We start from the raw sequence: 144,179 nt of genomic DNA on the forward strand, positions 1-144,179 counted from the left end.
CTATTGACCACTTGGACACAGAATTTTAGATTGAAAATCATTTTCTCTCATAATTTTAAAGACTGTGCTCCATTTTTTCTCCTACTGTCCAGTGTTTCTGATGCCACTCTGAATTTTATTCCTTTAATAGCAACTTTTTTGTTTCTTTCTCTGGAAGTGTCCAAAATCTGCTGTTTATATTTGGTGTTTGGAAATTTCACAATATGTGTGGGTCTCTTTCCATTCATTGCGTTGGGCATTCTGTGGGCCCTTTAGATCTAAATACTTGTGTCTTTAGCCCTGGGGAAGGCTTTCATTCTCTTCATCTTCCCAATTCTCTTTCTGGAACTCCTATTAGTCCGATGTTGTGCCTGGATCATCCTTTCATGTCTCTTGTTTTTCTCATATTTCCCATCTCTTCGTCTTTTTGTTGTACCTTCTGGGAGATTTCCATGACTTCATACTTCAACCTTGCAATTGAATTTTTCACCTTGGCAGTTGTCCTGTTATTTTTCAAGAGCTCTTTGTTTTCTTATCTTCATAGCAAGTCTTGGTTTTCTTGGCTGCATCATCTCCTGAAAGATTTCTGCAGAGGTTTTGTAAACTACTGCCTATTACCTGAACTAGCTCCATTTCCTTTAGAGTCAGTTTTACCAATTATTTATCTTATGCTTCCTCTCTCGTGTTGCAAGGTTTTCTTCTCTCTCTCTCTTTCTCTCTCTCTCTGTCTCTTTTCACTAGGGGCTCACTTGTTTTTTAGGGTAAAGCAAGAAAGAGCGTATGGGGAGCTACATGCATGAATCATTGACTCGTGAACCTGGTCTCATTGTCATGGGGCAAGGAGATAGTCTTCACTGAGAGATTCCTAAATGGCAGGTTGCAGAGTCCATCAACCTCATGAACGGCCAAAGCACAGGCCTGGACAGTCAGCATATTCCATCTCACTGGCCAGAATAGGCATTTGTTTCAATGAGACTCAATTCTGAGACTTCTATTGGGACCAAAGGGGAAAAGAGTCTCTTTCTACTGAGATTTATGGCTGTAAGAATTATTCACATCTGGACTTGCCAGGGGCCACCAGGAAGAGGGGATCTGTGGGAGACACAGCCCACAGAGCCAAGCAGGACCCAGAGATGAAGAGAAATGCTAATTCCTGGATTCAGCTATGCCTGAAGTCAGCACAACCTTTGGGTGCATGAGCCACTGCATTTTATTTTCCTTGTCTTATCCAGTTTGAAAAAGTTTTCTATTACTTGCAGCCCAAAGAGTCCCAAATAACATAACTAACCAGTTACCTCCTGACCTTGCCAAGTCCCTCCACCTTTGGAAGCTGTTTCCTCATCTGTATGAGGACGGTGAGTCCTGCCTCCCTTGAGGATTGTAATGACAGCCAAGTGAGAGGCTGAGCATGACCACCCTTTAGAAACTGTACAACTCTATTACATGTAAGCAATTGATACTGTAACAAGCCATCTTTTTATTTAGTCCCTTCAGTGGGATAGGTTGTTGTTGTTTTTCCCCTAGGCAAAAGAATCGCTAAATCTTTGTTTCTTTGGGAAACAAAAACTAACTAAACCAAACTAAACTGACCCAGGTCACCTGTGCCTACTGTAAGGAAGACATAGGTCCGAGTATCTGGCACAGGAGCTTCTCCATGAGGGAGGTGGAACAGCTGACCTTCTTAATGTTTGTTTAGTGCGTTGGGCTTATGGAGGACCATGGATTCTCTAATTAAATGCTATTGTTATTGATGTTTAGAGCCATAAAACCCGGATATCCTGCCTGCACCCCCAGCTGTAAAAGAACAGTCAGTTGCAGCCTATAAACACCCGTTGGTCACCAGGCCCCACTCCCTCCCGGTGCCTATGGGCTGGTGAAGGAGCATAAAGCAAAGGCTCCCTGGACAGTATTTCCCTCTCCTCCATCCTCCCACTCTGGTTCCTCTGACTTGCTCCCCACTTGTGGCCTTGCCAGTCCTGGCTTTTCCACTGAGCAGTGGCCAGAGTGGCAGGCTTTCCCCAAGGATAGTCCAGGGCTCTGTGCTGGAAGCCGGTGGTCTCAAATGCTCCTTGGGTCTGGCCTTGAAAGAGGAGATTCACCCTCCTCTCCTCACCACACAAAGCTCAAGTGGGCCCATCTCAGGGCAAGGGGACCACAGGAGCCACTGACCCCAATAAAGCCTCACCCACTGACTATGCCTTGCTCAGGCTGCACCCCTGGGCCTCATTCTGGGAGGGCCCTTTGGGGTGTAGGCGCTCAGGAGCCTGGCCAACACCTTCACCCTCTTCTCAGGGCCCCTGCCTCCTGTACCAGGCCCCAGGGTTCCATCCTCTGCACAGACTCCCCTCTGCCCTGCAGTTTCCATGGTATCCAGTGGAATCATCCAATTCTGTGCTTTCCCACCAGGTAGGATGTTAGTCGTCCACCTCAAACAAGAGGATTGGCTTAGGTGCTTGTTGTGGCTCACCTGTCTTCCTCGGCTGGGTTGAGCGCACCTTAAGGAGACCAAGCATGTCTTATTCATCCCTACACCTCCAGGGACCAAACATGGTGCCAGACCCGGTCCAGGTGCTCAGTGCCTTTCTGAGGAAGAAAGATGGAGTAAAGGAAAGAGTAGAAGCAAGGAAGAGCCTGAGCCAGATACAACCCACTGGGTTTCTAAGACAGACAAGTGTCTTGACTATGGTTTATTTCCTGGACTATTTTCCCTGGAGACACAAAACAGAAAATTTGGTGTGCAGTAGAGGGCACATAACACAGGTAGTCAGGAGTTTCTGGGTAACTGTGGGCAAGCCACTTTCTCTTTATGGCCTTAGTGTAATGCCTGTCAAGGAGGAAATTGGAGTTTCTTTCTAGAGTCTTCTTTGTCCAATGTTCTGAGAATGAATAAAAGGGTGATCAAAGGGGCTGATTTTTATTTATTCACATTTTGAGCTATGATACACTAACATTTTTTAACGTGAAGATAGTCAAATTTACTATTTTTTTCTTTCATGGCTTTTTGTGTTTTAAGAAAACTTTTCCTACTCTGAAGTAGCAAAGATGTTCTCCTATATTTTAGTCTAGAAGTCTTAAACTTTTTTTACATTATTTTTCATTAAGAAAATTGATTCATTGACTAGCCCATCCTTTTCATATTGACTTACAATGTCACCTCTGGCAAGTTTCCATATTGATGTGAGAATATAAAGCTTCCATATATTTTTCTGGGTTCACTATTCTGTCCCATCGATCCGTGTTTTTATCACAATGTCCATAACACCCTATCTTAATTACACTGGCTCTCTACGAAGTCTTAATATCTGCCAGGGCAAAGTCCACTCACTTCAAAGTTGTCTTCGCTTTTCTTACTCTTCCACGTATATTTTTAGAATCTATTTGCCAAGTACAATGAAAAACCTTTTGAAGAGTATGATTGAAATTGAATTGAGTTTAGAAATTAATTTGGAGAAAATTGACATATTTCTGATGTCATATCTCACCAGCAATGAACACAGTTTACATCTGCATTATTGTGGCTTTCTTTAATGTTTTTTAAAATAAAATCTTACTGGTTGCTACATAAAGCAACTTGTAAATCTTTTGCTAAATTTATTTTTTGCTTACCTACTTTTGTTGCTATTATAAATGGAATCTTTTTAAAATTACTTTTTCTAGCTCTATGATGCTAGGATATAGAAATGCATTTTATTTTGCTTATTCAACTTATATACAGCAATCTTAGCCAAACTCTCTTGGTTCTAATAATTTGTCTATAGATTGTCTTAGGCTTCCTATGTAGGTAATTTTGTTTCTTCCTGTTCAATCTTTATTTTATTTCTTTTTCTTTTATTACTGTGTGACTAGAAGCTCTAACTCAATAGTGAATACAGACAGAGATAATGAATCCTCTGCTATACTGATGCAGTTTATTTTTAGGTTATAACCACAAAAAGTCTATTTGGATTTTCTATGCTTTGTTTTTCTTTCTTTGTGTTTTATTTTACACATTTTCTATAATTGATAGGCATTACAGTTATTTTTCCTTCTGTTTTCTTTAGAAAAAATTCAAGCTCCTAGAAAAGTTGAAAAAAAATAATTTGCTGAGTCCCCATGTACCTTCTTACCTAGACTCACCCACTGTTAACCTGTTGCTGCACTGGTTGCGTCTCTCTGTATGTAAAAGTACACACACACACTTCCCTTCTACCAAACCATTCAAAAGTGAGCTGCAAACACCATGGTACTCACCCCTAAACACTGCAGCACACATGCCCCAAGAATAGGATGTTTTTCTCTTCCACTCCATAACTATTACCACATCTAAGAACACCGGTATTAATTCAGTAACTTCGTCCAACGTACAGGCCATACTCAAACTTCTCCAATTATCCTCAAAACATATTATATGGCTTTTTTTTAAAAAAGTCTGAAATACAATCCGATTTCCCCCACTGCATTTGGCTATTATGTCTCTTTAGTCTCCCTCCATCTCGAAGAGTTTTCCTGTCTTCCTCGATTCTTGATTTGGTTTCAATGAGCATCACACGTTGTGAATTTCATCCATGCTGTTGCATGTAACAGGGGTGTTCACTTATTCTCACTCTTATGTAATATTCCACAGTGCGTGAATCCTCCATAATTTATTTACCTATTGTAATGGTGGTATTTGGGTAGTTTCAAGTATTTTGCTCTTATTAATAGTGTTGCTAATAATATCCTTGTACATATCTCTTGGTCAACACATACTTAGACCTGGGAAAGGAATTGTGGGTCTTTGGATATGTGCGTGTTCAGCTCTAGTAGATGCTGCCAAACAGTTTTCCAAAGTAGTTCTACCAATTTATTCTCTCATTTGCAACGTAGAAATGTTCAGGTTGCTCCAGGGGGTATTGTCTTTTTAATTTTGGTCATTCTGGTAAGTGAGTTATAGTTTTTTACTGTGCTTTTATTTTGCATTTCCCAGTAATTAATAGAGTTGAGCACCTTCTCACACATCCATGAATCAAGTTGGGAAAAGTTGACATCTTTGCAATATGTACATCTTCTTTAATTTATGTCAATAATGTTTTATGGTTTTCCTTTTTGCTTAGTTTCAGGTGTACACAACAACATAGTGAGTAAACATTTATATACCTCACAAAGTGATAAGCCCAATAATTCTATTACTCATCTGACACTGTACATACTCATAGTTATTACAATATTATTGACTATATTCCCTATGCTGTACTTTATATCCCTGTGACATTTCTTTTAATTATAGTTGACATTCAATATTATTTTATATTAGTTTCAGGTGTGCAGTGTAGTGGTTATGATACAGGATAGTTAGCATGTCTAGGTAGACAGGGAGGTCCCTGGTGGAATAAACAAAAGACAGCCATGTCCTAAAACTTCAGGTTTTGAAATCACTCCTTTGCTCCAGGACATAATGTAACAAGGCCTTGAGGTTAATCATAAAATTCCTTTTGGCCTGACAAATGGAGCAGATCTGACAGATAAGAGTGGGTTACTTTGCTAATTCCCTCAGGATGGGCAAGCAGAACAAACCTAGTAGACGAATTTCATTAGAAGACGCCAGTTCCCTTCTTCAAACAAGTTCCCTTCTCCAAAGAGCTCCCCTTCCCCAAGCAGGCAAGGGAAGGTATAAAAGTAAGAGCTTTTGCCTCAGTCATGGGGCACCCCCCATTCGGGACCCCCTCCCTCTCAGGAGCTGCAACCTCTTCTCCTGCCTCTAATAAACTATCTCTTTTTAAAAACTTTTTTGCCTCTTCCTGGTCCCTGTTTCCATTCTTTGGCTTCACGAGACACGATCCCGACCCACACTCAGAAACTGCCGGCAGATCCAATATCACCTACATCAGTTAGACATTTATGTAATTTATGAAGTGATTCCCCCTATAAGTCTAGTACCCACTTGGCATTTTATATAGTTTTTACAATATTATTGACTACATTCCCTCTACTTGTTTTATGGTTTTCAATGAAAAGTTCTTACGCACCTTTATTAAATTTATTCCTAGATATTTGATGTTCTGTGGTGCTACTGTAAAAGGTTTCACTTAAAAATATTTGTTTTCTGTGTGTTATTGCTGGTACATAGAAACATAATTGAGTTTTTATGTTGGTTTTGAATCCAGTGATCTTGCTAAACTTACTAATTAATTCTAATAGTTTAACCATAGACTCGTTAGAATTATCAACATATGCAATCACATCCTTTGCAAACAATGACTGATTTCTTCCTTTCCAATATTTACATAATTTATTTCATTTACTTGCCTATGTCATTAGCATAATGTTGAATACAATGCAGTGTTGAATAAAAGCTATTATAGCATGCATACTTGTCTCACACCTGATCTCAGAGGGGAAGGTTTTCAATCATTCACCATTAAATATAATGTTCTCTAATGTTCTCCGTGGGCCTTTTGTAGCTATCTTTATCAGATTAAGGAGGCTCTTTTCATTGCTAGTTTGCTAAGAAATTTATTTTTTATTATGAATGGGTATTCATATTTATCAAATAATTTTTAGTGCATTATCAAGATGGTCATATGACTTTTTTCTCCTTTGATCTATGAATATCCTGATTCAATTGATGAATTTTTAGATGTTAAAGCAGCCTTGTATACCTGGAATCAACCTCTCTTGTCTATGATGTACTGTCCTTTTTATATATTGCTATATTTGATTTTTTACTATTTTAAGATTTTTTATATCCATGTTCGTAAAAAATGATTATTTATAGTTTTTGGTTTTTTTTTCCCCCCTGTAACATCCTTTTTAAGTTTTGGTATCCAAGTTTTGCTGGTGTCATAAAGTGAGTTAGGAAGTATCCCCTCCTTTTCTCTTCTCTAGAAGAATGCATATAAGATTGCTATTATTTTTTTCCTTAAGCACATGAAAGAATTCGCCCATGAAGCCATTTGAGCCCAGAGTTTTCTTTCTGGGAAGACTTTTATTAATTGATTCAATTTATTTAACAGATACAGAACAATTTGATTTTTTAAATTTTTTTCCTTTGGTCATTTGGCAAGTTTATTATGTTTTTAAAGAAACTTGCCCATTTCATCAAAAATTTTTAAATTGATTCAAATAAAATTGCTTATAGTGTCTTCTTTATATAGTTTTAAGTCTGTAAGATCTGTAATGATGTCTTCCTTTTTATGTCTTATGTTAGTAATTTGTGTTTTCTCCCTTTGTTCTTGATCAGTTTTGCTAGAGGCTTATACATTTTATTAATCTTTTCAAAGAAACAACTTTATGCTTGATTGATTTGTCTCTATAGTGTGTTTTCTCTCTAGTGCATAGATTTCTAATTTTGTCATTATTTCCTTCCTATTTTCATTGGGTTAATTAGCTGTTTTTTCCGTCTTACTGAGATAGGAGCTCAACCATTAATTTCATTTTTGTTCTTAACACATGTATTGAAGGCTATAAATTTTCATCCAAGACTTCTTTGGATTTATCTCACACATTTCATATGCCCTAACTTTATTGCCATTGTATTAGGGTTCTCCAGAGAAACAGAACCATCTCTATCTCTATCTCATGTATGTGTATATGTATATATATCTCTATCGGAATGTGTATATATATATATATATATATATATATATGTATATGTATATGTATATGTATATGTATATGTATATGTATATGTATATGTATATGTATATGTATATGTATACACACACACACACACACACACACACACACATACAGAGGATGCCAAAAATATGTATACACATTTTAAGAAAGAAAAAAATGGTATTAAAATTACGCTGATGGTAACCACTTTGAGCACCTCTTGTAATTGCAGAAGTCAAACGTGACTTGCATTCATCTTTTGTTATCAGTATATACTGAGTATTACAGTTTTAACACAGTTTTTTCCTTTCTTAAAATGTATATACATTTTTTGGCACCGTGTGTGTGTGTGTGTATTTTTCTTTAAGGAATTGGGTCACATAATTATGGAGACCTAAGAAAGAGTCGATGCTGCAGTTCAAGTTGGAAGACCATCAGCTAGCAGAATTCTTTCTTGCTTGTTCTATTCAGGCCTTCAACTGATTGGATGGGGCCCGCCCACATTGTGGAGAGCAATCTGCTTTACTCAAAGTCCACCAATTCACATGGAAATCTCATCCCCCCAAAAAAAACAAAAACCAAAAAAAGTTCACAGAAACATACCTCATAATGTTTGACCAAATATCTGGGCACTGTGGACCTGTGTGATGGGCTGTGCTCCTGTTTCTAAGGATCTGTGAGTAGAAGTTCTTCCTTTATAATAGTCATTTCTGCGTCTATGTGTCTTACCATACCTGACTAAAACAAATCCTGGGTGCACTTTAAAACACCTGCCTATTTTGGCCTTCTCCTGGTGGCAGGCATCTGTCAAGGACACGTTTCTTGTGACCTTCCAGCATGCTTCTTTCTCTCTGTCTGTGAGACCTCCATCTGGGGAGACTCTGCAACCAGGCAGCTCAGTCCTGATGTCCAGGAGCTCCTGGAGATGCAAGTCACAAAGAGAGTGGATTTCCAGATTTGGGGAAAGGAAGCAAAAAAAGGGCAGGACCGTATCCTGAGACACTGAGATCTGACTACAGACTGAATCCCTTAGAGTCACTTGCTGATAACAGGATAACAGAATCCCTCTGGAGCATTGAGGTGAAACCAGAGAAGCTCCATGTCCTCAGTAGTCCCAAATCCCGAGACTTCGGTGGGGCATTTGCAGCAGAAATGGACCTACTCACTAGGGTCTCCTTTCTGCACATTGAGTCCCTGGTGGCTACTGTCATGGTTTTTGGTAGCAGTGTCCCACTAGACTCTTTCTTGATACTTTGTGGCCCAATTTCATGCTAAAGAACCTTCCTCCCCAGCCTCTGCCCCACCCCAGGACCCTGAAACCATGAGCCAATTGCAACCCTACTTCAGGCCCAGGTCCATTCCAGGGCCACCTTCAATCATCGCTACCACTCCTGCTACCCTCTCCTTCACCCCAGATTAGGGCCAGCATGGTGGCCTTCCTTGAGAGCCCAGAATGAGAGACAGTCTCTCACCTTGACTGAAATTTGCTACCCACATTGGCACTGGCTAGAGAAACAGCTGGAAGTTTTGTGGGTCTCACCCTCTGCGGTCTCAGGTGCTCAGCAAAACCCCAGTCCTCCAGCTCCCACCTTCCCCAGCGCAGCCTGGCCTGTCTCTGGAGGAGTGTTCCTTCTACTCAGCCCAAAAGTCCTCCTCCACCCCTCCTGGGGGAAAAGGGGCTAAGTGTCAATTCACTTAGAGAAAACCTATTGGTCTCATGCTACAGAACATCTTCTGAAGGGGGGTGGTCTCTAGGTCTCGGAAGGAAAGATATATATATTCCCATATACAGTTGTTAGGAGAATGGTGTCTTCTACCTCTGCCCTATTTGCGATATAGGTTTACAGCACCCCAGGAGCTTGGGCTTAGAGAAGTTCAGGGTAGCTTCAGCTCTTATGAGTGTCTGCTTTGGCTTCTAAAAAATGGCCAAGGTCATGGAGGTAGCTTGCATACCTCCCACTGTTCTGGGTTCCTTCATTTTCACCTGCTCATATGTCACAGTTTCTTAATATTTAATTTCTTCTTTAAAAAATATTTTTAAAAGTAAAACACTTTCCTTTTTATAATACAGTCATTACAAAAATGACAAAAGAGAAAACTAATATAAAAACACCCATGGGCTTGTCAAAATGAGAAAACCCAGTCGACCCAACCCAAGACTGGCTCAGCCAGTCTGTCCTTTCTGAAACTTTGTACAGCTGTAAGGGTGGGTAGGCTTGCACAAGAAAAACATGAAGAACACTTTGTTGATAATGATAAGTTTAGAGTTTGCATTACTCCTTGGAATTCGGTTAATAATATCGAGTTCACACAAGGGTTACTGAATTTACTTAACTTGGACATAGTTTTGAAACCAATATGCTTTTGTTTCAAAATCAAATAATTCTTCTGAAAGACATGAACCAGTTATGTTAACGTGGATGCATACTTATATATTAAAGGTAAATAGTTTTAAGTAGATGATTCATTTATTGGAAAACTTTTTTTGGTGGTAAAATAAATATAAAAAAAAATTTGCCATTTTAACCACTTGAGAGTGCTCAGTTCAGTGGCATTAAGTACATTCAAAATATCATGCAACTATCACAACTACCTAGTTCCAGAACTTTTTCTTTTCCCTGAAAGGAAACCCTGTCCCCAGTAACAGTCACTCCCCATTCCTTCCGACCTCTTCCAACCAGCACCCTAATCTGCCTTCTGTCTCTATGGATTTTCCTATTCTGGATGTTTCAAATAAATGGAATCGTAAAATATGTGGCCTTTTGTGTTTGGTTTCTTTCACTTAGCATCATGGTTTTGAGGTTTATCTGTGTTGTAACATGTATCAGTACTTCAGTGCATTCATTTTATGGCTGAATATCCACACATGCATCCATGGAGGCATGGACATCCTACATTTATTTCATCCATTCATCAGCTGATGGACATTTAGGTTGCTTCCACCTTTTTTGCTATCGTGAGAAGCACTGTTATACAATTTGTGTACAGGTTTTGTTTTAACACGTGTTATAAATTATGTGGGGTGGGACTACTGAGTCAGTTAGATAGTAATTCTATCTTTAACTTGTGGAGGAACAGCTGAAGTGTTATCCACAGTCATTGCACCATTTTATAACCCATCTAGCAACATACGAGTGTTCCAATCTCTCTACATTCTCTCCAACACTTACTATTTTCTGTTTTATCGATTTAGCTACCCTAGTGGGTGTGAAGTGGTATCTCATTGTGGTTTTCCTTTGCATTTCTTGAGTAACCAATGACATTGTGCATCCTTTCATGGGCTTGTTGCACTCTTGCACGTCTTTGGAGAAATGTCTATTCAAGTTCTTTGCCCATGTTTTAATTGGATTGGATTTTTATTTTTTTTTTTGGTTGGGCTGTAAGTGTTCTTAACAGGTTCTAGATGCTAGACTCTCAGATATATAGCTTGTAAATATTTTTCCAATTCTGAGGGTTGTCTTTTCACTCTCTTGGTAGTGTCCTTTGGTGCACAAAAGTTTTTAATTTTTATAAAGTGTAATTTATTTATTTTTGTTGTTATTTTAGTGTCATATCTATGAAACCATTGCAAAGTCAAATGTTATGAAGATTTACTCCTATGCTTTCTTTCAAGATTTTTACAGTTTTAGCTCTTATAGGTAGGTTTGATCCATTCTAAGTTCATCTTTGTATATGGTGTGAAGTAAGAATCTAACTTTATTTTTTCGTATGTGGCTATACAGTTGTGACAACACCATTTGTTGAAGATACTGTTTTTCTCCCATTGAATAGTCTTGGCACCCTGTGGAAAATCAATTGATCATATATGTATTAGTTTATTTGTAGAATCTCAATTCTAGTCCATTAATCTATACGTCTCTGCTTATGTCAGTACCACACTGCTTTTCTTATTGTAGTTTTGTCGTAAGATTTGGAATCAGGAAGTCTGAGTTCTTCAACTTTGTTCTTTTCAAAATTTTTTACTATTGGGGGGCCCATGCAATTCCATATAAATTTTAGGATAAGATTTTTCATTTCTGTCTAAAGGGCACGGGGATTTTTATAGGAATTGCATTTGAATCTGTAGGTCACTTGGGATTATTGCCGTCTTAGCAATATTAACTCTTCCAATCCATGAACACAGGATGTCTTTCCATTTATTTAGATCTCCTTTAATATCTTTAAGCAATGTTTCTTCTTTTTTTCCTCTTCAGTGTACAAGTCTTCCCCAAACATCAAAGAAGAGGGAATCTATTAACTCATTGCGTGAGGCCAACATTATCTTGATAACAAAGCCAGACAAAGACACCACAAGAAAAGAAAATATTAATATCTCCTATGAATATAGATGCAAAAATTCTCAACAAAATATAAGCAAATCCAATCCAATAGCACATTAAAAGGATTATATACCGTGACCAAAGGGGTTTAACCCCATAAATGCAAGGATGGTTCAACATATGACAGACAATCAACATAAGACACCATGTTATGAAATAATGTGAGAAACCTACAGCGAAAATCATCCTCAATGGTGAAAGACTGAAAGCCTTCCCTTTAAGATAAGTTACAACACAAGGATGCCAACCTTTACCACTGCTATTCAATATTGCACTGGAAATTCTAGCCAGAGTGATTCAGCAAGGAAAAGAATAAAAAGCATCCAAATTAGAAAGGAAGAAGTAAGACTATCTCTACTCTTTTGATGGGAGAGGGGGTCTGTTAGTAGCAAGTGTTCTCTTTATTTTTTGGCTTTTGTACTTGAAAGTTCATTTCACTGGTTATAGAACTCTGGTTTGACAGTGATTTTCTCTCAGCATCTTTAAGACCGTTAAGACCTTCTACTATCTTGTACTTCCATTTGGGTTTAGAGAAGTTCAAGGTCAGTCGAATGGCCTTTCCTGTGTAACAATCTTCTTTTTTCCTTGGTTGTTTTGAGACGTTCTCTTTGTGTTAGAAGTTCTGCAGGTTCACTGCTATAGATCTAAGGGGCGCCTGTGAGGGTAATCTGTGCTACTCAGCTTTAAAAGAAAATAATCACACGGGGGCAAGTGAGCAGTTTTCCAGAAAAGGCAACTACCATGGTCATTTGAACCCATGGAACAAAAGAGAGTTTTTAAAATGATACTTGCTTCTTAACTCAAGATTCTCCCTTCAGCTAGGTGAGCAAACAGCTTCCTCTGAAATAAAGCCCAGATCTTCTGAGGTTAGCCTCAGGGGATGAGGGTCCTGGAAGCTGGTGTAGTAAGGACAGGGGTGGGGCTTCCCTCTCTATTGTGGGGTTTTGTGCAGAGCAGGGGGGATACTGGGGAAATGTTCTCCAACACAGGTGACCACTGAACTCCATCAGCCCAGGACAATGATACCGTAGTGACACCAATACCCGAATGGCAACTCCAGCAGGGACCACAACCACTAGTTATTTTAGAGGTATCTCTAGGGGTCAAAATAGGGTCTCACAACAGTCATGAAATGTTACTCTTCTGATGTTATCTCCAGTCCTCAAGTTGGTTCTGGGACAGAAAGTGCTTTATGGGCTCAAGAACTAACCCTCTCAGAGGCTTCCCCTTGAGCTTTCTGCATTCTGTGAGGGAGCCCCTTCCGCTTCATTTCCATCCCAAACACCAGCAGGTCTAGCTCAGAGATTGGGCCTTCTACTGATCTGGGACTGAACCAGTCACCCTAAAATTGCCTCCACCACCCTTTACTCTTCATTCTGCTACTGTGGGAACACCAATAGGCACCACTGAACACCGGCTGTGTATCCACGCAGCTTGGCATTCCTAAGGAGTATTTCCTGCTATGATCCCATTTAACAGCTGAGAATATCAAGGCTCTGAGTGCTCACATGGCCCATCAGGGTTGAAACCAGTGTAGCTGTCCTTTCTTTTTCCATCACACCACGGGAGAGTCAGGATCTCAGACTCAACCTCCACCGGCCTCCCTGCCTTCCTCAGACCCAGGTGATTCTTTTTTTTTTCAGTCTTCCTTCAACCAGGTGTACCCCTGGAACTTGTACACACCCCACCTGGGTAAGCCACAGAACTGACTCTCAGAGCGAAACCAGTCCCATTTCTTTTCAGTGAAAGACTACCTTGACCTTTAAACCTGATGCCTAGCGTTGCCTCATGAGGCCAAACTGGCTTCAGCCTGAGACCAAATAAGGGGACGACCTGTCAAGATTGCCGATGCTGCCATTTGAGCCTCTCCTGCCAGGTGGGCTGCTCTCTTTCGCCTGTGACCAGTGGACACCTCGAGTCTAATTTCAGTGAAGCAAAATGCAGACTTTGCAATAATTGGTGGTTTCTGCAAAACGACCAGTTTAGAATGGAGAGAATTGGGGGAATCTCAAGGCTGAAACAAGTTTGGGCACATTGGGAAATGCAGCATGGCAAGTCGGGCCACCAACCCAGAGTCCTGAGGGAAAGGGTGACCCATCTTCCTACAACCAGGTTTCTGTTCTTGTGCCAAACAAGTCTCCACAGTGGAAGCTCAGACACAACCTCTGGCTGCACATCAGCAATGCTCCTATTAACTGAGCATTTACCATGTTCCTGGCTCTGTGCTGAATGTGTCCCATGTTCCTTATTTGGTGGTAGTGGGTGAATGGTGGCCCCCAAAATACATACGCATGTCCTAATCTCTGGAGGTGAACTGGGAATGTGATCTACTTGGGGGGGGAAGGGGGACGAAGCATCTTTGCTGATATAATTAAGGATCTCAAGATCATCCTAGATTATCCAGGTAGGCCCCATATCCAATGCCAAGAGTTCTTATGAAAGACACACAGAGGAGAGACACATGAAGAAGGCCATGTGAAGACACGGGGCAGAGATTAGAGTGATACAACCACAGGCCAAGGAGCACTTGGAACCACCAGGAACTAGAAAAGCCAGGAAGGATTCTTTTCTAGAGTCTTTAGAAGGACCACAGCCCTGCCGATACCTTCATTTTGGACTTCCAGCCTCCAGAACTACGAGACAATAAATTTCTGTTGTAAGCCATCCAGTTTAAGGCAATTTGTTACAACAGCCCTAGGAAACTAACGGGTCCCTCAACCACTCTGGGAAATGGGCAGTTATCATCTCCCATTTTTTAGATGAAGAAACTGAGGCCCAGAGTTCTGGTAACTTGTCCAGGGTCTCCAAGATAAGAAAAGGCAACGCCAAGATGAAAAATCAGACAGAATGGCCCCAGGGACGAAGCTCCCAGATGCAGCCTGTGTGTGCTACCTCTGCTCTGCTACACTGTTAGAATAGACTGGAAATAACCCGGCATTCCTATCCCCATTTTGCAGATGGGCAAAGCAAGGCAATTGTGGAGGAATTGGTGGGGAAGAAAACTTGGATGGTACATCCAAATTTACAAGCATCTCCTGTGTGTATATTATTTTGCAACATGCTTCCAGCCAGCTGGACAAGTAGTTGTTAAGATGCCCATTTTCCAGATGCAAACATTGAAATGGTAGCTTTTGGAGGGTAGGGCCTGTTCACCACTCCACCCTGCGCTAGCCCTGGGCCTGGCTAAGAGTAGCTCAGGGAGATGTGATGACATGCCCCAGGTCACACAGCCTGCCACGGTGGGACCAGTGACTCAAGCCTAGATTTTCTAACTCCAAATGTTGTGCTTTTGTCCTGTCGAACAAATGCTAAGCTTAGATGTCCAGGTTACAAGGGAGAGTGAGTGGAGGGTACGGAGACACTGAGCTCTGGAGAAGGTGTTAATGGCAGCTTTGGGATGGTGGGGCTGTGCCTTGGAAGAGTTTAGACAGGTGGAGAGGAGGCGGAAGAGAGGAACTGGTACCCAGTGTGCCATTGCAAGGTCCTGGGGGCAGGAAGGAGGGTGGGAGCTGGGCCGGGGAAGGAGACCCAGATCTGCTCTGCGGCCTTCCCCTTGAAGCCCACACCCCAATGCACAATGCCACCGGCCGGAGTCATCAAGGACATGCCCTGAAGTTCCAGGGCCACCTTCGTCATTCATCAAAAGGCAGAACGTAACTCCATAAGGTAGGTATGCTAGTGGGGTGGCTCACGCTAGTGCACGTAATTTCATATATTTCCCAGGAGCACTGGAAGGTCAGCCCTGTGTTGAGAACCAGCCACTTGGCTTCTCTAGGCTCTGAGAGGCAGCGTTTAGGAACATAAGGTACCTTTCCTCTGGTTCTCAGGAGTCTGTTTTGAATCTGTGGTCAGAAATCTGTGTCTTCTCATAAGTACTGTATTTGAAAGGGGACAATTGCTCATGTGAGTTTTGGGAAAACTTATCCTGGCTTTTGATCATCTCTTTCTAGAAAAGCTTCTCCTTTCTATTGTTTACCTTTTGCCTTCATCCCTTCCTCCATGCCCAGGAGCTGACAGTGGAAGGATGCTTTCCTGGAAGGCAAGGGGAAGAGAAGCTGGTGGGGAGAGTCCCAGCCAGGAGATACGAACTCGGGTTCTAGTCTTCGTGCTGCCTTTGTTGGGGAGAACGAGGTTGAGCTTGGGTGCTGGAGTCAGAGCCTAGTTCAATCCCAGCTGGGCCCCTACCAGGCTGTGTGGCCTTGGCCAAGTGGCTTAACCCCTCTGAGGCTGTAAAACGGGGATGATAATAATAGTAGGCAAGCCATAGATTTGTGGTGGTGGTACAGTGAGCTAATGCCCCAACGAAGTGCTTGGCACCTAATGAATGTCCAATACACGGTCACTAGTATATCATTGAATTATCACCTCCCTTTCCTTCCTGGACTCCATGCAGCCACACTGCTGGTCTACCCGTTGGCAGCATAAGTCAAGCCCTCTTCCTCTTGCTATTCCTTATTTCTAGCATTCTCCTCCCTCAGCTCCTTGAAAGCCTACCTACGTCTCATCTTCAGATGGGGGTAAATGGCGCTTTCACAGAGAACTGTTCTCAACCGTCCCTCTCCCGCCCCTCCCCCACAATCTATAATAATTTAGTTGACGTGATAACTTCTCATTGTCCCGTGTGTTCCACTAAGCTGCCAGCTCCGTGCAGACAGGGACTGTGTCTTCCCTGCCCACTGTTGTACCTCCACCGCCTGAGCACTGATTGTGCAGTAATATGTGTGAAGTAATGAATATGCAAATAATATTTATTGACTTAATGATTCCCGATGTCCGATCCTAGGGAAGCAACCTGAACCTTGTGGGATTCTGTCTTTTCCCATCAGAAAAATGAGGATGTTGCAATAAAAGGCTGAAACACATTTTCCCCTTTAGTTTCCCACAAACTCCCAAAGGAATCATGGAGAAAAGGCAATGAGCTGCTTTATAAACATGGCCTCTTGCCGTCCTCTAGTGGTCAAGATGATGAATGTCGCCTTATTTCACCTGGTCTGTTTCTAGCTCCACCAGAACTGGTAAAAAGGAGCCCAGTTTAGTTTCAGAAAGGAAAAATAAATGTCTTTGTATGCTCTTCCAGGGTTCCCTTGCATATATGCAGTGGCTGAAGAAAAGGGGCTACGTCTGTGTGGGGACAGAGTCCCAAAGAGCAGTTTCCAGGCTCTTGGCCTCACATGGAAAGGTGCTGCCTCGGGTAGTAGATAGATGGCCAACAACTGTGACTGGTTGGCCATCAGCTGTAACCGGTTAGCCAATTAGCCACTGATATAACTGCCGTGACTGCGTTGGTCGGTTGCTTGGTTGGCAGGCAGAGAAGTGGATGGCAGGTTGCGGACAATGTGGCTCCTACTTCCTGTGTCTTGCCCGGCCGCTGGCGAGAATATAGTGGTATGACTCCCCTATCTATGGCTCCGTGGGTGTTCCTTTTTGGCCTCACCATGTCCTGTGTTCTTATGTGGGGAGTGGGAGCAGATACCCCGCATGACACCTCGCATGACAGTCTGCTTCATTGGGGTACACCCAGCTCTGAGACCTGGAGCACGGGAGGAGATGAGATGTGGCGGGAAGGACGGAGCGGGACTCGTGTCCATCTCTTCCCCAGGTAAAGTTAGGCATGGTGCAGCTCTCTAAGGGCTTCCATTTACTCATATGTGAAGTGGGCATAATAATCTCTACCTCCTTTTCATAGGATTAAGTAACGTAAAGTGCTTGGCTTGTAAGTCCTCAATAAAAGTTAGACCTCTTGGGTCTCGATATGTTTTGTGTGAATGAAACGCAGTTATGTACATGAAGGAACATGTACATAAATGGTGAAAAACCATAAGTGGTGTGTGAATGAGCTGGAAGCAGTCCTGTATTCTGGGGAAAATCTTGGACTTGGAGTCAAGAGCTTTTCTAGAATTATTACTCCTGACAGTGTCACCTGTCTGGACCTCAGCTTTGTCATCTGAGAAATGGAAGGTTGGATACCAAAACCATCTAGAAGGCACTCAGCTTCCAGTAAGTGAAAATCCAGTGACAGTGACAACCCAGCGGCCAAATCCAGCTTGCCACCTGTTTTTGTGCAGCTCACGAGCTAAGAATAATTTTTACAGCTGACAAAAATCAAGAGAATTTCTTACTACTTCATGACATGTGCAAATTTGAAATTCAAATTTCAGTGTCTATAAATCAAGTGCTATTGGAACCCAGCCACACTCATTCATTTGTGTATTGCCTATGACTACTTTCATACTACAACAGCAAAGATGAATAGTTGGCTCGGAAAACTGAAAATATTTACCGTCCAGCCATTTACAGAAAGAGTTTGCTGACCCCTGACTTGACTTAACCAATGAAGATCTTTAATTAGCTCAGATAAGAAGTTCAAAATGACAGGGCTCTGGCTATACATCCCTGCAGCTCGCTTGGCCTTTCTTCCTGGTCACACATGGCAGTTTCGGTTCCATGAGTCACAGTCTACATTCAGGACAGGATGTAGGAGCAGGGAGAAAAGGCTTTCTTGCCATGGCGCTTTTATCCAGGTAGAAAATATTCCCCAGAGGCCCTATAGGAGGCTTCCACTATCCCATTGGCTAGAGATAGGTCACATGGCACATCGAGGACCAATTGCTGAAATGGGATCAAACTGACCGCCTTAGCCCAGTGGGGCTGCTGAGGACCCTCCTTTCCTGGGACGAAAGGCTTTGAGCCGTTTACATAAACAAAACCAGACTTCTGTCAGCAGGGAAGAAAGGAGGCAGAGGGCATTATGTTGCCCCAAATCACTAAGACCCCTTGAGCACCTGGCATCTCTAGTTTCCAGTTGCATGATCTATGTTAGAACTTAAATTTGAATACTCTTTGTTGACTTGAATCCATTCTTTGGAACTCAAAATTTTTGAGTAATTTGTGGGTAATTTCCTTCATTGAAGAATTTTTGATCTTCCCTTCTTTGAGTTTTGCTTGGTTTGAGGCCTTGCTACCGGTATTAATAATGCATCTCAATGTCAGTCTTTATTTTAGGCCTCCATATATGAGAAGGAAGAGCAACAGGCAGGAGACAGGAGAATTTCCGAGGGATCTGTCACAGTTGAGCCTGCTCACGGCTGAACAAAGGCAGATTAAGAGTTCACCAGCATAGTGAGACTGAAGTTGTGTTTGGCCTCTGAGAGAAAGGGCAACCTCTTAAATTGTTCCGTGGAAATGCATCCTGCCCTGCTGCTACAGTTCTCCAGAGTTAATGGAAGATGAAGCACAGCTTCAAGAATCAAATGGGAACAATTCTGTAGGTGAATCAAAACGTCATTTCATAAGGACTTCAATCTGAAATCATAGCCTCCTTGCTTCTGAAAAGATAGAGAGTTACAGTTACACACACAAAGGAAAACATCCTAAAAATGGAAGAGAAGCCAAAAGAACTAACACAGCAACTAAAAAATGGGTGAGAGGTCCCAAGAGAGGAGCTAAGTCCTAACATACATCCTCTATCCAGAAAGCAGATGGCAACTTGAGAGAAAAATGCAGAAACGAGATGGCAGGCTACGGTGCTCCTGGAATAGATAAATGTCCTTGAACTATGACCTCTTCTTGATTTGGGGGTGGGTTTCCTGATGGAGTATGCTTTTTGAACATTCTGTACCTGGGTCTTTCATATGCTAAAGGAAAACAGGGGTAAAAATCCCCAAACAGGAGGAGTGGAGCTCGTTCCTGACCAGCAAGATTCAAAGAGAATCAAAAGATGCAATTCTTCTGCACCTCAGTTTCTTCATGTGGAAAATGGTAATTTTTGTGCATGTGTGGCTGACTCAGCATCTATTCTGATTCACTTCCAGACTGCCTTCCTGTCCTATCAAAGCTGAAAACCTGGAAACCCAATTCCTCAGACTCCCTTGCAGCTGGGGTGCAGGCATGTGGCCTAGTTTCCCCCAACCCATTGCACTCACGCAGGACTCAGATGTGAAAGTAAGCAGTGTCAGAAGTGGCCACAGGCTAGCAGAGTGGACTACAGGCTGGGAGACTGGACCTTCTAGAAAGCACAGAGGCAGAGGTGTTAAATCTTCTGGAGAAATGGGAAGGAATTTTGCACGTTCGGTCCCAAACACCATGGGTGGTGATTGGCAAGTGTCGGCAGCAGAGCTTTCTGTCTGAACAGTCTTACAGTGAGTTGAGGCATTTTTAGGGTTCTGTTGAACCAAGGGTTGTCCAGTACTGTCCTGAGTCTGAGTAGCATTCAAGCTTGATTCTTTGGACCTGTCAGAGCATCCATAAGGTACCTAATAAAGACACTTTAATAAATGTCTGTTGGCGTAAACGTGCTAATGTGGATTCTGTTGTCTGCAACTAAGGACCTTGGCCTATATCACGTGCAAAATGTTAGATCAGTGTTTGGCACATAGTAAATCCTCACCATACATTAGCTAACATTGAGCATTACTCGAATATTTTATGAAGAGAATGTTTTTTCTTGTTCAGCAAGCATACATTTTGGAGAGCATCAAGTTCTCTCCAAGGGAATTGAACTCTCAAAACCCATCTTCCCTGGGCGTGGAAACTTAATCTTGCTGATCAAGGTAAACTGTCAAGGTCAGGTTTTCTTAAGCTCAGTCAGTTAAGGCTTCTTCCCCTCTCCCCTCCGACATGCCCTCCTGGCATCAGTCGCCTGGCAGGGGCGTGCACCCCTTTTTCCTCCTCACTCATTTCCACCAGATTTCAGAGTCCAGGCTGATCAACCTCTTATTCCAGTTATGATACGAAGGCAGGGCAGGACAGAGAGCTGCCTAGCTTGCTTTCTTTTCAATGCCTTTAAATGTAAAGTACTTAGAAAAGTGCTGGCACATAATAAGTGCTCAATAAATTATAATAATAATGGTTATTTTTATTAACACCTAGGAACCAGGCAGGCAGTCTGTGGCTTGCCTGAGCGCTCCTGATCTTCTAGGAGGCAGAAGATGCACGTTGGGAAAAAATTGATTTACATCAGATGCCAAGCTGTCAAAAATAACTGGCAGGAGAGGAAAAACCAGACAGAGTGTGTAAGTCTCTCTGTTTCTCTTCACTTGTTGTCACACCATTATAGTTAGAGTGAAAACTTAGTAAGAAAAAGAACATACATCTGCCTATGTTTTTCTAGATTTTCATTCTTTTCACTTATTGGAAAAGGAAAGAAAATAGGACCAAATGTTAAGGGCATGAAAAAAATGAAAGGCAAAAAAATATGGGGGTTGGGGGAATCAGACTGGCAGCTATGTGGAAATTGAAAAATGCAAATGTCGTGGAGCCTGTTCGAATTATCTGACACCCCCATGCTGGAATTGATTACTGCTGTGGGGAGGAGAAAATAGAATGAGAGAAATCTGCAGTATGTGATCCTCAAAACTTTGGAGGGAAATTCAATCACAAAGACAAAAGTGAGTCCATGCGGAGGGCTGGGAAGTGGAGAATGTGGAAACCTGCCTTGGGAAGGCTGGGCTGACAAGCCTTCATGCCTCTAGGATTGATGTTCCTGTACTAACAAGGATTCACCTCTAGGGGGCCATCAACTCCCTGCACCGGAAGCCGTGGCTACAGGGCCCTGCGTGGGAAAGTGAGAGGCATTGGGCGGGACCCACACAGAGGAGGGAGAACAGATAAGTAACCCCAAAGGTGGGACCGCTCAGTCTGCCCCAGCAGTGGTCTCTCCACTCACGAAGATTTGAGCAAGGCCTCCTGAGGTCAGAAAACAAGCTATAGAAGAGTAGTAATACAAAAGAAAAAGAAAGTGGCCTGTTGGGCCAGAACTTGACACACTTCAACCCAGCGACTGTAGAAGTCAGTAATGATTTCCCACGAGAATTGCTTTTCTGGGAATGACAGGCTCATTAAGGAAGGAATGGAGATGCTCTAAATCAGCGGTCAACGAACTTTTCTGGAATGGGACAGCTAGTAAATATTTCAGCTTTGCTGGTGTTGGGCTCTGCGGCGACTGTGCTGCTATAGCCTGAAATTAGCCATAGACAATGCGTAAACAAATAAGCATGTCTGTGTCCCAATAAAATTTTGATGGATGCTAAAACTTGACTTTCACTGTTAAGAGAATGAATGAAAAGGCAAGCCACAGACAGGGGAAAAATATTTCCAAAATACACCTGATAAAGGAACCGGTATCCAAAATGTATAACAAATGGTTGAAATTCAATAATAAGGCAACAATCAATCTAATTTAAAAATGTGCAAAAAATCTGGACATACACCTCACCAAAGAAGATACACAGGTGGCAGATAAGAATATAAAAATATGCTCAACAACATATGTTGTTAGGGAACTGCAATTTACAATGACGGTGAGATACCACTATGCACCTCGTAGAAATGGCTAAAATCCAAAACACTGACAGCACCAAATGCTGGCAACGATGTGAAGCAACAGGAACCCTCAGTGCTGGGGGGATGCAAAATGATACGGCCGCTTCGAAGAGTTTGGCGGTTTCTAACAAAACTAACCATACTCTTCCCATATGATCCAGCAATTGCCCTCCTTGGTATTTACCCAAAGGAGTTGAAAATGTATGTCCACACAAAACCTGTCCACCAATGTTTATGGCAGCCTTATTCATACTTGCCAAAATTTGGAAACAACCAAGCTGTCCTTCAGTAGGTGAGTGGATAAACAAGCTGTGGTACCGCCAGACAATGGAATATTATTCAGCAATAAAAAGAGATGAGCTAGCAAATTACAGAAACTCTTACATGGAGGAAACTTACACGCATATTACTAAATGAAAGAAGCCAATCTGAAAAGGCTACGTATTGCATAATTCCAACTATATGACATCCTAGAAAAGGCAAAACTATGGAGATGGTAACAACGTCAGTGGACGTCAGGAATTTAGAGGGAAGAAGAGGGGGATGAATGGGTGGAGCCTATGCACTCATGTAGAGGATTTTTAGGACAGTGACACTATTTTGTATGACACTATAATGGTGAATACATGTCATTATACATTTGCCAAATCCCATAGAATGTACAATACTAAGAGTAGACCCCACCGCAAACTATGGACTTTAGTTAATGACAATGTATCGATATTAGCTCATCCATTGTGACGAATGTATCTGGCTAACGCAAGATAATAATAATAGGAGAAATCGGAGTGGTGGTGGGAAGGGCGTATATGGAAACTCTCTGTACTTTCTGCTCAAGTTTTCTGTAAACTTAAAACTGATCCCAAAATAAAGTCTGTTTAAAAAAGAAAATTGAATCTCGTATAATTTTCATGTGTCAAAAAACATTTTTTCTTTTGATCGTTTTCCAACGATTTAAAAATGTAAAAACCATTTTTAGCTTGCAGGCCATACAAAATTAGGTTGTGGGTAGATTTGACCCACAGAAGGTACTTTACCAACACCCCCCATCCCATGCAATCATATTGATGAAAGTAAATCTTCTCTGAGAACTTAGGGACAGATGGAGAGGAAGGGAGGCAGCTACCCCTTGACAGCCTACTTTATTCATGTTGTTCCTTCCAGAGCCACAGGCAGCCTACAGGTTGGGAGTCCTTCCGTCATATGAGGTTGTTGCTGAATCAGAGTGACCACAAGAGGCCGGGAGTAGAGTGGGTGTGAGTAGGGATTCTGGAGCCATGTTGCCTAACTCTCAACTCCAGCTCTGCCACTTGCTGGCTCTGTGACCTCATGCTGGTGACTTAACCTCTCTGTGCAGTATTTCCACATCTGTAGAATGCAGATGACAGTGATACGATCAGGGTTGTTGTGATGCTCAGATGGCCTATACACTGTTATAGTATCTCCAGACCCTACCCTAGGTCCTGACACATAGCTGCTGCTGAAATATTTTTGGAAGGAAAAGAAAGAGGAAGAGAAAACTGTATAAGTCAGCTGTTTCTACAGAGTGCTGCATAACACCCACCCCAAAACTCAGTGACTTAAAACTAAAATCCTTTGTTTTCATACTCACGGTCAGTGAGTCATCTGCAACTTGACTGGGCTGGCCTGGACTCATGCTTCCAGGTTCCAGTTTGTCCGTTTTGCAGGTTGGGTTCAGATCTGTTCCATCTTCTTTGGGCCAGGGGCTACTTGTCTCCCCCTGGTGCCCAGATGAAGGGGTGGTATCCACTTGGGGCTTGTCTTCTCATGACAATCACTGGAGCATAAGACAGGCACAATGTGCAAGCACAGTTCAAGAATGTGATCACGTCATCTCTACTAATAGGTGTCACTTCATATCCATTGACCCAAGCAAGTCATGTGGCCAAGCCCAAAGTCACATTGCCCTGTAGGTGACGGAAAGCCATTATCTCCTATTCCAGAGTTGACATTGTCTGTATCCCCTGCAGACTTAGAGTTCCAAAGGTTCAAGGACCGGATCCTACACAGTGGAGGTTTCCTGAGACCAGGTCCAGGAGGCCAGAGTCAGATATCAAGGTGTTAGGTTTCTTGTGGCAGGAAGAAAAGCAAATTCTGTTTTGTGTGAACCAGTGTTGATCTGACCTGTAATTTGCATTGAGCAAGAAGGAGGGTATGGCTTTCTGAAGTCAGGCTACAAAGCTCCAGGCAGGGCAGGGAGGGTCAGGGGAGGGAGGACAGTGTGTCACAGCAAAGCAGAATGGCTCCATGCAACTGGATTGTTCCATGAACACTGAATGTCGCCAGGGTGTGTCCTTCCTGCACAGCACATAACGGCACACAGATAGACGCCTTTAATTTATTTGCATTAAAAATCACTGCTATAGAATGTTCCAACTTCAAAAGCAACACCTAGTCTCTGGAGAAAAATTAGAAAATGCAGGTAAGGGAAACGAAGGGAAGAAAATAAAAATGCACTTACGATCGTACCATGCTACAATAACCACTCTTTACACTTGTTCTGTATCCATCTGGCCTTTCTCCTAAGAGTGCAATATAGTCATATTATATTCGTCCTCACATGGCCATATATAATTAGTGTCCTTCCATGTCAATAATCGGCAATCTTATTCTCAATGGCTATATAATATCCCCGTATGGGCACACAAGATCTTAATTTATGCGCCCCTTACTATTGGTCCGTTAGGCTGTTTCCCAATTTTCATTATTCTAAACAATTGTGGAGAACATTCTTTTATCTCCATATTTATCCACATCCTCATTTACTCTCCTAAGTTACTTTTCTAAGGGGAGAATTACCAGCTCAAAGGCGACGCACATTTTTAAGGCTTGATGTATATTGCTTAACTAACGTCAGGAAAATAGTAGTAAATTATACCTCAGGGACAGATACTTCAGGGGACCGCACTGATCATTCTACGCAGGGTCTAGAACAAAGCTTTGCACACAGCAGGAGCTTAATGAATATTCATAGATTGTAATTTGAGCATAATAAATCCAGACTCTTCCAAGCATGCTATCTGCAGTTCTGCTGCTGTCTTCTCTTAGCTCTCAGAAGCAGGGCAAAGAATTGCTCATGAAAATGAGAGAAAGGTAAGAGATCACGAAAAGGAAAAAAGGCTATATCTCAGGGGGTGTGGCACTCCAGGTCATCACACAGCCCTTTCAATGAAATATAGCCGTTAACAGTCCAGTTAGGAACATAACTATTCCAGTATAAATGAAAGTCTAAATTATTTAAAACAGCCCATTGTAACTATGCTGGGCAAAAATCACGTACATAGAAACACCAGGGCGCGAAGGTTGCGGTATCCAACCTCAGAATAAACATGGTAGAATTACCACTCAAAACCACACACTTTCACTTCCATATCCAACGTAATCAGCTTACAGAAGACACTTCACAGAAGTGTGGGTGCAAAGATACAGAAGGCCTTAGATACAACCTGAGCTCACCCACTGACGTTTGATTTCTATTTTTTGGACTTGTTTTTTTAACAAATCCTCGGACTAGAGGGCTTGGTTCATTTGGACAGAAAAAGATAATCACTGAACAAATAGAAGGAGGATTGGTGTAGCTTTAACAATGATTTCTGTGTTAAGCCTCACAAATGAAAGTCATATTACACAGGATTTATAGAGCCCTGACATCAAAAAAGGAGCACGGAGGAGAAAATGTATGAAAACATGCAAAAATAATCTTTCTATAAAACCCAACATTTATGAACATAACTCAAAGAAATACCTTAAAATTGGTCTGTGGATTATAGCAATTTGAAATGTATGGGGTAACTACAAGAATGAAGGCAGGCGGGGGAAATAAACGAAATGAAATGGACTGATATTCTGAAGTCTCTTTTCATTTAACAGCAAATATTTTCAAAGAACAGAAGGCTCTCTCAGTTATTAACTATTCATTTTTTTTACAAGCTACCTTCAATTTTGATCATACACAATAATATGAAAAATCCTCTTTAGGATTACCTGCACAAAATTGCAAAGAAAAAAAAAACATTATAAGAGTATATGACAGTCTCAAAGCTGAATTACGAATGTGTGCACCCAGCAGTAAATAAAAATGCGGGAGAAGGGATGATTAAGTTTTCAATTTCCCCACACGGACTGGATGTTAATTTCATCTCACTTACATACTGCTTCGTAAAGAATAAAGAAAACAAATAACCTGATGGCTGGGGGATAGGAAGGTAGTGGAAAATTATTTTCCTGATTGTCACTTAGAAGCTGGGTGACTTTCTCAAGTCGCTCAGAGCCTCAGTTTCTCATCTGTAAACTGGGAAATGACAATGCCGTCTGCCCAGGAAGATGAATGTGAGGATTTCAATAGCGGATGGAATTTGAGTACTGGGCACGTGGTAGGCACTCCCTGAAAAATGGCAATTTTTATGGACATGGGCACAGCCAAAATGTGTTCTCAAAGCATCTGTAATAAAGACCATCAATAAGTATAATATAATACACACTTGTCTCGACCTTGTCCTTCCTTTTAATTCTTTGGTATCTACAGTGCAACCAGTAATCAGTCGGGCTCAGTGTATTTTAAGACGGAAGGCATCAATAAATAACAATAAAGTTTATTGAGCGCTTGCCACATGCCAGATCCCTTCTATTATCTTTCACATTCTTCACGACAATCCTATTGGGTACGTACTATTATTTGTCTTAGTTTACCAATGAAAAAAAAATGAAACCTAGAGAAGGTAAGCAGTTTTCCAGATGGCTGGAAGGGGCAGAGGGGTAGAGAGCATGGGCTCTGGAGCCAGGCTACCTCAGTTTCCCCACTGAGGGGAATTAAGATGGGTGGTATATCAATCAGAGTTCTCCAGGGAAACAGAACCAATATCCCTATGGATACATAGCCTGTATGTATGTCAGATATATGAGAGGAAAAGATTGATTTTATTTTAAGGAATTGGCTCATGTGATTGTGGGGGCTGGCAAATGTAAAATTTGTGGGATGGCTGGCAGGCTGGAAATTCCAGTAGGAGTCAATGTTTTAGTCTTGAGTCAAAACAAGGCTAGAGGCACAATTCCTTCCTTTTGGGGGGACCTCAGTCTTTTCTTTTAGGATCTTCATCTGATTAGGTGAAGACCACCCACATTATGGAGGGTAATCTGCTTTAATCAGTCTACTGATTTATATGTTAATCATATCTAAAGAATACCGTCACAGCAACATCCGTGCCTGCATTTGACCAAGCAACTGAGCACGATAACCAAGTTTGCACACAAAATTAACCACCACATGTGGTAAGAATATTACCTTCATAAGGTTTGCGAAGGATTAAATGAGAGAATGCATATACAGTACCTGGTATACCTTAAATGCTCCGTATCTTTAGTTCTTAGGAACAGGGCCTGGTACGGAGGAAGCAGTGCACAGATGTTAGCTAGTGTTATTAAAGGACAGGGCCATATTGGAACCTAGGTCATTTGCCTCCAGAGCTCATTGTCAACCTCTCAACCTGTGCCTGTCCACTATGGTAGCCACCAGAGTGACATGGCTGCTAAGCACTTGTCACGTGGCGAGGGGGACTAACATTTAAATTGAAAAACTAAAACAAGGAATATTTTAAAATATCGAAACAGTCTGGGTTCCAGAATATACTGGATTAAATAAAATATACCACCAAAACGAAGTTAATTTCACTTGAATTGAATTACTTTTTTGTTTTATTTTGTTATGTTTTACTTTTCTTAACTGTGACTACTAGCAAAACTTAAATGTCCCATGTGGCTTGCATTATATTTTTTATTGAACAATGCTGTTCTGAACATTGTAGTACTTTCTAGCAACACACAGGCCTCTCCTGCATGCCCCAGGTCCGCACAGAGCAGCTAAGCAGAATAAACAAGGCATCGATGCATCTTAATTTCAGTGAGACGGCCCAAATGCTTACCTTAAAAAATGTAACGGTAGCACCAACCACCAAGAAAAAAATTGGATTTTATTTCAATTATTTTGTTCATTAAAAGGCACAGTTGAGAGAGTGAAAGGCAAAACGACAGATTTGGAGAAGACACTTGCAATTCATATACCTGACAAAGGAATATTATTATATTGTTATATACCCAGAATGTATAACAAATCCCTGCTGATAAATCAAAAAGTAATAGAAATACAGCTCCCTAAAAAAAAAAAAAAAAAAAAAAAAATGTGTAAAAGATTCGAACAGGCATTTTAAAAAGAGGATCTCCAAAGGACCAATAAACACGTGAAATGCAAATTTAAGAATAATGGCTACCGTGAATGTGACAAAATACCAAATGCGGCCAAAGATGTAGCCCTGAAATGCTCACATACGGCTGATGCGGTACAATTGGGTACAACCGCATTGGAGGAGTTTTTTACTCTAATCTGTATTTTCTAATGTTCCTACCAAGAGCCAGTATGCTTCCCTCTCTCACCAGAAAAGCAGTAAAATTGACCTTTAACTTAAAAAGCCAGCATTTCAAAATATACAAAATAATGAGGCAGAGAGAAAAGGGCCCGGGGCCCTGCCACACTGAAAAGAATTGTCAGCGGTTAATTGAGCAACAGGGAGACTGAAAGCACCGTGAGCTTCACAACTGACAAAACACAGGGCTGATCTGTTTAAAGTAGACCCCGCGGGCTCCTGGAAAACTGCAGGATGTTCTTTGAGGCCGGGAACCAGAGGGCCCCTGCCAGGGGCGTTGGTGAAAGCCGCGGGTAGTCTGCTGGGGACTTACTTTTACCTGAAGTCATGAAATAATTTTCTTTGGAAAGGAAAATGTGTAACAAATGCCGCACAGATTTCTGACAAATGAAAATTTGCAAAACTTTGCTCAGGCCTTTGATATCATGCTCTGCCCTAAATCTAAGAGTTAAAAGTTATTTTTGTCAGCATCTGTTTTTGAAGTTCCTCTGTACGTAGCCGTGCATGAGGCCCCACTGTAGCTCCTGATCAGGAAAACGGAAAGACGTATTCCTTTAACATAAAACCTGGGGTCCCAGGATCAGCTGTCTGTCCGCCTGCAAACCCACCAAGAACATCCTAAACCCAGTTGCTTCCAACATCCTCCACTCCATGGTTCTGCTCTCTGGGGAAATGCAAGTCCAGGGACTTTTATCCTGGGGTCCACAGAGCCCTAACACGTCCATGAGGAAATTCAGGGGGTCTGTGAACTTGCGGGGAAAAAATAAATTTATGTTCACTAACTTCTAACTGAAATTTAGCACTTCAGTTTGGAAAGTAGAACAAACCATAGTACTATTACCAGGCCTTGTTGTCATCAATATAAATCAGATATTTTTATATCATATTGTAGTTATTGCTGACATGTTGAAATAAAGTCTATGCTCATGCTCATTCAAAATTGGTTATTAAACCCACTGCTAGAACTTGTTATGTAAGGCATTAATAAAGAAGCATACATGACTCTCACAATTTCAAAAAATATTTTGATATAAGTATTTCAATATAATTGTAATCTTATGTATTACAACCATTTAAAAGTATTATTCCGAGGTGCACAGAGGCTTTGTCAGACTGCCCAAGGGCTCCCTGGCATGACACAGGTTAAGAATCCCTATCAGGGGTTTGCCTGGTGGCTCAGGCGGTTGGAGCTCTGTGCTCCTAGCGCCGAGGGCTGCCGGTTCGATTCCCACATGGGCCAGTGCCAGATGGCTCAGTTGGTTGGAGCACGGGCTCTCAACCACAAGGTTGTCAGTTCATCTCCTCGACTCCCACAAGGGATGGTGGGCTGCGCCCCCTGCAACTAACAACTGGCAACTGGACCTGGAGCTGAGCTGCGCCCTCCACAAATAAGATTGAAGGGGCAACAATTTAACTTGGAAAAGTCCCGGAAGTACACACTGTTCCCCAATAAAGTCTTGTTCCCCTTCCCCAATAAAATCTTAAAAAAAAAAAAAAAAAAAAAAGAATCCCTATCAGGACAAGGAGAGAAAGGGTTGGTTAGGACAGAAGAACCAAGTCAAAGGAGAAAGGCAGGGCACAGGGGCTGGGTTTTGGTTCTGGCACAGGTATAGTTGGAGGTAGCAAGAAGCCCAACCCAAGTCAAGCCAGAGAGGTCCAGAAGAGCAAATAGCCTGGAAGGGTGCTGTTCACAGCAGCACCAGAAGACACAACCAAAGGAGCCCCATGAGGGAAAGCTCCCTGCCCTTTAAAAGAACTGGCTCACTTTTTGAAGCTTTGATTTTGACTTAGGTCACACCTGGTTCAATCCTTGCTTCGTCACTCATCTTGGGCAACTTAGCTAATCATGGTGAGCCTCAGTTTCTCCATCTGTAAAATGGTAATAATAATACTTGCCCCAACATTTTGTTAAAATTAAATAATTTATTCATAAATATGTTAAACAAAGAAAGCAAGTTACAGAATGATACTCTATTTATGAAAAATGTTAAGTACACAAAATAAGGTTACATGATTTTATAGATAACAACTTAGTAAAATAAAATCACGTCTGAGAACATCGAGTTCAATTTCCTAGTACTTACATCTCGGAAATGGAGGGAAAAAGGTTTGGGAGGCATACAGGTGAAAGGAAAAATCCACAACAAATACATATGGCAAAAGTTAAGAGTGGATGAGGCTTAACAGTGGGTTCTTTTTAAAGCTTTATTTAAGTAAACTATAATAAACTGAACATTTAGAAATGTACAACTTGGTAAGTTTTGACATATGTATGTATATATTCATGAAACCATTATGACCCTCAAGATAATGAATACATCCATCACCCGCAAAAGATTCTTCCTGTCCCCTTTATAGTCTCTCCATCCTGTCTTTTCCCACCTCCATTCCTTGGTGATTGCTGATCTGATGTCTGTCACTTGATTAGTTTGAGTTTTCCAGAATTTTATATAATGGGAATCATACAGTGCACTCTGATTTTTGGAGGGGGGGGGTCTATATCCCTTAGCATTTCTGGGTCACCAGCTTCTTCATGTCCAAGTCTGGGATATATGATGAAAAAAAATCCCAGGCAGCTTGTCACCGTGCTGCTCCTGGGGTCCCCATATTCCTAGTCATTGTGTCTCCTCTCCACTTCTCAGTCTTCTTACATTTCTTTTTCATATAATGTCCAAGCTTTTTAGTTGTACTTTGTGGGAGAAAAAGGGGAAAGCACATGTACTCCATCTTCCTGGTAGCAGAATTCCTGATGTATTTTAAAAACTGCCTCTGATTCCACTTTCACAAAACACATTTCCTTATGAAATAGGGGCAGCATCCCAGTGTCCTTCAAAATAAATGGAAAACAAGTTTGTAATGAGAGACAAGATGATCAGTAAGCTTTAGACCACCCCAATCCGCCTGCCAAAACATTACACCAGAGGCAAAAAGCTACCTCTTTATACTAGAAATGCTTCAATAAAATGAGGTAATGTGAACACTGGTGATTTCATCCATTGCCCATACAGACCTCACATGTCTGGTTTCTACATGGCTAAAATCTGCTTGTTCTTCTTTGCCTTCCCCCCAACTACAACAATTATGCACACCTTCTCCACTGTCCACAAGTCTCTCAGAGACTCCATTACCTTCCTTCAATTAACTCACCTCCTTTTTCCAAGCAGAATACACACCATGAGACAGGCAAGACCTCAACTTCCAGCACTCAAATTCCACTCATGTCTGCTATGGCCACTTTGTGTGAATAAGAAAGAAACACCCTTCCTTCGAGGCTCTTTACTATCATCTGCCAGGAAATAATCATGATTACTATTCAAAATTAAGATGACACTGCAGTCAGTAGTGCCCCCTGGATTTGTGAAATGCACAATCTGCTCAACAGCACCGATCCTACAAATCTACCTGTGCCTGCCCCCAACCCACCTTCCTTTCCCAGAGTTACTACCCGAGGTAAGCCCCTCCACCTGTGCTCTGCATACCCTCTCTCCTCCTGTCCTGCTTTCTTAAGAATCGTTCTCAAAAACTACCCTTGGGCCACGGGTCAATTTGGTCATAGGCTGTTGAATACCCCAATTCCCTGGCTCCTACTCCTCAATAGTGAACAAGTTTATGTCTCTCCAATCTTAAACAAAAATAATAATTAAGAAACGTCAACATCTTCCTTCCAGTATTCTTCTCATTTCTTCATAGGCAACTTCTTGAAAGGCCTATATTTGCTCATGTGTCCCCATTTTGTAACCATCACCCTCACATTTTCTTACATCACCCCAAGCTGCCTCCTCCCACCATCCCAAGGAACCTGTTCTAGCTAAATGCAGTATTTGTTTAGACATGACATTTCTGTCTTCATCTCACTACTTTCTCAGGATTACTTGCCCAGTTGACTACCCTTACTTGAAGCACCTTCCCTTGCCTCCTGAAACACTATAGTCACCTGGTTTTCCTCCTAAGGCTACCTGCTCTTTTTCTTTTTCATGCTTCTGCTCTATCCCCACCCCCAGGCACAAACCTAAGACACACACTTTTAGCTCCGACCTCTGACCTAAGAGATCCCAACTGGCACATCCTGCTAAGCTTCTCCACTAGAGGGTCCCAAAGACTCAGCATGTCTAAAACCAAACTTCCTACAAACCTGTTCTTCCTCCTTTCAGGATGTGGTCCCTTTCAGTATGTGGTACCCCAACAGTCCCCCAGCTATCAGCCCAGGCCTGGCAGTCACACAACTCTGCACACTTCACACACTCAGCCCACCACCGCCTACTTCCTTACTATCTCTTGAACCCACACTCTGCCGTTAACCATGCCACTTTCTAGCCCAAGTAACCAAAGTCCAACGAGCCTTGGAAGATGTCCTGAAACCAAACGGGCCCAGCTGCTTCGTGGGCCTCATGCTTCAAACTGCAGCAAAAAACGCCTTTAGGGTCCATGGCTAGGAAGTTTGAATGTCAGGAGAGAAAGCGCTCTGTGCAATGGGTTCTGGCACACAGCACAGTGCCTGGCACCTAGTGAGGTCAATAAATATTCATTAGAACCAGAGAGAGGAAAGGAGGGAGGGAGGTGCAGCTGGAGCTCAGTCTCAGGGCTGTAATATCAATCTGCCACACACAACATGGCGGCGACCGGGACCCACGCCCCATTTCCGTTTCCGGTGCTGGGCTAGGTCACTTCCGCTCCGGTTGAGTTGGGGTCCCTTGGAAGTTAAGAACGTGGGTAGTCTCTGCTCCTTTCTTCTTTCGTATTCTTGTCTCTGCTCCAGCGCAACCTGGCAGCGTGGCTCCGAGGCTCCACCCGCAGCAGCGGCTTGTCGGTGAGAAGGGGACCGAGGGGAAGGGCCATCCGGGGTCTGAGGGGAGGGAGGAGAGGTCAGGGGCGAAGGCGGGAGGTGCCTGGGAAGCAGGTCAAGTAAGTTTGTGTTGAAAACCCAGCCCGGAACGGGTTCCTATTGGGCTGTTGGAAGTGGCAGATACAATGTGTGGACAGAGACAGTGATCTCAGTAGCCAGGACTTCGTCGCCATAAAATGTACACGGGCCTCCGCAGCCCGAAAACCGTTTTCTTTCCCTTTAAGTTTTATTCATTAAATGTGCCTGGCCACCACCTGCGTGGACCGTCAGATAACCTATCCTCCTGTTTTGAGGCCATGTCCAGCATGAGAAGGAGTCTTTATTGGTTTTCATTGATAACAGGCACCATTCTCCACTCCTCACCCTTTTATTGACGAGGCAGTGAAAACCCAAGTGGAGAAAGCACTGTTAAAAGGGCTGAAAAGGCTACAGGAGGCCAGAGTCATTGAGTTTGGTCTTTTAAATGAAGATCTCTTATACTGAAGGAACTTGAAAGATTTGGGCATCCTGAGAGCTGCTGTGGGACTTGAAAGCAGTAGAACCTTTGCCATAGATGATATGAAAGACGGTCACCAAATGAATACCCCTGGTTTGCAAAGCTAGTGAGCAACCACTTTGGCATTGGAACCAGCTGAAAACTTCTCCCTTCCTCAAACCAATTCTCACAGCCCCACGTCACTTTTGCTTAGTTGTTTTAAGTGATTTCTGGCCTGATTTCTTTCTTTCTTTCTTTTTTTATTCTTGCAGGTGCCGCAGAAGCACCCAGGGGTAGCTGAGAAAATCATGGGATCTTCTTATTGGTACAACTTTCATTATTGTTTGTGTTATAGTGCGAGGCAAGGGCGAACAGACATTTCTCAAATGCCCTACAACTTGACTTCTGGAAGTTAAAAGAGAAACAGGTTTGAACAATTGGTGAGTGTAACGGAAAAAGAACATTTCATTTGATCACAGGAACATAGCTTTTGTGCTAATAAAATGCTTTAAAAATTAGAGTGTGGTTTTTAGTAATTAGCATAATTTTTGTTATCAAGTGGTTCATAACCAACAGACTAATTAGGTACCCTACTCAGTCATTTATCTAAATGAAAAGTTCTGCTACATTGTGGGCATTGATTAAAGCTAATGGGGAAATGAGATTAAGATGAAAATCATAGAATTAAATTTTTAATTAGTTTGCCCCCTGAACAATTGCTTAGTGCTACTTATGCCTGTCCAGAAAGGCTGTGGCTCTACTACCAAACCTCTGAACATAAAATGTTTTACGAAAGACTGAATGTTGTATTCAGTTATCGTTCTCTTTATTTCTGCTTAAAAAAGAATTGAAAAGGAAGGCAATGTTTGGGATTTCATCGTCCTTTGCTGATACGTATAAAGTATGAGCTGGGGGTTTTCATCAGGTCATTAATAAATATCTCAAACTTACCCCATCTGAAATAGAACTCTCCGTTTCCCACCTCCAACTTCTCCCAGCGTTCCTTATTTCAATCAGTGACATCACCACACATCAGTGGGCTCAAGGCAGAAACCAAGGAGCAATCTTGAGTCCCTTTGGCTCATTCCCGACAGCTTGTCCATTAAGAATATCTATTAGCTCTTTTTCCAGACTCCACCTCCTGTTCTCATCTCTCCTACCCTAACCCAGGCACCATCATCCCTTAGCTAGTTGACTGCAGCCCTCCTTAATCTGTTCTCCCTGCTTCTAATCTCATTATCAATTTCCATTTTTGATTTCCACCCCCCCAGTCCATTCTTCACACAACAGCCAAAATATTGTTTTAAAGCATAAGTTAGATTCTATATCCTCTCTATCTAGCACCACTAGTTTTCTTTCCATACCAATTACTGAGCCCTACAAGACCCTACGTGATCTGGATTCATCTGGGCCACTCTCTACCCCTCCACTCACTATAATCTGCCTGTCTTCAATCTGCCAAGTTTGGATCTGCTTAGGGCCCTTATACAAGTTATTCCCTTTGCCTGGAACCCTCTTCCCTTAGGTGTTTGCAGAGTTGGATCTCTTGTTTAGATCTAGATCTCTTGTTTACCTCCTCAGATAGGCCTTTCCTTCACTGTCCAAACTGAAGTAGCCTCCTGTTACACCCTGTCACATCTTCTTGATTCAGTTTTATCACAATCTTCCTCATTATTACTATTTTCTTGTATCTTTCTTCCTTTGTTTTTTGACTGTCTCCCCCCTACGACTATGTAAACTCCACAAAAGGAAAAATCGTATCTTTCTTGTGGGTTACTGGATGGTCTCCAATGCATGTGTGAATAAATACATGAATGAATGGATTCCTTTGGCACCAAGGCTGTTACCCTCTTGTCTCAGGTACACCAAAACAGGAAGGCTGGGAAAGGTCAGGGGACCAATTACCACATAGAGTGGACCCTAAAACATGAGATGTGGTCAAGAACACAGAATGGAAAGAGGTAAGAGGAACATTGGGGAGAGTGGGCAAGGGGACAATGGAAGAAAATGGAAGTGAGATAGTATTAATCTCTACAGATACATTCTGGAAATCCTAAAACTTGCACAAGCACGTCCCAGCCTGAAAGATAGTGGCTCTCAACATTTGCTCTGTGTCTGAGTCTTACAGCACGTTTTCCTGGTAGAGATGCTTAGACTTTAGTGTCAAAAGAATCTGATCCAGGGGTGGCCAGTTGGCTCAGTGGGTTAAAGCGTGCTGCGTATTTTTGTCTAAAAAGCACTTTGCCATATTATACCATCTAGTATTTCTATTGGTAACTCAGGAAAATGTCAAAAGCAAATTATGCTGCGGTGGGACAATGCTGAAATGATTCCGATTTCTTCTCTTACTCTAAGTGGGATTTGAGGGCATAGGGACTAAGGAGAGAAAGTGTATCATTGGTGCTCAGGTTTTAAACACAATGGAGCTTAGACTTGAACCCTTTCCTAAATCTTTCTCACCTCCATTTGGTCAGTCACATTCCTGGGGTTAAGCTTCTCTCTTCCATGTGTCCCTCAATTGGACCTTTGGTCAATCCTTTTCCCGTTGGAGGTGTCCCTTGACACTAAAAAAAACAAAACAAAACTGAATGACAAACTTTATTCAGATCCAGTCCCGTGTCCCCCATTGCATTTAATTTTCATGTCTCAGACTCCAATCTGTGCCAGGCGCTCGTTATTTCCTTTTCTTCTATGACCTTGATACTTTCGAAGAATACTGGTCAGTTATTTTGTAGACCATCCCTTGATTTGGATTTGTCTGATGTTTTTTTCATGATTAGACTGGGGTTTTGAAGTTTCTGAAAGAAAACCACAGAAGTGATGTGTCCTCCTCAGCATACCATATTAAGGGGTCCGTAATGCCAATCTGTGTATCACTGGTGATGTTGACCTTCATCCCTTAGTGACAGTGATGTCTGTCAGGTTGTTTTGCTGGGAAGTGGCAAATTCCATCTGTAATTACTATAATTTGGGGGGAGAGGCTGTGAGACTCCCTCAGCACTATCGTAATTAGGTTTTCCTTCTTTGTGAATGTTGGGATCGAGAGGGGGACGGGCAGTGCGTTTTGTTCCTTGTCTATCCCCACAACAGACAAGAGTTTGCTGTGCTTGTGCTGCACGAAGTCAGAGCTGGCAGAAACGTTTGCCATTATAAAAAAGAACTCTGGCTACGTATTGATATCCATACAGGAAAATGTGACATGGTATGTTTCTATTGTGGAGATGGCAGGCGGTGTGAACATTGTGAATTGAATGGAGTTCTTTTTATTCAGGTGTTCACGCAGCAAATGTTTCTCAGTAAGGGCTAACTTTATTCGCGTGTCTACAATTTGTCAGGCACTCTATTAGGCTCTCCATCTTTTATTATCTCAGTTCATATGCGTAACATTTTGTAGTAGATTTTATTACTCATTTTACAGACAATGATCCTGAGGCTTAAGGACTTCAAGGCAAGTGGCAGAACTGGGACTTGAAGCCAGGCCTGTCTAACTCAAAAGTGTGCTATTTTCACAGCACCAATCTTGTTCCCCTCCTGTGTGCCTCGCCCTGTGACCAGTGCTGAGGACATAGAAGTGGAAGACACGTGAGCTTGTGCTACCATACGGGAGGCCTTAGGAAGGGGCACTGGGGCCTGGGGAAGAAGCTCTACTCAGGAGGGTCCTCTTTTATTTCTGAGGGGCAACGCCCCTCCCTTGAGAATCACTGAGATGGTTTTTCTCAGGGCTTGACTGCGTCAGGGTGGATTTGCCAGGTTGCCTTCAGCTACAAATAGTTAACCAGAGAAGGAAACTAATATCGATGGCATGCTTGCTCTGCTTGTTGGTCTGCCTTCATCCCAGGCACCCTAGGACGTGGGCATATTCTCTCCGCTTAGCTCATAAGGGGACTAAGGCTGAAAGAGGCGAAATAACCCCCCAACGTCACCGGTTAGTCAGTGGCTCACCAGGAGTGGAATCCCAGGTCCGACTGATTCTGAAGCCCCGTTTTCAGTACGTCTTGATACGCCAGGGGGACAGACTCCACATCCTCACCACTCACAGGACTGTCTGCTGTTGTTATCTGCTTGTTTGCAGAAAGGGCGATTGTATTTGCATTCTGCCTGGTGGACGCTGACAGCAGTTCATTTTAGCAAGCATATTTTGCTCAAACCAAAGGATCTTTGTGCAGCTTTTGCTTTTTAACCCCCGCCCCCACAGTCGATCCATGTCAACAGAAGGAAAGTGGACAGTGATGCTTCTGAATCATTTGTGACATGTAAAATGCTACTGGATAAACAAGCACGCTTCCCGAAGAGATATGGCATATGGCAAGTCGGGTCCCTGCCCCCTGGCTTTTGATGACAGAGTTTAATTCCTCCTAGAGTCAATGCTTAATAAATAGCATTTGATGTTGCTGCTAATAGTCTTTGGCCTTAATGTCACAGGGCATTTGCTGAACTGTCCACTAAAGGAGGGGACAGAAACGGTCCATCATGCTCCTGACTCTTCCGTTTGGACATCTTCCTAGACGCTCTTAGATCATGGTTCTTTCTGTGCTGTGTTCGTTTTGAAAAATGCGACCACAAGGTGAGTTAGCTGCATGCAGTGGTAGGGAAAGAAAAGGCAACTGACTATTAGCAGGCCGAGGGCTCAGGATGGGGAGATCCGCTGTCACTCTGGTGCCTTCCAATTAGTCCATTTTGTCCCGACCATATGTGACGGAGGTTCAGTGGTGACCTTGACCCTGCTACTGTTATTCTGGTGGAGGAGTGAGAAAGACTGATCAGGGAAGACTCGCGGAGTGAAGAGGAGTGGGGTATAAGGAATCGGAAGATAGTACTGTTTTTCCCGTTTTAGTTTGGACTCCCCCAGACCCAGAGCCAAGGATTCAAGTGTAGGTCATTTATGTGGAAGGTGCAGGAACCATTGGTGGGGAATTGGGGAGCATGAGCTGAGCAGGGCAGAAGGCCAGTGAAGGCTATGTTATCAAGCTGGCTGCTACCGTGGGGACTGGAACTTCATCCCACTGGTGAACCCTGGGAAATGGTATGGAGCACATATGTCCCCCCTGCCACCCGGAGGGGGTCCTGGGGTTTTTATACACCCACTTCTGAGCGTCAGTGATTGAGGACAGCTCCCAGGCTCCCAGGAGGGGTGCTGAGCACACAGAGTGGTTTCTGCAGCTCGGGAGAAAGCGCCCAGGCCAAGTGATGCAAATGTTGGCAGGTAGCGTCAACCAGTGTGCGCTGATGTGGTAAGGCCTGAGGGGTGTGGGCTGGGTACCACCACCATCCACTACGCCGCTTAAAGCAAAACAAAACGAAACACCCGCTCTTCCCCCAGTGGCCCCCATATCATTATGTAGCACCAGCATTTACTCAGTTTCTCAAGCCGGAGACCTTGGAATTTTCCTTGACGCTTTTTTGCTCCTGCCTTACATTTAATCTATCTCCAAATCCTGTGACCTCTATCTGCAAAATATGTCTTGAATTCTACTTCTCACCATCTCCACCATCACCTTCCACTGGGTTCCTGCACCAGCTTCCTAGCCCAAATTCTTATTTATATTCTTACCCTCCCCTTAGCTGTGTAGCCAGACTAATCATTTTAGATTACTTTACTCCCCATCTCAAAACCATCCAGAGGCTCCTTATTACTCTTAAAATAAAACCTGAAGTCCTTACCGTGTCCTAAAAAGCCCTGCATGATCTGGCTGCTGGCTGCAGCCCTGACCTCAGTTTCCACCCACTCTCCTTGCTCACAGTGCTCCAGCCATTTTGGTTTTCTTGCTGTACTTCCTGCCTCAGGGCCTTTGCACTTGTTCTTTCAACATAGAACACTACTCTAGATAGTCATGCCGTGTAATCAGTTTGTTCAGGTCTCTGCTCCAATGTCACTTCCTTAGAGAGGACTTTTCTTAATTATCTAGGAAAGAGCCTTCTGTCACTCTAGTCCCTTAGTCTGCTTTATTTATTTTTTCCATAGCATTGATCATGACCTGGCTGATACTAGTTCATTTTTATTTGTTGCTTATTCCTACACTAGAATGTAAGTGCCATTGGTGGGAGGACTTTGATTCATTGCATTATCCCAGCTTCTTGAATAGCACCAACACATAGTAGGTATTCGTAAATATTTGTTCAATGAGTGGATTAGTAACTTTACTGGTCTTGCTGAGAATACCCATCGGTCAAGAACTTTGAGACCAGACCAGAGAAATTGCAAGCCTTAGTTTGATAACTGCCTGGCTGCATTTTTTCCCCTCAGAACTGCCCCTAGTGAAGAATACACCTTTAGCAGCATCAGTGGAAGGTCCTGGGGCTACTTCCAATATGTTCCTGACATCTATTGCAAATCTTAACTTGTTCATATTTCTTTTTGTTTGCCTTTCTGACAACAGTAGAGGGAAATCAAGGTAATCAGTGTGTTGCAAGTTGTACCGTGGATGAACACAAAGTGTAGTCTTGTTTTTAATAACTAGGATGCAAGGTTGGTCATTTCCCCAAGAGTGTGGCACCCAGTAGGTGCATTCTAAATGTTGAGTGAATTGACAATGTCATCTATTTGATGTTACTAAGTTTTTCTTGTGTGCTTGTCGTTCTGCAGAAGGTATAGCATCGTATGACCCACACTCTTAAAGACACCAAGAGTGAGGGATTTTCCCCATCACTCCCCCCAACCCAGAAAATCCCTCGCCTTATCTCCGGCCGTCTCTTCTCATGCATACCAATCCATCATCCTAAACATAGTCGAGTCAGTTCTATCTTTTGTGTGTCGTTTAAGACTATTTAATTTACTCCATTCTAAAAATCAATACAGGCTCATTTTAGAAAATTTATAAATTACAGCAAAATAGAAGAGTAAGAAAAGTAACACATGGTTCTACTACCCAGAAATAACCACTGTTAATATGTTGGTGTATTTCCTTCCAGTATTTTCTATGAATCTTTTTACATAGTTTTAATATACAATTTTATATCTTTCTTTTTAACTTAACATTGCACTATAAGCATTTATTCTTAATACTCAACATTTTGCTAATATTTTTTTAATAGCCGTGTACTATTACATGTCCCTGTTGTAGACCATTTAGCTTGTTTTCTGTTTTTCAAAATTATAAGTTATGCTGGGATAAACATTCTTTTATGTGTATTTTTGCTGGCTTTGCTGATTATTTCTTTAGGATAGAATCCTAGAAATAAAATAACTAATTCTAAAGGATACAAGTTCTTAATACATTTTTGTGAGATTTCATTTTGATTTCTAAAAGTGGGGATGTGACTTCCATACAAGCTCTAGAAAAGCAGATTGCCTCAAAGAATTGACTTCCAGTTTTGAAACGGTTCAGACTCAGAGTATTTTAGCATTCTGTTCAAATGAGCACAGAAACGTCTGTAGCCTATCTCCTTCAGGTCTCATCCCTCTCTGATAAAATGCAGCAACAGCGTTATAAAAATCTTGCTTTGGTAAACAATGTCTTTTTGTGTTCTCAAGGATTACTTTCTTAAGTCTTTCTGGCAGGTATTGGGTTCATGCCTAGAATTATGTGTAAGATTTTTGCATGCACGTTTGTTACGTCTTCAGGGTTTAGTTATGCTTGATGTTTTTTTCACTGCCAATCTGGACTTCTCCCGATTTCATGGCAGTGAAACCTGCTTTTCAAGTCGTTCTGCATCTTGCCTGACAGGCCAGAACTATCTTGTCAGGGACTGCTCTTGGGCACATCATATAAGTAAGGAGTTCTCTCCCCAAGCTGGGCCAGCCTGGAAAGGACCGAGCCAATGATATTATATTAACCCCTTATACATGGAGGGAAACCTTGGCTTTCATAGATATGAGGGTCAGGCATGATATGATATGATATGATATCCAGAAGAGTCAAGGGACATAGGTTGGGTTTGGAGAGATATGGTGCAGTCATACTATGTGATCTCATGCCTGCCACGTTGTTGAACAGAATGAGTCCAACCTCTCTGTACTGACCTGAAACAATGTCCATGCTTTTGTGTTAATTCTAAATAGCAAGTTGTAGAGAAACATGAATGGTTTGATCCCATATGTGTAACAAAGGCAAAAATTGGGTTTAGGGGAATCTTTAATGTCGACACGAACCAAAAGAAATATGTGAAAGGACGCACATCAGACTGTTGGCAACTCTGGCTCACTCAGGAATGTGGGATTGGATTAGAGAAGAATGAGGAAACCTTTGCTTTCTACAACTCTGTTTATTGGATGACATATTACAATGAGCACGTGTTACTTTTGTAACTGAAAAAAAGGAGGAAAGCTAATGAAAGAAAAAGTACTAGAGAGGAATGGAAGGAAGAGTGAGGTTTAGGAGCTAGTTTATAGGTAGGTCCTGGGCAGGGTTGGGTTCTCTCTCTCTCGGCAAGGCTGGTACTTTCTTCGTGGGAAGTACCAGCTTCCTAGAAGAGTGGGGCTGGGCTGGGCTGGGCATGTCCTTCCCCTGGAAGCTGTTAGAAAAATCTAATGGGTTGGCATTCAGCTGTAATATCAACTTGGAAAGGCTTCCGGAAAAAATAAGCGGAATGATCCTGACGGAGTCAGGAGTTGCTGTCCTTCCTCTGAGGGCTTGAGAGAGGGTGTCCAGGAGCAGAGAGAAGAATGGACTTGGAAAGCTCCCCGATGGAAAAGATTGGTTCAGCCTCAGCGTCAGACTGCACTGCACCTTCTCATCTGGGGGACAGGTCCCAAGCCCTGAACTGGAGACAGTGCCCAAGGCTTTTATTAATCTTCTTCCCTTGGGAGCGAATGCTGAGGTGTGTGTCTTTGAAGAGGGATGGCTCGGAAGCTACGCGACTTTCAAACACAGTTTGTTTTCTATTTGTGAATGAGGGTGTGTTTACACTGGAAGAATGATTTCGACAATAATGAGTGCTGCTAGAAATATAGAGGGATGATTGAATCTCAGAGTCTGTTAAAGACCATTGACTTGGATCTTGCGGGATGACATTTTATTACAGAAGCCACCTTGGCTCTTGGATTCAGTTTCTTCTCTTCCTTTCCTTCCTTTCTTCATGATCTTTCAAAAATTAGATGTTTTCCCTTCCCCCAATCAGAAGTTGCAGAAAAGCCCCTGAGGAGAGTCAGGAGGCCTGAGAGGGGTACCTGGGGGGGTGGCATCACATGGCAGTTCAGCACGGGCTCTGGAAGGCAGCCACTAACCGTGTGACCTCCAGCAAGCATCCTACCTCCTCCAAGCGTCAATCCCCTTACCTGCAAAGCCTGTAATGTTTACTTCTTAGTTATTAGGGAGATGACGTAAGATACTGCCTAGCACAATCCTAGCACTTTGTGGTAAGTGCCCAGTTCATTGTCATCGTCAGAACTTTTGTCGTTCCCAGTTCCGCCACCAACTTGCTCTGTTTCCTCGGGCACATCAGTCCATTTCTGTGATCCCCTTGCTCCTCACATGCCAACAGAACTCTTGACAGTTAATAACACCAGCGAATCCCCAAAAAGGAACAAAAGTAGTTGAACAGCAGTGACAGTAATCAAAATAACCCACCCCAATTCCTCTGTAGAAGATAACGTCGTCGCACTGGGGCCCACTGTCCCCAATAAGGGGACCTTTTCTTCAAAGAGGCTGGAATCCGCTCCACTGGGGCTGTTAAAATTGGCCTCGTTCTATAGTCTGATCTGCTAGCTACCTGTGTCCACACGCTCCTGAAACTGGCCAGCGGCCCTGGCAGTCACACCCTATAGGCCGCCAAATGGAAAGGCTTTTTCTTTTGAGCAAATAGCATCACACGTGTTGCCATTGAAAAAATGGAAGCATTCACAGTGGCACGGCATCCAGCTTCTCTGGGGCCTTTAGAAACAATTTTGTGACCAGAGAATGGCAGGAGACAAAGGTCTTTCTATCTGATCTGCTCACCACGCTGGCGTTGGATCATGGGGGGCCTGTGTATCCTTCTTTCCATGGTACCACATGGATAGTTATCGCTGTGTTTGTCTCCTCTCTTTGAATAGGACAAGGCAGGCGGGCAGGCAGGCAGAGGGATATATTTCAGCTGCCCTTGACTCTGTTTATAATCACAAACATGAAAGGAAGGGAAAGAGATTGAGTTTATAGGACTGGCTCTTTGTGTCGCCTAATTTATCTCTCTCAGGCAGCAGTGGGCTGAGCGGGTTTCCTTTTTTGTTTCCGATGTGGGAAACTGAAATATGAATGTATGTTGATGAGAGAATAAAGGAATTGAAAGAGGCATAAATCTTATCTTCTCACAACCCGAGAAGATCAGCTTCTTGTGAAGAAGGGGATTATACTTCTGTAATTAACTGCTTTGCAGCTCCTGGTGACAGCTCGGAGCTGAGTAATAGCACCCAGCAAAGGTGGATGAAAGGCGGGCGGGGGGTGCAATGGCTGATCCCGAACAATGGTCTCAGGGCTTGACACCCTTTCCGGTGCCCAGCTCTCAGGGAGTCAAGCCAGGAGATATCTGTCCCCTGTTTATCAACAGTCACAGCAGAGAAAATGGAATTCTGGAACAAATACCTCAAAGAGACCTGTTCCTCTGTAGGCTGGTCACTGCCATCGGGTCCCTTGAAGGTCCAAGCCAGGTTTTACACCCTTTGTGTTGCCTCCAGTGTCCGGTACCTGTTAGGTGCTATTGGAGATGACTGCCGATTACCAGCTGTGAGGTCTTGGGAAAGTTGCCTAATTGCTCTGACTTTCAGTGTTACGGTCTACTAAATGCAGCGGGGTCTTGTAGAATTCTTGAGAGGAAGAAATCAGATCATGAATATAAACAGATTGCTTGTCCCAGCACATGGCAGGTGACTGATAAATGGTAGCTGTCACATCGTGGAATAGAAATGCATTGCAAATTCATTGCCACTTTATTAGTCAATGTTTCTGAGGCTAATCCTGCATAGGCACCGTAGGTACCCACGGAAGTGCAGGAAACCTCTGAACACCCGCGCCAGGCAGGCAGGAGTCTCCCCCCCATTGCACTGATGGTGAAACCGGCTCAGAGTGGACCAGTGACCTGCTCAAGGTAAGGGCTGTCGTGGAACCCGGAATCCAGGTCTTCTCTCCCCGTCCCTCCCCGTGTCCCTTTCCCCTCAGTACCAGGCTCCCGGGCGCTCAGCCTGCTTCTCTACATCTGCCCATCACTCTCTAGACGTGACGACCATGGGATCCAACCTTTGGGCCATCTTTGCTTCACTGTTCTCTCCTTGATACTATGTGCTGGCATTACTGAGTCCTAGAGATTCTTCTTCTGAGACGTTTCCAGAACTTCTCCCTTCTCAATCCTGCTGCCACTCACACTGGCCCAGAACCTCATCTCATGACAACCAGGCTTCCTGCAGCAAGCTAGCTCCTGAGGGGTGTCTCGGGCTAGGTTCTCTTTCCATCACTCCCCACACCAGTGCCAGGTGAGCGGCCCCCACCCTCACTTTTCTGTCCTGTCCCACGAGGGAGCAGTAGCTACTCCCCACTGTGTAGCAAATCCGCTCCCCTTGCCTGACATTCCTGGGTCCCTTCAGCTGACCCACCCAAATCTGTCTCTTTTTACTCACACTCAGAACCCCTTCCTCCAGCTGAGCCTGCCTCAGTGTCCCTCAGGCAGGCACCCACAGCCACTCTGAGGCCTCCGTGGATTAGATCCTTGAGAAAGATGCAAATCCGTGATACGGGATCCACTCACCCACTCTACAGATGGAACCTGAGTGACTTCGCCAAGTCACACAGTGAATTGCTTTCAGAACCAAGCCTCAAACCCGGTCTTGTAGCTGAGAATTCAGTGCTCTTCCATGAGACAAAGAGACCACATGCCCTCAGTAACCACTGGCTGGGGAGTGGGGGTGGAGTTCACTTAGAACCCTTGGGTCCTGGACCTGTGCGGTGCACCAAAGGGGCAGTGTGAAAGCCTGCGGGGGGCCGAAGACTGACTGAGGTGCTGGGGGCAGGGTGTGGTGGTGATGGGTGTTGGAGATTGAGATTTAGGGGACTGTCATGGAAATCAGCAACTATAAGGCAGAGAAAAACATGGGGCTGAACACCAGTCCCAGCCATGTGCTGTGGGAACATTGTGGTTAACTTCTCTATTCTGATGGGAGATCAGATTCAGGAGGGCTTTGGGCAAGAAGGGGCCTGTGGCTTGGGTCTGAGGAACCAGAAGGATTATGCTCAGTGGCAGTCGGGGGCAAGGCATTCTGCATCGAGGGAGCAGCATGGACAGCGGTTGGGAGGTCAGACAGCCTGGGGTCTGTGGGGAGCAGCTCGGCTGGAAGCAAGGGAGCCTGGAAGAAGCAGAGAAACCCAGATTTAAGTTCTGACTCTGCATCTAGTCTGACCAGCGTGGGTTTGGGGCAAGTTGCTTGATCTTACTGGATCTTAGTTTCCTTAAATGTGACACAGACATAATGATGATATTGCCTGTGTGCTGATGTTATTGTGAGGATGAACCAAAACAAAACAGTAAGGCACCAAATATAGGGCCTGGCACATAGTAGGTGCTCAACGAAATGGCCATCATGTGCCCAACAAATGGGCAGTTTCTATTCCACAATGTAACGAGGTACCGTTGGATTACAGGGCAAGCAGGGGTCTGGGTGATGCTGGATGTTTTCTTTCGCCTTCCAATGGGCCCTTTCTCCTCCCAGGAGCTCACCAGCTGGCTGGGAGAGCTACTTGTCCACTCGTGGTTGCCAGAATGTTTGGAAATGACCAGAAAGATCTTGTGGTCCTGTCATCCTTGAGCCCTTTCCAGCCTGAACACAATTGGGGCCAGTGTTCCAGGTCTGGTACCATTTTCTGGCAGAGCCTGTGTTTGGGAGTGAGAGCTGTGTTAAGGTAGAAACACACACTGGAAACAGCTGCTGGCTTCTGTGCCTGGTAAACACTCAATAAATCCTGCCACTTTGGCCCTTGTGAGGGGACAGGGAGCCTAAGGCAGACCCTGCTCACTGCAGCCTGTGTGGGGCAGGGAGGGACCATTTTTTCAGGGAGTGTGCCGGCTTCCTCATGCTGGGCTGGAGGGGGGCGGGGAGGTAGAGGTCCCCCTTCTCTCTGGGCTTCTAGGTGTTTGAGGACTCAGCAGGTTCTTCCTGCCATTTACTGTCTGTGGGGCTTTGGGTCAGTTCCTCAGCCTCTTTGGATGGGCCCGATTCCAGCACGTCTCAGTGCGCCGTTCCTCCTGAGTGAGTTGTTGCCAAATTTATCACTGCACCAGAATCATTTGACTGGCGCTGATTAAAAATTCAGGTTCCTGGGCCCTGCCCCAGACTCACTGAGTGAGAACCTCTGAGGGCAGGGCCCCAGAAACTGCATTTTAATGAACTCTCCAGGTGATTCTGGTGTAGGAAGCCCAGGAACCATCACTTGAGAACCACTGTCTGAGTTCCAACAGGTTCCCTGGGAAACCAGGAGACAGAGTCAGTCAGAAGGTGGGCGCTGACCGGTGATGCCAACATACTTCTCCTCTTCATATGCGCATCTGCAGTTATGCTTTTTGACTTTGGCTTCAAAGCAGATGCTCTTGTATGTGTGTTTCCTTTATACCCTAGAATGTAAAGGCTGTAAAGAGTGATCTAAAGAATGATACCCCATCCCCCAGACTTAACCTCATTTCTGATCCATCCATCCATCCATCCATCCATCCATCCATCCATCCATCCATCCGTCATCCATCCATGCATCATCCATCATTTTCTGAGTACCTGCCTGCTCTGTGCCTGGCTCTGGCTGAGTTTTGGAGACACAGGGAAGAATAGGTCCGGTCCGCGGCCAGAATTCTCCATCTATTCAATTAGACACACAAATCGTCCTACTATAGGAGCATCCGTTCGATGGTCGATGTCTCAAGTAGCCACAATGGTGATGCAAGGCGGCTATGATGGACTCCACTGGCCTGGAGGAAGGGTCAGAGAGGACGTCCCACAGCGATTTGTGAGTGTGCAATGAAGAGTGAGTCGGAGTTTGCCAGATGGAGTGGGTGAGTGTGAGGGTGTGTAGGAAGGTAGGGAGCCCTGTGAACAAATCCCTTCACACCTGCTATGGGAGCACAGCCCTCTCCTCAGGCTCCCCGGAGCCCACGTTCTGATGCTCATTTGCAACTGAAACCTCTAAACTCGGCCTCATCTCCTGGCGTTTCTGAGTGAAAAGGAACCACTCCTTAGTATGTCTGCCAGCTCATCTCTCACACAGTAAAGTTATTAGGGAATTTACAGGTGACCAGCCATCCAACTCACAAGGCATGGATGCTTCAAGATCCTGGTCCTAGCTCTGCCTGCAACGCACTGTGCAAACATGGACAGGTCTCTGAGCCTCAGTTTCCCCACCTCTAAGATGGAGGATAGGCTTCCATCTCTGCCTGTTTCTACCTGGAGCACGGCACTGATATCCTGGCTGCAATACACTTGTTAGCAACGATCCTTCTTTCCACCCCACGCTCGTCTGTCGAGCACATCAGCATACAACATCTCTCAGGTTCGGTGGATTTGCTTTGAGGTCCCAGTATTACTACCTGCCGCCCGGCAAGGGCGTTTTGCAAAGGAAAATGCAAGATGGAAGTTAGCCTGAAGGTGGCGCTGTGGTTCCAATTGCGGAGCTGCTTTCTGGAGCAGGTCTGTGTTTTCAGTGTCTGGAAACTGGGCAGAGTGGGTAGCAGGTTCTATTTCTTCTGGGGCTCTCACAATCCAGCAGTCCCTGCTCTTTTGCAGGAAGTAGCCAGGCCAGCCCACTCAGGCCTCCCTACCTCCTGGGCCCCTTCACACATCTTCAGAGCTCTTTGTTTCCCTTTGCAGCCTCCCTTCAGGAGAAGAGGAGGGAGAAAGCCTGCTGGGAATGGCACGTCGGGGAGCAGGAGTCTGTGCCCAGGTTTCCCCGGGGCCTTGTTTTCTGGTACTCATTGCAGGCAGGGGGGCACTGGGCATGGAGCTGCCAGGGAGTCTGACATAATATGTTGTGTTTGGGTCACAGCCTCCTTGAACCCCCACTCCCCACTGTGGACTCTGCACCGTGGTGATTCACTTGATATTTTGAAAGCACTCCATAGTCTTCCCGCTGCCTTCTTTCCATCCGTGTGGGATCAGTGTTCAGCTGAGCCATCTAATAAAGAAGCCAGGGGGAGAGGATGACGGGGCATGAAGAAGGAAAGAGGAAAGTGCTAACATTTATTAAATGCCCGCTGGGTCCCAAGCACTCCCACAGTAACTAGCACAGCTAGCCTTAGACTTTGTTTTCAGCTGCAGAACCCCTCCCTCCATCCAAAATCACAGGCCAAACCCTGCCCCCAGGGCAGCTGGTGGGGACAGGTGGGGCCCTGTCCTCACTGCCCACACCTCATGCCCTTCCCAGCAGCCCCTTTGGTGCTTCCACACAACCTGGGTCTAGAGTACTGTACTCATCAATCCGTAGATCACTCTTAGAGAAAATATTATCCCCATTTTTCAAATACAAAAGCTGAAGCCCAGAGAGATTGGGGCAACTGGCCAGGATCACAGATTGATGAAGGGTAGAGAGCCAGGCTGTGGGCCAGGCATGATGGACACCAAAGCCCCCAGCTCTCCCTGGAAGACAGTGCGTGCTCTACTTTCTCAGGAGGGCAGGAAGGGACTGGGACAGATACACACGGACACCGCTGGTGCTGGATATCCGGTAAACTTCCTGCCAAGAAGGAACCCAGAGAGGACCGAACTGTGGAAGATAGGAAACACATGGAGAGTGGGTTCCGTGCCGCCCAGGAAATCCTTCGGCCTCCAGCTTGGCTGACTTCAGAAGACACCCACCAACCACGTGCTAGCAATTCAGACATGAGCTTTCCCAGCCACGATTAGACTTTGTTTTGTTCCAGGACAGCTGGGATTTCCGGCTGTAAAATATGAACTGGATCTCGGTTCCTACTTTGCAGGTAGAGGGGAGATGATTGAATAGCAGCTCCTGAAAGGCAAGGTGCTGAAAAAGTACCAAAAAAGGAAGTCATTTGTTTGCTTGGAATCTTGTGTCAGCATAGATTTGGAGTCAGAAATACTTGGGTTCAATGGTCATCTCTACTGGTTCGACCTGACTTCTCTGAGTCTCAGGTGCCGCCACTGTAAACTGGTGTCACAAACAGTCCCTATGTGACCGGGGACTGTAAGGATTAAGCAAGCTCTTGTGTGGGAACATCAAGCCTCGGGTGTGCAAAGGGAAAATGGCTGTCTCTCTGCTCTCCCAACTTTCCTCAAAGCCCGTTGAGTTTACGGCATGTGCTAAATGGGTGTGCTTCCAAGGGACACTCAGTGCATGAGTTATCACTTTCATGTGATCAACTGGCTGCAACTCTTTCTCATCTTATTCTGGGAGATGTGACATGTGGAGCCTCAGGATGGTGAACTGAGAGTCTCTGGGAGCTCAGGACAGTTGACTCCAAGGCCTTCATTTCAGAGATTGGCAAAGGGACTTGCCTCAGGTCCCCCACTGGGCTAGTGGCAGAGCTGGGACTGGAACGCATATCTGTTGACTCCCAGCTCACTGCTCTGTCATCCCAGGTTTAAAGGAAGGACCACAGGATGCTGTTTTGGTCCCTCTGCTCCAGACCTACATCTGAGGAGGACAGAGTGAGAGTTTCACCTAGCATGTCCTACTCTGTTCCAGGAACCCAGTCACATGGAGGTCATATATGGGAGTGGACGGGCCTCCATGATAGGACTGAGATCTCAGGAGCCAGGACCAGTCCTGTCATCACCCAGAGTCAGAGGTGGAGCAGGCTCCTTCCACAGGCATCAACGTATAAGGGGACAGTCCAACTTGGAGTTGGTCCTGTCCCTGCCTCTTCCTAGCTGGGTGGGGAATCGCTCTCTCTGAGCCTTTTTCCTTATCTGAGAACCGAAGAGAATAAAAGTACACATCTCAGGGGTTATTGTGAAAACTAACTAAGTTAGTGTAATAATAACCAGCACTTAATGAACATGTACTATATGCCAGGTTGAGTTCTAAACTGTATGTATTTGCTCTTTGAATCTTCATAACAACTTGTATTTTACTGCTGAGGAAACAGGCTCAGAATGGTTCAGCAGAGCCCAGGGACAGAGAATCGGAGAGGACAGTGCCAGAAAACGAGCCCAGGGCGACTGGCTCTGGAATCCCACGCTTAACCACTCTGCCCTGTGGCCTCTCAATTGAGGCAAAAGTCAGTGCTTAGCCCGTAGGTGCTCAAAAAGTGTCTGTCCCTCCCTCCCTCTCCTTTTCCTACTTTGGTAACTCATCCCCTTCTTGCCCCTCAAGAGTGGGTTCCAGAAACAGTGTGCTGTGGTTTCTCAGACACCGGAAGTGCCCCCAACTTGACCATTTTGCCTTAATTCATTTTTCTTCTCTGTTTTGTTTTAATTTTTTTGTCCCTTAATCGAAGGCACGACTGAAGTGCCAATAAGGCACAGCTCTCGCTCCTGTGCTCACGGGCATGAGGTGGGCACAGGGTCCGCCTCCGTGCCCAGCGCAGCTCCCAGCGCCAGTCAGCCAAGGGGCACGATTGTCGATTGCCTGGCTTCTAATTGCACATGTATATGCTAAGTCCCCAGCCCACGGGCCAGCTTTCTGACTGACCAATTTGGGACCAATTTGGGAGAAAATACGCCTTCTAGTTTGTGGGTTTCTGGCGACACTTGTTCAAGTTCCTGGTTGCTATAGAGATCTTGTCAACATATCCCAAATACTCTACTTCGCACCGAAACTTGTCTTCTCACCAGTCTCTGCACAGCCCCTTCTCAGGAAGCAGCAGGAAAGCCTAAGCCGCTGAGTCTTCCTGAGCCCTGACTCCCCTGAGGCCCTGGTTTCCTTCCAGCTACTTGCAGGCCTTGGGTCCACAGAGAATAAAAGGAAAAAGAGAAGAGCAGCTGTTTGAGTGGGACCTCGCTGCATGACGAATAAAAGCAAATCAGAACAATGGCCAAGCTATTTAGAATGTCCAGATTTATTTCTTTTTCCACTGGCCCCGAGGAAAGACAGTCTGCCCTGGGGACCTGGATCCCCTACTCTCATGATGGGAAGGGCAAGACCAGAGTCCCCAGTGGATTGGATGCTAAGGTCGGATCTCAGGTCTGCTTCTGAGCCTGCAATGCCAGCGTCTCTAGTGTGTTTATACAAATGGTTGGCAGAGCCCCCAAACTGCCCCCTGTCCTCCCCATCTCTGTTCGTTGAAACACTACCCATGCTTTAGGACCCCTCTCCAATGCCACCACTTCCTGAAAGACTTAGACTCAATCCCCTCTCTCTCGTAGCTCTCATTATAATATCGTCTCACTACCTTCTACCTGGCATTATGGCTGCTTATCTACCTGCTTTCATTCCAGAGATACTCATCGAGCTGTAATTACATGGCAGGCCCAGAGCTAGTCACTGGCAATGAGAAAGATACAATTTCTGTTCTTAAAGAGCTCACATGCTCACAGTCTAGCAGAGATGGACAAGTCAGCACATAATGAAAACAGCATGGAGGAATGTGCAGACTGCCTTTGATGCCAAGAGGTTGTGGCATCTGCCTGGGGTAGGGGGGTGAGGGGAGATCCAGTAAGACGTCCCAGAGGCAATGATGCCTACCTTATGTCTTAAAGGATGAGTTCTGCAGAAGGGCAAGGGGATAAGGAAGATGCAGTGTTTTAGGATAGTGGCAGGCACAGCATGTGCAAATCCAGTGAAGTGTGGGAAAGCAGTTCTCAGGGAGGGATCCCCAAGGACCTTAGCTGGCTGGAGTGGGGGATGGTGGCGGGAGGTGGGATCTGGCAGGCCCGCACCTGTCAGATCACAGAGGGCCTGGTCAGCGCTGTTTAGCAGTTTGGGGTTTCCTTCGGAAGGCAAGGGAGGGCCGTGGACAGGTATTTAGGAGGCCTGGGACCTGATCAGATTTGTAATTTAACAAGACGACTTGGAAAGAGAACTAACTCTGGGTGGTGAACACACACTGTGATAGATAGATGACGTGCTCGTCGTACACCTGGAACCTGTGTAGCTTTGCTAACCATTGTCACCCCAATACACTTAAGAAAGAAAGAAAGGAAGGAAAGAAGGAAGGAAGGAAGGAAGGAAGGAAGGAAGGAAGGAAGGAAGGAAGGGGGAACTGCTGAGGGAAAAGTGGATGATCGGGAGGCAGGAGGTGAAGCGGGGTACCAGGTGGGAGGCACTAGCGTGGGTCCAGGTGAGAGATGATGGCTTGGACTCGGTGGGGGCAGTGAGGGCGGAGAAGTGGGAGGATGTGAGACCTGCTGAGGAGGGAGGATGGGCAGGACACAGCTGTTGACCGGGTGGGTGAGGGGGAGGGCAAGTCGGGGGTTTTCAGCACCGTTGGCCAAGGAGGGGCTCAGGTCTGGGGGGGAAGGTTGAGGAAATGCTAGGTGCCTGTCTGAGGAGCGTGGGGGACACCCAGGTGCGTCTAGCAGCTCTTCCCTCCTCTCCCCTGCTCCCCAGGCCTGCCTTCTCTGTGCGTCTTCCTCAGACCCACTGCCTACAACCTATGCCAAGGGCCTCGCCTGAAGTTGGGCCAATTATTTTTCACTCCCAGGTGCCAGAGACATTTGAAAACAGTCACCGGATCGATGTACCCCTGAATGTGTTCGAGTTGGACCCCAATGTGCCATGCCTCCCTGGGGTCTGTACTTCAAGGAGAAATCCAGGAGGAAAAGAACATAAAAGGTGGAATGTCAGGATTGGTAGGGGGTAGATTGAGCAAGAGTCCTTCTCTAGGGCCTGCGGGCACCCTTGCTGGGGCTGGTGGGCCACCAAGGCCTGGGGCCCTTCCTCCTGTGTCCTTTTCTGTTTGCCCCTAGTCCAGCTCTTCAGCCCTCAGGAGTGGACCATGCGCTCAACTGACCACTTTCGTGTTGAGTCAGCACTGCCAGTAACCAGACCCGAGGAAAGAGCTTTGTCCTTGCCGGGCCTGCTTCCATCAAATGGCAGGATTACACTCTTTCCCATCACCTGCACCCCCTGTCTTCCTCCTTCCATGCTGGTTAAGAACAAGGGCTTTGCAATCAGGCAGACCTGGGTGTGAATTTCAGTCCCGCCACTTTCTACCTGTATAAGTTACTTTAATGGTGCCTTAGTTTCCTCATCTGTAACGTGGGCATAGCAATAGTGCCTACAGCGTGTTGTTATTATTATCGTCCATATGCAGTGAGGGGATGCCTGGGGTGCTCTTAGCTCAGTGCCTGGCACCCAGTAGATGCTCCAAAGCCTCTAAGGTTATGGCCATCGTGTCATCAGATGACCCTCCTTCCTCAGTTCTTCCCTGTCTTCCTCCTTCCCTCCCTGATAGTCTTTGCAAATACTCCCGATAGAAGCATCACTCTGTCTGGGCTGCCAGCTGTCCAGCCTGGAGGCAGAGGACTAGACTGAACGACCGCCTGGGTCTCTTTGGTCCAGGAGCCTAGGGTCTCAAAGGTTTGAGAACATTCTCCGTGAACCTTCCTCACCTTGATTCTCGTGGTGATTTGGGAGCTGGCATCCGTGCGTCTCTATCGCTATTTAGTTTTTCCGAGTTCTCTGGAGGCTCCCTTCCTCCACCCCCCCACCCCCCCACTTTCTGTATCTCCTCCTGTGTCCAGACAGGTTAAGGCCTGCACTGGCAATCAGCTGTCACAGCCCACCCGCTGGTTTCCCAATTGCCGAGTGTCTGGTTTGGTTCATTCTGCGTTTCCCGAGAATGTTCTGAGGAACTGGATGTACATCTCTCCGCCTGTCAGCACTCTGCGTTTCTGAAGCCGACTTCAGAGCAGAGGGAAATGGCTTTCGGCAGGATGAGCTTTTGTATTCTCTGTACCTCCTTTATGCCTCGTGGTTCCTGGTGCCCAGAGAGCTTGACTTCGTGTGATGCTTCTATTGATCACCTTGGTCCATCTTCCTTTGTATTGGTCGTGCTTCTCCAGAGAGACAGAACCAACTGTGTGTGTGTGTGTGTGTGTGTGTGTGTGTGTGTGTGTGTGTGTAATAGATTTATTTAAAAGAATTGGCTCACACATCCATGGAAGCTGACAAGTCCACAATCTGCAGGATGGACCAATAGGCTAGAGAGACCCAGAAAAAAGCCACGGCTGTAGTTCAAGTCCGAAGGACATCTGCTGCAGAATTCCCTCTTGCTTGTTGTGGGAGGTCAGTTTTTGGTTCTATGCAGGCCTTCAACTGATTGGATGAGGCCCACCCATGGTATGTAGAGCATTCTGCCCGAAGTCCACCAATTTAAATGTTAATATATTCTGAAAATACCTTCACAGAAACACCCAGAATGTTTGACCACATATCTGGGCACCATGGCCCAGCCAGGTTGACACGTGAAATTACCCATCACACCTATTATTGGCAAACATATCAGACCAATCTCCCAGGCCTCGGGGATGCTTCTCCCCACCCTGTATTCCAGGCCGGATGATATCAAGACTTGGTTCCCGTGTCCCCAGAGGATCATGATGGAATGGGACCCACCACCAGGCATAACCTCTGCCTCCGCATGTCAAGGCCTCCTGACTTGTAGCAGTTCGGGCCTGGCTCTGGGGCTGAGGGGTGAAGTGGAGGCATTGAGCATCTCTATAACAGGGATGGGGGAAGGGGTTGATGGGTGTTGCTGCCTCCCATGACCTCATAGATTTTCAAACATGGTTGTATATCAGAATCAACTTAAAATGTAGATTTTTTTTTCAGACCCCATTATCAAGGGAAATTCCTAACCCAAAAGATCAGGGCATCCGAATCTTTAGCAAGTAATTAATGTATTGGCCATAGAAAATTTCAGAATGAGAGTGGAGCTGAGAGCATTTCCTGAGGCCAGACTTTTTCCTCATCTCTCCAGGGTGAGGCACCTGGTCCAAGCCATAATGCCACACTACCTCGCCTTTTTATCATCTCACTTGAATGACTCCTGTGATGAAGGCCTCACTCCCTCTGAGGGAGCCCCTTGTGTTTTAAGAGGAAAGATGCCTTCCTGTACCTTCCAGCTGCGGGTCCTTGCTCCAGCTCTTAGCATAAAAATGAATCTGTGGAGATTCCACATCCAATGGAGAGCCCTTGAGGTATTCATGACAGTTCTCATTTCCTATTGGGTGTTCTCTGGGCTAAAAATCCCCAGCCCCCTCACCAGGCAATGTCTCTCTCAGTGTCAGATCCCAGGAGTGGACTCTACTCAGACTATAGTTTGGACCCTGTAAGACCTAGCAGAGTAATCACCTCCCTCCTTCTGGACACTTCACCCCTATTAATATGGCCTTTGGCCTCTTGTGTTAGCCCCATCATAGTGTGGATAGAATCCTCCAAGTCTGAGCCCCAGCCTGGATTCTTATTCTCCTTCCTCTTGCCATAACTGCTCCATGGGGAAGAGGAGCTTCTTCAAGGGCCTGGGAACTCCAGAGCTTTCTCTTCCATGTTGAAAAACACAAAGTGTAGGATGTTCTCCAGGAACCTGGGAAAATATAAGAGTTTGCTGCCCTTTTGGATTGGCCACCTCTGAGGTCAAGACTGGACCCAGATTCTGCTGCCCTTCATGGAGAAGCCACCATAATGTAATAGGAAGTTCATAGCCTTCGGGTCAGGCGGGCTTGGGTTCAAATCCCAGCTCTACCAGCTGCACCTCAGTTCCTTCGTCTGTAAATAATACCCACCTCTTGGGTTGTGCTGAGGATTCCAGATAAAGTGTCAAGCAGCTCACCCAGGGCCTGGCACATAGTAGGTGCACTGTAAGTCTAATTTCTTCTCGTCTTGTCCCGAGGAACTTGGTGCTTTTCTCCCTCCTTTTTTCCCCCATCAAATCTCAATTCTAACCCCTAATGCTGAAGAGCCTTATTAAGTAAACAGTCCCGAGGCTGTAGTCAAATCTTGGGGCTGGAGTGGAGGAGGGAAAGAAATGTGCCCCCATGTGGCTTGTGTGACCTGGGACAAGCCCGTCTTGGGTCCCTCGTCTCAGACCTGCGAATGGCAGACCAGGAAGCTGTGCGAAAGCCCCTTGCAGCTCTGCCCATTGGGTTTCCCCACAAGCCACCTAGTCCTTTGTGACCCTGGGCCCTGGAAGGGCATCAGACAGATGTAGAAATCATCTAACAAGCTAAGGGTGGACCATTCATCCTTGCCACTCAGCCGGGATGCGTCCCCTCCTTCATCCCTCGGGCATCCAGCAGCCCTTCCTCTGTTGGAAAACTCCAGAACATGGATATGAGAAATAAAGGGTCTTTCACCTCAAAAGACTAACGGGCCAGCAGGGTGGACAGACGAGTAAACAAGTAACTGTACTCCAGGCAGATAGGAGCTGTGCTAGAAATGGGACACACAGAAAGTGCGGGCAGCCCAGAGCCGGAAACTGACCGTACTGCTGGGAAGGATGGGCGGCAGTTCAGAAAAGCTAGTGAAAAGTGAACATTGGAGCTCAGGCTTGAAGGACGGGTGGGCGTTTGCCTGGTGGACAAGGGTGGAGGGGCTCCCAGGCCAAGAGCACAGCTTAGACAAAGAGACCGGAAAGTCGAATTAGTTGAGGATGACTTAAGAGTTCAGCAAAGCTTGAGGAAGTGGCTGGGAATCAAGAGTGGAGGCGGGGAGACCAGTTGGGAGTCTACTGCCGTGATCCAGACTGCAGGCCATAGGGACAGAAACTAAACAGCACCTCAGTGCCTGCTAGGCAATTTGGGGACACCGAGACTAGCCACATGTGGGTCCTCCTCTCCAGGGACAGACCGTCCGGCCAGCCATTCACTCATCAATAAATATTTACTGAGCACCTATACGGTACCAGACACTGTGTTAAGCAGGAAACTTCTCCTGGAAGGAGAAAAGGCCTGTTGCCCAATATACTCATTTCCTAGAACTATTGTAAGAAAATACCGTGAACTGAGTGGATTAAAACAACAGAAATTTATTTTCTCATAATCCTGGAAGTCTGAAATCAAGGTGTCAGTGGGGCCGTGCTCCCTCTGAGACATGGGTAGAGCCCACCTTGCCTCGTCCCAGCTTCTGGTGGCGCCGTTAATCCCGGGCATTCGTTGGCTTGCAGCTGCGTCACTCCAGTCTCTTGTCTCTTGTCACGTGGTGTTCTCCATGTGTGTCCTTCTCTGTGTCTCCCCTCTTATAAAAAAACACCAGTCATATTGGATCAGGGCCCACCCTAACTGAGTATGACTTTCTCTTAACTTATTACATCTGCAAAAACCCAATTTCCAAATAAGGTCACGTTTACAGGAAACGGGGGTTAGGACCGCCACATCTTTTGGAGAAGGGACACAGTTCAACCCACAACACCAAGTAACCATAATGCACTGTGGCAACCGCCTTAGAGGCGCTGAGGACACGCTGTGGGAATTCAGACTAAAGAGAGCCCTTGCTGGAGGGGGAGTCCAGAGCGGTTTCCTGGAGGAGAAGGCCTGTCGGCCATACAGTGGTAGGTAGGTAGGTAGGTAGGTAGACATGCAGCTATGAAGCGGCACCCCAGGCCCAGAGTGGTGCAATGTGAAAGCACAGGGGAGGGAACTGCAGGGCGGGAATTGTGTCACTCCAGTTATAAGCAGTACCCAGTAAGTCCTCTCTCTCACCCTCTGCCTGCCTGCCCCTCACATCTTGTGTACCCCAAACTCACCCCAGTTCCTTCCTTGCTCTTGGGGTTGGTGGGGTTTGGAGGAAAACTGCTGCCTGGGTCATCAGGACACCCCTAGTCATGTCTAAACCTGGATTTGTTTTTCGTGAGCTGCAGTTAGAAGTAAAAACAACTCTGTATTTATCAAGCAGCAAACCAGTAGGAAATTATAACCTTTTAAAATAAATATGTATCTAATTATAGGAAAGCACAGTTTACTTTTGCAGCACGGTCAGGATTTCCCCTCCCTGTTGGCTGAGTCTACAGATAATGTTCCACCACCCTCCCCCCAAATTTCATTGGGCATTAACCTCAAAAATACCATCTCTGCTGGCCTCTCAGCAGGGAGCCAGGCTGTTCTGAAATGCCCCAGCAGCTTGAGAGGAGCCTGCATCGCTGGGTTTTCCCTTCAGAGCCAGAGGCCTGGCCTTTGGTTAGCTCCCAACCACGAAGCCACCGCCCCCTCCCCCGCCCCCAATGTCTGGCCTGCCCACAGGTCTCTGCCCAGCATGATTTTCTATGGTTGGCAGTTTTCTCCCTTGCCGAAATGTCAGAAGTCCCAGAGCAGAACTGAGCCATCTTGGGGGAGGCGCTAATGTGGGGACTCATCTCAGGCCCGGTGATCCCTCCATGCCGGCATTCCTTTAAGGCCACAGTTACTGAGCACAGAATGTCATGTCCACCTGCACCATAAAGGAGTAAATGTGAGTGACGTCCACAAAACGCCAAGTGGAGCCTGGGCATATTTCAGTGCTAATGCGTGGTAACTTACTGCTTACGGACAGCACGCAATTACTACCTAGGAGGTAATTCTTCAGCACATTTTTATTAAGCACCTATTATGTGCCAGGTACTGCTATTCGCCTGGCTCACTTCCTCACCTGCTTCAGTCTTTGCTAGAATGTCACCTCCTTACGGGGGCCTCCGCTGCCTACCCTATTTAATACCTGTCCCCTCCTCCCCTACTCTGGGCTTGCCCACCCTCCTTCACTCTGCTTGCACTTAACACCTTCTAATATACTAGGTGACTTACCTTTTGTCTATTGTTTTTGTTCCCCCAACTAGAAGGTAAGATCCATGACCAAGGGGTGAGGGTGGGGTTCTTTGTTTTGTTTACTGCTGTGGCCCCTCTAGGTCAAAGCCAAACTCATAGTAAGTGCTCAGTTAGTATTTGTTGACTTGCACTAAGGTCATTGTTTTTGGATACAAACAATCCAGGTAAAATTCCCACTCCTCACTATCTGTGTGACATTAGGCTTGTGACATAACCTCGCTGCACCTCACTCCCTGCTTCTGTAAAGTAGAGTGTTCATGGGCTCCAAGGAGTGTGAGGCCCGTGGAGCCCAGAACAGTGGCTGGCACAAACACGCCTCTCAGTCGCTGGTGGGCAGGCTGCTGAGGAGCAGGTCTGCAGTGGGAATTCCATGGTTCGTGGAGGCCTCGAGGGTCAGGGAGGCCTGGGTTTGACTGCTGGGGCTGCCACTTCCTTGCTCCGTGACCGTAAGCAAATCACTTAACCTCTCTGAGCCTCAGTTTCCTGCTGGTAAAATGGGGCTCAGACAGCACATCTGTCACCTCAGAGTCATTGCGACATGGTATGAGGCACAGTGCCTGGCCCAGAGTCGGCATCCGGGACTTACTGGCTCCTCTTTTCTCTCCTTCCAGAGGACCTGCCAAGACCCAGAGGCCTGGGGCAGGGGGAGGGGCAGGGCCAGGGAACCCTGTCAGGCGGAAGGGCCTTTGGCCTCCTCCCCACTCGCACCCCAATCTGGGCCTGTGGGATGTGCTGGGATATTCCCACCTCCCCAAATCAGCCCCCACAGCAACCCCACAGCCTCATCTCCCCTGAGACACCATCTCTCTGCTCACTTTGGCACTAATGGGCCCTGCACGCCTCCGACATGAGATGATGGCTCCCCCCAGGGCCCACAGCAAGTGCCGGAGGAAGTCTCCTGGGAAATGGATGGCTCTCCCAGGATTGGGGGTGGGGGTGTTGCCTTCCAGGGTTCTGTGGATGCCTTTCTGCCTGTGAGCAGAGGAGGATGGGAGGGGCTGCTGCTTGGAGCTGCAGCTGCCCATCAAGGACGTGGGGGGGCTGTGCTGGGTGGGAATCAGAACTGGGAGGTAGCCATGGCAACCACTCCTGACACTTCAAAACAGGAGATGCCCCTCTACCTTCTGTGTCTAGATGAGGCTCAGAGAGGGCCAGGGAGGCCAAGCTCAGCCACTGCCCTGCCTTTCTTACCTAAAGGGGCTGTCTCTCTTGAGAACAGTCCTGCATTGCCATCTCCGCCGCCATCACTAGCACAGAGTCAGGTTCTTCAGCAATGTGGGGAGCGGGAGGGGAGGTGATGCCACTGCACATGCTGTGTGATAGCTGAAAACTTACAATCCTAAAGGGGCCGGGACGTGCCAGTCGCCCCATGGGCCTATGTCTGGCTTCCCCATCACCGCGGCTTGGTGGGTACTGACTTGAACATGTCCCAGAGCAAGCCCACTCTGGAGACGGTGTATTTCGGAGTTCCAGGGCCCTCTTAGTCTGGGCGATGTCAGGAAATAACAGAGGCCAGGACGGTAGGTACACACGGGCCACGTCTGGTGGGGGACACACAGGCTTCACACCTGCCTGTCACACTGGGCAGCCAGGGCTGGACGCCAAAGCACCAGGTTCACCCTTGGAGTTGCAGCAGTTGCCGTACGTTGAGCTCCTCAGCTGGGCCTTCTGCCTGCACTGTCTCACCCAAGACCCAGGACAGCCTGTGCAGAAGGGACTATTGGGAGCCCCATTCCCCAGCCAGTAAAAGGAGGCTGTGTGAGGTCGGGTCACTTTCCAAGGGCACACCCAAGCCGCAGAGCACTTTTAAAAGCCAACACAGGCTTCCTCCAAAGCCTGTTTCGCAGATGAAGAAACCAAGGCCCCCCAGCTAGTAAATATCAGAACTGACAGTCAGTCTCTGAGGCCAAGATCCTTTAGCTGGAGTCTGTGAACTTGGGTGGGAGAGAAATACAACCTTATGTTCACTCACCTCTAACCAAAATTGAACATTTCCTTCAAGTGTGAATGTAAGCAACACGCCACAGTTATATTAGCAGCACCCATGACTTTTCACCAATCGGAATCACAGATATTTTCATGTCACACGACAGTTGTGGCAGATATCTTGAAATACCATTTGTGCTCATCACTCCTTTGAAATTACAGCAGTTATTAGACCCGACTTGAGGTCTTGTAATTTAATGCATTACATAGTAAGAAGAACATACATACATCGCTATAGCCCAGTGTAAGATGTTTTGTCAGAGGCGTAGCAGACGTACTGGGACTATCACTGCCACTCAGGGTGGCATGTGGAGTCTCTGCTCCCGCTCCCCACATAAGAATGCAGGACATGGTGAGGCCAGAAAGGAACACCCATGGAGCCATGGATAGGGGAGTCATACCACTATAGTCTCGCTGGCGGCTGGGTTGGAGACACAGGAAGCAGGAGCCACACAATCCGCAATCTGCTGTCTGCTTCTCTGTGCCAACGAACCTCACGTGCTAACTGCAATCCGCTCTTGCCAGCCCAGCCACCATCTTCTTGCTAGCCCCCATTTTCTGCTAGCGTAGCCACGGCAGTTATATTAGTGGCCAATGGCTCACTGGTTACAGCTGACGGCCAACTAGCCAGAGCTGATGGCCAGCCAATCACAGTTGATGGCCATTTACTACCTGAGCCAGCACCTTTCCACGTGAGGCCGAGAGCCTGGAAACTGCACTCCTGGCTCTGTCCCCACAATCACTTTGTGAGGTCTATAAATGTCTAATCACTATGTTGTTTTGTACACCTGAAACTAATAAAAACAAGATGTTTGGATAACTTTTTAAAAATATAATTTGCTTGTTTTATAATCTTGCATATTTTATGCATTTGAAAACATTGGTCTGAAAAGAGTCCACAATCTTTAACAAATCGTCATGGGGGGTCATGGCCTGGGAAAGGTTAAGATGCCCTGCCCGGAAGCCTGAGCTCCTCACCTGCTGGCTCACCTGCCTCTCAGGTGCTCAGCCGTGTGGGCCACCTTTCCTCCTCACGAGGAAGCAGAATGAGAACCTAGGACTAGCCTGGGGGGCTTGGCACATTTGGGTGGGGTGTGCCCCTCTTCCTATCTCCCGATCAGACTCTCACACACCTTTTCCCATCCCTCGGCCCTATAGGAGTTAAAATGCCAAATTCTCTGGAGAGCCCAATCTTCCCTTTTATAACCAAGTCAGGTTTGTGCAGATTTCTAGGCACCAATTATGGGCCAGCTCTTTTGGACCAATTAAAATGTGCAGGTGCAATAATGTCGGCATCAACACTCTGGGGTTATCTCAGCAGATATTTTTCATGAAATATTTATAAGAGACTCTGGAAATTTAACTCCTTCCATGGCAACGTCTCCACTCTCTGGCAGGGTGTGTCGCCAGTACAGTCAGAGCCAGAAAAGGGGGAGGGTGGAGAGGTACACAGAATCCTGCAGTGAGGTGGGGGCTGGGGGCTGAGAAAGCTCAGGGATGGGTTGACGGGAACAGGACTTCTCTGAAGGTCTTTAAAAAAAAAAAGAATCTGTAGAATTAGACTGATCAAGAGCTGGTGTTCTAGAAAGAGCCCAGTGGGTTTCAGGGGACCCAGGTTTTAGTCTGGACTCTGCCATGCAGTTGCTGTGTGTGTGACCGCAGGCAAACGTTTGGTTGGCCTCTCAGTGTCGGCATTTAAATGGGGAGAAATGCCTCCACCCTGCCCACCTCCCACAGGAATAAAATGGCAGAGTGAATGGGAGAGGCTTTGGAACAGGTTCGGTGCTGCCCACGGAGAGGGCTCTTCCATGACCAGGAGTGGGGTGTTGACCAGTCCTACCGCCCCCGTACCTTGCACTGTGCTTGGCGCCCAATGAGCACGGAGTACATGTTTGTGGAATGAATGAGTGACCAGACTTGACCATTTTCTAGCTTTGTGACTAGCTGTGAATGTCTGTCAGCTTCAGTCTCTTCATCTGTGACAGAGGCTCCTGGTCCCAACCTCTCAGGGTTGTCCTGAGGATGAATGAAGACACTGTCTCTTTGTAAAGCAGAAAGACGCCCCCTGCTTATAGGGGCATTGTCTGTGGGGCTGGGTGAGCCCCTCGGGACCCTCCGAGCCTCCCTTGGAGGGTGTCCTAGAGCCAGCAGATACAGAGTCTGTCAGTGGGGTTGTGGTGGCTAATGGTAATGACCCCCCCCCAGCTTTTCATGCCCCCCTTTATCCTTGCCTTTGAGTGGTATCCTGCCACCGACTCTGGCTTGGCTCTGTCACTTGCTTTGGGCAGTGGAACAGCAGCAAACTTGATGCAAGCGGAGCTTGAAAAGGCACTTGTCTATTTGCTTGTCGCTCTTGCTCCTCTGCCTTTGTCATAAGAATGTGTCTGCGCTGGCTTGCTGAAAGGATTCGAGAGACCTGTGGAGAAGAGGCAAGGCGTCCCAGACCAGCCCCCAGCCAAGGTCAGCAGAGCCATCTCCCTGCGCCTCACCACAGAGAATAGAAGAATCACCCTACCACACTGTAGATTGTGAGCAATGAATAACAAATGGCTATTGTTTTAAGCCACTCATTGTGGGGGTGGTTTGTTATGCAGCAATAGCTAACTGATACAGTGAGTATATCTCTGTATAGACTCTCCTTGGAGAGATATAGCAGTAGAGATGTCCTCTTCACTGTGGGTCACGAGGCAGGGCTGCTGCCAAAACAGAAGCAATTTGTCTTCTCTGCCAATCGCTGGTGGATGGTGTGACCTCCACAGTCAGCAGTCCTGGGATCCCAGCTCAGCTGTGTGACCTGCAGCTAGTTACGTAATCACTCTGTGCCTCAGTGTCCCCATCTACAAAAGCATAGTTACTTTGCTGTTGGGTTGTAGTGAGGATTAGAAAAGATTTTGGATGTAAAGTGCATGGCACAGAAGGAGTGTTCGAAATGACATTTAAAGCTGTCGTTTATTTGTGGTGGTTGATGATCAATCCTTCCCCCCAAAAGCCTCTGTTTCTCTCCATCAGCCCAGATTGCTGGTAGCCTTTGCCAGGACACCTCCCCAGCAGAGGGAGACAAGCTAGAATCCAGAGCCACGTGCCATTGCACAAACACTGCGATTTTTGGCATGCAGAGCCTGCCGGTCACATAGGAACAAATGACACAGGTTTTAACCACTGCCAAAGCACTTTCACATCCACGCTTTATTCAGCCTCACAAGGATCCTGGGAGATGGTCAGGTGAGGGACTAGCAGCCCCATTTTACAGATGAGGACACTGAGGCTTAGAGCAGTTCCCTGACATGCAGGAGCTATGATTTGGTCCCAGGTTGTCTGCTCACGGAGGAGACCTGCCTACTGTCCTGGGCCATTCAACCTCTCCTCCAGGGTCGAGTCTCAGCCTTGGAGATGCTAGAGCAAGTTTTGGGGCCCTTGAGTAAGGGGCTACACCCTTCCCTTCCAGAGTCCTGAAGGTACCCTCTGTGGGAATATGATTTTATTCCCTGAGTGGAGAGGTGTCACTTTCTCTCCCTGAGCCACTGGAATAGCTTAGGAATTATAGTGGGAGATTCCTGTAGTATTTAGCAGGATTTTTAAAATAAAAAGCAATTAGGCAGGGCCCTGCCTTTACACGGACTGTCCCCCTGACACAGGTGAGCCACCAATTACGAGGCTGGCCCTGTGGAGGTCTCTGCACTATGCCTGCCACCTGCTTCTCCAACCACACCCACAGCCTGGTTAGAGATGTAGCTGCCATCTCCCTGACTCTCCCCTCGCCTCCAGCTCACTGGGTGCAAACAGGATATGGCGCAGTTCTCACCAGTTTACGTATTTATTCACTTGTTTACTGGTTGCTTCTCTACTGAAATCCAACTCGGCCCCCTTTTCACCTCTTCTTCTCAAAAAGTTACGCCAGCAGAGGAGGCTGGACAGTTGTTATGGCTTCAGGAAGGTCCAAAACACAATTTAAACACAAAAGGAAAAACACAGTGCAACAATAATATTGAAGAACACTGTGGGAAAGAACTGCCCGTAAAACAGCTTTTATGGTGGCCAGTTCCCTTCCAGGGTGGGCAGACTATTAAATAGGTGTCGCCAGAGTGAATGTACCATTTTGCCGTCTGCTCTGTTCCCTCATTGTCCTATCGTAAGCATTTTCCTTGTTGCAACACGGTAAATTATGGTGTCTCTACCAGTAGACTTCTTGACAGTCAAGGAAAAGTGATTGTTACAAAGACCAGATATTTCCTGGAATGCAGTGATGAGGCAGCACCCTTTCTCATTCTGTGGTTTGTAAACATTGCAAACTGGCTCCCAGGCCTCACATGGCCCCTGGCACTCCCTGCCTGAGAGCAGGGGAAGGTACAGTTTATCTCCAATGGGGCTGGGCCAGGTGGTCTAGAAATGTCAACCATGGGCATAGTGTGTGCCCTACCCCAGACCCAAGGAAAGGGCCTGTGCCCAGCCCTTCCTCACCGTTAATTGTAGGGTTGCTACTGTTTCCAGTTTTTATCTCTGAGCTGTCACTGTCCTGGACCCTAAGGGCCTGGGTGGCAGGAGTCTCAATCCCTAGGACTCTGCCACTTTCTTCCTAGAGTGTAGTTAGCCTAGAGCAGGGGTGTCCAAACTTTTTTCAACGTTTTTCACCAAGGGCCATATGCGGTAAAATACACAAACAGCCGGGCCACTCACTCGGGGTGAAGTACGTATTGCCTCACCTGGTTTATTTCAGTAAACTAAATATATTTTTGGAATTTGCTGCGGGCCAATTAAAACTGGATCACAGGCTGCAGTTTGGACACCCTGGCCTAGAAGGTAGGGACGATGTGGTGGTGACAGTAGGAGGAAACACAGTGTCACATAAGCACTTTGAGACCCTTAGACTGGGGTTTGGATCCCCGGTCCCTCACTGACCAGCTTGCTGTCATGCTCTGGCCCTTGACCTGCACATACATCATCATATCTGATCCCCATAACTGCCTGGAGATGATGGAATCATCATCATCATCATCATTTTGTGTCTGAAGATGAAGTAACTGAGGCTCAGGTTAGCTAAGTAGCTGCTTCAAATATGATACAGTGAGTGAGAATCAGAGAAACCTGCTTCTGAATCCCGCCGCTACCACCTGCTGTCTGACCTTGGCAACCTGTCTGAGGGTCCATGTCCTCACAGGCCCTGCAAATGCTGATAGATTCCAACCGCTCATCCCTCCCCCCCCCCCCCCCCCCCCCCCCCGCTCCCCGTGCGGTGAGCAAATAAGTGCTTCGCGAAGCAGCTGTTCAGACTCTGGGCAGGGAGCACTCTGCTGGCCTGAGTCACTGGGAGCACCTTGTCTGAGGTGGGCCTACCCTGGTGGTCAGCGTGCGCCTCTGATGGCTCCTCCCTCACCCTCCACTTCCGTTCCTCCTCCAGTCCAGTCGCACCATCGCTGTGAAGAACAAGCCCACCTTCCTGCCTCCCTCCCTCCTCTGGCCACTGTCCTCGCAGCTTCAGCAGACACCCGCCCACATCGCATTGCCCTCCACACATCTCCGCTGTGGATCTCAGCTGACGGTCTGCCCTCAGCCCTTCATTGCTGAGCGAGCCGTCCCGGAGGCCGCCATACCTGAGGCCTCGACAGGAAGGTCCCCAGGAAAAAGAGGATGGAGCCAAGATACCGTGTATCCCTGAAAATAAGACCGAGCCGGACCTTATATTAATTTTTGCTCCAAAAGACACATTAGAGCTGATGGTCCGGCTCGGTCTTATTTTCAGGGAAACACGGTAGGTGGGGGTAATGGCAGCGTGAGGGTGAGGAGGGGCAGATGGAGGGTGATTAAGACACAGAATTCCCGGGGCTTCACAGGAGATTGGGGGCAGGCAATGAGGGTGAGAGAGGAGCCTGTGAGGATCCCCCAAAGCTCGGTCTTGAGCCCCCAGAGGACTAGGGTTGGGTGAAGATGCTGAATTTGATTTCAGACACATTGCAGAAAGGAACAGAAGGGGCAGGTACCTAATTACCAAAGCTCGAGAAAGGTCTGGACTGAAGAGAGAGCCTGAGCCCCCTCTGCTAAGTGATGCCCGGAAGTGGGGGAGTGGGGAGGAAGTGGAGTTGGGGTGGAAGGAGGGGAGGAGACTCGCCTCATCTGGAAAACACTCTTGGGTCCTTTGTTCTCCTCTTTGGCCCCTCAGGTCACTGCAGCTCCCTCCTGCTGGCATAGATGGGACAGTAGGGTCCTTAATGACCATCCAGTCGGGGCTCCTCACCTCAGGACCTTCTTCGGTCAGAGAGCTCCTTAGCCTGTTTACCCATCAAAGGCAAACGATTTGGTTTTTGGCAACTGCCCATGTGCTTTTCTGCTTGCCAAGGCAGCCAGAGCTTTGAGAGGCCTGTCCAGATGTGAGCCCGAAGCCGCCCTTCCCCAAAGTCCAGGCTGAGCCTCTGTGAAGGGAGGCAGCGGCTCCTGGGGCCTGAGACGCAGGCGAGGTCTGCTTCTCCTGTCAGGAGGCAGGAGGCAGGAAGCTTGGGGACTCCTAACCCTGCTGGCAGACCTGGGGGTGGGAGCATCGGCCCCAGGAAGGTGACTTTTCTTCAGGCAAGAAAGGGGAACTTGGGGAGGGTGGGGGTGGGAAGAAGCAGAGAAGCCCTGGAAAAATGCTCACCTGAGCTGGCTCTCTGAGTTGCCTGAGCGCCTTGTCAAACCTCGGCCCCTGACCCTTCAGGACATCAGTTTGCTGCTCTGCAGAATTCACATATTAAATATTCTTTGAGTGACTTCCAGCTGACAGGCATACCTTAGCTGTTGGGCACATCCCAGGTAAGAGAACCCTGCCCTCTTAGCGCTCAGAGTCCAGTGAAAACAGGCATACGACTGCTTGCCCTGCTCGCTGGAATCCCCTGCGATCTTGTCCTGCTGCCTCATTGTACAGAGACGCAAACCTGGAGGGAAGTGGACTGGCCCAGGCTCACATAGCAAGTCCCTGAAGCCAGGCATCCTGGGTGCTCCCCTGCAGGGCTCCCGTTACCCCGGGCTGCTCATCGCAGTTAGAGGAGACGGAAACGCCTCTGTATCGGGCTTGTTAACCTTGTAAATGGAGGGAAAAGGTATGTTTGAAAGTCCTGGCAGGAGCCTGGCAAGGGGCTGTTGGCCTCTCGTCTAGGGTCCCTGCCCCTTCCCATCTCTGACAGTGTGGGTCAGGTCAGGCCTGGAGGTGATGGAGGCACGGTAGGTGGGGGGATGGGGTACTGCCTTTCAGCTCTGAGGGCCTCTGCTAGGAGCGGTAAAGGGAGGCTCAGACACCCGGGCTGCGTCCCGTCCATCCCGGGGCTGGGGCTGAGCGGGGCTGGGGCTGAGCCCGGGTGTCTTTCAGGCCCTAGCGGAACCTCACAGGCCAGGTCCTGGGAAACCTGTGACAGCGCTGAGAGCCGATCTCATAGGTTCTGTTATTAGTGAGACCATTAGCAGCACTTTTTTCCTACAATTGCATTTTTACAGCCCACAGGTCGTCTGGATAGAATTTTCCCTATTAAATCCGATGTTTTGGGAAAAAAGAGAGGGAGAGAAAGAAAAAAAAAAAAGGACTCATAATCATAACCATAAATCCTAAGTCACGTTCCTGTAAGCGGATGGCTTCCTGGCTCGCTGTTCGGAGGCAATGTGTGGGAAAGCTTGCTATAATGAGGTGACAGGGGAGGCTAGGTCTTCCCAGGGGGTGTCCTCCAGCAGCCTGATATTTCACACAGCCTTGCTTCTGGAGGACTTCCGCCTCCGGGAGGGGCAGAGCATTTATTGGCAGGCCAGGGAAGGCAGGGAAGGCCCACCAGGCAAAGCAAAGCAGGAGAGAAGAGTGATGTTCATTGCCCCAAACCCCTCATGACTCCATGTAGAGGTGCAGCACGGTCCAGCACCCCCCAAGCCGAGGTTCTGCAGGGTTCTCACCCTTGTCCTGTGGATACCGAGGAAGCCTGGTGTTCCCATGGCCCATCACGCCTGCTTACGAGCCAGCATCCTTTATGGATGAGAGAACTTACATGGGCATGCGTGGGGGCTTCCAGGCTCTGCCAGCGGCACGTCTGTGATGCAACCAGCTCTCCTCTGAGCGTAAATAAATCGACTGCAGAAGGACTTAGGGAAACTCAAAAAGGAGAATTTGAAAGAAGGCTCTGGATAAACATAAAATATAAAGTGCTTTAGCACTTGAAAGAGGGAAGGGAGGAGAGGGATACTTAAATGTTTATGAGCAAGTGGCAGCTCCTACTACACAGACTTAAGGGAAAGGAAATGAGCACAGAGAGGTTCAGGGTCTTGCCCCAGGCCACACAGCAGCCCCACCTCCAAAGGCTCCTCTTCAAGCAGTCAGGGCTCATTCATCCTAGCAGCTTATTGGCAAGTTGTACTGAGCACTGCTGGGGACCAGGCCTTGACCTCGGGCCCGGCAACATAGAGGAAGAAGATAGACCCCTGCCCTCAGAAGTTCGTGGGACAGCGAGGGAGAAAGGCACAATAGCAATTTTGATGCCAGGTAAAGAGAAAGCCATGGTTTATTTTAGGAAACCCAAGTAATGGAAAGATGCCAGGAAAGAACCAGCAGATACCGGTTCTAATATCAACGCCTCCGTTACCAGCTGTGCAGCTTTAAACACGTCACTTTTCCTCTCTGAGCTTCTGGGCTGCAGTTTCCTTCTCTGGAAATGGGACAACCTGGGGCTGACTTGAGGATTGCAAACTATGTATTTGTTTCAGGAGGGTCCCCATAGGGAAGAGCTCACTCAAATTGGGTAACTTGAGGAGAGTTTGATACAGAGACTTTACAGAGATCTGGGTGGGATGTAAGGAAACCTCAAGGGACAGTGCCATGCCCTAGGTGACAGGGATCCCAGTTACCAGCCCCAGGCCTGTGTGGGAAGGGCCACCTGGCAGGAGCTGAGACCCTCAGTGCAGGGACGCAGCGGCCTCCCTTTACCTCCCTTTACCATCCCAATGTTGGTCCCAGGCCTTCAGCATCCTGCTGCCCGGAAGACTGTGTGTCTCCCCTCCAGTGGGAGAGAAGCGGTGGCAGCCCAGGCCAACAATCAGCCTATGGGGGAGTCAGCATAGCTTCACGCTCTTGACCGCAGCCTCCCAGAAGGCAAGCTGCCGATGCAAAACCAAACACCCCAAGCTCTCACCACCAAGACCTGAAATTATCTTTTTCTATGCTGCATCTCTCTACCCCCTTTCTCTTCTTTCTGCTGTCCCTTTACCTCCCTTTCCACCTCCCGCCTCCTCCTTTCTCTCTTCTTTCTCTAGCCTCTCCCCGTTCCCCCACTTCTGACCTTCCTTCACAGAACCAGTCTCCAGTCAGCGTCGTCCTCACTTTGGACTTAATATTTGTGGCTTTGGCCCAAGGGAGGAGGGTTTGCGGTTAGTTGTTTAGGTTTTAGAGGCCCAGTCGCCCTGGGGGTGGGGTCACACAGAGGTTCTCAAGGGCTCCCTGGGTGGAGAGGCTTAGCGTTCTCTTTGCACCCAGAGTGATTGGCCAGCATCAGAGTCTGCCTGCCTGACAGCCTGGCCATCCAGGGGTGGTGGTCAGCTCTGGAAATGCAGCGGCTATTCCGTGTGTGCTGGGAAAGTGGGAGGCCTAGAGCAGAGGCACCATTTCAGGTGACCAATGATGAAGGACAAAGAAGGATGGAACAAACTCAGTGGAACCTAGTGTGTGCTAGGCACGGGGCATGGGCTTTCACATATTTTATCTAATTCTCAAGTTGGCCCTACATGGTGCTCCCCATTTTATAAATATTCTCCCCCTTGGACAGATGAGGAGAGCACTAGGGAGGGCTGGCTAAGGGCTCCTGTCTGTAACAGGTCCTGTGAGGAAGAGGGAACAGGTATAATACAAGTCAACAATTTTATGAGTCGGGCATCGACCGTGTGCCAGGCCCCGGGCTGTGATGAGACGGGCTGGTCTTGTCTCATACAATTCCAGAGAAGACAGCTGGAGGTCAGATCCCTGGGATGTCTGGGACTGGAGATGACTTAGGCACCTTCCGGAAGCTCAACCCCCCACACCCCCGCACAGATGGGCAACTGAGGCCCAGAGGGAAGAAGTGGCTTCCCCAAGCCCCACGAGTCTTCTTACTCTGCCTCGCGACATTGCATCTCCAGGATGTTTGTTCCGCTTCCAGGCTCCCCTGTTTTGAAGTTGATTTTTATTCCCTCGCTTAAACAATTAAGCTTTAATATGCCAAAAACAGATCATTATCCTCCTAAGGTTTAAAAAGTAAGATTACTATTTGTAACATAAGCAATTAGCTGCCTTCTGGTGTGTCCTTACTTCCCTCTTCCCCAAAGGACTGAGCTTTGGGGTGGGGGGGCTGCAGAAGGCCCAGCAGTTAGGAGTGCTGGGTGGAAGCTGTTGCTTCAGAGCAGGCAATGGGGTTGCTGGAATCTTGGGAGCTGCAAATGCTCCAGGAAGGGAGGGCAGGAGGCTGAGGTTGGTTGTGGGGGGTCATGCAGATGTGGAAAATTCCTAGTCAGGGATGCTGGCATGGTTCTGACAGACCTGGAACATTCCTCTCCACACTGCTCCCTGAGCCATCTTACTGCCCTGGTGAAATAAAAATGACCACCCACCTCCAGGGATGGTGAGTGTGTGGGTCAGCTGCAGCAACCTAGGAGCTCTTCCTACAGAGGACTTCTAAGGGGTCCACGTGCGCTCTGCATTTGAATGGGGGCGTTTGGATTTTTTTCATTGTTCTGGAAGGAGGGTCCATAGATTTCATCAGATTATTTTTTAATGGCAGAAAGAAGGAAGACTGATTTGTTTTTCGTTTCTTTTGTTATGACATATACCTACATAAGATGTATATTTATATACATAAATACATATATAAAGTGTATGTGTATAATGTAAAGAATAATGGAACAAATGCTTGAGTACCAATCCTCCCAATTGAGAAACAGGACCCTGGTTGCCTTCCCTGATTGTTTCTCCCTCCTCCCCCAAGGTTTTCAAATCCCGATTTTTAAAAAATGACTATTCACTTTCTTCATAGTTTTCCCACCGATGAACCAATTCCTAAACAACGTATTATTTAGTTGCGCTTGTTTTTGAACGTTTAATGGACTGGTACTGTTTAAGTATTCGGACTTGGATCCCAAGCACCATAGGACATTGTTTTGAGATCCATCCCTGTCGACTGTGAATCTGAGGTTTGTTCCTTTCCTCTGCTCTGCAGTCTTGCTTTACACAGCTCAACCACAGCTCACTGGTTCCGGACATCGGGGCTGTTTCCAGGGTTTGACTTTTATGCACAATATTCTGTGGACCTTCTTTTATCCATGTGGAAGAGTTTCTCTGAGGAAAATAACTGGGAGGGAGATTGTTGGGTGATGGCGTGTGTGTACATTCAGCTGTACCGGACAGTGCCAAACCATTTTCCAGTGTGTTTCTACCAATTTACACTCCCATCGGCAGTGGATGACATTTCCAGTGTCACCACAGCTCACCAGTGTGGATATTTTCAGGCGTTCCCACTTCTGCCAGTCTGGTGTGGGTGTGGATTGGTGCTGTTACTAAATTTGCATTTCTTTGATGATTAGCAAGATTGAGCATTTTTTAATGTTTATTGGCCATTAGGGCTTCCTTTCTGTAAAGTGCAGTTCAAGTCTAATAGCCATTCTTCTATTGAATTGTATATTATTTTATTGGTTGATTCACATAGGGTCTTTGTTTGTTTTGTTTTAATATATTCTAGACAGCAATTCTTTGTAGTTATATGAGTTGCAAATATCTTCTTTTCTTTGAACTTGGATTTATCGCGGTTTCAAAGGGTCCACGACCCCAGGAATAATTGGCAACCGCTTACATTAGAGGTTCCATAAACAGGAAGCCCAAGAGCCAGAAAACCCCAAACTTCTGTTAAGCGCAATGATATTGCAGCAAATGGAACCAGAAATCAAGAATGTCACATTAAAAGTCAAGATTCGTCGCTTCTTTTGAAATACCAGACTGTCTGTCCCTGCAGCTCCTGCATCGTGGGGCTGCCAGCTGGAGACACGGCGGGCGCTCGCCTTCACCCCAGGCCCTGCTGCTTCCCAGACACCGAGGGTCCCTTGCCACTTACCATCCTTGGACTGCACTGATGTTTCCTTCCACTCACCTGTTTTGTTGTGTGTGTCACCTCTAGGCATTTGCGTGTTGTTAGCACCCCATCCCTCTGCACCCCATCATGTATGCAGAGCGCTGTCTACTCCCGTGCTTGTCATAATTTCTGTTGTCACATGGATGCTTCTGGTAGGGCTACCACTAAGAGCTGGTCTCAGTCACTAAGTCCTAAGCCAGAGGAAATTTCACCAGCTTTTCTGAGTGGGTTAGATCAAGGCCTGTGAGGACCTGACTCCTGAAGGTGCACAGAATTGAGCCCCTGAAAGCACCTCTTCCGTGGCAAGTGCTCAGAGAGGCCATCGTTTGTTTGGCAGCACCGGTGGTGACCAGTCAAGCTTTGAGGCATCTTCAGAAAGAGCTCGTCATCCCTTTTGATCTCCAGAAGGAGAGGAGAGAGCTAGAGTCAGAGATATTTGGTTTCCTGTTTATCTGGGAATACTTCAATTTGCATCTCATTTACATCCGTTAGTGTGCTGAATCTTAAGGTCCAAACTCTGGGTGTCTGAGATAAAAAAAAAAAAAAAGATACAACCTGCTACAACTGGATTCACACCTGACACGTGAGGTTTGACAGGCCTGAAGCCAAGAGGCTCTTTTAGGCAGCTCATTTCTTGAGCACTTACTATGTACCAGCTGCTATGGTAGGAACTCCATGTATAGTGTCTTATTTTAGCATTTAACACCATTCCACGTGGCGTAGCGACTCATTCTGCATTTTCAGATGCAGAAATGGGAACTTGCCCAGGTTACCTAGCATGGAAAGGTAACATAGTGGTTACCCACTCAGGCACTGGAGTTGGACAGGTCTGCCTGAGGATCCCAGCGCTGACCCTTGTCATCTGGGGGGACCTGGACAAATTATTAGGTTGGTGCAAAAGTAATTGCGATTTCAAAGGTTAGAAATAATTGCAAAAACCGCAACTACTTTTTTACCAAGGTAATACTTGCAGTTTCAGAGCTTCAGCCTTCCCATTGATAAAATGGGAATAATAGCAGGGTAATCTGTTAAAGTTTGTGTAAGGATACACCGAACCTTGTGGTAAAACACTTAGCGCCAGGCTCCCACAGAACTGAGATGAGAGGGAGTGAGGGTTAAAAGTCAGTCTCATCCTTGCTTCCCTGGGGCCAACCATGCGTCCCACTACTGCTCTCTTTCCCCATTAGCCACAAGCACAAAATATCAGCTTCCTGCCCTAACCTGCCAGGTGCCAACCCCTTCTCCTCACCCCCCCTCCCCCATCAGAGTCCCATTGCCCTAACAGGGACACGCAGATGGCTGTGGGCTGGGCGGGCTGGTGTGTTTTCATCGCACGGGGATGCCACTTGTGGGAGGCCTTGTGGTGGAGGTATTTTCCCCTGCTGTTAGTCACTGCCTGTCCTCATGGGAGAAAAGCTGGGCGGAGTCAGCGTTCCAGCTTCTCCCGGTATTTTCTGGTATTTTTTCCTTCCTCTCTTTCCGAGCTGTTGTGCCATCAGCCTGAGGCCATTAGTGAGGAGGTGGCTGAGGTGCCCATATTCCTATAAATAGAGTGGATAGGACCTGCTGGATGGGGCTGTGAGGATGCAGAACTTCCTGAGTTGTTCCAGATGAATCTAGAAACTGGTCACAGTAAAGCCTTTTCCTGTCTTTCTCCTCTGCTCCCTGGCAGGCTGGGTTGCTTTCCGTTCCCTGAACCGCCTCTCCCAGGAGAGAGTGGAGATGAACAGGGCCTTTGGGAATCAGGCCTCCTGGGTCTCAGCCCTTGTTCTGTCATTCACTAGCTGTGTGTCCTTGGAGAAGTGATTGAACTTCTCTGTGCTTATTCTTATCCATGAAATGCACATCACAGGAATAAATAGCAGGTGGTTGTGTGCATTTAATGGATCCATGGGTAACACTTAGAACAGGGTCCTGAGTGGAGTGAGCCCATGTTGGCTGAGACCGTTGTAGAGTGCAGTGTTGTGCAAGAAGCATGGGCTGTAACCTGGGTTCAAATCCCAGTCCCTCCACTGAGTCACCTTGTGACCTTTGGTGACCCTCTGAGCCTCATTGGAGCCTCGTCTGGGTTGCCTACCCTGAAGGGTGGTTACAGAAACTGCTTCATGGCTGTGTGACCTGTGCAGTCCCACAGGGCCCCATGCTCAGAAGGGTCCCGATGCTCTCCTGTGGCCATCTTGAAATCTCTGTACTTTTGGAACCAACACTAATACCTTCCTCGTCATTTAGCACTGGGTCCTGCGATCATGTTGCGTGTTTCTCTCTCCCATCTTGTACCTCTGCCTGTGTACAGGCCCGTTAGGAGCCACCCATGTGCAGAATTTGGGGGGCTCCTTCTGGCTTTCCCTCCCCAGCAGTGGCTGGATCCTCCCTGGGTTTACCAGGCTCTGGGACCCCAGGGCACAGGGGGGATTGCCCGCCATGGGTAGCCCCTGTCCCTGTTCTCAGGAGAAACTTTTTGGCTTGGAATTCTGACCTTGGAGTGGGTTGATTTAGGCTATTTGCTGCTGTGGAACTGACCATATATTTTTCTGTGTATTAGGTGATTTCAAGGGAAAAGAACGACAATTTTAATAGCAACAATTAAAACCATAAAAATCCCGTAACTGGTGCCTTAGTCCTGCTTTACACCTGGGTTTATAGGACAGTCAGGGGTCACCCAGCTCACTGCTGCCTCCCAGCACTGGGTTAGAGGAGCTGTGTAGAGGGGAAGGGGGAGCGGAGAGAGTGGGAAGGGGGGCTCATCAGAGTGTGTCCTCCCTACAGCAGCTCTTCAGATCTACACATTTTGCATAATAGCTGGTCTTCATCTTTACACTGGAATATAGTCTTTAATGATAATTATTAATTGTTTCGTAGCCAGTTCATTCTCATGGTTGAAAATCCAAAAGGCACAAAGGGATATAGAGTGAAAAGACTCCCTCTATGCTTGTTCTCCCTCCTGGAGGCAACCAATGTTCTCAGTTTTCCCTGTGCTTCCCAGGGATAGTTTCTTCACATTCCAGAAGAAATTGTGATTAGATTATATATTTGTATATTTCCCCCCTTCTGATACAAATGGCCGCATACAATGCCCACTGGCTGTGCCTGGCTTTTTCACGGTGTGTCTTGGAGACAGACCCTTATCCAACCATATTGAGTTTCTTTGTTCCTTTACATGGCTGCACAGTAGTCTGTTTAGAGAGGCCCCCTAATGTATTTAACCAGCCCCCTATTGATGCGTGCGCAGGTTGTTTTCCGTTCTTTAGAGGCGCGAGTCTAACACATTCTATTCTCCCTCACCCTGCTGTTGAAGTGCTTACTTAAAGGGACAACGATGCCAGTTCCCTTGCAAGCTCTGCCTAGTCATTCCGCTTTCCTTACCCACCATCAGTCACAGCTCCATGTGATTTCCAGATACGCTTCTTGAAGATACAGGCCCTCTTCTCTTCCCCATTCTTCTCTTGTACCCTCCCTTCCCTTCTTCCAGAAACCTCCAGGAATCCCCTTTGACTCCTCCCTCAACTCCCACATCCAGAACACATCTTACTCCCACAGCCCACCCCTGCCCACCTCTCTCCCTCCTCACTTCCGCCTTCTTAGGCTGACGCTCCACCCTGTTGGGCGTGGACCATGGGAGTACCTCCCCTCCTGTTGATGGACACCCCATCAAGCCCCTCCTCTCACTACAGCCCTTCCATGGCCACCTGGTGCTCAGTCGCTAGAACCCCAGATCGTCACCCTGCCCAGCCCCATCTCCTGCCATCGCCCCCCCACTTATTATTCTATAACCACTCACGGAGCTCCTTCCTGTATCTGAGCATTTGCATACACTGTGCCTTCTGCCTTGAGCGCCGTCCCCACCCCAGACACCCTCTTTCACCCACTTAATGCGAGTCTCGGCTTAAATGGCACGTCCTTGGGAGGCCTGCCCTGACCTCCCATCTGAAAGCAGCCGTCCACCCATGGCTCTAGCACCTGCCTCGTTCGTTTCCTTACATCATTCATTACTATGTGTGATTACGTATTTACTTATGTGTGTGTTTGTTTAACGTCTGTTTTTCCCACTAGATTATAAGCTGCCTGAGGGAAAGGTGTATATCTTCTTTGCTACCATGTCTCTTGGTCTTAGTATGGGGCCTGATCAGCCTTTGTCAAATGAATGAATGTTTTTGAGCCCTTGTTCGTAGCCGGGCGTTGTGCTCAGTGCTGGGCATGCAAAGTACGGTAGGCCCTCCCGAAGGGCCCAAATGGATGCCGGAGGGATGTGCACCTTCCTGGTAATATGACCCAACGAGAAAGAGCTAACTGGGCCACAGGAAGTCTAAAAGGATGAGGGGCATTTCGCCAGAGAGGAAGATGGGTAAGGCAATTGCAGGAGGAATGAGCAAAGGCCGAGAGACATTAGTGTCACAGCCTGTTTAGGGAAAGGGTGTAAACCCAGTGAAACTGAAACACAGGCGTGTGGTGAGACAGGAAGCGATGAGCTGGGACATTTCACTGAGGTCCTACTGTGATGGGTCAGAGTGTTGGAATATTTTTGCTGTTTTCTATTTCTTTGTATCCCTAACCCTTTTCTCACGCTGGGCATAGGGAGGAAGGTCAGTGAAAAATACTCGATGTAAACTATGACATTAGATGTTACCTCTGTTTTACAGAGGTAAAACCAGTGGTCCTAGATTCATAGGCGACTTCCACCTTCTTATTCGCTTTTGTGATATGTATTGGAAGTTCCTCGTATTCGTGGGGGAAGCTAAGCTGCTGTAATAAAGAGGACCCCCCTCCTCAAATCCGGTACCATAAAGAACAAAGAAAGTTCCTTCCCTTTTTTGTAATAATTCTGGGTAAGTAAATCTCCTCACTCAGTCATCTGGAGACTCAGATTCCTTCCATCTTATTGCCACCATTCTCTAGGATGTTGCGGACATCTTCATGGGGAAAGCTGGATCTCATCTATGTCCTGGTCGTAGACAGGAGCGGAGGGGAAGAGAGCAAGGAAGAGGTAAGCCCATTGTCTCAACGGCTCTGTCTTGAAGGACACATCACTTCTGGGGATATCCTATTGGCAAGAATTTGACCTAGTTGTCCAGAAGGGCAGAAAGTGTAGTTTAACTGGGCCGGCTAGGTGCCCACCTACAATTCCACTACGCGGAGGAAAACAAGAATAGAGTCTGGCGGACGAGTGACAGAGGAACCTGCTGCAGCAGGCTCCAGGTCAGCAGCAGCAGGTAGCTGGAGGCTTAGCTGGTGGGTGACTCCAGGTGCCTTGGGCTTTCAGCACCACGAGCTTTGTCCCTGCTCCACGCTGCCAGGATGAGGCTGTTGGAATTCCCCAGACCTCCGTCTGCCCCTTTCTCTGAAAGATGCTCTCAGTGGTTGGGCCCCTCCTCAGCCCCTCTCCCGCCTTTCCTTCCTGGCTGGGGATGACTCTGAGCCAGACCTGCATCTTGGCCCTGCTGCTCAGTAAAACGTCTTGGTCAGCAAATAAGCATTGGGGTCCGTATCCTAACAGCCCGTCGGGACTATGTAATAGGAGAAACTCTTTTAAGTACTTGAGAAGTACCTTTAAGATACAGAAATGAGTCGCTAATTGTAAATCGTTATTATCCGGTGAGTAATACAGGCCCCTGCTATGGATTGATTGTTTGTGTCCCCCCAAATTCATATGTTGAATCCTAACCCTGTGGTGATGGCATTCGGAGGTGGGGGGCTGTGGGAGGTGATTGGGTCATGAGGGCAAAGCCCTCATAAACGGGACTAGAGCCCTTATCAATGAGGCCTGAGATCCCTTGCCCCTTCCCCCATGGGACGTTGGAGCTAGAAGGCACAGCCTAGGAACCAGGAAAGGGACTTCACTAGACACTGAATCTGCCAGCACCTTGCCCCTGGGCCCCACAGTCCCAGAACTGTGAGAGATAAACTTCCGTCGTTTATCAGCTATCCAGGCTGAGGTGTTCAGTTACACCTAGCTGCCAGATCAGACTTTAAAAAAACAGCCCCCAAAGACTCTTCTTGCCAATATTGCAATAGCCCAATAGGGGTCGCTATATGCACCTGACAGTAATATTAATCAAACCACATTTTCAAGTTCTGTAATAGAAATCCAAATTGTACTTTTATTACAAATAGTACATAACCCCATTCATATTAAAATTACTCGTAGCTAGTATTTATTGAGCACTTACTATGTCAGGCACAATATAGCACTTTATACAGTGCAGCCTCTCACTTAATCCTTACCACTCCCGAGTGGAATGCTGTCATTAGCCCCATTTTCAGATGCAGAGGCTGAGGCTTAGAGGTATCAGGTGACTTGACGAAGGCCACACAGTTAGTATAGAGCAAAGCTAGGGTTTGATCCCAACCCTGCCTGACTCCAGAACCTTAGAGGCTCCTTGCCTAAGCCCCGTGGACATAACTTTGCCTGAGGACCTTCTTGGTCCTCACAGCACTGCTGGTTTGTCTCTACCCCATTTCAGTTGAAAAGATAGAGGCACAGAGGTCAAGTACACACAGCTCAGGACTCCTGCTCCTGCAGAAAACAGGGGCCATTCCCGCCCTTGGGGAAAGGCTCTCATGTGGGTGAGCAGGCTTCTCAGACCCTTGGAACACCCTACCTTGCCAGGGAGGGAGACACTGGCCACTCTCCTCCCTGAAGAAAGCCAGCAGGGCCCTGCCACCCCACAGAGATGCCAGCAAATGCCTCTCCCCTCCCGCTCTCTCCACATCCACAGCCTCCTGCTTTGTCATTCTCACCTCCTCTTGCCGGTCCAGGGCTGAGGACCTCTTCCTCATCCCCTGCCCCTTCCACTCCTCGCCTTTCTCTTCCTCTCCATCCTTTTAAAGCGGCACCCCACCCCATCCCCGATCTTTCTGAAATGTTAGCAAACCTGATAATGTCACTTTCTGCCCAGAAACCTTTCATGTTCTCATTACCTGCTGAGAAAAGCTGCGACCTGGCACCTGAGGCTCTGCATAGCCTGGCTTTGCCTCCCTTCCAGGCTTTTGCCAATCACCTCCTCTGCCACCCCTATTCCCCAGCACAACGGGTGCTGCCCCAGCTGCAAATAAAAAGGGATGGGGTACAAGGACAGCCTGCCGTTAAATAAACTTGGAAGATCCTGTATTCTCTGAGCTGTCCCAGAAATTAAGCCCATCTGCCTCGTTTTTGTTTGACCTGGAGCATCCTGCAGACCATCCCCTTTGAACAAGCCCCTATAGCCAGTGGGGCCCACGGCCTACCGTGCTCTTGCCCACCTCACACCCTTGCTGCTGCTGTCCCTCCCCACCTCACCCCCAGCCCAAACACCCTCTCTAACCCCCTCTCCCTGCTGAAACATTTCAAGGCCCAATTCAAAAGCCATGTTCCCTGTGAAACCTTCCTGATTTCACCCCCACTAAAGTGCGCCCTCAACTCTCACCATTAGACAGGGTCTCTCCCTGCCCTTGAACTGTAAAGCCTGCCAGGATGTGAGGTCCCATGTAATCTGTTCTTATCTCCATCCTGAACCGCGGGTTTCTCAAGGCAAGGAAAGGAATCTTAGCCTCCTCTTTATAACTCATGTAGGACCTGGCACATTATAGGTGTTCTGCAAACATTCCTTAAACAAGAGCTGAAAAAGGAGATGCAACCCATACAGGGCTAAGCCCCAGCTTCTTCAGACCAGCCCCGGCTCTGGTTCTCACGGCAACCACCGCTGAGGGCCAGCCTGGCTGTGAATCCCTCTGGGTGTGATGGATAGGCCAACAGGCTTCCCGAGCCCCTCGGAAGCAGGCAATGGGGACTCCATTTGCCACCGTGACAGGATCTGTACATACAGTCTTGGTGTCCCTTGGAGAAATATGTCATCTGTCATCTGTACACAGTGACAGACAAACCCAGGATAAGTCTTCCTCAATTATAGCAGGCTGCCTCCATCCTTTCCTGAGCTGGGAACTTTCTGAGTTTTTGTCAAGCACCAGAAGGAAGGTGCCATGGGGGCCACAGGCATGTGCCAGACTCGGGTCCTAAACCCTGGGGTTTGCGGGCCAGGCAGGCAGTGGGAATGAGAGAAATAGGGAGCGCAGAGTGCCAAGTTCACGGTCTGCTGGCAGAGCCCTTCCCTGCCTGGAGGGGGCGCCCTGCTCAGCGCCAGCCGGTGAAGCCCCGTAGGAAGTGGGAAAGCCAGATCTTCTGATTTATATATAAATCTCCTGGTTTGGGGGCGGGGGGGGGGCGGGGGAGACGGTTCAAAGACTTTTTAACATAGGTAAAAGCCACATATCAGTCATGGGTTAAATAAATAACGTCGGATATCAGGAGCACATATCCCCGTTTTGTTCTTACCAGCAGGTCCGAGTTGGGCGCAGGTGGCTCACGTTGGAGGTGAATGTTAGGTGTATACATCAGCCGCGGGTGAGTTCTATGGAAGGGGCTCATATTAAAGCCACATGGTGGGTACTGTTATGTTACATGAATATCTCAGGGTCATATGTCAGCTCACAGTTCATGTGTTGGTACAAGTATGCCCCTCTGAGTCGTCTGGTGCCAGCCCTTCCTCTGGCACCGTGCTCCCCTCTCACAGGGATGGCACTCTTTGCCTCTCAGGGCCTATCCAGGTGGCACCATGGAAGACCCCACCTTCAACCTCTAGGCTGTAAGGATGGGGCCAAAGCACATCCTCCTACAGGGTGTCAGGGTGAACCGCCTCTCAGTCAGGGGCCAGAGCACAGACTCCTGGGTCCCCGCCCACTGCAGGCCCCTCCCACACTCAGCAACCCCCCCTGTCCATTCAGCCCGCTGGCCACAGCCGTGCTCAGCCTCAGTCACAGTCCCTAGAGAAGATGCTTGACGTCTGCTCAGCGAGCCGGCGGGGAGGGGGTCGAGACAGGCCAGCTGCTATTACTAATGACACTTCACCAAGCTGGTAGGGTGCTGGGAAGGAGGTGGCTTGGGCGACTGCATGGGCTGGCTCTGTCATTCCTCACTGCCTCTCCCTGGGGCAGGGGCCTGGCTCAGCCTCCCCTGCTCCCAACCAGCCTAGGGGCTGAGTGGACTGGGTGATGTGTCCCCTAACCGAATCACCCCACGCCCAGCTCCACTCTTGGAAGAGTGGAGGAGAGAGCGTGCACCAAGCCTGCAAAATGAACCCCGTGGCGGGGGAGGGCCCTGGCTCATCCACGTAGGAGCTGTGTGATCCTGAGCAAATTGCTTAAATGCTCTGTGCCTCAGTTTACCTCTCCATAAAATAGGGATGGTGTTGTGATGGGGAGAAACACACAGGCCTATAGTAGGCTCAATAAATGTTCTCTTCTGTCCTTTCAGGGTTCCAACAGGCCAACACCACAGGCAGGGGAGGGGGCTGGAGTAAGTCGGGAAACTGCTTCTCTCTCCCTGTCTCTCTGTCTGTCTGTCCTTCCCTCCTCCCCCTCCCTTTTCTCAGAGCAACAGAATGTTTCCACCTCTCAAATGGACAGGGCACAGGTGAGCTGCATTGCTGACCTGCCTCTAAAAGGCAAACTCTCTTTGGCAGTTCCCTTCCACAGGTGCGTACACCACTCCCCTCCCTCCTCCCTCCCTCATCACCTTTGGGCTCAGACCTGAGCCTTTTTCTTAAGGACACGCAGGTGATCAGGACCTTTACCCTGAACCTACCACAGGCCAGGCTTCCAACTGCTACTCGAATAAAGACGACTAGAAAAAACCCAGGTCGACACGTCAGCGCTGCTCCTCCCAGCCGGGCACATGGGACGCATTCTGAGGCCTGTCTGAGCCTCACTTACCTGTAAGACCAGGGCTGCCAGGGGGGTCAAACAAAATGACACTCCTAATGCCCCTCCTTCAGGGCTCTTCTGTCCTTGTCCTCCACTGGCACTAATGCCTCGGTCCACTTCACGCAAAGGCAGAGGGACCCAGCTGGATGTCAGGCAAGAGCCTCAGAGCCTCCTGACTGACTCACTGGGACATCATGGCCTTTAACAGACCTGCTTCCTGTGGGGTGGCGGCCTCACGGCTGGTCCCCAGTGCCCTGCTCAGAATGAGTGTCTGGCCCTCATCCGATGTCTTTGACCTTGTCACCCTTCCAGCCCCCATGACCAAGCCTGGAAAATGACATGGTCTCACTGATTTTGTCACCCATACCCCATCCCCTGCCTGCCTGTCTTCTCCATGGGGACCTGCTGTGCACAGAGAAAGAGAAGCCAGAAGCCCGTTGTGGTGTTTGATCTCTGGCTTAACAACTTCAGCCATTTTTCTTAAAAGAATAAGAGAGATTCAGACAGAGACAGAGGGAAGGGGACAAAGAATGAGAAAGACAATGAGATAAAAAGAAAGGAAGATAGAAAGAGGGAGACAAAGCAAGGGAGGGAGGGAGGGTGAGAGAGAGAACAGACGGAGCAGGGAATACCTCTTAGAAGCCACCTCTGGCCTCCTCTGGGACTATCCCACCATTTCCAGCCCTGCCTCCAGCTGACTGGCAGCCTTGTGCAGCCACCATGTCCCCTCTGAGAGATCACGCCCTCCCTGTGGAGGTGACAGCCTCCCACCCAGCACGACAGGGCATCTGCTGAAGACTGAGGAGCTGGAATGTGCAGCCTTGTGGTGCAGAGGGTTGGCTGGCAGGGGACAAATGGGCTGCCAGTGGGGAGCCAAGAATCCCTGCTCCCTCACTCCTGGGTCTGAGCAGCCTTTCAGAGGCACCCCGGGGAGCAAGCCATGGAGCCCTCGCTGAGCATTAACTCGGCATTTATTTTCTGCTCTGCCTCTCCCCTCCTTTGTCTCCGGTCTTCGATTTCCTATCCGAGAACAGTTCCAGCCTGTGCCACGGCTGAAATCCCAGCCTCTGTAACCAGCGAAGGCTGTTTTGAGCCTGTGAGTCAGAGACCAGTGCTGGTTTTTATTAAAGGCAGAAGGGAAATAACCTGATTTTATAACAGCAAAGCACCTTCTTATAAGCCAAGGGTTCCATGGGACATCTAACTGCCTGAGATAATATTTTAAAACATGCACATACACACAATAGCCCCCAACCCTTTCCCAGCCGCTGGTGGGAATGTCAAACCTGCATGGGTTTCTTTTCTTTTCTTTTCCTGGCTAAATGTTTCTAGGTCACTTCCATCCTCCCCCACTGAGAGCTCCCATGCAGGAAACGCCATGAATTCCATTCCAGCCCCTGAGCCTCCACAATTAATGGGATCATTGGTAACCAACCAGGAAGGCTGCTGGGGGAGAGGGGTCTTATCTCTCTGTTCTCCAGGCAGAGAAACTTCCAGCAGATGAGAAGCTGAGCTCATCCAGGTCCTGAGGCTGCTTCTGCTGTCGACACTGACCCTGGCTCCCTGTAAGCCCCGCTGAGCTGGCGGTCCTGGGGCCTCTTTCTCTCTCTACCCCACCCCACTCTGGAGCTGTCTCTTTGTATAATTCTCTTCTCGTCGAGTCTATTAGTGTTCTCCAGCAGGCTCTGCCAAGTTCAGCTGCCTCTCCTTGTCTAGTTTATATTAGAATAGAAAGCTCTGGCATGTTTTCCCCTCACCTGAGGAAAGAGATGCTTCTCTTTTTCAAGACAGCCATAATCTTTGATGAAGACCAAGAAAGACTTCAATTATAATGAAATGCAGTCATTCGAGATGATATTGCCCAAGGGGGCCTCCAACTGCCTTGTGCAAACAGCTTGGCTTACCAGCAGAAAGGCAGCTGGCCACAGGGGCCCGCCCTCTATGCCTTTTGTTGGCCTGTTTGCAGCTTGACTCCTGCCTGTCCCGTCTTCCCTGCCTGGACGATTGCAGTAGTCAATCAGTACAGGAGTCTCTCAGCTGGTCTCCCTACTTCCTGTTTTCCGCCCCCTTCCGATTTGATTCCTCCTGCTCTGGTCACATCCCTTTCCTCCTCTCAGGCCTCAGTGGCTTCTAAATTCCCAGTTCAAATGCCCCTCCCTTCCTACACAAAGCCCTCCCAGCACCTTCCAGGTGGGATGGACTGTACCATCTATTTGACCCTCTATGACTATGTCTGTAGCCCAGTAAAAAACCCACTTCACCTGGGACTATCATTACTGGTATTCTTAACAGAAGAGGAAAAAAACAGCCCCTGTGAATAAAGGTCCAGGTACAGATGCAAAGCTACCTTGAAGTCACATAGACCTGAGTTCAAACCCTTGTGTGGGGACTATGGACTGTGGGGACAGAGCCAGGAATGCAGTTTCCAGGCTCTCGGCCTCACGTGGAAAGGTGCTGGCTCAGGTAGTAAACGGCCATCAACTGTGATTGGATGGCCATCAGCTGTGGCTAGTTGGCCATCAGCTGTAACCAGTGAGCCATTGGCCACTAATATAACGGCCGTGGCTACGCTAGCAGCAAATGGGGGCTAGCAAGAAGATGGTGGCTGAGCTAGCAAGCGCGGATTGCAGTTAGCAAGTGAAGTTTGTTGGCAGAGAAGCGGACGGCAGGTTGTGGATCGTGTGGCTCTTGCTTCCTGTGTCTCCAACCCAGCCACCGGCGAGAAATAGTGGTGTGACTCCCCTACCTATGGCTCCGTGGGTGTTCCTTTTTGGCCTCACCATGTCCTGCGTTCTTATGTGGGGAGCGGGACCAGAGACCCAGCATGACACCCTGCATGACAAATGGCGCAGCGAGCAGGGTACGGTGCCGGCCGAAGCTCCCTGAAGCGCGGTGGAGCAGTTTGTGTGTATGAACACTCAGTCTCAGGAAGACCAGGAGGAGCAGCTGCCGGAGAGCTGGACACCGTGGAGGGGTGGGAAGACGTGGACGGTTTCCCAACCAGCACAGGCCGGAGAAAGCGAAGGTAGTTGCATCACTGTGGGCTGGGAAGTGCTTGCTGAGGCCCTCACCCCCAGGTTGGGGAGGACTTGGAGCCCTCGCCCTGTGGAGAGGGCACACATTGTGAGGCTAACGCACAGCCCTGGCGAATGACTGTGGACTATGGGGAATGGGTTCCATCCCTGATTTGATGGACCACTTAACTGTTTGCTTGGGAACGTACCACCATGTAGTGGAACTGGCGGAATGTTTGCTTTTGTGTCTCGACCGGCTGCTGTCGAGAATATGTGAGAACCCTGGCTGTGCCCTGAAAGCCTGGCTGTGCCCAGAAGGACTAGTGGTGCCCTGAGAAACCCTGGCTGTGTCCGGGAAGACTGGTGTTACCCTAAGAAGCCCAGGAAGTCTGGCTGTGCCCAGAAGGACTAGTGGTACCCTGAGAAACCCTGGCTGTGTCCGGGGAGACTGGTGGTACCCTAAAAAGCCCAGGAAGCCTGGCTGTGCCCTGAGAAACCCTGGCTGTGTCCGGGGAGACTGGTGGTACCCTGAGAAGTCTGGCTGTACCCAGAAGGACTGGTAATGCCCTGAGAAACCCTGGCTGTGTCCGGGGAGACTGGTGGTACCCTAAGAAGCCTGGCTATGCCCAGAAGGACTAGTGGTGCCCTGAGAAACCCTGGCTGTGTCCGGGGAGACTGGTGGTACCCTAAGAAGTCTGGCTGTGCCCAGAAGGACTGGTGATGCCCTGAGAAACCCTGGCTGTGTCCGGGGAGATGGGTGGTACCCTAAGAAGTCTGGCTGTGCCCAGAAGGACTAGTGGTGTCCTGAGAAACCCTGGCTGTGTCCGGGGAGACTGGTGGTACCCTAAGAAGCCTGGCTGTGCCCAGAAAGACTGGTGGTGCCCTGGGAAACCCTGGCTGTGTCCGGGGAGACTGGTGGTACCCTAAGAAGTCTGGCTGTGCCCAGAAGGACTAGTGGTGCCCTGAGAAACCCTGGCTGTGTCCGGGGAGACTGGTGGTACCCTAAGAAGTCTGGCTGTGCCCAGAAAGACTAGTGGTGCCCTGAGAAACCCTGGCTGTGTCCGGGGAGACTGGTGGTACCCTAAGAAGCCTGGCTGTGCCCAGAAAGACTGGTGGTGCCCTGGGAAACCCTGGCTGTGTCCGGGGAGACTGGTGGTACCCTAAGAAGTCTGGCTGTGCCCAGAAGGACTGGTGGTGCCCTGGGAAACCCTGGCTGTGTCCGGGGAGACTGGTGGTACCCTAAGAAGTCTGGCTGTGCCCAGAAGGACTGGTGGTGCCCTGAGAAACCCTGGCTGTGTCCGGGGAGACTGGTGGTACCCTAAGAAGTCTGGCTGTGCCCAGAAGGACTAGTGGTGCCCTGAGAAACCCTGGCTGTGTCCGGGGAGACTGGTGGTACCCTAAGAAGCCTGGCTGTGCCCAGAAGGACTGGTGGTGCCCTGAGAAACCCTGGCTGTGTCCGGGGAGACTGGTGGTACCCTAAGAAGTCTGGCTGTGCCCAGAAGGACTGGTGGTGCCCTGAGAAACCCTGGCTGTGTCCGGGGAGACTGGTGGTACCCTAAGAAGTCTGGCTGTGCCCAGAAGGACTAGTGGTGCCCTGAGAAACCCTGGCTGTGTCCGGGGAGACTGGTGGTACCCTAAGAAGTCTGGCTGTGCCCAGAAGGACTGTTGGTACCCTGAGAAACCCTGGCTGTGCCCAGAGAGCCTGGCTGTGTCCAGGATATTGCATTCACCTCCAGGCTCCTCGCACAGGGCCCCTCGCGGAAGATGCTTGTCGCGTAGATTGTGAGGCGAGAGCCTGTAGGGATGGAGTGTGGGGACAGAGCCCCAGAAAGCAGTTTCCAGGCTCTCGGCCTCACATAGAAAGGTGCTGGCTCAGGTAGTAAATGGCCATCAACTGTGATTGGATGGCCATCAGCTGTGGCTAGTTGGCCGTTGTCAGCTGTAACCAGTGAGCCATTGGCCACTAGTATAACGGCCGTGGCTACGCTAGCAGAAAATGGGGGCTAGCAAGAAGATGGTGGCTGGGCTAGCAAGCGCGGATTGCAGTTAGCAAGTGAGGTTGGTTGGCAGAGAAGCGGACAGCGGGTTGCAGATAGTGTGGCTCCTGCTTCCTGTGTCTCCTACCCAGCCGCCAGCGAGACTGTAGTGGTCTGACTCCCCTACCTATGGCTCCGTGGGTGTTCCTTTTTGGCCTCACCATGTCCTGCGTTCTTACGTGGGGAGCGGGACCAGAGACCCCGCATGACACCTTGCATGATAATTCAGGACCTCATCTTTCTGTTGTCTCCGGCACACCCAGCGCAGGGAGTACCCATTGGGTCTGAGAGGGTGGGAAGGCATCAGGGAAAGCCAGGCTCTCTTACTTGCCCACACACAGGCTGGCAACCTCAGCACCAGCCTTCTAGTCAGGGTAGAGGAGCTCAAGAAAAGTGGGAGCTAATTGAGATTGTCAGGAACACAGGCTCGCTTTCCACTGTTGAGAACAGAAGGTAAAACACCCTGGAGTTAATTAACTTCCTGCAATATGGCTGATGCCACGGGTGTTACAGCTGCTTGGGGTCTCACTGTATCTTCCGGGAAAAGGAGATTGTGGTGGTCGAGAGAAAAACATTCTCAGACCGTCAGAACAACCCCTTCCTTCACTAGTCACACGCTCGTTCATTCATTCAGTCATCAACAAACGTGTGTGAAGTTCTAGGCTCCATGCTAAGAACAGCATAGCGGTGACCGAGAGGGCTTGCTGCCCCCATGGAGCTCAGAATCCTTCATTTGTTCCCTTGGCCTTTCAACCAGCACGTAGCAAGCAGCTCTCAAGTGAGCCCTTTCTGCTGCGTCCAATCGCATTGTTTATCTTCCCCAGCACGTGCCCTCTCCCTCTCCCAGACCTGCCGTCTCCTCTTGCCACAGAACCCCAGCACTTCCTGCCCCACCCCCACCCGCAGCTGAGGGCCTTGCTTTGGTTTACTTAGACTATTGAAGCAGTTGGATGAAACTTTCCAGAGCTCCTGCCTCCCCATGTCCCCACTTTCCAGGACGTGTGCCCGAGTCCCCTGCCTTCCCTCCTGTAACGGGATTGACTGTCCCTGAGTCTAGGGCCACCCAGCTCTGTGTTCCGGGTCCCAGCCACTCTGGCTCCCTGCAGCACGTCTTCCAGAGATTTCCTCTCTTGGATCGTTCCATCAGCACACAAACACGCTGTTATCTCTCCCTTCCTAGAAAATTCTAAAACATCTCTGGAGCCCACTGTGATCTCCAGTACGACTGCATTTCCCTCTGCCCAGCTAGAGCAAAGCACCTATTAAAGTTCTCTGTGAGGGGTCTCCAGGTCCTCTCCCCCCACTTCTTTACATCCCGCTCCAGTCAGCTTCCGTCCCCACCACTCCAGTGAAACTGCTGTCCCCAGAGACGCTCAGTCACTCCTCTGCCCATCTTCCTTGTCCCAGCAGCAGCATTTGATACAATTGATCACTTGCCGTGTGGTTCCCAAGGCCTCGCTTCCCTGGGTTTCTTCCCACCTCACTGGTCACGCCTCCCGGCCTCCTGTGTTGGTTCCCCTCTTCAATCTCTTAATGTTGGGGTGTCCTCTGCAAAAGTCATTCCTTGGGCCTCTTTATAGTCATTCCACACGTGATTTTAAATCGTGTCTCTATGCTGACAACTCCCGCATTTTTATCTCCAGCTCAGACCTTGCCCCAAACCCGACTCAAATATCAAACGACCCAACCAGCCTGTCTTTTTAATTGACACCTCACACCCCACATGTCCAAAACTCAATTCCTAATCTTTCCCATAATTCTACCCCACCAGCAGCCTTCTCCAACTCGGTTACTGACAACTCCATCCTTCCCGTTGCTCAGACCCAAACACCTTGCTGTTATCCGGGACTCCTCTCTGCACATTTCACATCCGTCAGGATATCCTGTTGACCCTACCTCCAAAGTGTACCCAGAATCCCACCAACCCTCTCCACTTCTGCTGCTGCCACCTGGCCCAAGCCAGCACCTCTCGCTTAGATTTTTGCATTTGCCTCCTCAGTGGTTTCCGCACAGCAGCCAGCGTTCCTCTGTTATACCAACCTCTCTGCTCAAAACCTTCCAGCGGCCCCCAACTCACTTGCAGTAGCCCTGATCCACCAGGCTTCCTCTGATCCGGGTCTCACTACTGCTTGGCCTTCCTACCTCCTTCTCTTCTCCGTGCTTGATTCTTTCCAGGCGTGCTCCCTCCTTGGGGCTCTTTAAACTTGCTCTTCTCTCTCCCTGGAATACTTTTCATGCAGATACCTACATGGGTTTTTCTGTCACTGCCCTCCCCTTTGCTTACCTTCACAGGGAGGCCTTTGCTGAGCATCCCCTTTAGAATTGCAACAGCCGCTCCTTCCTACTCCCTCTTTCCTCTCTCCCTTTCCCCCTTGACCATAGCACTTACTACCATCTGACAGGCTGTATGTTTATTTGTTCTTCATTTCTCCCCCCACTAACATGTGGGTCAGTGTAATAGGTTGAATTGTGTCCCCGAAAAAGATATGTCCAAGTCCTGACCCCCTGTGGCTGTGATTTGACCTTAACTGGAAATAGTCTTCACAGATATAATTAAGGATCTCAAGACAAGATCATCCTGGATTTTGGGCCCTAAGTCCAATGGATGGTGCCACATAAGAGAAAAGAGAGTCTGAGGCACAGACATGGGTCATGTGAAGATGGCCCATGGAACATGAGGGGCCACCAGAAGCTGGATGAAGCAAAGTGGGGTCCTCCCCTACGGCCTTCAGAGGAGCGAGGCCCTCCCAACACCCCGATTTCAGACTGCTGACCTCCAGAGCTATGAGACAATAAATCTCTCTTGTTATAAGCTGCCAAACTTATGGTAATGCGTTATATCAGTCCTAGGAAACTAAGGCAGGATCCTGGTTATTTTCCCCGCTGCCTCCCAAGTTCTAGCACCATGTCAGGCAAAGTGGGCACCCGGCACCCAGGTGTTGAATGGCTGAATGAATGTCCTTCCACATAACATGTGACAGCACTGAGGGAGACAAAGGACAGGCATAGTGTGTCCCTACCCTCAGCTCTGGGAAGCAGCACAGAACCAATATCCCTGGAGACCCAGGTTCGAGTCCCAGCCCTGTGAATGAGCAGCTGGAACCTGCATTCCCCCCATCTCTTCCTTTGCAAGGTGAAGGCAAAAGTCTGCCTCTCAGCGTAGGTGTAAGAATTAAACGTAGTAGATGCTGCATGAATGTTAGCTTCCTTCCCCCACCCCTCACTGTTCTCGTCTCTAAAATAGGGAAAACATCGGTGCTTGTCTGCCTTGGAGAACCATTCTTTACAGTTTTATATCAAGCACTATTTAATGATATGGGAAATGTCCATTCTATATTGTTAAGTGGGGAAAAAGCTGGTTACAAAATTGCATGTGCATTAGCTATGCTTGTCACAAGTGGGCATGAAAGTACAGCCCATTACCAGAAAGAAATCTTACTCAAGTGCCCAGAGCCCAGACTCCAAATTGCTCTTTGCTTTTTCCATTGACTTTCATCTCAGTCCATACAGAGTCTCCCTGGCGTAGGCACCGGGGGACCCTCTTGCCTTCTAGAAGCTCCCTCCTTCTCATTTCCCATCACCCCTCAGTCTGCCCAGTTCTTTTATTTCCTTCTGTAATGCTTTATAAATTTCTCCATTAAAAAAAAAGATCAGGCACCTCTTTTGCTAGGTTTATTCCTAGGTACCCTTCAGGTTGACCTGCTGTTTTGAAAGGAGTCTTTTTTTTTTCTATTTTGTTTGTTATTTGTTTGTTTTAGAGGAGCGTCCTTTGGGCCATAACCTCAATGTTCGCTCCTCCTGGGAACAGTCTCTGACACCCCACACCCTCCCGGCACCATGAATGTCTCCTTCACAGCTCTCACAGTTTTTATTTTTGTTCATTTCATTTCTTTATTTGTGCACACTTGACTCATGCAAATTCCTCATTCATGGCTGTCTTTTCTAGAGGATGGTGAGGTTTAGGAGAACAGGGACAGGGTCTGTCTTAATCACAACTGTAAACCCCAGGATTTAGCATAATGCCTGACACCCAGCGGGTGCGCATAAGTGGGTGTTGAATGAGTCTTGTGCATGTACACGTGAATGGAGGGATGCAAAATCCAGGCGCTGCTGCTCCTGGTTAGAGGAACCGAGTTCCGTTGCCTCACTGCTTTGTGCTTTGGCATCTTCAGTGACAAAGGACATGGCTTCTGGATTCTCTTCCATTGCTAAAAGCTGATTCTATGAGGAGAAGGCTAGGAAGGGCAAGGAACCAAGGTATAATTTAGGCCTCACGACAAGCTTAAAAGGAAATACTATTATTATTTCCATTTTACAGATAAGAAAACTGAGGCCTGGAGGAAATGATTTATTTGCCCAAGATCACACACCCAGGATTCAACCCAAGACCTCTAACTCCAGAGCTCACATGCCTAACCACTGTGCTACATCGCTTTCCAAATGCTTACCCACACCATCAATCCACCCCCACAACAGTCTTTTTACCCACTTTCTACCCCCCCATCTATCCTCCCACTCTATCCACCCAACCCCCATGCATCCCCCACTTATCCTCTATCCTCTCGTCCATCTTCATTCCCACCCAGTTACCCATTTCCAGGTACTTACAAATCCATTCATCCACTTACCCACTCTTTTTTGCCCTATCCATCCATCCATCCATCCATCCATCCATCCATCCATCCATCCATCCAACAACTATTTACTGAGCACCTTCGATACTAAGTGCTGATGCTTAGAGATGAATGATACTTAGTCTCCAACATCAAAGGGAAGGGAGGGAAACTGAGAGATGAACCAGGAAATAACCCAATGTCTTAAGTGTTAAGGAGGAGTGAGCACAGGATGCTATAGATACGTGGGGAAAGGACCCTTGACCTAGCCTGGCGAGGTCCAGGAAGAATCCCTGAGGATTCAGATTCTGACTTGGATGGCTCCGAATGATCCAAGTGGAAAAGATGAGAAATGGCCTTCCAGGCAGAGGGACCCTCTTATGCAAAGCCCCAGTTATTTCCTAACTCGAATGGGACAGGATGGGGGGTGATCCCCTTCTCTCTGATAGATTGCGGGTGCTATACTGGCCAAATCATAGCCAGCCCTCTCTGAGTTCCTCAGTGGGAATGGGGACAGGTCCAGTCAGGTTGGCCAGAACAGGGCTTTTAACCAGTATCTGAACTGAGACTCAGGGAGACTCTCTGGAAAAGAAATCCCACGTCTAGGGTTCCTTTAAAACCCACTCGCTGTTTGGCTCCCCCCCATTGCCACCCTGCATTTACTATTCTGGGCACTTTCCCTGTATTTGCAAGTTCTGATTGAACAAACACTGGCTGGGGCACAGTGAACCCAAATAATTGTGTGCTGTCAACGGTACATGTTAATTGGAGAGTTGTCGAGTCCGCCGGACGGGTCACAAAGGAGACGCCAATTACTCCATGTACCTATTTGAAAGGCGCCCGTTCCTAGAATCCTGTCATTAGAACGTTCTGTATTGGTCCATGTTATTGATTTTCCTCCCACCTCAGTTGATGGGCTCGTTAATTGACAATTACCTCTTTCCCTGTGTTGGGAGAATTGACAACAACGACCTGAAGTGTTCAAGTTTCTTTTGAGCTGAGCTAAGCCTGTACCTGTTTAACCTATAACAAGTCCCAACAGGCAACTCTGGGCAGCCAGGGCCTCCAAGAAGAAACCAAGGATGCTGGGGGTGAACTTGGGTCCTCATGGATGCAGACTTGGGCATGGAGTGTGCTGGGGCCTTGGCATCTGAGTGGAGCTAGGTAGAGACTTGGCTTATCCAAAAAAGCTCCCAATGAGACCAGTCCACATTTGGCTGCAGTGGGCCGGGCAGGGGGGAATGACCGTTTACTGAGCACCTACTATGTTTCAAGCACTTCTTTCTTAATTGCATCCCCCATAAACTTTTAATATTACAGATATGCTATATATCTATAGTATGCTTTATACATTAAAAAGTAAGATTTTTTTTTTGCCACCTCCCCCCAAAAAATCAGTTGTTGCCCCCTTTGGGGACGATATTGCCCCCACTGAGAACATATGATATAGAGAAACTAAGGCAGGAGCCCAGGCATAGCGATGGGGTGGGGTGGGGTCCCACTTACTCCAGACACACTGGCTCTGGACAGTGGAGCTTGGTCAAGGGTAAAGGCTTGGGTAGCAGACTTGGATTCAAGTCTCTGCTCTGCTACTTACCATTTGAATTACCCTCTCTGAACCTCAGTCTCCTCATCTATTAAATGGAGCTAGAAACAAGACTCACCTTGCATCGGATGGTAGTGACAATTCAATGAGATAGTGCACGTAGAGTACTTAGCCCTCAATAAATTATAGTGGCTACTGCCATAGTCATTACTTCCAGAAACCACTGGCTGGTGGGGCAGAGGTTCCTGGCACGTCCCCTGCTCCCTAGGGGCACAGACCATGTCTTATTCAGCCCGGTGATCCTGGCTCTGGCTCCCGCTGCTGTATGAACTGCCAACTCCTGGGCAGGTTTGCTCTGGCTCTAAGCAGACACAGCAGCAGGAAAGTGTCAGGGATGACAGAGGCTACCCACCAGCACCTGGGGGCCACATGTTCCTCTGGGAACACCATGTCCAACCACCAAAAGGAAATTGCTGTTTTAGCCTCTGCAGCTATCTGAGCGAATGAGAGGCTTCCCCCAAATTCCACCTCTCTCTTAAGTTGCCTTGCCAGAGTATCTGCCTGAGGCCCCCTTGAGGTACCCAAGAAGTCGGGCATGTTTTGCTAGATAACCGAAAACCCCGTTACCCAATGCCTGAGGGACAGGGCTCAGAGGTGGGGTGCTGGCCGGTGCCAGTCCCTGTGTCAGCCCAGCCTAGAGGTCGGGGACACTGGCATGGGATCAGGAGCTAACCTGCCTGGAAGGCCACGCCCTGGAGCCCAAATCTTACCAAACCTTCCCCAGAGCTTTGTCTTGGGAGGTGGCTGCCTGAGTCTTGCTAATATCAAGGGGACTGTTGCCCATTTTTGAATAGCTAAAGATTTTAAATTCAAATTCAGCAAAGAGGCATTATCCCCAAGGCCCTTGTGCTGGCATTCTCCACGGCCGTGCAGCCTCTGTTTGATTTGTAAGCTTCGTGGTTACACTGTCACACAGAAAACCACCCCATCACAAACCCATCCAGAAGGCACAAGCTGCAGACTGACTTGGTTTGGTGCACTGGTTTCTAATTATTTTTAAGCTGTTTATCCCTTTCTTCAAATGAAATCTTATGTGGAAACTCAATTGATATAGAAGAGGAACAAATATCTCTAATGTGTAACAGGAACAGAAATTAACCCATGTGTGAATATCCCCAATCTCCTCCCATCCCATGCTTCTTGCTTTCTAGACAGCCCTTCAAGTGCTCTGCTCTGTGTGTGCAGTTGCTGTAGCCGGTGACAGAAAGAAAAATAGAAGAAACCCAAAAACCTGCTTGCTCGTCATCCCTACAACTCCCCACCCCTTCGCCCCAGAACCGCAGAACACAATGGGAAAGTTTCTAGTTGGTGGTGAGGTGGGTTCAAATCCCAGCCTAGCGCTCACTAGCTGGGTGATCAGGTCAAGTTTCTTCACCTCTCTGAGCTTCCATTTAGTCACCTATAAAACAAGAAAAAGAATCATGTTTGCCTATCTCTCTGCATTGCCAGGGGGACAGACCCGGTTTGTGAATGTGAAAACAAACACTGAAGGGCTGTCCTGTCCTTGGAATCAGAAAAACACCTTGTTGAGTTTTGTGTCTTTTTTTTCAGGGTTACAAGTGGCAGAAGCAGACCCTCCATTAACGGTCGATGTGGTCAAGTCCTGGACAATCCAAACTGGTTATGTTGTTTTGCTTGGGAGAAAAAAAGAGTCCAGTGTTTTCTTTCTCTGCTCCATGGAGCAGACCTGCTTTGTGTTCTGCTCCGAACATTTGGTTCTCTGGGTCTAAAACCACCCTGAATTTTCAAACTGTTCCTGTTCTGATTTTGTCTGTGAAACCTGTCTCTGCAGGTTTAGCCACTGGGGCTGCAGCTTGGAGGCCCCTCAGGGGCTTTGCTGGGATTCAAAACAGGTTACGGGGCACCCGACCACCACCAGCCACAGTTTTAGGTTCTGCCCAAGTGTCCCCCTACCCTGGATGCCCTTCCATGATGCCACCCTTTCCAGGCGAGGTGACAGCAAGGAGGCAAAGGGCCCTCACTGTGCAGAGGGGGCTTGTGGAGAAATTGATGTCCCTCTGCCATGGGCCCTGGGACCCCTGTAACGGGCCTGGCTTAGTTCTCATCCCACTCACAGCAAAGGGGGCTGGGAGAGGGGTCCCACAGAATGGACCTGGAGCCCTATACTGCCTAAAACCTGGGAGAGGGACACCGGTGGAGCCAAATGAAAGCCATGTGCGCTGACAGTTTGGAAGGGAAAACCCCCACAGGGAATCAGTGACTGCCAGAGTCTCCTGCCACCAGCCCCTGTACAAGTCTCCTTCTACATGGCAGCTTGTTATATCTTCAACTGACTCTGTAGGGCAAGGGCGATCGTCCCCTTCTATCGATGGGGAAACTGAGGCTCTGAGGAGTTCCTAAGACCCACAGATGTGGCAGAGCCGGGATGCCTGGAAGAGCCTATTGTTTAGTGAAGTGAGGGAGACATGGGGCAGGGGGGTTCCCAGGAGCCATGTGTCTCACAGAGGTCAAGGTGAACGGCACCAGTTGGCTCTGTAGACTAGCAGGGAGCACCATCCATGCAGCCAGCCATGGCGTTGAGGGCCTACTGGGCGTGCGCTGTGGGCTGACATGGGGGCAGAGATGAGGAAGAGCAGGCTCCATCCTCGGGGAGAGCCCCACCCACAGGGTAGCACAGGCCATGGGAGGAAGCATCAGGCAGTGTGGACAGCACGTTTCCAGAGAAGTGTGAGGAGGGCTGTGGGCAAGAGGAGCTGCCAGGGCATCGGCAAGGCCATTGGAGCCCAGGCGCAAGAAGCACGGGAAGAAAGAGGGCTGGGGCTGGGCAGCAAAGCTCGAGCCCACAGAAAGACTGGGTGCACAGTGTGTTATTACTGAGCTCCCCGCTTGTCTTGCTAGATGGGAGGTTTCACGTTGCTTCTTTCTTCCTTCAGGTGTGACCTCGGTCAGGGCACGGTCTTCCCGTTCATGCCACCACCATCACTCTAGGTGCCCAGGGCCCCCTCCTTCTGGCTGGGGGAAGGTTTACAAGTGTCCTAGTTGGACGCAAAGGTGCCCATCAGGGTGGGTTGGAAGAGGGCTTGGCAATCCCTGGGCACTAGTGGATGCCACTCCACATGGAATGCTTGGTCAGCGACCTCTGACCCCATCTCGGGGGGGTGGTCCACACAGATAGTCATGGGAAGGGAACTCAGTGTTCTTGTGGCTTCTTTGAGGCCCCGACACTGGTGACAAGCCTCTCTGCTCCAGGGTGACTCACAGCATCTCCTCAGTAGCTCTTTCACCTTCCTGTTTATTCTCATCTGTAGGGTGGAGTCTCACTCCACAAGGATATATCCCAAAGCAGTTAAGAGCCAGGACTGCTGGCTTCGAGTCCCAGCTCTGAACTGGCTATTCAACGTTAGGCAAGTGACTTAACCTCTGCCCCAGTTTCCTCATCTGTATAGTAATAGGACCTGCCTTATAGGCTTGCTATGAGGATTAGGTGCTAAAGCACAGGCTTTTTCTGGAACCCCACACTGTCCTCTGGGTGGTAAAAGTCATAGATACTGGACTCAGGGAATTCTCAGTGTAGGTGGGACGCAGGTGAAGTAAAGGGTCAGAGAGGAGAGCAGTCCTGTTGGAGCTTTAAAACCTAAAGTCTAGGATGGAGAAGATGCGAAAGGAGGAAAAAGTGATAGGTCCAGCGCCTAACCCAGCACCGGGGCAAACAACAGGACTGGGCAGGAGGGAGGAGCTGGAAAGGCCCAGGAGGAGAGTACTGGGCAGGCAAAAGCTGGGAGGCAGGAAGCATGAGCTGGCACACGGCAGAGCACAGACGTGGTAGATATTGAGGGTGGGTCCATGCAGGGGCCAACACGTGTGGCTACCTGTGCCAGGGCCCACGTCGGGGACTCACATGGAAGACCTTGTGCACCCCTCACCCTGTGAGTCCTATGATTCTCTGCATTTTATAGATGAGGAAACAAAGCCAGCTGAGAAGGGGGACTCCTTGCTCAAGATCACTCAGTAAGGGGAGCCTCTGGGTGTGAAGTCATCTGTCTGCAGAGTGGGCTGTCTTCCCCATCCCCCACACTGTCACCCAGGCAATGGGAGAAGAGTCACGGAGAATGAAGGGGAAGCTGGTTCGGGGCCAGGAGGAGGGCTTGGAGAGCTCCAGAAGGGCGTTTCAGCTGCTCCATTCTTCTTTTTTTTCACTGGGGAATATTGTGGAACAGTGTATTTTTCCAGGACCCACCCGCTCCAAGTCAAGTCGTTGTCTTTCAATCTAGTTGTGGAGGGCGCACGCAACTCAGCTCCAAGTCCAGTCGCCATTTTCAATCTAGTTGCGGGGGTTGCAGCTCAATGGCCCATGCAGGAATTGAACCGGCAACCCTGTTATTAAGAGCTGGCACTCTAACCAAAGGAGCCATCTGGCCACCCCCAGCTCCATCTTTCTTGGGGAAGGCCAGCCACCAAGAGGGACCTCACACATTTGGAGTGTCCACAAATCATCACCAACATGGAAACCCAGATTCTTAGCCCTAGGTTTTTAAATCCTGGTTTTATGCTCTAAGACTTTGTCAGGGGTTGAAGTCTACATGGTTGCTCTATTCAGCTATCTGGGCTCTTGCCTCCCAGGAGGGAAATTTCTCATGCACCCGTTTTCTCATCTGTACAGCTCACTGCCAGCACGTCAGGTGCCATCCTGTTGATTCCAGTATAATCAAGGCTTGACCATATTCCAAACGTCCACTCTCTCTTCCTTGTTGGGCCCACAGTTTTTTACAGCAGCAGTTCTCAACACTGGGTGCCAATGAAAATTAACCAGGGAGCTTTAAAACTTCCTGGTGCCCTGGCCTTTTCTGGTCTGTGTGAAGGGCTCGGGGGGGAGGCATTTTCAAAGCTCCCCAAGGTTGAGAAGCACTGATTTAGAGGAACCTGCTAGAATAGTCATGGACTGTCTCAGCACAGCCTGGGTTGAGGGGTTTTTTTGTTTTGTTTTTTTCCACTCACATAAGCATAATCCACCCTATTAAAGTCCACAAAACACAAATCAAATGGTTCCTGCTGGCCAGAGAAGGGGGCTTTGGAAAACAGAGCCAAGCCTCGTGGATTCGTGTCCTGCTGGGAGCTCTAGCGGTGTCTGTGCCAGGTCAGCCATTGTGACTTCAGAGTCACCCTGTACTGGCATTATTCCTACACGCCATCTCACCCATGATATCCAGAGCCCCACTGAGGCTTTTATTGTCTGTTTTATATTGTCGAACAGGAGCCTTAGATGCTTGTGGTCATAATTTTGAAATATTAAATTACGCTGAGCATTAAGGGCTATGTTTTCTGTTAGAAGACAGGTTAATTGCAGCTCTTCATCTTTAATTTTGAAATTTAAGCTGGTTTCCCATTTAACTCTAATTGGTAGTGTTCCGACAGCCCTCCCTGACCTCAGAAGCCTTTGATATGGTTTAGAAATCCTTTTATGGAAGCCCCTTTTTCTTTTCACCCTGCGCATTTAATAGATTTGTATTTCCTCAGTCATCTTTCCTTCTTTGGAGATATTTCAAAATCGTGCCATGTGTCTGTGGGGGGAAAAATACCTCCTCTCCAGCAAATGTTTTTTTTTTACGGGGATCGGCAAAAGAAGATTAATTGGCCCCATTCACACACACCTCTTACTCAGTGTTTTCCATTTTCATAGGGAGATTTTTAATCCTTTCCTCTGTAGCCAGGTTGGATTTGTCTGTAAATGCTCGTGCTCTTAAAGTGATGTTTCTAGAATGGACCTTAAGAGAGCATCTACTCCAATTACTCTACTGTACAGATAATAATATCACCATAATAATGCTTTATGTGTCAGGGGAGAGCACTCATTGTGAGGAGAAGGGTGGGGGTGGTAATGAGCCCCTCATCCCCAGAGGTGTTCAAGCACAGTTTGGAAGCAGCTTGTCAAGGATATTTTAGAGGCAAATACAGCATAAGAGCTAAGAGGTTTTAGAGGCAGAAAGTCTTGGGTTTAAATTCCTGCCACTTACCGGTCCTGTGGCCTTGGGTGGCTTATGAACCATTTTTAGCCTCTGTTTCCTAGTCTATAAGATGGAGTTAATAACAATAACATAATAACATAAAGTTACAGTAGCACTGAGTGAAATAACACCTGGCCCTTCACAATTGCTTAATAAATATGAGTTACTAGTAGTAAATTTATAGATGGCAGCCGGGCTTCAGAAGGGGGGGGGAGAGGTGGGAATAGGGAAGAAATCAACATAAAGCCCTGTCAGTTATCTTCAATCCCCAGACCTCGAGCACCCATTACAGTGGACAAAGTACTTTCACACCTGCTGTCCTCACAACAGCTCTTCAATACAACAATCCTACTGTCACAACCGTCCTTTACCAGGACGAAATAACAGTGTGGGGACATGGAGGCTCAGAAAGGTGAAGCGACTACTCTGAGGTCACACAGCACAGAACTAGAGCCACTGGGCTCCAAATTCATACATACCCCTCTCTTTCTGCTGCTTCCATGAAACCGTTTCGGTTCCATTGTCCTCCTGCTTTATCATAAGGATATTTCTTAATATTCCAGGACTTTCCTTAGCTGGATGGCTGTGCTCCTGGTCTGCCCAGATTCTGTGTAGGGCTGGTGCTTGCCAGTTCAAATCCACGATTTGGAGCCCTTTCTTTTGTTCCCAAGTATGTAGGGCAATCAAGCAGTCCGATAATAATATATAAAGCTGGATACTCATAATACTCTTGTTTTATTGTGTCCCTCTTACAATTTTAATTTGATGCAAGGAGCATTGTCACCCTGCACTCATTACATGGCATGTTAACCTCTTTTAAAAACCCCTTTTCCAGCAACAATAGAAGACGCTTTACCACTAGCAAAGTTATTTGGGGAAGAAGATCTGCTCAGTGGGTTTTCCTAGCATAATTAGGGCCTGAGCTGACCCCACCGTCTTCTCTCCCAATCTAGTCTCCCCTGTCGTGGTTTAACAATAGAAAGTACAGGAGGTCATTTATACGTGGCCATGGACGCACCTGTGTGAGGGGCTGCCACCTGTTCTCATCATTGCTCAGCTCCCAAGAGAGACCTCTTGGCAGACGGGCCCTGTGTCGTCAGGCTTTTGTACCGGTGTTATGCCAGCAGGAATCTTTAAGGTTTATAATCCTAAGAGATTCAATCAGAGGAAAGAAGGGAACCGATCAGGTACGGGGGTGGGTGGAGGACGAGCGGCAGAAATCCCCTCTCCTTAGAGAATCATACACTCCAAGAGCTGGGCAGGGGAAGCTTGAACACGTGTCAGACCAGGTTACTATTGGGAGCAGGACCCCATCTAAAGACACGGAAATCTGCTGACTCTCTCCTCCGCCCCCGCCTCCCCATGCACCTTTTATTTTCCCTCCTCACACCAAAGAGGACAAGTCTATCGGTCTGATCTGGTGCTAACCTGTGTCTAACCAGCTGTCCCAGCTCCCTAAGGCAGGGCTCCAAGAGCTCCTCGGGGTGAGGGGTGAGGGTGAGGAGTTCCACTTGTCTCTAAGCTGGGCAGCCCTACTTTTCTTTTTCAAATAGATTCCACGCGTACTTTCAAGTGAAGGGGTGCTGAGCCCTGCGTCCTGATGCTGTCCTCCCTCTTGTTTTGCAGGTCAGGAAAGCAAGGTCCAGAGAAGGACAGGGTCTTGTTCCAGGCATGTGGCTGCGTCGGAACCAGAATCCATCTGTAATGTCACTGCAGCACGCTGTCTCAGTTGCAGTCGCCCTGTGACACCACCAACATCATGCAAACATCCTTCCACTGAGACTGTGTTTCCTGTGTTCTCACAACGTACCAGAAACTTGTGCTACACGGTACACATGCTCTCGTGTAATCCGAACAACAATCCCCATAGGTGGCCATTACTGTCCCCATTCTACGGATGAGGCCACTGGGCTTGGAGAGGAGAGGCTCTTGCACAAGGTCAGCCGGGGATGGCGGGGGTGGAGCAGGGGTTGAACCCAGGCCACCGCTGTGCTCCACCGCCTCTGCCCTTTGACCTTATGCTTTACTGCCGGGAACCAATCACCTGCAGCCTCCGTTTACTTCTCTCCAAAACTAAATGCTTATTCTTCTCCACACTCATTTACACTTCAGGTTCAAGATAAAGGAATCTAAACGTTCTTGGAAACATCAAAGGTGATATAAAAAGGCACAACTCCGTACTAATGCCATTATAAAATGTAGACCAATTATTGGGTGTGTGGCCTTTTCTTTTTTCTTTTTTTCTTAAATGCTATAAAAATTCTGCCAGGAAAAAAAGGATCTTTGCACTGACAATGTATAAGGCATTATGGATTGGAAGACACTGTTCATTCAAAAACTTTTTTTTCTTGCAAGCTTTTTTGGGCTCAGCACTGTGTCATGTACTAGGGATTCAGAGAGAAATAAAACCAGTGCGAGCCCTCAAGGTGCTGGAGTCTTTCAGGGAAAACCAAGAGACAAAACATCAATTATATTCCACTGAAGAAAGTACTAGACAGAGGAATGGTCTGGAGGCCCTTGTAAGAGGGGTCATAAGGGGTCAAAGAGTCCTGACCCAGTGTGCCAGCCGAGAAGGCAGGCTCTGGTCTCGATTGTCTTGGATTCAAATCTTGGCTCTTCACTTACACACTTACTGTGTGTCCTTAGGCAGGTTTCTTGACCTCTCTGTGCCTGAGTTCCCCCCACTGTAAAATGGGAATTATACAAAACAATAATAGGGTCCAACCTCAAAGGATTGCTATAAATATTTCATGAGCCAGGGAATCTTTGGAAATCTGATGAAGCCTGTAGACTTCTGGGAATATCATGTTCCAATGCATATAATAAAAATATATAGGATTACAGAGTATACTAATTACATTAAAAATAGTATCAAAATATTAAAAACACAAATTGATAATTTAGCAATACATGTGCTTCTTTATTAAGGCATTAAATACTGAGATCTGGTGGCAGGTCTAATAAGCACCATAACTTGGAAGTGGTGATAAACGTAAATGGTCTTTCGAGGCTTCTGCAACTACATGATGTGATAGGAATTTAGCGGTTATTTCTATCAGTGACATACAACTAAAGGAAATGCCCAATTTCAGTTAAGATCAGTGAACACAAAGATGTCATTTTCCCCTTTCAAGTTCTCTGACCCCCTGAATTCTATCCAGAGGACACACTGGGGGGCCCAGTGAACCCAGGAGGCTACATCCTGCCCCAGAGACTCCCTCTGATGAAGGGAGGAGGGCATGATGCTGAGGGGTTGGCAGGAGGAGCTGTGGGGGTGCGCCTGGGGGGCCAGGGAGAGCTGCGAGATCTGAGCAGCTGCGCTGCATGGTGCCCTGGAATCCAGTTATGCTGATTGAAGATTAATTGACATCCCAGGACTCAGCTTGGGCAGTTTCTAAAACTCATGCACCATCTTCCCCTTGTAATAAACCTGTGTGATGGTTAAGAGAGGGCTGTGCTGAAATTCGAATCTCAACTCCACCATCCACTCTGTGTATGGAAGAGGTTCTTGCCTTCACGGTATCTCAGTTTCCTCCTCTATAAGATGGGAATAATAGCCTCCTAAGACTGTTACAATTCAAAGAGAGGTGCAGCAAGGTGTGTTTCTACAGCATAGTTCGCGGTGTAAATGCCATCAGGTTGGAAAACTGGAATGAGCCATTTCTGGGCAGTGTAGCCTCAAGGTTCAGAGTACAGGCTGTGGCACAAAACCACTCGAGTTTGTATCCCAGTCCTGCCACTAGCCGGCTGTATATACATGTTGCTTAACCTCTCTGGGCCTCAGCATCTTCCTCTGTAGAACGGGGCAAATAATAACATCAACCTCACAGTGTTGTTGCCAAGACTAAATGAATGAATGTATGTAACGCACTTAGAACAGTCGCTGGCGTGTGTTAAACGCTCATCTGTTAGTCTCACTATCGTTAGATTGATAGTTATTGCCCAGTGAGTGAACCCAGCACCCACACTTTATTTCCCAAACTCCAATAATCTTCATCAAGAGTCCAGGAAGGGACTTAACACAGTTGTTTATTTTATGAAATAATTTACCTGCTGGAGCAATTGTCACGGATCTGAGACTGGGCTGCATACTCACGATGTGTTTGGAGCAGGGGAAGGACCAGATACACAGTGCCTGTTACATGCCATTACGTTATTTACTCCTTGCAGTGGTCTTCCCAGAGAGGTACCGTTATCCCCTTTCACTGATGAGCAAATGGGTGCTCACAGAGGCAAGATTGGCCCAAGTTTGCAGGCCCACTAAGCGACAGAGCTAGGACTTAAACCTAAGTCTGTCCGACCCCCAGGAGCCTCAGTCACAAGGAATATATCCTGCTGAGCCAGAGGGTGGGGTCTGCCGCTCTGAGGCCAGCCTTCTTCGTCCCTACATCTCTGCCCAACCAGACCGATGGGAGCCAAGGCGTCTACTCTGTGCAAATGAGGAATGTGTGTTTACCTCTTGGGTACTGAGCTAGGCTTCCTGCTTGATGCCTCAATTTTTAATGCATAATGACCCTGCTGGAAAAGCAGGCCTATCCTTCCTCTCGGGCTGTGCAGTCCTCATTAGTTAAGGACATCAGACAGGAGTGCAGCAGCTGCTGGTAATTTTACCCCAGAGCAGCCATCATGGCACTGGCTCACATGTCCACACGCTGCATCACTGGGACAAAAGCCCGATCCCGGGTTTGCCTCCGCTCCTCTTCTGGGGCAACTGGGAGTGAGAGAGAAGGGTCCTAGAAAAATGCAGGGTGTCCCTGAGCTTTGGGAAAGTCAGGCATTGACTCATTCATTCACCACTGCGTGCTGGGCACTGGAGATACAAAGATGAATGAGATGCAATTGCTTTATGCAAGAACTTCCACTTGTGGGGAGACACATATGTATATGTCACTGTGATCTGGGACATAATTGAGGGGTTGCAAAAGGCTATGGGAGCTTCAATGAGGAAGTGACAAGTTCTCCTTGGGGTGAGGGGTGGAGAGATCCAGGGAAAACTTTCCAAAGAATGTACAGAAAGAAAAACAAGTAAGTGTTCCCCAGAGACTGGGAGCAGTCGAGGATGGAGGGGGAAGAGGACCAATACTTAGCTGTCACCGTCCTGTTGTAGGTAGGTTCTATGTCAGGAGCTTGACTTGCCGTGTCTCCCTTCACCTTCACAGCCATCCAATGGAGGCAGGCCTTAACATCCTCATTAACGGTGGAGGAACTGAGACTCAGTAAAGCTGAGAGACTTGTCCAAGGTCACACAGCTGGGAGTGAGTGGTGGGGCCAGGTTGCCACCCAAGCTGGTAGACTCCAGAGCTTGTGTGCTATTCACACTGAGCCCTGGCAAAGGAAACCCAGCAGCAAAGACCCAGAGGAGGGCAGGGGACTGGGGTGGTCAGAGAAGGAAATGGGTATAGAAGTTCACCAGGAGCCAGAGGACAAAGGCCTTGAATGCAAACCCTAGAGAATGTTCTGCGTTGCTGTGGTAGATTGTTATAGCAACAGCCCCTGATGGATCACTTCTCCCTATATCCACATCCATGCAGTGTGGATTGTCACACCTTTGTTTAAGAGATGGAGTCCATATCCCCACCCCTTGAATCTGGATTGACCTGTGATGGCTTGGATCCTGTGAGAGTCGCAGGTCTCAGCCCTTAAGAGATGTGCAGTCTCCCATTGCAATCTCCCCCTAACCTGAGACTCCCTGTAAGGAAGCCGGGACCCCTTCCTCTGGCCGTCTCAACCCAGTCAACTGAAGCACCAGACACGTACCTGAGCCCAGCGTGGATCTTTGTCCCAAACTGCCATTTGTATGTAGCCAAACCAGAGTGACTCAAAATGACCCCTTGTGGAGCAGCTGTGCTCAGCCCAGATTGCAGACTCATGAGCCAACAAATGGCTGTCATTTTTTTAAGTCACCAAGTTTTTGGGTGGCTTCTCACACAGCAGTCGTTACTGAAACAGTTGCCATTTGGAGTAAGTCTGTTACTGAATTCAATGCAATGACCTGAACCGCTCCCAGCCCAGTTATTCTGGAAACATCCCTTTCGGTGGAGGGCAAGCATGTGTGGGCCGGACCTGAATTCCGGGACCGATCACATCGCAATCACTGGGACAGCTGGGTTCTCCTTTGGAAGCTGGAACCAAACAGCCTCCCTCCTTAGTTGGTCCATTTGTCTTACTGCCATTTCTCTTTCCTTTCTCCTTCCATCACTGACGGTGGACGCAGCTGCCAAAATAAACTAGGGCAGGCCACACAGCCAGAAAACACCAACTGCCTGGATGTCTTTGTCTCTTTGCTTCTCTTCGGGTGACATACTTTCTTTTTATTCGTGTGGCATCTTCCCACTGGGGACCTGGGTCACTGGGGAATGGAGACTGTCTCAAAGACACCAGCTGAGCCCTTCATGCATCCCAGGCACTGTGTATTTTATCGTGATTATGCAGTGATCATTACTGACGGATTCTGAACTGTATGCCTGAGATGTTTACATCCATTTCCTTTAATCCGTACAACGCTGCTACAGAATGGGTGCCATGACCCCATTTCACACAGGGGAATCCTGAGGCCCAGAAGGGCTATGTGACTTGTTAGTAGGTGGCAAAGCCAGACTTTGGACCCAGCTCCAGAGCGGGAGCTGTTTTCATGCTACATGCCGTTTCCTTCCCAAGCAAAGAAAAATCTGGCAACCAGGAGTCCAGGTGATAGGGGTGTCACCTAGGACGGGTGGGACATGCAATAAGGGCTCTGTATTGCCAAAGATGATTCTTTTCACCAAATTGGTAACCAAAGGGTCCCACACTTAACTCTGCGGTGTTGAGCTGCAGCAGAGAATTTGGTGCAGCCTGGCTCACTCCACTCTTCTCACCACCAATCCCCACTCTCACACAAGCATTTCAGGAGCAGTTCCTTGCACTGCTGTCTGTCCTTAGGGACTACCCCTGGTAGGAAGGATGTGGAAGGAGTATGAGCAAGGGGCATCCTGCCTGGGGCAGACCTCAGCAGACACCCCGCTTCCCAGGTCTGAGAGAGGAACCCAGAGCTCTCGAAACAGCTGTGGCTGCAGGGACCACCTCTCATGGGGAGGCACTGGGGGCCAGGCTCTCCACCTGCCTGGGGCTGAATCACCCAACAGGCAAACGAAATCTAGGCTTTGGGTACCAGCAAAAGATGAGGACACCTGCAAAATACTTTTTTTTATATTTAAAAACAGAAAAAAGATGGAAATAGACCTCAAAAGGGAACATGAGAACTTAGTTTAACATTTTCATACCTACTTACAGACCTGTTCGTACTGTCGTTATTGGAATTACGAGAAAGGAGGCAGCGTTATCATCTCAGCGTGGGGCCGTTAAACTGGACCTCAGTTTCCCCACCCACACAGCAAAACAGTTGTACTCATTTGTGTTTCCGAATCTGGCTGGGTATCAGGCCCACCTGGGCAACTGGGGTCCCAATTTGGGGACCAGTGCCTTGGTAATTCTGAGTGAGGGAGCTGGGCCCAGGCACCCACCTGTATTTTAACAAATGTCTCATGGTGATTCTTCTGACAAGGGCCGATCTATAAAACATGGATTTGAGAACGACTATCACACAGCCCTGGTTTCCTCAGGGCTGAGAGGTTTCTCAGAATGTGAGACTTTCTGTGTTAAAAACAGGAAAGTGCCAGATCAATCAGGATGAGATGGTCATCTTAACTGGACGAGCTGACCACTCTCTAGCTTGAATTTGCTGTGAATCTGCAATGACAATCATACACGATAAAGCCTTGTCCCTGAGAGCCGCTGAAGTTGCAACATCTTGTTTCTAAGGACTCTAAAGTGAGATAAGAAGCTTCAGTAATTCGAGGCAGTATGAGGTCTCTTGAGTAGTGTCTCCACTGAAGTCCACAGACTGAAACCCTTAAGGTCAGAAATCTCCGATTCCAACACACCGTCTTCTATCCATGCTCCCACATCTCCTCCAGCACTGTCTCCTGAGATGTATTGAGTTTTCACTGACATCCCCATGCGCAAGGGGTCACGGGGATAGATAACAAACTTTGTGGACCCCCTTCATCTCTCTTTGATTTTTAATTTTGCCTTCTGAGAAAGTGTGAAGGTACATTATCTCATTTAATCCTCACAACAAACGCTGGGAATGGGATATATTTTTATCTTATAAATAACAAATCTAAGACCAAAATCCCTCCCCTAGGTAGTCACAAAATTAGATCGGGATCCACAGCTTCGCCGCCGAGTAACACAATAAACCTCCCCTTGCCAAGCTCCAGGGAGAGGCAATGGTTGTAAGGACACGTGTGAAATAAGAGGAAGGCTTTCGAATCCAAGAACGGGAACTATAAAATGATGGGGCCACACAGAACCACTTGCTGCTGACGTTATTTAAGTCTTCTAGGTCAGCACTATTGAATAGAAATATAACGCATGCAACGGAAGTAATTTTACGTTGTCTGGTGGCCATATTTTTAAAAAGTCAAACCAAACATGTGAAATTGACTTGATCGCATATTTTATTCACCCCAATATATCCCAAAATATTATCATTTGAGAAAACAATCAATATGAAACTACTGAGGTATTTTTCATTCTATACTTTTTGTACAGAGTCTTGGGAATCTAGCATTCATGTTACTCTTAAGATATAAAAGTTAAGGTCTGAGTTAAGAACTAGGAGTTAAGATATGAGACTAACTCAACTTGCCTCCTTGCAAGTGCTCAATAGCCTCAAAGGTGAGTGGCTTTTGCGATGGACAACAGCGCTCTAAGCCTTTAGTTCTTTCTCATCTACTGGATTTGTCCAATTCTGAAAAGGCTGTATTAAAAATCTTCAACTTATATTGTATTTGGGGGGGCAATTCTCCTTTCATCTCTAATACTTTTTGCCCTTTCGTTGCTATGTTGTTTGCTACATACATGTTTATGACTATAATAGTCTCTGTACACTAGGTCCTATATCATTATATGACGTAACTTACCTCTTTGTACTGATTCATGCTTTTAGTCTTCAATTCTACTTTGTCTACAAGGCACATTGTCTCACCTTCTTGCTTGCTTGTTTCTGTTTGCTTGGTTTTGCACTTGCCTGCTCTCGTGTACCTTCCTTCTGAGGCTCTTCCATTCACATGATTCAGCTACTCTCAGTCTGCTTCTTTTTATGGATCTGTTTCTCCTTTCATGATGAACTGGCATTTTCACCTTGTCCTCTCTTTTTTCTACCTTGAGGTAGTTGCTTACTTATGGGTTCTACTGCCTTATAACTTTGGCTCCCCCTGACCTCTGAAAACTCAGATCCCCCTCCTGGCTCTGCCTCTGCGTTATTTGCATCATACCCTTGTCTGGGGCAAATGTTAAAGACACCGGTTCCCCAGTTCCCTGGCCCCTTTCCTTGGAGCTTCTGTTCTCATGGGCAGGGCTCAGAAATCTATATTTTAACAACCATCCCAAGTGATTCTTTTGACCCAGCAATTCTTGTGCCGCCCCCAAGTCACTTTCCTTCCACCCGATAGAAAAGTCTGCCTGGCATCAAATCAGACTGGCCGAGGGTCTGAGTAACACTAAGGGGCAAAGAAGGGTGATCCTACTGTGTTAGATGGTTTCAATTAGTTCCACTGCTCAGTGACTTAGAACCAAAGGTGACAGATGTGTGTTTCCTAATAAAATCCCTACATGTACAAATGTCCTTTAACCCAGAGCCCACCCATCTCTGCTTAAGAGTTGTTTTGTTTTTAAAATTTCAATATTGGCTTTTTTTCTTTTGGAAGTGGGAGGCAATAAGGTTCTGTTTGCTAAAGAAATGGAGGAGAATGTTTCTAGTTCTCTTTAATTGAAATGATCTTATATGCAATCAACAAAAAATTAAACCTCAAATGCGCCTCTGCAGAATTGAGGCTTAAGATAGAAGGCGATGATCCGTTTCATTGTCTAAAGCCGTAAGCATCTGTCATGTGTGGAAGGTTCAATACAGGAGCTACCAGGGCGGAGAGAGGGGCTCGCTTCCCTCAGTTCTTTCTTCCCTCCTTCCTTCTGCTTGTGCTCTATTTCCTCTCACTTGTGATAGAGGGGAGAAGCCAAAGGTGGGTAGAATGTAGGCAGTGAGGTGTGTACCAAGGATGGCCAGAACTAGTATACAAGCCACCACTTTAGTTCTTTGGGTCTTAAGAAATTCTTGCAGGCTCCAGGCCCTCGCCTCCCATTCCTCTGGGCATGGCCTACTCAGCAGCTCTACTTCCAGGCTGAGTGTGTGTGACATGAAGAGAAGGCACTGTGGCCCCTCACATCTGGTGGAGATGCTGGATAGCATAGAACTATCCATATGACTCCATATGAGCCGAGGGAGACAGTGTGAGGTGAGGATGTGGGTGGTTGCCTTCTCAAGGATTTGCTCTAATAGGTGCCATCAGCATCAACAATTCCTCTCTCTCATCTAGATCAGGGGTTGACAAACTTACCTAAATAAAGTTTTATTGGAACACAGTTATGCCCATTTGGTTTTGCATTGTCTATGGCTCATATGTCAGGCATTTGGGGGCCTACATTTTAAGTTCTTAGGTACTTTGGAAAGCAGACAAAGATCCCTATAGTGGAATATTTTTCTTACAGCAGAACTTCTACCTCCAAAGTGTAGACACGAGCTTAGTTGTGTCACCAGAGACCACATGATTCTCAAGCACAAATATTTACTTCCAAGGTCCCAGAAAACCCAGTGAGGAACTAAGTACCTCCATTCGCTGACAGATACAGGTGTCCAAGTAGAGTCATTACACTGGCCCCTGTGTCTCAGGGTCTTGGGGTCCAGGGGATATAAAGTCCTCTCCAGCTTCAGACAAAGGGGTACCACGGTAGGGGAAGGGGCTCCAACACGCCTTTTCTCAGCCCCCCAGAGCCTGGAGGGGCCTGTGGTGCCCAGGAGTGTGGGTCTACCATGGGGTAGAGGGCTGTCCTCTCTCCTTCTGTAATCCTCTTGTGTTAGTTTCCCAGGGCTGCTTTCACAAATTACAGAACTTGAGTGGCTTTAAACAACAAGAATTTATTCTTTCACAGATCTGTCGGCTAACAGTGCAAAATTGGGTGTAGAAAGGATTGGTTCCTTCCGGAGACTCTGAGGGGATTCCATCCCATGTCTCTGTGCTAGCTTCCGGTAGTTCCCAGCAATCCGTGACTTTCCTTAGCTTGTAGACGCAACACTCCAATCTCTGCCCGCATCTTCACACGGTGACCCCTGTGTGTGTGTCTCCACTTCACTTCTGATAAGGACACCAGTTAGATTGGATTAGTATGACCTCATCTTAACAAATTACATCTGCAAACACCTTATTTCCAAAGGTCACATTCTGAGGTTCTGGGGTGGCATGAATTTTGGGGGGGACACCATTCAATCCGATACACCTGTATTGGCAGTTTGGGGGGGCAATTTAGCCCCAGGGCAAATGGAGAGCAATTCTTCACTTTCAACAGCTCCATTTATTCTGCTCCATCCCATCCTGGCTTGGGAACCAGCTGGCATTTTAAAATGCAGCCCACGCTGTAGTGTGGCCCGAGGAGACCGAAAACCAGTTGGAGACTGTATCTGCAATACTTCTGTCTTTGGATGTCTGTGATTTTTTTTTTTTTTTTTAAATCACGTTAGTAATCCAGCTCCAATTAATAACATTTGCAAAAATGGTCATTTAAGAAAAAGCCACAGGAAAGCCTTGGTAGATCCTATACCCATATGTCAACGGTAGACTCTTCCAACTGGAGCCAGAATGAGCATCAAGGGCCTCAGGGAAGCCCACTTGCCTTCTGCCCACTGATCCCAGGCTGTCACCAAGGAGGGAGTGGAACAAACGGGATGTTTCCAATGGAATGTGCAGACTGCAAAACTGGGCCTGGAGTTTTAGAAAACTTTTCACTCCTGGAGGTAAATGCCTTCAGGGGTGGGAAGGGGCACTTAAGATTCCGCCTCTTCTTGCCCCATCTAGCAGAGATGGTAGGCACGCTGCCCAGATCCTCTGGGGTGATTTACCCCGTTTATGTGAGGGGAGAGGAGCTGGAAGGGAACACTGTGCTTCAGTGTGCTTTACTTTCCAATAGCCAGTCCTGTGACACTTTTTCCAGAGGGCCACCCTGCCCTCCACGTTTCTAGAGCCGCTGTGCTGCAAGGGCCAGGAATTTACATCATCCAGCCCCTTCCTTAACTGCATAGTAACTAGTGACTCTGGGTCAGGGGTAAGAAAGCTCCAGCATCCTTACCTCAGGGCATAACTTAAATCCCAGAGCTCACCTGTGATGCCAGCTGAGCCACCCTCCATGGGAAAACAGGACCTCATCAGAGGTCACATCCTTGCTTGCCTGTTCGTCTGGGAGCACTTTCTTGATAAAACCCTTGCACAGGAATCCTCGAGTCAGGTCTGCATCTGGGGGCCCTGGCTTAAGACACCTCCTTCTGGAATATCATTTGAGCCCCACCCGCAGGGCAGACCTTTTGTATCAGTAACACTGGCAGCCAAGGACTGAGAACCCCGTAATCTCTTCCTCATTGCCTCTGCTGTGCCCCAAATCCCACCATTTGAGATTTGTTCCCTTGGAATGTATCCCGCAATCCCCTTAAGATGGAGTTGTGCCTAGGGGATCAGCTTTATCACTGGCATTAATCCTGCTCCTGGGAATGGGGTTTCCCAGGAAATCAGAAGCCTTTTCCTGCTGCAGCTGCTAGCGCACCAGTCGGCTGGGCTCATTCTGCTCGAGTGAGGCCTGGACAAAATGAGGAAGGCAGAAAGCGGAGCCTTTCCCATAGCCTGCCTCACACCACAGTCCCCGCTCCTTTCTCCTTGCTCCTTTCTCCTTCCTCCACCCCATCCGGAGGGCTTATCTCAGCTGCATGAAGGCAAATCCACTCAAGGTTTAAAATAATGGTGATGCTCATAATGGAAATGATGATAAGGTGTTATTATTTTTAAGGTATTATTGTTCCAGAGGAGGTTTCATTTTAAATGGGATTTTTGGAACATCAGAAATGACCATGGGACCCAAGGGAAAGCTTGAATGGTGGAATGCAGGCACTGTGACCCCCGGATGAGATGAGTTTAGAATCCTGCCCTGTCCCCTTCCAATTATAGCCAGGGCACACAATGCTGCACTTTGGCACAAATTAGGAAAAGATGTTCCCCCTCTGGGTGGGTAAATTAGAAAATGCCACCTCCTGAGGGCAGATACAGCTTCAAGGGTACACAGATTGGCAGGTGAGTGCAGGCTGGATTTCAGCCTCACTTATATCTGCCAAGTACCTTTGTGCAATCCACAGACTGCCCAGCCATACAAGGCAGCCCCTAGGACCCTGGCTGGTACTAATAGTAATGGCCAGTGTTTAGTTTACTCTATGCCATCTCTGTGCTAAATAGGTTGCTTTCTCTATCTTATTTAGCCTCCCATCAATTCTATGAGGTAAATACAATCGGCATCACGCCCATTTTACAGATGAAAAAGCTGAGGCTCAAAGAATTTCAGTAATCACCTCAAGTCACACAGCAACTAGTGCAAGGTCCGGGGTTGAGCTCCTATAATCAGGTGCCACAAGAACACCTCCCACTCTGGATACTTTGGAAAGGAGAGGTGGCAAAGGGCAATGAATCCTTGTCAGCAAATTAAATTAGCAAATTGGGGAAAGCATCTTGGCTTCTGGGGGACTGTGCCATGAGGCAGGGTGGGCCAGTGGGCAGAGCATTGGCCTGTGGGCCAAGAAACCCAGGTTAGACTTTTAAGTCTGCCATTAGTACTAGCTGCGTCTCCCTGGCAAGTCACTCAACAGTCTGGCCTCAACAGCCTCGTTTATGAAAATAAGGGTGGAGGAGGCAAGTCTACAAAAATCCTCTTAGGCTCTCCCTGATTGCCATTCCCTCCACCACCACTGGTAGTGACTGCAGAGGGGCAATGAGGCAGTTGGGCCTCTTGGTCCCCAGGGTGCTGAATGCGAGAAGGGCAGGGCCCCTACGTCCTCAGCCCAGGCTGGAATCTATGCTCCCAGCCTTCCTCACGGCCATTTCCATCCTGACTTGGGTCTACAGCTGCAGTCCTGAGCAGATCCAACAGAGCCATTTATCAAACACACACAATTAAGGCCACGGTTGCCAGGATCTATTCCAGGAGTGGAGCAGAGCCTGGGGGCTAGGAGGGGAGGGCGAGCTCTGAGCTGAGCTGAGCATGATTAAGGAGGGGCTTGAAGAGAAGCCCTGCGAGAAACTCATGGAGCACTAACCGTGCAGGTGGTCCTACGTGCGTTAGCACTGCAGACCCCATGAGCTCGTTACCCCGTTCTACAGATGGGGCGAGTGATGCACAGAGAGCTCACATGTGTACAACCCAACCGAGGCCACATTGAGGGTGGAGCTAGTATTTAAGCCCAGGTGGTCTAGTTTAGGGGATGTGCCCTAAACCATGCTGGGGTAACAGGATACCAAAATAGACATCCTGAGTGAGCACCGGCCTGGGAGACACTAGAGTGAGGCCAGTCTCCATGGGAAGATTTTACAAAAGGCAAATTGTGAGAACTGGTTGCATGATTCTTGGGCTCCTGAGACAGACCAGGGGTATAAAAATGGGAGTGGAGAAATGGAGTTTATGGAGATTTCTTAGGAGAGTCAGTGAGACTGTTGAAGACGGAACCTCCCACACTTCCTGGGCCACCATCCGGGGCTGCAGACCACTCCCTCCCACCCCTGGTCAGGGAGGTGCCTTCCCTCTAAGGCCCCTCTCTTTGCCTTCTCCCCTCACTGGTGTGTGTGTCCCAGGAACAGGCGTGCATGAGGCTGGAAAGGAGAAATGTAGACAGCCGTGTATGTGCATGTGTGTGTCCCCAGGGTGCATATTGGATGCTGGGGGGTTGCCCAGATCCCCCTTCCAGGACCCCAGCTCATCCCCCAGTTACCAGGAAGGTTGGCTATAGAGAAAGCCACCTCACCCAAATAGTCCCCCGCTCCCTGCACTCAGTGACTGGTCCACACAGGGATACGAAGGCCCAGCCCCCCCCCACCAATTCCAGCCATTTCTGAAGGGCCACCCCAGCTTCCGAGCTCCCTGGGGGATTAGCTGAGGACTCAGTTGTGATTGCATCACAGCTCGACTCCTTCTGCTTCGTCCTCTCCCTTTGCAGGGGCTGCTCCCAAAAGCTCTTCCCAGTAACTCTCCTGCATGCAAGTTGCCATCTCAGACTCTATTTCCCAGGAATCTGACCCAAGATAGGGGCGTGTGTGTGAGGTGGGAACACATGCGGTTGTGTATGAATGTGAGTGTGTGAGCATATGGATGAGGGCTAATATTTGAACACATGAGAGGAGTATTATGTGTGTGTGTGTGTGCCCGCACGCACGTGTGCACGCATATGGTGAGTGTATTCCTGCACCTCTGTAGTCTTGGGGAGATGACATTTGGGGCTACAAAAGGTCCAGCTGCCTGGTTCCCCAGGTGCTGTTTTCCTCTTACTAATTGACCTGTGTGACACTGGGAGGAAATGATCTTGTCTGCCTCAGTGAATGTCCACAGAGCCCTGCAAAGTGGCCCAGGGAGATTCTGCCCCATCTTCCTGCTCCTCTCTCATCTGCCCCTTGCCCGAACAAGAACCATCCATTACCGTGGAGAAAGTCCCCATGGAAACCAGAGGCTGTATCTGGACAGAAGAGGGGAGGCACTCTGGGCTCCTGTGGTCCAGTCTCCCACGTGGACCAGGCTACTCCAACTGGCCTCTGCTCGTTCACCCCAGTGATACGCAGCCCATGTTGCCCAGTTACCCACAGACAAGCTCACCTGTCAGAACACCCCTCCCCTGACTAACCCTAAATCGGCTGCCCTGTTACTTCCACCCACTGGTCTCAGCTCCTCCTGCCTTCCCAGGTCAATCCCTAGACGTCGTTCCAAGGCAGCCAAGTTGTCTCTGCTCAGCCTTCTCTCCTGTCCCACATTTCATCCGTTCCTCACATGGTGACACTAGGTCCTGGTGCTCCATCTGGGCCTCCCTTCTGGACACTCTGTGCCTATAAAGTGTGGGGTCCAGATGTGAACCCCCAGCACCAGATGTGGCTGGCCAGGGCAGGCAGCAGATGGGAAGGTAGTCCCTCACACCCGCTGGGCCCCCATTACTACGGAACCTTCACCTGAGCCCAGTGTTTTAGTAGCCACATCGTGTTGTTTGTGCTTCCATAGAGCTGAGGGAGCAGATAAAAATGGCCAGATCATTTCAGGTGGAGTTCTGCCAAGCTGGCCCCATCCACCCAACCTGGGCTTGTTCCTTGGGTTATTGATTTTTTTTTTTTTTTATCTGAAATTGCCTGGCTTTATATTGATTACTGTTAAATTTCTTCTTGTTGATTTTGGCCCCGCATCCCACTTGGGAAGAGAACTTTGGCTTATAAATCACCTGTATCAAAATAACTTGTGCTTTTGAGGTTTGGATGAACACATCTTCCGTGTCTTCATCCTAGTCTCTGGCAAAACTGTTGGACAGGTTGGAGGTGGGGCAACGTGTGTACTGCAAGTAAGTCCCCTCTCCCAATTCATTCCCCTCCACACCAATTTGCAGGGCAGGGGCTGTTCAAACCACCATAAACCTGCCCTGCAACCTCGGATCTACTAATCTAGCCATCCTACAAAAAGGAGGGAAATGTTTAATTAGGGGAAACTTGACTTTGATGAGCCCAGTCTGGCATTGGACCATGCCACATTCTTTTCCAGATGCTCCAGACTATCCGTAGCATCTTTCCTGTATAGAATAACCAAATAATGTTTCAGCCAGTCTGTGCTGTTTCTTTTGTGATCAGAATCCATCTTCCACATTCCCTGCTTTTTGTAAACCAAGGCAGCTTTGCCCCTCTCCCGTCTCCTTGCCGTTTTCTCATTCACCCTGACTCTTAGACATCCCACAGCATCTTAGGAATCTTTCCTGTATAGAATAACCAAATAATTTTTCAACAAAAGAAGGTAAGTTTGAGAGTGTATTAGTTATCAGTTGCTGTGCAACAAATTGCCCTAAAACTTAGCAGCTTGTTTGTTCTTTGTTAAACAACAAACATTGATTATCTCCATTTCTGTGGGTAAGGCATTTGGGGGTGGCTTACCTGGGAGGTTCTGGATTAGGGTCTCTCATGAAGTTGCACATAGGATGTTGACCAGGCCACCATCATCTAAAGACTTGCCTCTTCTTGCCCCAGAGGAGCCATTTTCAAGATGGCTGACACGGCTGTTGGCAGGAGGCCCACACTATATATGTAGGCTTGTCTGTAGGGCTACTTGACTTTCTTCATGATGTGGCAGCAGGCTTTTCACGTGAGTGATCCAAGAAAGAGCAAGGAGGCCACAGTACCTTCAATTACATAGTCCTAAAAGTGGCACACTGCCACTTCCACCATATTGTATTCATTAGAAGCAAGTCACTAAGTGAAACCCACACTCAAGAGGAGGAGAACTGGGCCCCACCTTTTGAAGGAAAAAGTGTCAAAAAATGCATTGGCAGATTTTAAAGTCATCATAGGGAGTGAAAGAGGTGCTGTCTAATTACACGGATTTCAACCAGGACTGTCCTGTGCCAAGTCCATTGGGTCCTCCAACTCTTTTACAGTCTCTCAAACATTTGCACCAGGAGCTACGGTTAAAAATCAGCCATGACCTTCTTCACATATACATGTATAACTGAAACAGAATTTCACAAAACGACATTTGACCTTACCATATGCATTTGTAGGGGAGGAAAAAGTTTTCTTAGACCTTCTTAGGGTCCCTGGCTGGGTCTGAAAATTAAGCTGACCAAAACAGATTAACAGGAGGAAAGCATACAAATTTATTTAATATAAATGTTAGGTGACATGGGAGCCTTCATAAGGAAATGGAGACTCAGAGAAAGTTAGACCTGTGTATTTTTGTGCGAGGTGTGATGAAAAATGGACAGTAGTGAGGGGTATTATGGGTTAAGGAGTGGGACGTAATTGTAGTAAACTGGGGGACACTTAGCAAGTTCTGTTTGTTGGATTCTTCTTGGTGCCCCTTTGTCTTTGGAGATAAAGACGTTTCTTTCCTCTGGGTATATGGACGGGCACCTCTCACATGAGGGTTTTATGACCTGCCTCAGGGAAGAAGGGGGTCGGGGTTTGGAGTGACTTTCCTACTTGTGCCATTTTCTTAAACTCTTTCAGCTAAAAATATGCAATATGCCACCGTGCCATACTTTGGGGAGTGTGTCTTGAAACCCATCACATTGAAATCTAAAATACTAAAAATTCAATTTTATCCTATTTTATTCTGTTCTACTCCGTGAATTCTTAAAATATTGCTTGTAGCCAACTGAATTTATTTCACAATTCAGTAATGGTTAGGGACTCGGTGTGAAAAAACAAACCACTATTGTAGAGTGTGTTCTCTGTGGGCACTGAAGCTGCTTCCATTCTCCATCTGTTTTGGAGCTCTCCATAGGTCTGATCCAAGTTTCTTATCCCACTTTTTTTTTTTTTTTTTTTTTTTTTAAATCTTTTAGACCCCTCCTCCCTCAACACACGCACACTTTTAATCTTTAGCTCTCTGGAGTTATTGAATCATGAAATGTCAGAGTATGAAAGATGCTCTGGACCAGGAATGACACATCTCTTTGACAATGCCCATGACAGACATTACTAATCAATCACGGCACTATACCATTAACCTCAGTGTCTACTCAGAATTTTTCCCAACCCAGTATGCCAGGTTCCCATTTTTTGTGTGTGTATGAGAGACAAAATCTATTTTACAAACACTTTATTTGAAGCTAAAAAACAAGCTCTGAATCCCAAAGACATGAAGTGGCTTTTCCAAGGTCACACCATCAGTCGGTGGCGGGTCAGAAATTGACAGCGTGCTGCCCTACCCAGGCCACTGTTCTATCTGCTGAGCCCAGAGATTTCCTTGACTTTCCCCATTTATTCACTGTCTTCTCCTGACCAGGATCCAGCAATCGCTTACCAACTCATTCCTTGCTCACCACCCACAGACTACAGGGTGGTTAACGAGACCCCAGACACTTTCCAGAGAGAACCTCACCTGGCACTGACCTGCACGTGGTTACAGCCAAGCCAAACCCAGCTTTGTTTGGGATGCACCCCACATCAGTAAAGAACCTGCTCATGTTCTGGTCCAGCTAAGCCCCTATCAAGTGGATCCAAGGGACTGGAGTCCCCGTGGCTCCCCATTACCTCCATGAGGGCCCCGGTTGGGGCTCCATGCTGTTTCATGGGACCGCTCATCCTACTGTGAGAAGTTTTGTGCCACTTGCTTCCTACTCACCCTCTGGTACCAGCCCAGGCATCAGCTTAGCAAAGAAGAAATCAACAAGACTATAGGGAATCACTTCCAGTCACCATGCTGCCTACAGACTGCACTGAGGTAGCCCCAAGAGATAGCATTTAACACAGAGGAGGGGACACCTGATAAGCCTTTGTAGAATGGAAATTTTACTCTGTAGGGAACAGCGGGAAGAAAGGCACAGTCATAAGGCAACAGTGGGTTTGAGGGAAATGCAGCCATTTCATATTCTTAAAGAGCGTGCTGTGAGGCTAGAGGAGACAGCAGCCGGCGAAGCTGCTACCCACAAGGAGCTCCATTCCATGAACGGAGAGAGAGCTAAAGAAAATGAACATTTACCAGGTAGTGATAGGAGCAAAGGAAGAATAAAGCAAGGGACAAAGCTGAGACACCATTTTTAGATGGGTGGTCAGGGAAGGCCTCTCTGAGGAAGGGACATTTGAGCAGGACCTGAGATGTGCAGGAGCGAATCTGTGGATAACAGGAGGACAAGCGCTCTAAGCCAAGGGAACAGCCAGCAGAGATGCCCAGAGGTGGTCTCATGCTTGCTGTTGGGAGACCACTCTTCACACACTGTGTGCTTTCTCATCTGACTGCATCTGGTCTGCATGGTCACCTGGAAGGAAAGCCACAGACCAACCCACTTTTACCAGACAAGGGCACCACGGACCCAGGGGTTAAGTGGCTGATCCCGAGTCACTGGATGAGTCTGAGGCAGAGCAGGGCTCCAGACACCCAGTCTAATGGTCTTTTGTGGCTCGGAGTGGCCTCCGCTGTCAATTGTGGGCTTGGGCCCAGCAGAGCTCACATCAGGACAACTACCCAGCCTTACCAGGGAGCAGGCCTGCTGGCTCTTCGGGAGGAGCTGGAAGTGTCCCCTGTGCTTGGTTCTGGCCCTTCCCCAGACCAAAGTATTGCAGCCAAAACAGGTCTGTTTTGGGGGCCCTCATCAGAGGCTGAGGGGAGGACCATGGGATTGAGGGGAGCCAGGCCGGTTAAGAGCTGGACCTCTCAGAAGCAGGCCTGCACCCTGACCATGGTCAGTCTCTGGGGACCCAGCTGAACCCAAATGGTCCTCTCTGGGGTTGGGTGGGGTGGTACCTGTGGGTGGCATCAGAATTCAGCATTGATCAGGCATGTGAGTCCTCAGCCTGGACTGTTCATAGTGGAATGTTTTTTCTCCTTCCTTTTCTCGCTGGCTTCTTTGAAAATATCAGGACTGGGGTAGGGAGCACTTGGTGCGGTTGGATGATGGTTTCTGGGACCCCTGGGTAGCTGCCCCTTTGTGTCCTGCCAAGCTAAATGCAATTTAAAGTCTCCATCACCCCCAAACATATCAAGTGACAAGGCAAGGAAGAGGTTAAGAACTTGGGCTCTGACATCAGACAAACTTGGGTTCAGTCCCGTTCTCTCTTATTCGCTGCTTGATCTTGAGCAAGGAAGCCACAGCTTTTGCGCCTGTAAAAGGAGGAATGGAGCATCTTTCCAATGGATCATGAGAGAGCATGCAAAGCCCTTAGCACAGAGCTTGGCCCATGGAGCGAGGACCTAAGGAACACTAGTGTTAATCTATCTTGATAGGGCCCCCCACTTAGCCAAACTGTCTAAGTGAAGATCAAATGTCAGCTAACCTCCCTTGATAGACAATAAGAAGAGTCATGAAATTCACTCTTCAAATCCTGTTTGTGCTTTCCGCCAAGGTGAAGCTCCAGTTTGCTCTGCGTGAGAAGTATAAGTATTTGTTAGTCCGTCAGAGGTCTTTCAGTCGGGCCTGGTTGATTGAGACTTTCGAGATTTTTGCCAGGCTGCTGTGCCCCACCTAGATCCCTTTTTGGGCCTATGCTCTGCCCCATTTCTCAGTTACTGTGAGCCTAGGCTGCTAATGGTTCACAGATTGTTCCCTGGTCTAGACAATTGTCCTTGACCCAAGAGGAACCAATGGCTGAGGGATGTGTGAACACAAGGGGCCAACCCTTTGCCTCAAGGTGGGATCAACCCTGTGGTTTCGTTTCCTGCTGCAGAACTCCCCGTGGGATTAGGCTGAGACTTGCCCTGCCCTAGGCCTCTCCCCTTGCTCCCCTTTTCCTTTCCCAACGGATCATGTGCACTGAATCCCCACCTCAGGCTCTGCTTCCAGGCAACCAGATCAAAGATACAGTCTTGCCATGCTTCTAGTCTCAGAGACGCCCATCATTTCAGAATTTCAGGAAAAGGAGTTCCTCTCTCCTGCCCCTTACCTATAGACTGGTTTCCATCCCTTCCCCACCTCCCCCTCCTCCAGAAAACCCTGCCTCACCAACCTTCCCCTCCTGCTACCTTCACCTCTGCTTGATCAACCCCATCCACTCCCCACCCAGTTCCCATGGCAACAAGTCATTTCCCTCCAGGTAACTCGCTAATCCATATGGCTGCCATATTTGCCCTCCCTCCAGCGCAACCCTTCTAACCCAGCTGCCTGCTAGATGTCTGAGAATGGCTGTCTGGCACCTGAAAACACTGTCACTCTACAACAGCACTCACTGACTTCCCACAGACCCAATTTTAGCGAACAGTTGCTAAGAACTTGCTACATGCAAGACACTTTGTGTTTATGAGCTCAATTACTCATCAAAATGACCCTTCGGTGAATTATTATCATCACCATCCCCAGTTGATAGATGAGGGATTTGAAGCATTAAAAGGTGAAATAATTCACCCAAAACCCTACAGCTAAAAACTCGTTGTTTTGTTCTGATTTCCCCAGAAACCAACCCCCACTAAGGGATTCAACAACAAGAAGTATATTTGGGCAGGGAGTCCAGGAAACTCTGGTAGTAGAGTAAGGAAGTGAGACAGGGAAGGGGAGGGAGTCAGTAAAGAGTGTGTTATTTATCAGGCAGGTTCCCAGTGTGGGAACTGGAGCTCGAGCCGTCCGGGGAGCACCGGGAAACGCTATTTGATACTCCACCTTCTTTTAGTCCACAGCTGAGGACTATTAGGTTGGTGCAAAAGTAATTGCAATTTAAAAGGTTAAAAATAATTGCAAAAACTACAATGACTTTTGCACCATCCTAACATTACTGAGGGCATTTGTCGCGGCATTCCTGGCGCAGGTGGCGTGGGCTCCAGCAGCCCGAGAACGCCCTAACGCCAAGCAATGCTGGTGCTGGGAGTTGGGCGTCAGACCAGTGCAATCAAATGTAGGGCCAAGGGGCCAGGGCGGGGCACTGATAGAGCCTGGAACCAAAACAAAACAGTGTGACTCCCTCCCAAAGGGTTTAACCACGTGCTCTGCCAGCTCCGACATGGTGGCCTGCCTCTCTCAAGCCTATATCACGCCTTTCTTCCCACTAATTTTACCCATCGTCACCAACTTATTCTCCTGCCCTAAATTTGAGTCAATGCTCTCCTCCAACCTCTTCAGTGGCTGTCATTGCCAACTGGCCGGAATCTCATGGTTTTCCTACAGTCAAGTTCACCCCAGAATGGTGCTCACCTCCGTTACGAACCTGTCTCCCTCTCCTCCCTGCAGCACACTGAACCTTGGCTCGCTCAGCCTCTGCACGATTGCTGATGCTGTGCCTCTTCTTGGACTGGCCGCTCCATCACTGCTGTGGAGGTTCTATCTAACTGTGCGGCCTCTTGGTCCTCACAGCCTTTCCTGAGCCCTCTCTCCTCTGAATGCAGTGGCTCCCGCTAGCTCTTAGCTAAGAGCACGCACCTCTATGCTTTGTGCCACAGCTGTGCTGGCATGGCTCAGCCCCTTGCCCCAGCTGTCAGACTGTTAGATGCTGAATCACTGAATCCCCACTCTGCACCTGCTATGTGACCCTCAGCAAGTGATTTGATAGCTCCAGGCCTCAGTTTACTCATCCACAAAACAAGGAAATAATAATATTTACATTCAAGAGTTGCTGTGGGGATTAAATGAGATAACCCATGTAATGGGCTGGCACATAATGTGTTCCCATTAAATGGTAACCATGATTTTTGGGCACGAACCTCCCCCTGGCCACACACTTTATGAGGAGGAGACCCCCACCTCTTAGTTACACCTCTATCCTCCATGGCACTTGGCACAGCCCTTCCACCCAGATGCTGATGGATCATTAAAATGTAAATTTTATGCCTGGTTGGATTTAGCATACCCCTCTCCAAGCCTTCCCTTTCATTTGCCTGGCCCTTCCTTCTCTTTCTTCTTTTTTAAAAACCAATTCATTTTCTTCGCTAATATTTGTCACTTACAGACATTACATTTGTTTCCTTCTTTGCTTATTGGTTATCTCCCCTGACAGAATTTAAACTGCCTGATGACAGAGATTCAGGATGTTTTGTTTACTGCTATATGTCTGGTGTCTAGAACCTGACTAGGTTTTCACAGTAAGCCCTGGAAAAACATTCCTTGAATTAATGAATAGATGAACGAATGAATGAATGAATGAATGAATGAATGAATGAATGAAGCAAATGCTCAATAATGTTCATTGCCACGAGGGATCTCTCCACGAGGGATCTCTCCAGAGAGCCTGTTATTTTCCACCAAGCCAAGGGTGCAGACAGTTAAGGGTTAGGTCTATTTCCTCACGCATCTGACCTGCTATGAAGACATTCAGCCGTGGGGGTTTCTTCTTGGTGCTAGCCCTCCTTCCATGCATTCTGGCAGAAGGGGCTCTATCTTTGTTCCTAGAGCCAAGGCCTGGTCCCTAAGGAGACAGTAAGAGAGAAGCATGGATTAGTCAATAGATCAGGCCTCTGGGGACTCAGAGTGAGCCACATTCACAACTGTCACCCCTTCTGCAAGCCCCTGCTCCCCACTCCAGCCCCGCTTCAGTTTCTTTCAGCAAATTGGTACTGGACTCAGAATCCCAAAGGATTTAACCTCCTGGGTACAACATGCTGTGATGATTCCACCCGCTACCAAATTAGGGCCATCGTTCCCCGTACCAGAGGTGGGAAGAGTGGGACTCAGTTTGGGGCCCCCAGCAGAAGTAGCAGCTGTTTGAGTGACTCAGCAAAGAGCAAGTTGGGGGTGCTGAGAGCTGGTGTGGGCTAGGATGGGAGTTGAGCAAGTGGGAATCAGGGACTGGTGACGCACCTCGTTCTACACATAGGCAGCAACCAAGTGACCTCTGGCTTGGAAATAAACATCTAGGGACCACACATGTGACAAGCTCCATCCACAGCTCCCTGTGTGCCTACTGCCTTCTCCAAAACAAAACCCAGCCTCCTTCAGCATCCTCCAAGATTTGGCCCCATCCTCCTTCTTCTGCCTCTCATCCTGCAGCTCCTCTCAGCTCTGTTCCAGCCCTATGGGACCATTTGAGTTACGAGAAAACTCCATCCTCTTCTTTGCTATGAAGCCTCTGCCTGAGCTGTGCCCTTTGCTTAGAAGGCCCACTGCCTCCCCCATCCAGCCGATGCAACTCCAATACCAACCTCTGCCGACACTAGATGCCAGGCGTGAGTTACGTGCCCCACGGCCCACCTTGGGCTTCCCTTCACTCTCATGGCCTGTTTTAAAATGTAGGTTGTATTATTATTCAGATGTGGTGAGGCCCACAGACAAGTAGATGACAGGAAGGGGCATGTCAGGCCACGGGGGAGCCACACAGGGAAGCACCTGGGTCAGTCAGGAGACAGAGGAAGCAGGAGAAAAACTTGGGCAGGAGCCTTTATGGTAGTTTCTGTGGGAAGATGTGGGCAAAGCCGAGTAAGCAGGCTAGTTTGAATAATGTCAGCGGTCTCTGGGGGCAGGTGGCTGTTCCGTTCCTAGTCGTCAGGTACCTGACCCTGGGGTGATTGGGACAGGTGGATAGTGGCGCAGAGTGAGGCAGCCCCACAGGGACAAAGGAGGTTGGGGGGGTAGAGTCTCTGGTTGGTTGGTTTGCCTATGAAATGCTGTTCCCAGGCAAATTGTTCGCTCTCTTAGGGAGCAGTCTCTACAGGCTCAACAAGGCCCCAGATGTCAAAGCATCAGCAGCACGTGGTTAATCCACATCTGTTACCCCATTTGTCAAGCTCTCCTGAGAGCAGCAAGCAGACCAGGGTGGAGCCCCAGAACTGGCCTGACACCTGGGGGTTCTTGGCAAATGTTGGATGGGGGAGGAGCCACCATGGACCAGGCCTAGCAGCAAGCACTTGGGAACACAGCAGTTGACAGAAAGGCAAGACCCCTCCTCTCAAGGAATTTCCTTCCTGGTGGACCACAAACCAGCAAAACAAAGAAATAAAGACGGGAACTCCAGTTACTGGAAAGTGTGGTGACAGAAATAAAACACAAAGATGTAATAGCATCAGGATGGGACAGAGGGGGAAGGACTCCATTAGAAAGGATGGTCAGGGCAGCCTCTCTGAGGAGGTGACCTGTGGGCCAAGACGTGAATATTGAGGACTCAGCCGTGCAGAGATTTCAGGGCAGAGTATTCCAGCCGATGAACAAATGACCGAGCAAACAAATGACAAACAAATCAATCCTTTGCTGTGAAATTCCCATCTCTTTACTGCTGGCTGTTGTGCATTTTGAGGCTTGAATGACATCAGTGCCAGAGTCTCGTATATTAAAATAACTTCTATCATGGTCTTCTGTCATTAATAGGAACATTCCCCAGGGCACGTGAGCAGGGAGTTCGGGCCTCAGGGCAGGACGTCATTTTAACCAGCTTTACTCTTTGACCCCCTCATCCCATTCACAGTGGGGCCAGCAACCTTCTGGCCAAACTCGTCCCTGATGAGAATTAAAGTGGTTGATTTATAGCTCTGACCCGTGATGCCTCTCTCAGAGGAGGGTAAAGGGCAGTCTTGCTCCATTACTGAGGTGCTGCCCTGTCACTGGACACTCAGGCCAATGCCAAGCCCAAGCCACAGTGTTCCAGGCAAATCCCCAGTTGCAGACTCCTGGGCTGCCCAGAACTTTCCAGCAAAGTGTCCTTTAGCAAAGCAGCCCCTCAAGGGAACAGCGGCAGTGGGTCTCTTGGAGGTTCCTTGTAAATCCCCAGGCTTTACAAGGGGAGCACCATGCTGTCCAGCCAAGTGACCGGGACCCTCTCTTTGAGGGTCCACATGCAAATGTGGTTGACAAATAAAAGCCAATGGCCAGCACTGTGGTTATGCTGTCAGGCAGGCAGACGGGATATAAGTAATTATAACAGGCCCCTCCCTGTGCTGGGTCCTGGAGAAGATATCTTGAGGTGTTCATCACGCTGGCCTCAAGGGTAGTTTCTGCAGTTGTCTGGGCTTCCCTCAGCCTGCCAGCCTCCCCCCGGGCATCAGTCTTAGTCCTGTGGTTATTTGCTCCCCACTGGAAGTCCCTGGCTGCCTGTCTGGGTTCTGCAGGGGAACCCAGAGCTGCCTCATTCACCAACAGGACCAGGAAAATAGAGCGTGTCAAAAGACGTAGTGTTAAGAGAGGTTGGGAAGAATGGGAAGGGAGCATTCCCTGAACAACTGCTCCAAGGTCAAAAGAGTTGCACTTGAACCCGAGTCTTTCTTGCTCTTAACCACTATTGCATATTGCTATTGCCATCTTCTTTTCATGCATTCATGCATACATGCATTCATTCATTCCTTGGTCCATTTTTCAAATATTGCTTGAACCCCACATGGGGTGGGGAAAGCCCAGATTTCAGAGCCCACATACCCCTGGTTCAGAGCCCACATACCCCTGGTTCAGAGCCTGCTCCTCCATGTCCGCACCAGGCGGCCTACGGTAAATTGCTTCACCTCCGTTTCCTTATTAGTAAAAAAGGATAACGTCACCCACATTTGTGAGGGTCATTTAAGCATCAGCACAGATACATATGGATCATAGGACCTCGCCCATGTCCGGCACTGGCTTAGAGATGGCAGAGAGCCAGACATGAGTGTCCCAAGACTTGCCTTCAAAATGCTCAGAGACTGATGAAGGACAGATAAGCCTTCTGCTAGTGGGCAGAATGGAATCAGGGTCACATGGAAGCATACAAAGCATGCTGTGGGCAGTTACATTGGGATATGATGAGGGGAGATGTCACAGAAGATGGGGCGTTTGAGTCCCACCAGGGCGATAGAAGAAGGAACATTCAGGAGGAGAGGGCAGTGTTGACAAAGGCTTGGAAACTAAAGGCTGTTTGGGAACAGAGGGAACGGTAGATCGATGTTGCCTGGGCAAGGAAACCAAGGCAGAGTCTGCTCAGGGGTATTAAGACTGGACATGGATTGGCTTTAGTTGTTACACTAAAGTATTGGAACTTTATTCTCTGGGCACAGGGGATCCATTAATGGTTTTCGGAGAAGGCTGTGACATAATTTGGCCAGAGTCTTAGGGAGAGCATTCTGGGGGCAATGTGGTAGATAAATTAGGGGGGCTGAGACTGGGGGCAGAAACCAGCTCAGAGGTTCTGCAAGTCCAGCCAAGAGATAAAAGATCTGGATAAAAATGAGATCCATTTATTGAGCACGTACTATGTGTCAAGAACTGTCTGTACATTTTCTCGTTCACTCCTCAACAGCGCTTTGAGTCAGGTTCCCATTTTACAGGTGAGGACACCGAGGTACAAGGAGGTGAAGTAACTTGCTCAAGGTCACATAGCCAGTGAGGTGTAGAGTGAGGTGTCAGCTCCTGGTCTGTCTAAATTCAAAGCCTGGAGACTTCCCAAACCCTGATGCTCACAGGCAGAGAAGGCCCAAAGGTAGACAGAGTGATGGGGCAGCAAGCTTAGCTTACCTTGATGACTTCTTTCTTCCTCAGCATCCCCGAGCTGAGTTTGCACCTCCAGACCCCCGTTCCACCCCTCTGCCTGCCCCCGCAGGGGTGGCAGTCACATGCTCTCTGGTCTTGGCCCATTAAATTCTGACTGGGGTCCATGCAGGCAGGAGAACAGAGGAACGGAGAAGAGTGAGCAGGGTACTTACTCCCCCTCTCTATTGCCAGCCACAGCCCCTTCAGGTGGCCTCTTCTGTACAGCTCTCTCAGGTTCTGGCCGGTTCTGCTCCCTCTCGTGCCCTTTCTAGCCTGGGTTGGTGAAAACACCCTGTTGTTGTTGTTTTTATGGGACTGTCTAAGGGTCTGGACCTCAGGGGAGAGGGCAGCAGGGATCAGCTTAAAACACTTCTCCCTGATGTCACAAGGGTGGATGGGTTTGTCTAGGGAGCCTACAGAGGATGACGCTCAGGGACCAAGCTTAGGGGGATGCTGACATTTAAGTGTCCCCAACAAAGCGGCTGAGGCTAGATGGGTTTGGAGCTTCTTTTTCCCCGTCCCCTTTGTCAGAAGGCAGGGAGGACTGTGAAATGAGGTCTGCCTATCTCCCGAGACAGCTCTCGCCTTGTCTTGGAGGTGAACTCACCAGCAGTTCTGCCGTATCCCCCTGCCTCCTAGGGTTTCCCCAGCCCAGCAGTCAGCAGCCCAGCTTTGTGCTTTCAGAGAGCCTTTGAGGGCACGTGGGGCTTCCTCCAGGGTTATCAGGGGAGACTGTCTGGGAACAGAGTGACCTTCTTTTTGAAAAGCTTGTTCCGTCTCCAGTGCCCTGGTTGGCTGAGCCCTCTGGAACCAGCCCCCATAATGGGTGCCTTTTGGGAAATCAGGACCCCACGTGCCTCTGCCTATGGCCTGTCAAGCTCCAGGAAAACACTGCCAGGCCAAACAGCCAACTACCCACAGAGAAAGCAGGCCTGGCAGCGGGGGGAAGAGGAGTGATGGTTTCAGCAGAATATGTCTAGGGTCAGAGAAGGGGAGGGAAGAATGGGGCCTGGGAATTGGATTTGTACATTGGAGCTACAAAAATCCGTCTTTGAACGAAGGGAGATCCATTTAGAGCCATAGGGCTTGAGAGCTAGAAAGAGCCTTTCAGAGCCCCACCCTCATTTCACAGATGAGGAAACAAGAGAGGGGACCTCACTTTTGGCCTCAAAGACCAGCCTGGCCCATCCTCTGAATGCACAGGTCTTCACCCTGCTTTTCTGCAGCAGCTCTCACCCACCAGACTCCTCATCCAGGGAGAAGAGGGATGGTTTCACACGAGTCGGTACCCACAGTATCCACGTGCCTGCAGCTGGTCCTCATCCGAATTTCTACCCACCTTTGTCCCCACCATGGAAGCAGCTGGCTGCCCCACAGCGGGGGCTGCCTGGGTGCGAGACAACCATTTTTCACAGGGTGGAAATTAGATCTGCTTCTCTTCTCAGGGAGAGGTGTTTGTGAGCTGAAATGCCAGCCAGTTGGGCCCAGCTTGGGGCCTTGTCAGTCTATGTTCCACAGACTCCAGCCATGGGGGGTGGGAGGGTGTAGGGGGGAGGACAGAGAGGAAGGACTGGGGACTGGCAGAGCCCTTAGAAAGGGTCTTGGAGAATGTGCATGTGGAGAACAGAGGTGCCACGAGGACAGGCGCTCACCCAGGGACAAGGGCTCACTTGTCGGCAGCCCCCTTGCCCAGCCCAGGCTGCCTCTTCACTCCTCACTTGAACCCTGAAAGGCAAAGGGGCCCTGTGCCAGCAGTGGCCAAAATGGGCTTCTCCCTGATGGTAAATTTAAATCGAGGTCTTCCAGCCATTATAGGTCGGATTATTATTCAGCAAGTATCTATCACCCCCTACCCCCCCTACCGTGCACAAGACACACTTCCTGCGTATTGAAGTTGAGCTGGGCCATGTAACTTGCTTGGAGCAAGAAATATTAGCAGACATGGCAGAGCAGAGGCTTGAAACATGCTTACGTGGACTGATCTGTTCCCTTACACTTTGGTGGTGCCTATAAAAAGAGGTTTCCCTGGGAGGCTGCTGCCCTTCAGCTGGAGTCATAAAACAAACATATTTGAACCTGAATGAACTTGAACCCAACCTGCCATCTGGAGCAGAGCACCCCTCTGAGCCCATCCTAAGTCAGGAGAACTGTGTCAACCTTCAGACCCGCCAATGTGAGGATAAATGCTTATTGTTGGAAACCACTGAGTTTTGGAGATGGTTTGTTTTGCAGCGTTATCATGGCAATAGCTGACTGCTACATAGGCCCAGAGCTGGCACCAGAGAAGGAGCCAAGAGCTGGGACTTGGAAGATCCAGGCTTTCTATGTTCCTTCCCCCTGCCATCGCCTTGTGGGAGGGGGCCTGATGGAGAGGACTCTGTGGGTGCCCTCAGTTAACTCTCGGGGCCATAGAAATGTGGGGAGGGCCTCATGCTTCTGTTGATATTCATTACCTCTCTGTGAGGAAACTGAAACTCCTCAAGGAGACCTCCCCATGGTTCAGAGCTAGAAAATGGAAGAGCTGAGACTAAAAACAGGTCTCTTGGCCCCATTTTCTAATCCACCAACCAGCCCAATTCTGAGCCAGTTGAGCAGTAGACCCAGGAGAATTGGAACCACCCATTCCTTGAACTACTCTGTGGCTCAAGCCAGGCCAAGAGGAGGTGTCCTGTCATGTTAAGGCCATAAAGAGTGACCAGGAAGCCTGAAGTTCCGATCCCCATGGACCTGCGCGTGACCTAAGTCAATTCCCCTCTCCAGTCCTGGATTCCTGCCTCTTTCAAGAGAGGGATCCTGGGCCAGATGACTTGTGGGGCCCCTCCTCCCTGGGAGAGTCCTGGAAATGGCTCTCACTCATGGGGTTCACTAGGCCTGTGTCAGGCCACTCTGGCCACAGACCATGCCAGGGACCCACAATGACCAGGCTTCGTGCCGTTTTCCATGAAGACCCTGATTTAGATGTTTTTAAAATAAACAATGAGGTGAATAGTTGGGGACATCAGCAAACTTAGGCCCACAGTTTTTTGTTATTTTTTCCCTGATCCCAGAGTCTTCTTCCTGAACAATATTTAGAGAGCATTACCTTGGTTTCAGCCTGTTCAGCCCTTATCTTGCAGAGAAGGGCAAGCAGATCTAGCATAACTGGCCTCACAGTCATGGTGTGTCTATTTCATTCCCAAGAGATAAGATAATCATCATTAATTATATGGTGAATAGTTGGGGGTGATTATAGAGAAAAGCAGCTCCTCTCTCCCCCAGGCTCTCACGTTCTGGCAGGGAGAAGGGCTGCGAGAGGCAGCTGCGGGAATGCCGTGGCGAAGACCACAGGCTCTGAAGCCAGACTGCCTGAGTTCAAATCCCGCTTAACCCTGGGCAAGTCTCTTAACCTCCCTGTGCCTCAGCTTGCTCATCTATAAAGAGGGGATGATCAGAATAATCCCACTCTATCTTGGAGGAAGTTGTGAGCATTAAATGGAACAAGGTAAAGTGCTTGCATGCAATATACGCCCCATGAATGTTCATTAAATAAGCGCCAAGTAGGTCCTCCCATGTCAGCCCTCCAAGGCATGGCTGAGGGGTCCTAAGAAAAGATGCAGGGTGTCCAAAGCCATTGCTCTTGTGGCATTATGGCCTATGCTAACCAGGAGCGCTGAGAACAGCTCATTTTTACTTCATGGAAAACTCACTCTGAATCAGACACTGTCCCATATATGTTTTGTGTATATTAACCACGTTGATCTCACAATAATCCTAGAAGATACGTACGTACTGTACATCACTCTCACTTTACAAATGGAGAAACTGAGGCCTGTGGCAGATGCCTAACGAGCTGTGAGCATCACACCCTCGTGCTACAGCTGGGCAGAAAGCACGGGTACAGAGGTCTCCTGTCCCAGCCCTCTTAGCTCTGACCAGCTGTGTGGCTTGGGGCAAGGGACTAGCCTCTCTGTTTTCTCAACTGTGAAATATGCAAAGTAGCACCTACCCCGCAGGGCTGTTGTGAAGATTAAAGGAGTTAATGGGGGTGGCATGCCTAGCATGGTTGCTGATGTATGACAGGGCTCAGGAAACGGAACAAGTTGTCGTTAACATAAGGGAAAGGGGGACTGGGAAGACGTCCTAACCCCAGGATAGCCCTAGGGCAGCCAGCACCCTGAGAGCCACTTTTAGCCCCCCTAAAATATTTGAGGGGGAAAGAAACCCTCCCCCTTCCCACCCGAGTTCCAGGCTCTCTCCTGCTGCCAGAGCTTAAAAGCCGGGAAACAGGCTGTATTCTGACTTCCTGGGCTGAGCTGAGAGGTCCCTGGCTATTTGTGAAACTTGCCCAACCAAGCCTGGGGTTCCAGAGAGGCTGACACCGTTCCCTGCCAGCTTCTACCTGACAGTCATCCCAGGACACCGGCCAATAAGCGGGGGCCGGGGCAGCCAGACCTTGCTGTCTCCACTTGCTTCCCAGCTTGGAGGTGAACGTGACCTCCACTCGGCCAGTTCCTTTTCCCCAGAGCATCTTCTTCCTGTTGCTCCAGTTTGTATCTCCTTGGGTCCAGGACAAATCAGTCCCTTCACTCTGCTTGCCAAGGGAATCGGCCACCACAGGAAATCCTTTTGCCCCAAGCAGCTCCCTGTGCAGATTCCTGCAGCTCCAGGGGAAGGCTGGCCCTGCCTAAAGTCATCTGTCCTGGCGAAAAGGACTGTTGGGATCAGCTTGTTTCACCTCCCCCTTTTCACAGACCAGGAAATGGAGACACAGACGTGGACAGGGCTCTGTCCAAATACACTGGAGCTCAAAATGGGGTCAGGACAAACCATGAAAACAGTCCCCACTGAAGAGCCTTAGGACACATGCTGGTTGCTTGCCTTTCATCCAAAACTCAGTCTGCCCTGCAAGGGGGGTGTCATTGTTCCATTTTACAGCTGAAGAAACTGAGGCACAGAGGGGTTAAGTTGGTTACCTAAGGTCACACAGAAAGTGGTGGTCTAGGGATGTAAGCCAACGTCTGTCCTGACTCCTCCTGTGCTCTTTTCTCTTTGTCACACCATCAGTGATCACATTTTGAGTCTATGGGCTCAGGGCCACCTACCAACATGGCTGGATTCTCTTGCCAGTGCCACCACCCAGAAAACCATCAATCTGGGCTTCCTCTCCAGAGCGCCATCCCTCACCCTATCTTTTTCCAGAAGTGCTCTCAACCATTTCAAGCTGCCAGTGATATGGAGAGACAGGTGCTCTCCATGACCCCAGCCTCCTTCCTGTTTTCTCCTTTTTCTCCCTTACTCTTCCTACAGTGGGGCCATACTGGCCCCTCACTATCCACCCACACCCCTCATCATGTCTCCCCTCTAGATGCATCCTCTCCCTATCCCCATCCATCAGAATCCTGCCTATTTGCAGGTAGATGGAAGTTCAAATCCCTCCATACCTTATATGAGCTGTGTGACCTTGAGCAAGTCACGTATATTTACTGGGCCTTAATTTCCTCCTTTGCAAATAGGGTAGTAATAGTAGCTTTGGAGGGATATTTGGACGGTTGGTGAGCTATTGCATGTTAAACAGTCCAGTGCCACATTATGGTAGCATCGATGGCACAGGGAGGAGGTGATTACTAACGAACCTGAGGGTAGGCTGAGGCCCTGGGCAGAGTAGAATTAGGAGGGTGTGGCTTGGATGCTAGAGACAGGACTCCCAATGGTGACCAGGACCGTGTCAAGGGAGGACAAACAGCAGGGCATTCAGCCTGTGGCAGCAGCTGGTGTCCCAGAGGAAGTGGCCGAGTGCCTTGCTGGGTGGATGAGGGCCAGCCAGGGGTACCCAGCAGGTGGGCAGTGGGCATCACGTCGGGCCTGGTCACCAAGCTAAGGTTTTGGGGAAAAGACTCACAACAGCCCTCTGAATATTTGTATCCCTACTTTACAGATGAGGAAAGCAAGGCACGGAAAGCATAGGTAACTTTCCCACGATCACCCAAGAAAGCAGCAAAACTAGAATTAGAATCCAAGTAGTCTATTAACAAAATGCTCTCCGTGCCAGCTTACCACGGGTTTAAACTGAAGACTATAATGTCATAATTTGTCCTGTCCCGGACCCCAACTGAGCCAGGATGTGGATAGATTCCCAAGGGAAGCAGGAAAACTAGGCCAATGGCCAGCCTGCCAGCCCTCTTCTACCCCAGGCAGCCAAATTCTTCCTCCCTCTCACCCGCCCTGGGTCCACCCAAAAGAGTCCTGGCTCCAAAGACAATTTCTAACAATTAAAACTGAACAAGAGGAAACAATTAGATGAGAGCAAGAGGGGGCCCTGGGCCCTTGAACTTGCAGGGGTGGGGCTGGCAGCAGGCCCCAATCGCCTCCATTCTCAAGCTCCCTTATTAAAATAGACTGTTGTGGTGGGCGCTGGGCAGCCTATAAAGGGATTTGGAGCCAAATTGGCACCATCAGCCAGGAATGTGCCACAGGAGGTCGGAGAGCCCTGCCCAGGTCGGTGACACTAGACGTAATGACCTTGTTTTTGCTGACAAGAGCAGCCCTGCCGTGGAGGGGAAGAAGGAGGGCCACCCCAGACCCCAGAGACTACTGAGAGCTGGCTGGACTCTTTCTCCTCCTGTTTTATGTATGACAGGCCGTGGCCTTTCTCTAGGCTGGTCAGTGGCTCTCTTCACCTTCCCTTCACCCCGAGAGACCACCCATGGCTTTTCCCAAGATGGCTGGCAAGCCCCTTCCTCTGAATTACTCTTAGAGGGCCCTGTTCCAGGTTCCCTTTTCAAGAGGAACAGCCCTCTTGCCTCTAAAGTGGGGCCTGAAGACCTGGGGTGAGCAAACCCCATAGAGGGGCTGCTTCCTCACTACCGTGTGCGGTCACCATCCTTTCTCCTCCCTCCTCACACATCGTGTAATTCATATCCTACACAATGGGAATGCTGCCCCCTGGAGTTGTGTGATGCAAAAGTCCTTTAGGGCAGCAACTCCCCTGGGAGGTAGAGGCCACCCAAACGAGGATGGGAGGCTGCAGGGGTTAAGAGAGGGAGAAGGTACACAGGGACAGTCAGCTGTTCATTTGCCACCCGCCACACTTATGCAGCCCTTGCCTGCTGATTTGGGGCTGAGAGGGCCTCTTGTGACTTTGAGCAGGGGGAGGGTAGAGGGTTGTGGGGAAGGAAAAATTTTTCTTTGCCCTTCGAGGTTGTTTCAGCTGGTCCAATAATTAAATCAACTTGAGACAGATTAACAAGAATATAACCAAATTTAATTACATACATGTGTAGGGACCCCCACATACGTGAGCGGTTCGGAGACAGAAAACAAAAATGGGGTATATAAGATATCCCGAGCCCAGGATGAGGTAAGATCCCTTGGGGTTTCAGAAGGGAGGAGGGTAATTCACAGGACAATAAGAAGAGCAGATGTTCAGTCATTGGAAGTTTGCCGTTCCATAGCTAGGTCATTAAAAGTTATCTCTGATAACAACTCTTATTATGGACAAGGCTCCCAATTTAAATTCTTCTGAAAAGAAGTAAATGTTGCTCTTGAACCTGCAGGGTCTCGATTGCCTTCAGCTCAAAATAATCCGCATGCCAAAGGAGCACATCTTAAGGAGGCCTGTTCTGAACCTCTTTAGGGTACCATCTCCCCCTCCTCCCTGCAGGCTACCTGGCCCACAGGTCCTGGGTCTTGTCAATGACACCAAGCAGTTTCGCTTCTGTAATCCTTTCCCCACCAGGCTCCTCCAGTGGCAATGTGACCCCCCACCCCTACCCCTCAGGGGAGGCCTTGGGACGCCTGGAGAGGACTTAGTGTCAGAGCTGGGCTCAAGTCCTTGTTGCCTTGGGCAAGGGGCTTGCCCCACTGGGCCTCAGTTTGCCCATCTGTAAAAGGAGGCGAGAATCAAGTTGAAATTGTGAACCGGAAAGTGCTCTCTACCAGCAATAAGAACAAAAGCTAATGTTTAATGGGTGCCTTTTAAGGCCATCACTTTATGTGTATTATGTCATCCCATTGTCACATACACCTAAGAGGTAGGAGGCTATGATTTTCTCCACCCAACAGATGGGGAAGCTGAGGCAGGAAGCAGAGCCAGGATTTAAGCATGAACAGTCTAACCCTATCCCATACGTTTTACCTCTCCGGTTAAAGTCAGTTGGAGAGGGGGTTGAATTAACACGGTTTCCATCTCCCCACACCCACATAGAAGCCATCAGTCACTGTCTGTGGCCCAGCCTAACACTTGGGGAACAGGGAAGCCTGGCCAGTGAGGTCTTGTTCCCTTACCCACCCACCCAGTGAAGACTCTTTGGGTGGAAAACGGAGGGGACAATCCACGCCCTTGGCCTCTGCCTCCTACTGCCCCTCAACACCCCCATCCCAAAGGAAGCCCTGTCTGCTCCCCTCTGCTTCCCTTTCAGCCCTTTTCCTGCCCCTCCCACAGAGAATTTATGGTTTTAATAATGCAGACTTTCTCCTCTAGCCTCCCTTGCTGTTTAGTCTCCTCTAAAGATCCTTAAAATTAAAACACTAATCAGGAATTTATTTTCTCATCAATCCTGCCCTTCAGGTTATGAGGCCCGGGTGCTTTCACAGTCCACTGGCTGGTCACGGGGTGGGGTGGGGGGTGCTCCAGAGGAGATGACACAGGGAACAAGGGCTTGGGCTCTGGTCTGAGAGAGGCAGAGATGTTCTGACCAGAGAGAAAGGGAGAAAAAGCTTCCTGGAGAGACTGTAGAAAGACAAACAGGATCAACACGCTGGGAGGGGTGGGAAGAGAGAGAGGGATGGAGACTGAGCCTAAGACAGAGAGACATGCAAACAGCAGGAGATGGAGACAAGGAGGTAGAAACCCAGGGAGATGGAGAGACAGAGCAATGAAGATGGAGGGAGGGAAAGAGGGAGGGAAAGGGCCAGGGAGTGGAGATATAGAAGACAGAGGCAAAAAATAGAGAGAAAGAAAGCAGACTGGGGAAGACAGACAACAGAGCAGGAGTGAGGAACCAGCAATAACAGAAAAGCTAGGAGCTGGAGACACCCCACACCTCTTCTGGGTGGAGCCTGCACTCCTGCAATTTTACATTTTAATTATTGCTAGGGGTGCTGTGGCATGTTTGTCACCCCCCCACTCCCCCACTCCCCCATCCCCCCATAAGACCACAGTTCCATGCAGGCAGGGCCCCTAGATTTTTATCCTTTGGTGTCTACAGAAATGAACTAGATACGCTGATTTCTGGCTTCCGGCTCTGGGCAGCTTCTGGCTCTGAGACCCTGCAAGATGTTTAGTGAAGCCCTCAGGAGCCCTTCCCTTTTCTCTCCCTCTGAGCTGCAGAAAAGTCTGCTGGATCCCAGGCAGCTCTGCGAAGGCTTCACCTCTCTCCCAGCCCCCTGCCCACCCAAAGGGGCTGTTTGTAAAGCATGTTTCTCCTGGCCCAGCAGTACTGTTCCCTACATGGGAAGCCTTTGAGATCAATCAGATCACCCTGAGCACTAAACAAGGAGCCTGCTGCCTGCTCTGCTTTTGACTGGCTGTGTGATGGTGGACAAATCACGGGCCCTCTCTGAACCTCGGTGTCTTCCTCTGTAGAATGAGGAATTTAGATGATCTCTACAGCCACTTCTTGCTCTAATGGCTATAGTCTTTGATATGATCATTTCAGAAGTCCCAAAACTAAGTAAAAACATGGAAAATCTGTACTTTGTTCACATAACAAAAAGAATCGAGGGCCTGCTAATGTGAAAGGTGCTATGCCAGGCACTGGAGAAGTCACCCTAATGAGCCCCGGACCTGACCTTGGTTCACAGTGAACCCACAACCTTAATTTGTTCATCTGTAAAATGAGAAGATGTGGCTCCCATCCTGCCTCAGAGCCTCACTGTTCAAGAAAGGCCTTTGTCAACAGACATCAGGCATCAGAAAGGGTCACCCAGCATGACTGCATGTGGAAACCCCATCCAGAATTCCTTCTGCCAGCTCTGTGATCTCCCAGGCCCCGCATGAGTGTTCAATCTGTCTCAGGTTGTCCTGGGGCCAGGCCAGGCCTTCATGGCACAGACAGTCCCGTCCTGCGAGGCCTGCAGAATGGGGAGCCTATGGTGGAGCCATGAGACCTGAGTTTGAGTCTCTGCTGCAGCACTTGCAAGGTCCCTTCCCCTCCAGGGTCCCTTACAAGACTCCTCTTTCAAGGACATAAACAGGCCTGCCTTACCTGGGGTGAGCAGTGAGGACTGAGAGAGGCAACTCAGGTGGAAGAACCAGCCCCACAGCAAGTGTTCGGAAAACGCTTGCTCAGCGCATGGGTTAAGCTCAAACCATTAATAACACCACAGGCAAGAGTACCGGGTGTCATGTTACCCACTCAAGGGCGACCTGGGATTGTGGCACAGCCCACCACAGAGAGGCTGGGGGCTCCCGCCTCCCAGCCAAAAGAGGCCCTTTGTGGGCCAACGTTAGCATTTTCTAAGATGACTCAGCAAAACCAGGGGGCTTAGCCAGGCCTCCCCTTTCTGCTGAGAGCTTGTTCATGCCACAGCCCAGCTTGTCTGCCTGATAGGAAATCAATGTGTTTATGATCCGAGGCCTCTTGCAAAAAAAGGAGGCAATAATTGCTCTTCTGAGGTCTGAATAGGAGCGTGCCCAATACGCTGATTTACCTCACTGAGCACCTTCCCAACCCAGAATCTCCCCTTCTTCAAGTTGAAGCAGCTAAGAACTGTAGAACCCAGGGTTGTCATCCAAGGACCTGTAATACCCCCGTGGTAGACAAGCCCTCATGGGAGATCCCTGTCATTGGAAACGAGTATCTGTCAAATCACGTAACCTTGGTATTTGGCTGTGTCCCCAAGAGGTTTTGAATCCTGATATAATGGACGCATGGCCTCTAACTTATACTCTTACCAGAAATAATATATGGCATCTAGGAAAGGGTAGATTTTGTTGAAAGGGACAAAATCATTATGGTGTAATTGTACCTCGTGTATACTGTAACCACATTTCTGGGTAGCACATGAGACAGCTGTCTGGTACAATACAGGTTCATAAGTAAAATTAATATGGTAGAAGCTAATAGAAGTTACGCTAATAGTGATACTTGTGATCAAATGTATTGGGACAGTAGATCAAACAATCCTGCAGGACGTTATGGCCCGTGGAGGAAAACTGGCCAGAAGAAAATTTAGATTTGATTAATGATAGGTGGATGACAGTTCTTAATCACTCAACAAATGTATACATTAAGTGCCAATGCCTGTGGACCACGGAGGTAAAAAAATGGGAAAATCAGTACAAAAATAGGAGAACGTTGCTGCTGGTATTATTGGATGATCCAGCTGTCTGTTTAAATCTGGACTAATCCCTCACTGGTTATTACAAACGTTTGAAATCTGTGTAAACATTTGAATGACTGTCAAAGTAAGGATCATTGTTGTGTCATAAAAAGTCCAGGCCCATGGGACAGTGGTGTGGACTGTGCTGTGAGTTGTTTTGCGAGAGCCCCTGCATGGCACTGACCGTGGTCAGGGCATGCAATATGGTGGACGATAGCATCACTCTGTCACCAGGGGAGGAGGAGCCTGTCAGCATTGTTTGTGGGTAACAGTGAGAATGATGATCTGTACTTGGTCTTGGGGAGACCCCTGAAGGTCTGCTGTTGAGGCTGGTTATGTACAAGGAAAATGCTTCCATGGCCAGCAAAATACAAAAGTCCCTAAGCTGAGACTCCTTCCCAGTTTGGAGGGGTTCCGTGCACATGCCCCTTACAGGAGAAGGATACTAAAAGCTTTTAGACCCTGGCTGTGAAGTACAGCATCCTGGTGTTAATACAGGCTCTATGTCGCATTCTATTCCTATAATAAACTGTGGATTTGTAAGTATTGCCGTTTGGGATCCTGTGAATCTTTTTAGCAATTGAATTCAGCTTAACTGCCACTATTAAAGGTTTAAAATCTATCTTTCATATTTTATAGATGGAGCAACTGAAACCCAGAGAGAGGAACTGACTTATCCACAGTCACGCAGCAGATTTGTGGTAGAGCCCAGATTGGTTTCAAAGGCTCAACTCTCAGTCCAGAAGTATTAGTCTGTTATTTTCCTCTTACCTTGCTACTTGGTGGTGATGGTGACTTCTCAGGAGGCCTAGAGGAGCCAGAGAAGAGCCTTGACCAGTAGCCAGGATGATGTGGGGTTGGAAACCAGAAAATATGGTAAACTCGAGGCTCAGGACTGAGATAGAGGCTCAGGACTGAGTCTGTGAAGGGAGCATATATCAGCCAGTATAGAATAACCGCTGTAACAAACAACTCCCAGTCTCAGTCACTTAATGCAAGAAGAGTTTGTTTATTACTCATGTCATAAGTCCAAAGCAGGTCAGTGAAAGAGAGGGAGCGCTGCTCTAGGCAATCATTCATGGACCCAGGTTCCCTCCATCTTCTAGCTCTGCTCCTTTCAAGGTCTTCAGAGTCCTCACCATCCAGAGGGAAGCTGGGGAAAGAGAAAACACTGATGTTGTTGTTATAAGAGGCCAGCCCAGGGTTTATCTGTTTTATGAACATCCTTGTCTGAATGTCAGCTAAAGGGGTCAGGTCAGGACAGAGTGGCTGACTTCCTTTCTTGCTGTCGGGCTGTGGAGAAGCGGCCTGAGCCAGCCCAGTTCCACATTTCAGTGTCCTCAGGGGCTCTCCTGACATCTTGATGTCAACACAGTGCCACTTCTACATAAGGTGAGCCAAATCCCAAACATGCAGCCAATCCTGAGATGACCAGGCCCCTTGAGTCTCTGAACATTTCAAGTTGATCTAATAAAACACTTGGAGGAGCATTTCAGTGATCATGTAGACCACTCACCAGCTCTCATGACCTTGGAGTAAATCACAGTAGGGTGTGAATTGTGAATTGTCCTTCCCCAGGATGGGCTGTTCTACTTACAAACACTTGTATTCATGGCAAAGACCCTGCTGGAAGTTGATTCCAGTAACTTAAAAACTGCAAGAAGTGGCCATTTGTGTATAACCCCAGATAGAAGCTGTTCTGGAATTTTCCATCAAGGCTGGCAGTAGGAATCTGTAAGGCACAGGGTGGGGACTGAAGCAGAGCCTGGCTCAGAGTCAGGCTAGGGAAAGGCTCCTGGACGTGATACCCCTGGCCACTGAGGGTGAGGTCTGAGAGGAGCACAGCCTTGGCGTCTATGAGAGCTCTGGCTTCTACTCCATGTAACAAAGCTTGTGACTTTGGATTAGTCAGCTCACCTTTCTGGGCCTTGCTTTTTCATCTGCAGAATGGGTTGAATCATAGTACCTTTCTCACAGGGATGCTATGAGGTTCAATGAGGTAATGCACTAAAGCACAATACTTGGCACGAGGAGGTTTTCCATAACTGAGCTTTCACCAGCCCGCCACCCCTCCTGAACGCTTTGTGATAAGGGGGGCCCAGAGCCTATTTAGGTAAGCCTTTAGATCATTAGTCCTGTGGGAACATGCTGTTTTGGTGGGAGCTGAGGATATTATCTGGCTACACTAAGGTGGAAGGTGAAGCTTTGATTCCTGGTTCTGTGACACAGGCCAGAAAGTGAGCAGGAGCTGGAAGGCCGGTTCTGCAGTAAGCGCCTCCATTTCTGAGCTCTTTTTTCACCTGGCTTGGGAGAGCCTGGGCTTGTAAAATGCGCTTATTAGTCAAAATGATCTACATCTAATCTGATTCTCCCATGGAAACAACGTTACGATGGTCTTCACTAAAGACCTGATGTTGGACATTTTATAAAATGACCGCAAACATCTTTGTTAATTGCATTTAAACGGCATACCTGTGCTCTGGGCAGTGGTAAGCTTTCAGAAGTGCTTCTAAATCAATTAAACAGGGCGACATGGTAAGCACTCACATAAAATATCATTTAATATGAAACAGAGTCGTAGTGAAAGGTACCAAAGGTCCTCATCAAGCTTCTTGTTAATTTTCACCTCGTTTTCTCTGCAGTGAATCATACATAACCGCTAACATTTATTGGGTGCTTGCCATGTGCCAGACGCTGTTCCACGCTCTTTACAGATACCATGTCACTAAGCCTGAATCAAGGAGAGAAAAGAAGCCTGGGGCCCAGAGTCATTAGGGTCCTTCTTACAGTCACACAGGTAGGAAGTGACAGAGCCAGGCTCTGAACCCAAGTGATGAGATTCTGGAACCAACGCTCATAACCAAGTCAGGAATTGGCCAGTTTTGGCAGATGACTTGAGGAGATATTTGGTGGGTGACTAGGGCTCCCCCTGGTTGGCTTTGAAAGCTATCAGCCAAAATCGTGTCTGTTTAGTGCCTTTCTGTTCCATGTTCTGTTCAATTCTGCAGCATCTAATCAGCCCCATCCTAAGTTCCAAGAGCGGTGGTAAGCATGCGAGATATCAGGGCATTTGAGAACTGGTCCCTTCCCTCCTGGGGAAGCAAATGAATAAATGGCCCACACCAAACCAAGACACAAAGCACGCTAGAAATACACCGTATGTTTGACATGGCTTGGGGGAGGAAATAGTATGAGGGGACAAAAGCAGTTACTGGGAAGGATTCTGGAAAACAAAGAGGAGTTTTCCAGGCACACAAGAGGAAAATGCATCCTAGACGGAGGCATTCATGGAGACACAAAGGTTGGGTGGAATGAGCGCGGGCTCCACAAGTGGTTTGGTGTGGCTGAAGCAGGACGCCTGCATTGTCAGCGGTGGGGAGGGGGAGTATGGAGCAGTGGTGTGAGTCCTGCAGGGCTTTTGTTTCCCCTTTGTCTTATTCATTTAATGATTTATATTTAAATATTTTTTAAATTTTTTGATTATAGTTGCCGTACAATAAATACAGTATGGGGGATATAGTCAATAATGTTGTAGAGATTATGTAGGGTGTCAGATGGGTACTGGACTTACTGAGGGGATCATTTCATAGAATATATAAATGCCTAACCACTGCGCTATACACCTAAAACTGTATATATTCCCTGTGAATATATATATATTCATATGTATATAAAATTCACAGGGTGTATATATATATATATATATATATATATATATACCCTGTGAATTTTATTCCATGAACTATATTCCATGTGAATATATATATATATATATATATATATATATATATATATATATATTCACATGGAATATAGTTAATGGTATTGTAAGAGCTATGTATGGTGTCAGAGGGATAGTAGACTTGGGGGGTCATCACTTTGTGAGGGGTGTAAATGTCTAACCATTATGTTGTTCTGTACACCTGAAACTAATAACCATAAAAATTATAGTTGCCATACAATGTTATATTAGTTTCAGGTGTGCAACATAGTGATTTATACAACTTATGAAGTGATCACCCCATCTGACACCATGCATAGGTATTACACTGTTACTGACTATATTCCCTATGCTGTACTTTACCTCCCATGACTGCTTTTATAACTGGCGATATGCACCTCTTAATCTCTTCCCCTTTTTCTCCTTTCCCCCCAAACACCTCCCATCTGGCAACCATCAAAATGTTCTCTGTATTTATGAGTTTGTTTCTGGTTTTTTTGTTCACTTATTTTCTTTTTTGATTCCACATATAAGTGAAATCATATGGTATTTGTCTTACTCTCTCTGGCTCATTTCACTTAGCCTAATACCCTCTAGGTTCATTCATGTTTTCACAAA

At 48.0% G+C, this 144,179-nt stretch overlaps 2 long non-coding RNA genes across 8 annotated transcripts; one reads left to right on the forward strand and one right to left on the reverse strand.

The window, feature by feature from the left end:
- Positions 1 to 30,539: 30,539 nt before the first annotated feature.
- Positions 30,540 to 33,295, reverse strand: LOC109455114 (uncharacterized). 2 transcript variants are annotated; one of them, XR_012497581.2, is made up of 3 exons: positions 32,970 to 33,295; positions 31,778 to 31,916; positions 30,540 to 31,457 (listed from the first exon to the last, which is right to left on the reverse strand). It is a non-coding gene; the product is annotated as an uncharacterized LOC109455114 (long non-coding RNA). The 2 variants fall into 2 exon arrangements; XR_002138568.3 differs by having other exon boundaries at positions 32,930 to 33,295.
- Positions 33,296 to 33,305: 10 nt separating this feature from the next.
- LOC109455113 (uncharacterized) lies at positions 33,306 to 102,773 on the forward strand. 6 transcript variants are annotated; one of them, XR_016018359.1, is made up of 7 exons: positions 33,306 to 33,437; positions 34,221 to 34,388; positions 35,809 to 35,909; positions 78,493 to 78,580; positions 81,908 to 81,973; positions 96,152 to 96,453; positions 102,190 to 102,773. It is a non-coding gene; the product is annotated as an uncharacterized LOC109455113 (long non-coding RNA). The 6 variants fall into 6 exon arrangements; XR_016018360.1 differs by having other exon boundaries at positions 81,911 to 81,973; XR_016018358.1 differs by lacking the exon at positions 96,152 to 96,453.
- Positions 102,774 to 144,179: the final 41,406 nt, after the last annotated feature.

Source organism: Rhinolophus sinicus, chromosome 14, assembly GCF_057876585.1.
Source record: "Rhinolophus sinicus isolate RSI-liver-muscle chromosome 14, RSI-T2T, whole genome shotgun sequence".
NCBI classification, from domain to species: Eukaryota; Metazoa; Chordata; class Mammalia; order Chiroptera; family Rhinolophidae; genus Rhinolophus; species Rhinolophus sinicus.